Source organism: Lissotriton vulgaris, chromosome 2_1, assembly GCF_964263255.1.
Source record: "Lissotriton vulgaris chromosome 2_1, aLisVul1.2, whole genome shotgun sequence".
NCBI lineage: Eukaryota > Metazoa > Chordata > Amphibia > Caudata > Salamandridae > Lissotriton > Lissotriton vulgaris.
In genome coordinates this window covers 742,647,682-742,791,860 of record NC_141687.1, presented here as the reverse complement: position 1 = coordinate 742,791,860, position 144,179 = coordinate 742,647,682, and positions in this window count along the sequence as shown.

Genomic DNA, 144,179 nt, shown 5'->3' with positions numbered 1-144,179 from the left:
CCCGATGACCATCCGACAACCAACAAAGTGCCAGCTCATCAAGAAATCCGCCGTATCGAGTCTCACCCGTCTGCTGTGTTGTGTAAAGGTGTGTATAATGGTCAATAAAAGTACGCGGGATCTCCGAAGTGTCTCGACAGCGAGTGCCATCCGGTGACACCAATTCCAGCACGTCAGACCCATGCCTTGGATGTCTAGTAAGGGCAGCGAGGACCTTACCGGGCCGCTCCCCTTCACAGTATCGCCTCGCCGTCCAGTATTTCCCCCTATGCTTAGCCTCTCTAGCAGCCTCCTCCTCATATTCGGAGAGCTTAGTACGGAACTGCGCCAGAAGATCGGGATCAGAGTCAACCTGCATCCTGCGTTCTAAGTCTCGCAAGTCAGCTTCCAAGCCCTCGAGGGTCCGAACAATCAGCCGAAGTACTCCACAACTTTTAGAAATAGTGACACCCCGGATAGTAACCTTGAACGCCTCCCAGATGACCTCGACGCTGTCCACAGAGCCTTTGTTCCTAGGGAAGAACGCATCTACCTCTACACCAAGCTCCTCCTTGAACACCGGGTCAAGCAAAGCAGTCGGAAACAGTCGCCAAGGTGGGCGCGGCCTATGCAACCCGGGGACGGATAGAACAACCTTCACCGGACAGTGATCAGAGTACGTCCGAGCCAGATGTGTAGCCTCCCGTAGGCCAGCTACCAGCCCCCTAGAGAGAAACACATAATCCAGTCTTGCCCATGAACGAGCATGTGTGGTGTAATGAGTGCCCTCCTTGGTGGCAGGGTGGGTGTACCTCCAGCTATCGACCAACCCGGCCTCTTCCACAATCCCCCGCAACACTTCTCTGGCCTGTACATTATACTGATCTGTCCGACTGGGCATGAAATGCAAGATTGAAATCACCCCCCCACACAATGTAAGTGGCATCCACAGCAAGAACATGACCCCACAAAGTGACAAAAAAAATTGGCGTATCGACATTAGGAGCATAGCAATTAACAAACAATACAGTGTTCTGCCCAAGCCGCCCCCACAGTAGCACATAGCGCCCCTCAGGGTCCCCAACAAATCCCAGTTCCTGAAATGCGAGCGATCTTTTAACAAGGATAACAACCCCCCGAGCATAAGAAGAATAGGAAGCAAACCGCCTGGCCGCAGCCCACCTCCCGCCAAAGTTGGGGGAAGGAGCGGGGCGCAGATGCGTCTCCTGGAGGAGAGCAACATGAATAGCATGCCTGTCCAGGTACTGGATCACACTACGACATTTCCTGGCATCATTAAGTCCCCGTACATTCCAGGACAGAATCGATATCTGATCTATAACAGCAGTCGACATCACCCAGTTGCAGGGCCCCACGGGACCCAATAAGCAAATACAGGGCATCCAACTACCAGCAACAGCCAGAGACAGGTCCACACCCTAGGGCGCAGACACCCCCCCACAGACACTCCGCACATTCCCCAGCCATCTCCGAACCAATCAACCAGAACCACAACGACCCCCCCCAACCAAACCATCCATGCAACAAGCACTCAGAACATACTGCACGCCGCACGCCACCAATCCATCTTACGCGACCCACAACTCGCACACGTGTTTCTCTTGCATAGCGCACCCCATCACGTGGCAGCCTAAGATGGCGGCCAGTGCACTCGGGCCCAAGATGGACGGCAGCACGGACCACATGATCAGTGCCGCCAGATAGAGAAATGAACCAGCCTAGACAGCGGGCACAGCACCATACCCGTACACCCAGACAGCAGCAGCACCTATCATACCGACCCAGAGATCCTGAGCAACCAAACTTGGACAGCTTCACTCCCGCCCCATCCACCCACCTGAGACCACCCCAACAATCAGGCCATACGCGTCCCCACCCCCCCCCATTCCCCAACACACATCCAGTCAAACAACAAAGGACTAGAATCCAAACCAAAGGTACACATGGGGCACGCCCTCCGGGGAACCTTCCAGAGGTGCACGATACCACTCCCTCACGCCACGCCAGTGTCCGCGCCAACAAGTGTCAGACGGCCCCAGGCGCCGCGCGGGGGGGTGGGTGCCCGAAGCGCGACATCAGATAGCACCATCCCGCGGCGCCACACCGACCCCAGGAAACAACACGCACTCACGCAGCTCACGAAAGACATGACCCCCGCACCAACAAAAGTAAAAGCGGGCAATAGGAAGGCCGCAAATGCGGAGAAGGAAGGCAGTAGAACTCAATATGCAAGATACACGTCCAGAACACTCCAAAAACAGTAAAAAGAGAGACAAAGTCCAAAGTCACCACAATCAGGCGACCTCCTCCTCAGCCGGCGAATGTTCGTCCTCAGGGTCTCGATCGCCTCCCCGATCCGCAGCTGCTCGCTCGCGCTGGAGGCGCTTCGCAAAATCCTCAGCATGCTGTGGGTTGGTGAAGAAATGTTGTTTAGCCTGGTGCGTCACTCTAAGTTTAGCAGGGTACAGCAAGGCGTAGTCCACTTGTAGTTCCCGAAGCTTCTTTTTCACCCCCAGGAACTTACGACGCTGATCCTGCACCATCTGCGTGAAGTCGGGGTACACCCCTTCAAAAGAGAGGGCTCTGTTAGTGCGGGCGGCCTGGAGGGCGGCGTCCCGGTCACGATAGTTCAAGAGGCGCGCAATGATGGGGCGCGGTGCAGCCCCAGAGGCCGGCCGAGGTCCCAGTGTCCGATGCGCTCTCTCAACGATGAACTGGGATGAGAACACTTCCACCCCAACGGCGCCCACAAGTAGCCTCTCCACATAAGTCTCCATTTTGCCCACATTCGTGGATTCCGGCACACCTACAATGCGCACGTTGTTGCGCCTGCTCCGCGCCTCCAACTCCTCATTCTTAGCGGCAATGACACGCAAGATATTGTCCATTCTCGCCAGTTGGGTGGTATGGGTGGCCGCCGTGTCATCATGGTCCGAAATGCGCTGTTCCGCCGCCGTCAAGCGCTCCTCGTGCACGTCCAACTTCTGGACGACCGCATCCATGCGCGAAGATATCTTGTCCACTATCGTGGCAAACCCCTGCCTCATCTCCTGCATCATTTGGGCAAAGTCCGGTGGCGGCGGCTGCGGGACACTATCAGCAACATTCGGGGGGGGGACCGCGAAGTTCCGGCGTCCTGGAGCAAACGCGTCGCCCGCCTAGCCCCTCCAGAGTCAAAGGACAATTTGGATTGTTTAGTGTCTGGCTTCCCCATAATGGTGCGCTAGTGATGTGACGGGGGACAAAAAGCAAATAGGATCGAAAGCGGACCAAGGGTACGGCCAAAAACAAAAGGCTCGAATCGTGGGGGCACGAGCAGGCCAGCGCGCCCCGCCACTCCCAACGACGAGAGAATGGCCGTCCCCGCACCCAGTCCAAAGGAGCGAGCCCCCAGAAACCAAGAAGAAGATCCGTTGTGCCTCCGTGAGCAATGGTATCCGGGCAGGCAGATGCAGGAGCCAAGAGATAAGTCCGACAGCAAGGAAGAGCCAAACGGCTTGCCCGGCCAGCGAGCGGGCCCCAATGAAGAGGGGCGGAGCAAGGCCTACACCCCACGTGCAGAGCCCCGGACGGACTGGCATGAGCAACGACGCCGGGCCAGGGGGCATCAGACTTCCAGAGCGCAAGTCGGGGAAACTTGGGGTCCCCGTAACTTCGGCCAGCAACCTCCAAATGGCCCAGGAGTTGGACCGTGGGTAGTCAGTCGGTATCCCAGTAGATCCGTGGGGTCAGATCAGGGCGCAGCGATGGTCAACAGGATACCTAGGCGGATAATAGCTCCGGGCAGCGGGAGCCTCACGACAGTGCGGCCATTCCGCAGTGCGCCCTCTAGCGCCCCCCTTGCGAGTCTCTACTTGCCAATCAAGATTCTCATGAATAACAAATCACAATTTTGTCAGTTTGTACACAAGGATCCTGATCCCATAATGGCTGCACTAGCAATTCAGTCTTTCTCTGTGTACATTAGGTAGACTTATAGGATTGCAGGGATATCTGGGAGAGGTGCTTTTAATGCTTGTCTCTGCATTGTTGTATGATTTTTGAAGACGTCTTAAACCTTTGCTAACCATCCCTTAGTTCTTAGATTTTCTAGCACTTTAGAGATTGGGAGACAGAGTAGTGCCTGTTGGGATAGTGAATGACATTATCTGAGCTTTCCCAAGGGTACATTGCCAATTTAGAGATGACAGCCAGACCTGTGGTCATCTCAATATTGAAAAGAATCACCATCACAGTGGTTCCTTTCAATGACCTTAAAGTTTGGCTTATGGCTGATGCCTGTTTAGAAAAACAAAATAATTCTCCCTGGGCATGGGGGTTATTATTGTTTATTTCCTGCAACTCAATGCCAAGTTTTTCCTTTCAGTGTCAGACAGAAAAAAAGGCTCTGCACTTTCTAGGCTAAATACGGGCGACAGTGTAATGTCCTTCTTCTGAAGGCCCTTACTCTGTTAGGCATTCGAAAGAGGTTTTCCATTAAGCAGGGGGGGGGCTCAATCAACAGAATACTTATGGTCCACCTGTCCTAAAATTAATTAATTATTCACTTATAGATCACACTGTCACTCAAAATTAAGCATCCTGGAGTTATGTTGGAGCACAACAGGTCCTTACGTAAATGTTTTGGATGGGTTAGGTAAGAAAGTTACAGAGAGAGTCAGACACGAGAAAGAGACAGTTTTAAAAGATTTTTGAAGATTTCTATAGTTTCAATGTAGGTGAGTTGGTTCCAGGCTTTGGTGCCCAGCACCATGAAGGACTTTCCCCCTTAAGTTTTTAATCTGAAGGGGTGGGGGACTCAGTAGGTTTTCCTCAGAGGATCTCAACATTCTCTGGGTTTTTTAGTGGCAGAAATGGGTCTTGAGATATTTAGGGTCAGACGGCTTAAAAGGCTCTGTAGACTAACAGCAGTTTCTTCAATAGAATCCTTTTGTGGATGGGTAACCCGTGTAGTATTTTTATGGTGGGCGATGCAGAAATACACTTTCTTTGTGGAATATTTCTTTATTGATTTTCTGATTAACATTCGGAATTCTGTGCACAGTTCAATTTACAATGCTGTGACAACAGTAATAAGAGTGTGAATACATTAATTATACAAAATATAGCGTTGCACCACACAACAGATAATTTGAGCCACTGGTGCAGAATTGAAAACACAGCGGTGCACATCAAGAAATATTCCTAACAACAACCAAGGAAGGGTGGGGACTATAGAACACATCCTATAATCATCATGTTCCAAGCAGGCTATTACGGACCAAGGTTTTGCATGCACAGGGTGCCAGTGTGGTGACAAAGTGCTGGAGCACAAACAAAGCATGATTGTGCCTAAGGTGGGGGGGAGATGTTGGTTGGCAGAGGAAATATGAGGTGTGTTACAGGGTAACCGGACAGTTCAAAGTAATCTGTGATATCTGCCCACTCCCACTCCTGTGGGGACCCACTGCTAATCCGATGATCAGGAAGAAGTGTCTGTGAGCCTAGCCTCAATTGCCGTGAGGTATGATTTCCAATCAGGAGAATTGGGTATGATTGATTGTCCAAGCTCAAGTTTGGCTATGATGGCTCTACATAAGTCAGCAAGCCACAACTGAGTGGGTGGGGCTAAATGGGATTTCCAGCACATTGCAATCCTTCACTTAGCTATCGCCATTGCGAAATCTAAGAATGTATTGAGTTTTACGTGTTGCTGTATGTGATGTAATCCCTAACAAGAAGTGTGAGCCGTTATATTCCATATAGGTACCTTTTATAGGCACAGGTAACATTGCAATCTTTCATCTTTCACCTATATACTTCACTACATTACATATATAACGGTTGATAGGCACTGACCTTATATCTAGATACAACACTGCATTCAGAACACAGGTTTTTCTTTAGTTTGAATCTCATACATTATGCATGAGGTTTCTTGGAAGCACAGCAGGACTACCATCTCCTGTATAATACCTCTGTATAAAGTTCAGTCCCGACGTCATCCTCTAGGCTGACCCAGTAACACAACAAGGTAGGATCGCAGGGGAGACCTGTGGGTATATATATGCATTGCATCTTGCTTTAGAAAGACAGAGGAGACCGTGGCTGCCCGGCTCACACACTGACCAGAGATGCTGAGGTTTCTGTATGCAGACCCCCCAGCTCCTAGTGGTCTAACATCCCTCGAGGGGTGTCCAACTCAAAACCAGGACGGGGTCCCATATTCTCTCATTCTCAGTTAATGGAGTTGACTAGATCCTAGAGGGTTTCTTGGCATAACACCTACACCGATGCTAAGTACATTTAGGTACATCTAGTTAGGGAGGCATCATAGGAGCACACACGTTTTCTCTTATATTCTATGTACTTGTATATATTCATGATTACTGAAAAATGGTAGAACTGTACCGTCCCTTTACTTTCGTAGTACTGCTAATCATATATCTCTGCTACTGTCTAACGGTTGTTACAGCTCATTATTCTACACTAGAATAACAACTGTTCAATACATTCTTATTGACAAACCCCCAGTATGTTTATTCTGTGTACCTCTGAGACGAACAAAGTGAGCATGAGTGACTGAAGGATCAGGATTGTCATGCTCTGAGGTTGCCAAAAACGATTCTCTCCCCGATAAGAGGAGTTCTAGTGACACTGTGAGCTAGCTGATACAGGCAGGCTAACATATCCGGTGGGGGTGCACAGAACCAGTCTACCACCAATCCCACAGTTTCTATTATCCAAACGTGCAGATCCTATGTAGGGTACACAGGAACTACATGACATGGTGCCGCCAATGTTGGTTGGGTTCTTATGTAACAGTGGAATCTGAGTAGTTCAGTCGTGCTATTCTCAGAGGCCCCTACTCACAAAAAAACAGAGACGTCTGGAGTGGGTGGGCAGAAACTCCTCCACAGCTGAGTAGGCAAAAAAATCCTATTTATTGGCTGTTGGGTAATCAAGTTTGAAGGACACATTGTTCCTAAATTGTGCATAAACACCTTATCTTAGTTTCCTTGAAAAGTTATTTTGTGTTCTATACACAATGACTTATGAGGAATTAGATCATTTACAACAAGCGCTGCCCCCCTCATTAGACGAGGAGGATGCAAACGCAATACAGGTTGTGCCAAACTTTAGACACACAATCACCCTGAAATTGCTAGCACATGGACTAACAGCTAAGGGTGGCTTAGTAGCTTTCATGATTGAGGCGCACAAATAATACAGAACAGTGATTTTTTATTAGTGGGTTACATTCCTAGTAGCAAATGCAAGAACAAAGACATTTCACTACTATACAGAAGGAGATGCACCAGCGGAACACTGCCATTTGAGGACATTGAGGTTCCACTCACGTACCAGGAACACTTATACTGGGTTAAAGGCGTCCTACCCCACTTAAGATGAAGAGTGAGACTTGGCCCGATCAGAAGAGAAGGTGCAACATGGCCATTATTAGCGGCTTACACACAACATCCTTGACATTGATACAATGCCAGGAAGTGATAAAAATATACAGAAACTTGGCGCAATTCGTCATGAGGACACTTACAGTCCAACCAGCAACAGTTGCAACAAATGGAACTCAAGCTCAGAGTTCAGCAACTAAAATCACACCTCAAACATTATTTGCAGTGATGGGCAAGATGCCCACAAAACGTAAACAAATGTCATTCTGGGTAGCTCACAAAATAACACTACCTCGTATGAAAAACACAGAATGCTAACAATCTGCTTGCCCGTGGGGATAACACCACAAATAGAGGCTTCTACCACTTGGGGTACGGTCTTTAATGCAATTTATACCAGGACTCATGGTATTCCTTTATTAGCAGTGATACCAGATGTATTGAGACAAATTCAAAAGGAGCACGGAGCAGAATATATGAAATAGCGGTCCAAATGGAGGGAGAATCTGACGTTTGGCTATGACATTTTATTAGCTGAACGAGATTAGCCACTAGCATTCATCATGGATTGCCCTAAAGGAGAAACAGTAATTCTACTGCATTCTCCGATCATGTTCCCTTCCCAGGCACTTGCGACACACATATGCGCAGGAGTGGATGGTAGCTCAAGCACCAGCATTATACAAAAAACATGTTGGGTAGGATGAGGATTCAACCCACCACATAATCCCTTCAAAAAATACTCCTACTGCACTATCCAATAAAGCAAGAAGCTAAAAAACAGGTCACAGAGATCTTAAATCAACTTGAATACCAAGGGTGATAGAAAATTGCACCTCATCAATGAATAATCCTTAGTTTCTAGTCATGAAACCAGTCAATTCATATCGTCTAGTTTTAGATTATTGACATTTAAACACTTGCACTAAGACATTTGCAGTTCAAAATGCACACAGTGCCACATTAATGAATAATATTGTGTGTAAAAAATATAAAACAACACTTGATATCTCAAATGGATTTTTCTGCCAAAATATAGCGCCTGAAAGCAGGTATCTAACAGCATTCTCAGCGCTATGGTCAAAAGGACAGTTTGTTTGACTCCCCCAAGGGTAAAAGAACAGCCCAGGGTTGTTTTTGGCCAGAGTAACTGAGTTACTTCAAAAATTGGATGAGGAGGCATTGTCCTGTGTGGATGATATTTATCTGTTTGACAATGACATAGAGGAACACTTGAACAGGGTGAATACCATAATTTTGGGATTTGCATCTGAGGGCTACAAATTTAACTTTCAAAAATCAAAAATAGCCCACCTCAGAGTCCTGTTTTTGGGATATGAGCTTTCAAGTGAAGGGAAAAGCCTGGAAGTCGATTTTTTTGAAAAATGCGCAATGTTCCAACCTTCAAAATCATTAAAAGATTTACAATCAAACCTGCGATTCCAGAATTTTGGTAGAACATATATTTTAAATTGCGCAAAAAGGGTAAAATCTTTCTACGGCTTAATAAAACCTGATTTTTCAGTAAGACAAAAGACACACGAACACACATATACACTTTGTACCTTACAATCTGACATGATAGCTTCCAAACACTTACAGACACACGTAAATGTACGCAACCTGGTGATCCGTTTAATTATGGGTCAATCTGGGTACACTTATCTGACAAACAATGAAGGTGAAATGGTACCAATTGCATACAAATCATATTTGTACCCAAATGCTGAGATGTGCTTCGCATTTAAAGAAAAGATTCTGACAGCAGTACCTACTGCTGTAGTAAGAGAAAGAGAACTGGCACAAGGGAAACAAAATATAGTAGTGACTCCAGTTCCAGCCTTAGAGGCTGCACCAAAGGTAAGTATTCCTAACGCTGAAGATGTGTATCCAAGATGGATACAACAGGCTAATTCTCTCACTGCAACAGATGTAGAATATATGTACGATTCACATTTAAAGACACAAGCATTCCTGCAATGCCGACAAAAATATCCTCTACCAAATGAAATAATGCCTCTAGATCAGTATGAATATATAATTAACACTGACGGATCTGCTCAACCGGCCATAGGAAGTAAGCAACAATAAACTACTGCATGTGCAATCGTTAAAGGTCGCATGCAGAATGGAACGTTCCACTCGAGTTGCACAAAAAGACAATCTCTAGGAGACTGCATGACACAGTTGGCAGAATTAAAAGCCCTGATACTGGAACTGTCAAATACGGATCAAGAATTCACCACACTAATTGTGTGCGATTCGTTTTACTGTGTACAATCATATAACAAATATCTGCAATACTGGGTTCAAAATGGGTTCCTAAGTGCAAAAGGTGGCACAATTAAGCATAACATGCTATGGGAACAGGTAGTGGAGTTGATAACCGAACTACTGAGGGCTCACGTGATAGATACACTGAGTCATTAGTGTGATGGCATTCATGTTGAAGGGAATTCATTGGCTGATGAAGCCGCAAAGTGAACTGTACGTACAGCTCCGTAGCTGCAATCACTCATTCTGAAATGAAAACCGATGGTGAGATTATGGAAGCTGTTATTGCTTCACGCAAAAACAGCGATGCAGTTCCAAAAAGATTTCCAGTCAAGTACTCCTACAAATTAGATGCAAATAACATTCAATTTGTTCAGATTTCTAGAGTGGCGGATAGAGTTTTTCCAAACATGGATCGTAACTTTAATTCTAGAAGCACAGGAAGGGATAGGTTCTGCACATGCAAGAGTTATGGCGACTGTTTCTTTATTGAAACAACGCTATTGGTGGCCTGGATTTGCAAAGCAGACTAAAGACAATGTCTTGAAATGCATCACCTGCCAGCAGATGAAAGGTTCCAAAGTAACACATCCAGCGCAGACACCATTGTCAGTAGCCGACAAACCACTAGCGTGTGTTAACTTGGACCACTGCAGCCCCTTAAAATGAGATGGGGCTAACAAGTATATCATGGTTGCAGTGGATACCTGCTCAAGAATCCTATGGGTGTTGCCACAGCGCTCGGCTGACGCTCAAATACTTATGAAAGATTTGTGAGTCTTTATAGGGACATACGCAATTGGCACATTACATTCTGACCAGGGCCCTGTGTTTAGCTCTCTGGCTTACAAGGAGGCCATGTGAGGATTGGGTGTAGCATTGCGGTACTCTTCTCTGTACCATCCTGAGGGAAATTTGGTTGTGTAGAGGAAAAAACTGAGACTTAAAGCAGTCTTTAACAGCTAGAGTATTAGGCATGGGTGAGAGCTGGGTGAAACATCTGTATGGAGTGTAGCGAGCTCTGAACGATATGCCAAGAAGTTCTCTATGGGGGGTCACTCCATATGAGGTCCTATTTGGGATGAGAATGTGGGTACCTTATCTTAATTGTGAAAGCGCAGTGGCAGATGAAAAAACTTTTGACGTCCATGATTGTTTGGCTGTTTTACAGGATCTAAATAAATCCAGGACACAACAAAGTAATATCCACCTGAAGCAAACCGCCACTGGAGAAGTCAAATCAATCATGGCAAGACATGTCTGGATCCCAAAAGTCAGGGATTTGCACCAAGAGAAAATAGCAGACAAGAAAGAATTTGGGCCATCCTACAGAAAACCTGCACATGCCCTAGCTGTGAAAAGAACAAGAACTGTACTTCTATCACCTCTTGCCTGAAAAAAGGAGAAAAGATTAATCTCAATCAACCTAATCAAACCACAAAATGTGGCTGATACTGAGTAGTAGGCCACGTGGACTCCAAAGTAGCGGACGCCCTACTCTTGCTACAATACAAGAAGTTCAAATGGAAGGACTCATCACGTTTGTAGAGCCCCTGTATGGAATGAAGGACTAGGGAATAATGCTATGGAACTGATTCCCCTTGAACCTGAAATTCGAATTCAGAATCAAAATGAAAAACACAAATTGCGATTAGACACATACATATGTCTACATCAACATGCCTCAGCAAGAGCAAGCTATGATTTCTACAAATCCTGATGCAATACCAACAATTGATCGAACTGCTTCTGGCTACTTTATGAAACTTTTTTTTATTTTTTAAATAAGATTTTAGTAAAGGAAAAACAGAGTCAATAAAGCAGTCACAATTAAAACGACATAAATTAATCAAGGTACAAATCAAGCAAGAAAGTAAATTAGCATACATTTTGTCGTATGGGTCCAGCTCGGGCCATGGCTAATTCAATTGTCGGAGATTCACAGAGTTCACCTCAGTATTTGTTCCAAAGTCCCCATTTCTCATCCCATTTCTTGGGGCAGCCTCTGATTTTGTACACAGTTAATTCGGCAATCATGCAGCGGTCCATCTCAGCCATCCAGCCCACCACCAGCGGCCTCCCAGGGGAGCCCCACTTCATAGCAATGGAGCGCTTAGCAAGCAGGAAACCCAAAGCCGCCCATTGTAGTTCCAGTTCGTTCAGGTCCTTGGCCTCCCATATGTTAAGGACCCACTCTTTTGGCAACAAAGGGAGCGGCTTACCCAGGGAGTTGCCCATTTTATGAATTGTTCCCCCCAAGAAGCGTTGCACTACCGGGCAGTCCCATAGGATGTGATAGAAGGTGCCAGGTAAGCCGCAGCCCCTTAGACACAAAGCGTCAGGGCGTCTGCCAATTCTGGTCAGTGTAGGAGCGGACAAGTAGGCTCTATGTAACACCTTCAGTTGGATTAGTCGGAACCAATAGCATATGGCTCTTTCTCTAGGGGACATTAGGGCCCCCCGCCATTCCTCATCATCTAAGAGACCCAGGTCTCCCTCCCACTTGGTCCGTAGGGGCTGGAAGGAGTCAGGGAGATTATTACAGAGCTTGCGGTAAGTGTAGGAGATGGCCTTAGCAGGGAGAGGTTCCGATAGTAGTCTATCCTCCAGGGGGGAAGTCTTGGGTATGGATGTGAGGTCATGAATGGTGGTGAGGATGGCGTGTTTCATTTGTAGATAGAGGAAAGCTTCTGTCAATGCAAGGGAATGTTTGGCCTGAAGATCCACGAATGTCAGTAGCTTGCCCCTATGTACCAGGTCACCCACTGTCGAAATCCCTACCGTGTCCCATTTGTCGAATCCCTGAAGGAAGCAAAGGGAACCCAGTTGTTGCGACGACCATAAGGGTGTTGCCTTGGTAAGTTTATCAGACCACCCCAAACACTTGTTGGCTCTATGCCATATTGTTACCGTGTGTGCCATTGGTCCGACATATCTGTTCCTGACCGGTTTGCTGTAGAGGGCCCCCAGGTAGCCCTCCCACCCGGTCTGACACCTATCAAGGAGGAAGGCTGGGTTCGTGGGTGAACCATGTATCCAATGATTGACGGCCACCAACTGCGATGCCCAATAGTAAAGGCGCAGGTTAGGCAAGGTGATGCCTCCGTCGTACCAGCCTTGGAAGAGTTTACGGAGGGCGATACGGGCAGCCCCACCGTCCCACAATAGAAGGCGGATGTCACTCTCCACTGCTCTAAAATAGGAGTCAGGGATCGGAAAGGGAGAGTTTTGCAGGGCGTAGAAGAAATGTGGAAGCGCCAGCATTTTAAATAAGGCTGCCCTGCCAGGGAGGGAGAGTGGGAGAGATCGCCAGTGGGCCACGTCACTGTGTAACCTTCGTAGGGGACCCAATAGGTTTCAGTCATGGAACACTTTGGGATCTGATGTAACATAGATTCCTAGGTATTTGAATCCGTCCGGGTCCACCGTGATGGAAAACCCTCGGGGTTGCATGGGAGGGGGGCCGTGTAGCATGTACAATGTTGATTTAGACCAGTTAATCGAATAGCCTGAATACTTCCCGAAATTAGTAAGGACATGGAATAAACTGTTTATAGAGGACCTGAGGGAAGCTACATAGACCATGATGTCATCGGCGTAAAGGGAAATTTTGTCCGTTATCTCGTCGTTCCATTGAAGGCTTCTAATGGAGACGTCCGTGTGGATCCAGTGGGCCAAGGTTTCCAGGGTGAGGGCAAACAACAGTGGTGACAAGGGGCAACCCTGACGGGTTCCCCTGTGGAGTCTAAACTGTCGAGACGTATGGTTGTTGACCCGTACTTGGCCCAATAAGTCTGTATACAGGAGCCGTACCCAGCCGATAAATTTGGGGCCGAAGCCGAACCTACGAAAGACCTCAAAGAGATAAGGCCACTCAATCGAGTCAAACGCCATTGTGGCGTCAAGGGACAGGATGGCGGCGTCTTGCTGTATAATAGGTTGCCGACTCAGGACGTTATTAACCCTTCGCAAATTCAGGGCCGTGTTACGTCCCAGACGGAAACCCGATTGGTCATCATGAATTAGGGAGGGAAGCACGATGAGGAGGAGGTTAGCCAGAAGCTTAGCCAGGATCTTTGCCTCCATGCTAATCAGAGAAATCGGTTGATAGGAGCCGCAGTCGGTGGGCGGGCTATTCGGCTTGAGGATGACCGCAATGTAGGCTAGGAGTTGATCGAGCGGTAGGGTACCACTATTGCGGCTGTCTTCAAACATGTTTTTCAGATTGGGACAATTCCCGGCGCCATGCCTTTCAGAAATTCAATGGGGACCCCATTGGGGCCCATAGTCTTGCCAGAGTTAACTGCAAAAACACCGTAGTTAGCTCATCCGCCGTAATGTCTGCGTCCAAGGTCTCTTTGTCAGTCTCTGAGATGGTAGGTAGGCGCATCTCTTCCAGAAGTTGTTGGGACTCCTCCAAGGTGTAACATGCACCAGCCGTATAAATAATTTCTAAATGGTCAGCGAAAGCCTCCGCTATTTCTTGTGGATCTACGGTCGTGGACCCATCCGGTCTAACTATGGAGGATACCCATCTAGTCCCCTGCTCATGCCGTTCCAGCTATGCAAGCATCTTTCCCACACTGTCACCGAATTCGTACACAAGGTGGCGTGTGTGGAGTAACCTAGCCTGTGCCTTTTCCTGTGCTAGTTCCTTATAGGCTATTTGCTGGGCTCGGAGATGGCGAGCCTTCTCTTCCGAGGGGGCAGCATTATGGGACATTTCGAGGCGAAGAAGGTCAGATTCGGCCTGATGGATCTGTTTGTTGTGCTTCCGTAGATATCCCATCTTGAGTGCCAGTGCCTCGCCCTTAACAACATCTAGGTATGCTTCCCATATCGTGACCGCTGAGCTCACCGAACCAACGTTTTCCACGAAATAGAAGTTGGTACGCTCTATCAGACTGTCTTTGATGTCCGGAATCTACATAAGCCAGGGGTTAATAATAATGGGACCACGGGTGAATTGGCGGTGATACGTGAGTTCAACGCTAAGAGGTGAGTGATCTGAGATGCCCCAGGGTAGACCTTTCGGCCGAGTGAAGAGGCCAATGTCTGTTGTGAGGCAGAATAAATAATCAATTCGGGACATGCTGTTGTGTGCATTAGAATAGTGCGTGAAGTAAGGTGTGTCAGGATAGTGGGTGCGCCAAACATCCTCAAGTCCCATAGCCTGTACAAAGTCAGAGAGGTCAGAGCTCTGTCTGTGTGAGCTGCGGCTGGGTCGTCGGTCCAGTACGTCACACATTGTCATGTTGAAGTCTCCCCCGATGAGAAGTGTGCCTGCGGGGAGGTCTAGCAGGTGGGTGCCCAGCTCTCTGAGGGAATCCTAACCTATGGTAGGTGGGAGGTATGCCGATATAATGTTTAGTGGACGGCCCTCCCAAGCAGCCTCAACCAGTGCAAAACGGCGTAGAGGGTCAGCCCATGTCTTTGTGTAAGTGAGTGCTAGATTCTTTTTAACAAGAATCCATGTGCCGCGGGTTCCAGAGGTGAACCCCGCATCCTCCTCTCTGAAGAGCTTGACAAGTGTTGCCCACCAAGTGTGTCTCCTCCAACAATACTATGGGCCTGATTAGGATCGCGGTGAATCCACATACTCCGGGCCGGCGGAAGCCACCGCCGGCCCTGAGGATGCGGATTCACCGCAGCGGACACAGAAAAGACCCCCCACGAGATTAGGATGGCTGGGGGTTTATTTTTCCGTCCGCCGCATTTCCGCCGCGTCGCCTTCCGACCGCGGCGGAAAAGCTCTACACCACACGGTGCCTGTCGCTTCGTGCATGCAAAGGAAAACGTGCACATTTAACCTTGCGGCGGGTGTTGCTTGAAGCAGCATCCGCCGCAATGTTAAATATAGGGGATGTGACCGCCAGGGTGGCGGTCACATCCTAATTCCGAGGGAGGGAACGCCGCAGCCCATGCGGACGGTCCCTCCACCTTGGGGGTAGCGGCCGGATGCTGGTCCGTCCGCCATCCTAATCGGGCCCTATGTCGGGGGAGTGGCGCCTCAGATATTGAAGGACTATACCGCGTTTTATTTTGTGCCCCAGCCCGTTAACGTTCCACGACATTATAGTAATGGTCCTAGAGGTGGGCTGTGACATGGTGAGGTATAATGTGGGGTCTGTGGAAATATAGCAGGAGGAAAGGCAACGTATACTGCCGAGCTACTGTGACTAAGGTGGGACCCAGGATCAGGAGGTCTCCAAACCTCTCGGGGGCTAGGTGATGTCTGAGGGAGCTGACACGCCATGTTTGGACCCTGAAGGAGAAGTGAATTGTGACAAGGAAAGACTCTGCTGCAAACGTCAAAGAAAATAAAAGAAAAAGAACAGAACACCCTAGAGCCCCCCCTCCCCTCCAACCCAACCTCCCACCCTGCCCCCCTGCCCGTGGACTTGAAACTATCCACTCCCCAACTAGGCAGAGTGCCTGTCGCCCTCCCAAACATAGACGGGGTGTGTGGAGAGCCATGAGTGCCCGCGCCCAAAGTCCACAAGATAATAGAGCCTAGTGCAGCTTAAATCGAATTGTATCAGTACAGCATTTACATAGTACATTAAACAAAGAAAGAACCTGGAATCCATGATGTCTGGATCGCAGAAAGGAATGTGTGGATATCATGGGTGAGCACAAACCAGTAGACACCCGACCGGTCAAGAATGTAAGATTTCAACAGTATCGGGCGTGCCTTGGGACAACATCTTGAGCGACCAACTGAAAATGAGCGGGTAGCTGAGAAAGTCACAGATCTTCACAGTTGCCATTGGAGAACAAATCCTGGCTTTCTGGGAGAAAGCTTGGGTCAGCATGGTCGGCCGAACCTCGGCGATGATTCGGAGCCGTACCTGACTGACCACATCTCTCGATCCAGTCCCAGACTTCTTCAGGGGACAAAAACACCAAGTCTTTCCCTCCGACTCCACACGTAGTTTTGCGGGAAACAGCATAGCGTACTTTATGTCCTTGGCACTGAGCGCCTTTTTGACTTCAAAGAAACTCCGTCGACGAGCCTGGACTTTCACAGTGTAGTCGGGGAAGAGCGTTATCTGGGCGTTCTCCAGGCGTAAGGGTGGCCCCGCTCGCGCCATCTGAAGAATGACATCCCGGTTGCGGAAGTTGAACACCCGAGAAATTATGAGTCGGTTTCGGTCTACCCCCTGGGACCCTGTGCACCAGCTCAATGGAGAAGTAGTTAGACAGTTGTTTTGGCTGGAGGTGCTTCAGGATTAAATTCTCAACAAAGAGATCTGTAGTCGGCCCCTCCATTCGTTCCGGAACACCTAGAATGCGGAGGTTGTTGCGCCATGCACGTCCTTCATAGTCAACAAGGAGCGCTCCCATTTGCAGCTGTTGTTTTTGTAGTTGCGTCGCCTGTTGTTGGAGGGTGAAAGTGTCATCTATAAGTGCCGTGGTTTTAACCTCTATGTCTCGTACTTTGGAGTCCATTTTGCGGAGGTCAGCTCGCAGCAGGGTGACCTCTATGTTCACCGAGTCTATTCGGGTCTCTAGCGATGATTGGACCCCAGCTATCGCCTCCATCACATCTTCCAATGTGGGGGTACGTGCTGTCAGAGGAGGGGTTGCAGTTTTAGGCATCTTCACAGGGTTCACCTCTTTGTTCTCTCCCTTAGACCCCCACGAGAGCTTATTAATCTGTCTCTGAGCAGACTGTCTGTTACCGTTATTGGAGGCCATCTTGGGCGCCAACACACACAGTGTAGTCCAATGGCGCGGTTCTGGACACAGTTAAACGGGAGTAGGAACCCACCTTCCCAATCCAGGCAGTCCGACACCTCCCCTGCTAGGTCGTCACCTCCAAAAGTGATTAAGGCTCCGGCAGGAGCAGCGGAAAAAGCGCAGAACGACATTAGCGTATAAGGGAACTCAAAAGTGTCCCTCTGCCAGAAGCCGGTCATAGGTCGCATACAGCAGCGCTCCACATGGGAGAGAGTCCGGCCAGGCAGTTCATGAGGAGATGGGGGGGGGGGCGCCCCGGGGACCGGCCACTCTGCAGATATAGTTAATTAGGGGGTAGAGCCCCGTCTGTCAAAGCGTCGTGTAGCAGAATGTTGAAGTGTCCCTCCAGTGTGACCCAGGGCCAAGGGTGAAGCAAACAAACAGCCGGTACTGGCATATGGCGTCCTGTATGCACCCTCAGGGCAAAGGGGACCAGGCCCTTCTCAGAGTGATCCACTCCAGCCACCACGTTGCGCAAAAGTCAGGGCGCTCGAGGGCAGATCTTGTGAGCCTGTAGAGCCAGGTCAGGGAGCCTCCCCGGCGTCCCAGGTCTCAATCCGCGCCGGAGTACCACAGACGGGGCAGCCCCACGGAGCACAACCGCTCGATGTGCGGGCCCGGCCATGCCTCGCAGGGGTTGAAAATGAGCCGGCCCAGCAGTGCGGCAGTCAATAGCCAGCGGGAGCAGGTGGGGCAGCTGTGGGCAATATGGAGCGGTCCCCGGCAGTAGGCCTGAAGCCGGGGACTCGCGTAGAAAGCACCCCGGGTACCAGGGGGGTCCCACCACCAGCAGCACAGGTCGGCACTCACTGGTGCCAGCAGGACAGGACCTCTTTGAGGCAGCAGGCAGGTGTCTCCGCTGATTCCGACGCAGCCGGACCTCCGTTACAGCGGCATTCAGGCTGCTGCATCGATTCGGGAGTCAAACCCCTCGGCAATCGGCGGCTCCGGACGCCATTTTAGGCAGCAGAGAACAGCAGAGTCTCGGAGGCCAGTCACGTCTACCAGTACTCGGAGGCGGCCAGGGAGCAGGTAGTAGCGCCCAGGCGATCGTGCATGCAATATCCCTTGGTGTAGGGTGAATTATTGGCACTGGCTCAGGATGTGTGCCGGAGATATGGGCGACGGCCGAGGAGCCGCTTCAGAACGCGCCCATTTCTCTCTGCTGCAGACCACGCCCCCCTACTTCATGAAACTTTGGTATATTTTCTGTGGATCCAAGTGACCCTGAAACGATGCAGCCCATAAATCACGCAAGCAGCAAGTTAAAGACTTTCTGAACTTTCCTAAAAAGACAACTGGTATTCCCTTGGGTAGAACTATGGGTAATAACAGGGATACTTTTCTTTCTTTTCTGGGTAGGCTTAGTAATAGCTTTTAGCCTGCTTGTTAATGGAAAATACATTCGACAAAGCACTGCAGCCAAAAAGGTGAATTTAATTTTAAAACCGCATCAATCATCTCATCGAGAACAAAGAGACTTGTCATCAGTGAACTTTACAGCAGTTCTTATACTGGATGGTATAGTTTGGGACAAGGTTGATTTTGATATATTTGGCCCAACAGAAATTAAAACAAAATGGTAATTTATATAAAATATAATTGAGTGATATCATTACCTCAAGTACATTTTCCTATGATTTGGAATTTGAAACTGTAAATAACATGTTGTCCGATTTAGAAGAATCTGCTGCATTTTCTAATAGTGAAACATTGGAAAGCACATCAGATTTCAGAACGATGTATTGTTTTCAACATAATGGTCAACACTTTTTGCATAAATATGCTAATCTTAGAAATGCGTTTACATACCATCAGTGGGAACATTGTCCAACACTGCCAAAAGTTAGTTCAAAAACCTTTACACTAAGGTTTCCATATTTGTCAGGGTTTAATATGTCTGACCCAGCCCCATATGTAGGTTGCACCAACATCAGCACGGAAAAAATATGTTAACCCCTTCCATGCTCATGATGAGCTCAGCTCGTCATGCAGCACAGTGCTCGTGTGCTCATGACGAGCTCAGCTCGTCATGACCACACCTGTTTCTATTGTGGTCCAGCACAGTAGAAAAATAACTCAAGCATCCAAGAGGTTAACAAACACCAAGCAGATTTACTCTGCATCCTTTATTGCCCAGTTCTCTGAATAAGGTTACGACTTATGGAAAGACTTCATAGACTTCAAATTAATCTGATGTACTAGAGAATGGCAAGTTCAGGGAACGGAAGCTTTTTTTAGTGCATGCCTTATCCCTCAACAGATCATGTTTTCGAATGAGACAGTGCAACAGACGTCTTGCCTTGGACTAGCCAAGAACAAAAACTTAAACACACCTTGGCTGCAAATGCCATCACTGACCGAGGGCAATGAAACATCAAAAAAGAGATTACATTAGATGACATCATACAATACAGTAGATCAGACCCTGATTGGAAGAAATGGTTGATTTGTCCCACAGACAACAATGGTTGTCAGGGAAGATTCAAGGGTTTGGATCTTAGGGATTTTTTACTAGGTCCCAGGAAGCCAATTCAAAAATGTTTCATATATGCTGTTATTTATGCTTTCTAGAATGAAATATGGAAAATATCCCAACAAGAGGCCACAGAGAGATTACGGGAAATAGATTGTATAAATCTAAAAAAATCTTTAGCAGCGGTAGACAATGGGTTAACAAAATTGACCTCCAGGTTCTATTCCTTAGGCAACATTGTATCTTCTGCGATAGACATACTAGAACAAGGTTTGGCCATATTACAACACAGGGCAATCTCAATTACGTTCTATTATGTTGTTAAGCTAAATGCTGCAATCTTTGCGTGCAGGCTAAATGCCTTGGCGTTTTATCAACAGCACGACTTTGTTTTCTGAATATATTCTAACAGATAAACAGATAGAAATGGCACAAAGGGGAGCAAAATATACAATTCTGCATATCGAAAAACTGGACAGATTACCATTTACAGTGGCAGAATCACCGTCCTGGCTAATCCATGGGCACATAACTCTACCGGTCACTACTTTTTAGTTTCAGTATTGCCTTGAACAAAAGCAGGCAGGCAGATATGAAAAAATGGGTAAGGAATTCATTAAGGAATCATGAGAATTATGATACAGATTTCATTGCCAGTGTGGGGATCGAGAAGTGTTTCTAAGCGGTATAAACTGTGAGAACGCTTTAAGTGGATCACTCATATGTCAGGATATAATGCTGCAGGGGCTTGTAATGGTTCTGAAGCAAACTTGTCCTGTCATCAGAGGGGTGCCCCAGCTGCAGTGATTACTCCAGAATTCCGGCTACCTTTAAATGGGAGTTACTTGATGCTGAACAGCCAAGGATGCTGCAGAATGCTCCCGGGCATTGCATATGTAGTAACTGTGAGCTCAATGTTACTTGTTGTATGCAAGTATTTTTTCCACTCACACATACAGTCAGGGGGGCGCTGCTATGACCTTCAATTAATGTTTCTTTTATACGGTTTGATACTCTAAGCAGAATGAAAGCCATGCTTTTACAGAAGTCTGTGCCCTTAACCTCCGCTTGAGAGACTTTATCTCCAGATCGCAAGGTCGTTGGCAGAGATGCAGGCGCTTATCCATACAAACTACCCTTTACATTGTGCAGAAATGGCAAATCGCATCTTTAACAAGCCTGATACCACTGGCATTGTCCACCTATTTAAGACCATAGGTTCTGAACTTCTAGGTACCTTTCAGACAGTACTTGGAGTTATACCAAACTTCCTACACACCATATTCTGAAGCATCTTTGGAGGACTTTTGATAATACTGTTTTAATAGCAGGTATCCTGATTATCTTCTATCTGCTACGCAATGGATGTCCCAATCACCATGGGGATGGAAAAAGCACTCCTGGAGCTTAAATACGGTGACCGCATGATACAACATCTAGGCATGCCTCGCCCACGAGAAATAAGTGCATCTTGGTTCTTGTAATTTCGACCAGTCTGGATGGACTGCATCTTACCTGTCCTCCAATGCCTGTTTTGCGGAGAAGAATGCGTGTTAATCCTTTGTTTAACACTCCCATCATGTGCGCAACCGGACGTGAATGCTCTACTGGACCCGATAACGGCCCATGTTCTGCAGTGTCCTCAGCATATTCCAATGTTGATGGCAGCATTCCTTGAGCCACCACAAGTAGCAACTGCACCTGTTGGTATGGATGCCAGCTTCTCCACTGACACCCGGGCTTGGAACGGTACACAGACTGCCCCAGCACTGGCTGCAGACAGTGTGGAAACTCATCTGTGTTCAATTGACGTACTCTGCGAGGTGCTACAGGGGACTTCTACTGCAGAAGCAAGCAATGGAAATGTAGCGTCTACCAGCCAGGACACATAAACAATTAACTAATTTTGGCTCGTGGTGTGCTGGAAGAAATTTGCCCTTTTTGAAACAAGCTCAAAATTTGGAACTCAAGAACAAAATTGACATTCCTTTCATTATTTGGCATACATGGATTTCTAATGCTTATAGTGGTTCAGACTATAACCATGGACACGTTGGCGCTATGGCTTGCAAAAACATTTTTTTTTTACATTTGTACGTTTTTTTTAGAATTTTTTTATGTTTGTAAACATTTTAGCAAAACGAATGTTTTATGAACTTTGAGCATGCCTATATCTAGTTAGGTTAGTAGTACGGTAATACGTTACAGACGTCGTCCAGACTGGAAAAAGAGTGGGTGTTATATTCCATAAAGGTACCTTATATAGGCGAAGGTAACATTGCAACCTTTCACCTATATTCGTTCCTGCATTACAAAAATAACGGTTCTTAGGCACGGACCTTTTACCTAGATATGACACTGCATTCAGAACGCAGGTTTTTCCCTAGTTCGAATCTCATACAATATGCATTAGGTTTCGTGGAAGCACAGCAGGACTTCCATCTCCTGTATAATATTTCAGTATAAAGTTCTTGCGAGAAATGCGCATGCACAAGCGTGCGCACTTGTGCAGTTTTCCCAAGGTTTATCCAGACAGCGAGGTAGAGGAGGAGGGCAGCCCGGGGATGCCGCAGTGTAGGTAAATGGTTTTACTTTACTTTAAGTAATGTAGAATTACTTGTTAATATGGGGGGTGGAGGCGGGTGGTGAAGCAGAGCGAAGCTCCACAGAGTTTGTTTGCAACTCCGTGGAACTCTGCGTAGCCCCGCTACGCCCACTACGTCCAGGGTTACCCTGTATATTGAAGAAGATGCACATGTTAACCAATGTACCAAGTTATATTTTTCATATTTAGGTATACTCCTATAACTATGGGCCTGAATTAGATTTTGGCCAATGGGTTACTCCGTCACAACTGGGACGGATATGCCCTCCACTAAAATATATATCCCATTATGTCCTATGAGATTTATATTTCGGCGAACGGGATATCCGTCATCGTTGTCACAGAGTAACCCCTCTGCAAAAATCAAAATCAGGCCCCATGTTTGCACTATTCACACATCTTTTTGAATAATTTAAAAAATAAAGGAATGGTAACATTAATGTGCTGGCTAACGGGCAAAAGGCTAAACAATTTTGCTTTTTAGAGAAGATAAATATTGTTGAAATAGACAGCTACGTAAAAAATTCTCAAAGGTATGGGGATGTATTGTGTATTAAATTAAGCACATCCCCAGAATGAATGAAATATAATAGCTAGTGCCTTTTTATTTTAACATGTACATTTTCACTTTTGACAATGTAAGCTTTTGTTGCATCCATGACTGACATACTGTGTTTCCCCTTACTTATCACCATCACACAGGTATCCAAGTACAGATTCAAAAATATTTTACATGTGAGTGCTTGGATTTTTACACAGAATTCCAGAACCACTTCTAGCAATCTTTGGCTGTCACAGTTTCTGGAATTTATGTTGAAATGCAAAAAAAGTTGTACAACTGCTCCAAACCTAGTGGTAGGAAAATGGGCAGATAGCAATGGACCTGCTTATGTTTTTATGTGCCTATGAAGATAAAAGGCATGGAAGCATTTGTTATGTCTACTTCATGTCGATGAAATAAATACAAGAGATTATTATGAAGGCTCCCTTATTATGTGATCTCCATTTCACAGACACAAATAGGAAAAATTCGAAGGCTCCCTATCTATCCGGCCATCACTTTACTTTCTGGCATAGTAAGGGAACCTTCAATATAGTCATGTTTTCATGTATCTTGCAGCTCACCTGCCCAGTGGTATGTCACACCGGCTCCTCTGCCATCCCCCCTTCTTCATCCTCCTTTCTCTGGGCTAGAAATTCAGCTGCAGGTCGAAAGTTCTGACACTGAACAGCAGCCTCCGAGCAAACGTAGTACCTGATAAGAGGTGACAATTTACTAAAGATCAATAAACTCATCACTTATTATTGTTGTACGATACTGCTATTCTGCAAAATACACCTAAAAATGCCAGAAACCTATATTTTTATATATTTGGGGCCATATGTATCATCAAACTATTTAGCATTTCCTAAATAGCGAATTTTAAGGAATCGCTATTTAGGAAATGCAAAATGGTATGTATGAACAAAATCGTTTTTCATAGCGATTCCTTCCCATTCCTAATTTGCGATTAGCAAATTGCTGATCGCAAATTACCCATTCATTTCTATGGGCCAGGAGGCCCATAGGAATGAAGGGGCAATTTGCGATTAGCAATTTGCTAATCGCAAATTAGGAATTCTTTCAAGGGTGCAGGGGTGTCTCAAGAACACCCTGCTGCACCCCTGAATATGACATTTGGGGGGATATAGCGCACATACATGCCCTAAGTGCATGTATGAGCGTCATGTGGCACCTTTGGTTTTTTGGAAAAAAGCTTTTTTAACATTTTTCTCAACTTACCACCAACTAAAAGTTGGTGGTAATTTGCAAATCCTTATGGGCATTTTTTGAATATTTTTTCTTTGATACATTGCATTTAAGGAATCGCAAAAATTGCGATTCCTTAAGTGCAATCACAAAATAAGGAATAGCAAATTTTGCAATTCCTTATTTTGCATCAAACATGTTACATACATACCATTTAGCTAATTAGCATTTGCAAAGGCCGAAATTTCGGCCTTTGCGAATGCTAATTAGCTTGATACATATGGCCCTTGATCTCTTTAAGTGCACGGAAACCCTGGGGCCAACCAAGGGACCGTGTTTGAGGCCAGAGTTGAAAGAGCAGATTCAGTGTAGAGAAAGGAGATTGTCAATACTCATGACTATAGGTTTGTGGTATAGCATCAGATCTTACTGTTCCCAAAAATTGCACTTTCTGTGAAGCTTCTTCTCCTGTTCGACAATAACTGTAGTCTTGTCTAATTCAATGATTTATTTAGCTAGCCTATCTGTAAATCAATCACATTTTTCACTTTCTACAAAGAAAGGTAAAGAGCCTGAAACAAGCTGGCAGGTATCATAGTGGAATGAATATGGTCTACAGCATGGTATAGGCATTCAGTTGGCGCATGCCTAATGTGCTATTAGTTTGACCTAACATGCTGAATTGTAGTCCTATTTAACCTGCAATGCTAGTTGGAGTTTTTATAGAGCGGTTTTTGAATGGTGTTCTTTATTAAAATCGTCTTTCAACGATACAGATTATGCATCATTTTGTTGGTGCTTTTACCTGGCTTCAATGTTAGCGGACCTGTCAGCCTTCGGTGGGCTTCCCCCAAACGTTTTGCCATCTTCCTCCATTTTTAGCTCTTCTCATTTTTGATGGCCTTAGAGCTCTGCACACTTTACCACTACTTACCAGTGTTAAAGTGCATGTGCTCCCTACTTAAAACATGGTATCATTGGCTTATCCCCAATTGGCATATTTAATTTACTTATAAGTACCTAGTAAAGTGATACTGCATGTATTCAGGGCCGTTAAACTAGATGCAACACTTTTTGCCAAACACTTAAGTAGCCTTTAAACATGTCTTAAGCCTGTAGCTGCCTCCTGTGTGTGCAGTTTCAAACTGCCATCTCGACCTGGCAAATTGAACCTTTTGCCAGGCCCAAACTTTAATTTTTAGTACATTTAAGTCACCGCTAGTGTAAGCCCTAAAAAGGCCACAAGAAATGGGACATGGTATTTAAAAAGTAGGACATGTAGGTCCTGGGAAATTCACTACTGCAAGACCTATATCTCCGATAGGATAGTATTGGTTTACCTTCTCACATTTAATAGGCAATACTTTCTAAATGGGAACAGATAACCAGTTCATGTATTTGGACCTGTAATGAAAAACCTTCTCATGTTGGAGTTTAATTTTAAATTACAATTTTGAAAATGTCACTTTGAGAAAGTTGACATTTGCCTAACTTAGCCATTTGGTGCATACAGCCTGCGTCCAGGTCAGATGACGGTGTGGCTGACAACTGAGCTTTGTTTATTCCCCCAGAGAGCCACACGATAGCGAGCTTAGGTGTACCTTGATGGGCCTTGATAGAATGGCTGAGCTGGGCCCAAACCTACTTAAACCTGAATCGGCTGTGTCCTGCTCCCACACATAGGGCTTCATACCCCCTATATTTAGTCTGGAGCAAGGGCATGTAACGCAGGATGCCTGGAGGCTTCAAATGGAATTTCTATAAGCTTCTCCCACCTTACAGAGGACTTAAAGGACTAAGGGTCTCATTTGCAGAGTTAAATGCTCTGTCATCCTGATGGACTAACCGTACTATGGATTTAGATATGTGTGCCACCCCAGAGGACATCTCTTATAATGGCATTACCAGCTGCTGAGGTGGGTCCAGTAAATGTTTTGAGGCGTGCTGTGCTGCTGTGTCAACATGATGGTGCCAAATGGTGCTCTTTCATTATCTTCTGTTATTTTCAAAAACGAAATCCCCCCAAAAACAATGACTCTCTTGCCATGGGAACTTTCTCCCATGCTGTCTGGGGCCATGAAAAATGTTTCAATTTCACTTATCACAACGTTTTGGATGGCAGTGTGTGAAAGTAACTGCCCATTTGCCCAACCTTTCAAATAGGGTGGGTGGACAAAGTGCAATATGCCCGATTGCCCTTACCTCGCTCAGTCCGTCAGAGGAATATGTCAGCAGAGGGGATAGATTAGTGACATACTTAAGTCCTGCCTCACTCTGTATGAAATGAGTGGAATTTCAATTTGGGGAGAAGTTTCTCACTGTTATGACAGCATACCCTTTGCCAAACTCTAAATCAGGTCCAAAAACAGAGGTTTGAATCTTTGACCAGGACAAACCTAGTTGGTGTCTCCAGTCTGCAATCCATCAGAGTCAACTTAGATTGAATGTACGCCCAAGTCCACTACGGCCACTGACTGTCATTGGTGTGTGGTGCTTTTTGATGCTGTTTATACTTATACTTTTTTTAATGTGTATCTCTGATTCCTCTTCTTGAATTTTTGTAATTTTTAAAGTAATTTTGTATTTTAAATTGTACTCAATTTTTCTAAAATGGTTTGGGATTTTTATATTTTTTGCTTTTTAACCCCTTGCCTGCTGATGACTAGCCCAGCTCGTCATGAGGCACAGTGGAGCTGTGCTCATGACAAGCTGGGCTCGTCATGTGAGGTGAATTCCACACCTGTGCGGACCTTCTATGGGAGTGGGCGGAGTCATAACGAGCCCAGCTTGGCATGAGCACAGCTGCATTGTGCCTCATGACAAGCTGGGCTCGTCATGAGCACCGCGGCGCCGCGCGCGGCCACCTTCCCCCCCGCACAGGGGGGGAATTATGCCTGCGGTTAAGGGGTTAAATGAATTACAGTTTTGGCACTGCCGAAATACTTTACTCATAGCCTTAAGAGAAGCCTGTCTGCTCTGAGCCATAGCTACTAGTGGGTAGAGCTCAGTTTAATTTAGTGACTTTAAGGGTTCACCTTGACAAGGATGGTGATTATTCCTTCAGGTGGATAGTGACCCACCCCATATAATAATCCATCTTCTTAGAACATTGCAATAGCTTCTGAGTTAGAGTACTCTTGACAATGCTTGTATAATGCCTTGTGAGCCCAGCACAAGGCTTTAAACATAATTCTCTACATGATCATTGTAGCTTCACTAAAGCAGGGGAGATATAGTCAGATCTGTTCAACTTAAAAATTAACCTAGCTGGTAAATGTGTACAAGTTGTAATTTATTAAAAATTGTGTTTGGCACACCCAAATAGATAGCAATTTAATAATCTAGTTTTGACGAAATATACACTTTCGCAATTTGGAGTCTCAGTGACTGAGAGAAAATATGTAAAATTATTTTTAGACCAAATAGCTGGCGCAAGCAGCTTTCTTCTACCAAGTTCTTATCATATTGAAAAGTGTTTGCTTTATTTCCTAACGAACAAGGCCAAAGTTTAAGATTCCATACCAATAGACCTCTGTTTGGGGCAAGAATCTTAGAAGCATATTTAGAAGCCCTTGACGCCACCGGTGACGTTGGGCCATCCCCCATATTTACAAGGTGGCGCTAAGTCACTTAACGTGGCTTAACAGCACATTGTAAGTATGCCTTTTTCAGCCACAGTCTTTTGTGGCAAAAGAGTGGCCAATGCGTGTTGCTGGGGGCGTTACACCGCAACACCCACAGCTTTTTGACGCTGCTCTTGAATTGGAAGGCTGGGGCAGCACGAAAAACTAAGGCCGGTAATACCTGGTCTTAGAAGGGCAATATATAAATAGAAATTATTCATTTCTCCTTGTTTTTTGCTCTTTCTATGTGTGCTGCACTGTGCAGTACACATAGAAAGAGCAAATCATCATTATTGATTGTTTATGTGCAGGAAGGTGTCCCTTACTCCACAAAAACAATCACCACTTCAGCGCAGTGCAGGCAAAAAACAGCTGCCTAGTGCAAGCGCAGGCACCCTTGCACCATGCTGCAAGGGTGGCTGCGCTGGCACTAGGCAGCTTTTTTAGCGCTAAGGGAAACGCCGGGGTGCGCTGAATTTTTGTAAATACGGCGCATCCCTGTGTTTTGACACTGTCAGAGGGTGGCGTTGCCAAATTTGGCTCACTACCATGCTTCAGTATTTTCTTGTTAGGCTCACCTCCGTTTTTTACCCATTAAGTTTACATTATTTCCATGACATCCACCACTCAACATAAGAATGGCAGTTGTGAAGACTATCAGGCATCTAATTAACATCTCCATTTACCTCTAAAATATTCTGAGTGTCATCTCCAGCTATAGGTACAGACAACCCAACTGAGCGTTGTCATTGGGTCGATATTCACACTGAAAAGTAGAGGTGATAATTTGGAGCCCTGTGGTGTCCCACATGATACTTTATTACTCTCTGACAAGCAAGCTTTAAATATAACCTATGTTGACTTCTTTTCCAAAGGGTCCTGGAGCCAAGCTGATCCTGGGAACCTCTTTTCACTCCTCTCCAGGCAACCAATGGGCCACAGGGTCAGAAGTTCCTAGGTGTGATGTCATCAGTCACTTCCACAGTCACATTAGCGATCAGGCACCAGGAATTGGTTGTCTGCTATAGTTACTGATGTGCAATTCGAGAATCATTAACTTGACTCCTAGGGAACCACTATCTGACACCTGGGTGGTTTTGTGCATGCCATTTTGAGAGCCACACATATTCTGATTCATTCATTTTCGCAGCTTCATATTTACAATTTTAGATGTTAATATATCAGACCGTTAATGAGTTCACAATAGCAATTGAGTTCACCGCATTTATGAAAGGGTGGGAAACTGAAGGGCGTCCTTTCAATTTTCAATTCTGAAAGAAGCCCTTTTATTTATCAATCTTATACTGTAATGTTAACAATTCCTAAAACAAAACACTAATGGGAATAGAGGAAGAAAGTTAATTCAGAGGATTGGATACGCTCTTTGGCGCGACATTTGGCGCAATACCGGTTTTAAATATGGATTGGGCCAGGTGAACTACAAATAAGTGCTCATATGATGATAAAAAGGCCTGCAAAAGGGTTAAAGCATTCTAATATAATTTCACCTGCTCTAATTCAAGTGACAATATAATTAGATTGTAACAAGCAACCCCCTGCAATATAACACAGTGAACATTTTAAAATGTGATTCTGCCTGGCAAACAACCAAGTCTCTGCGGGTGCACGAACCTGACATTAATAAACTGCAAGAGATTACATGATTTAGGGAAGCACTTGGTGTTGCAAAATCAAATAATAGATCTTCATCTTTAGGCTATAATTAGGAGAATTGAATTCAACAATGAAGTCATAATAATGTAATTTAGCTGTAAGTAACAGAGCCGTGGAGCCACATTAGGAAGTGTGATCACATCTTTCGGCAAAGATTTGCCTGGCGAATATATTGCTGCTCCGTTTAGAGTAGTTCACAGCAACCTGTTGGCACAAAGGCAGAGTCTGACAGGATCCTGTTCTCTGGGGGCAGCTTGGCACAATGCCAGCTGGGCCGTGTTTTCAGTCCCGCTTAACTGCAGTATTAGAGAGAACCTTATTTTCATAACATACCCAGACGTTTTCCAGATCCTTGGCTACGTGTATGCCTTTGTCCTTTTAATGAATGGTTTGCCTGTTTTATTTCGGCTCACCCAATACAAAATATTAGCCAATTTCACGTAATACATATTAGTATTTTATTTGGGTGTTTGCCCCCCTATCGCATAATAGTTCACAAATTGATACTGACGCCAAAGGTAGGAATACAATAGTGATATAAAAGCACATTTGTATTCGGCAGAGAAAGAAATACAAGCTCATTCCCCGCTATCTCCAAGCAGAAGTATGTCTACAAGGTACACATTAAATGTTACCAGCCTCTGATTCAGAAGATAGAAGAGAAGACCGCCTTTAGGTTGATGGTGGGAGCTCAGTACAGTTTACCCACTACTTGGAGCTGGCTAGGGTAGATATAGTGATTAGCTAAGAATTTCTTTTAGACATGCTGATACCAAATTGAAGTCAGAACGGTTTAGGTACAATAGAAAACAAGAATGTTTTATGACATTCTTCTGTATGTATTTTCTCGTAGCTCAGTCATTGCTTCTGTGGCTGACGGTTGTTGGCTGAAGGTTGGTGGTTTGATTAGGAAGACTTATTCTGTAATGGGAATAATGAAATCTAGGTGGGATGGGTAGACGTTGTAGTTTTGCACGTGCCTCTTCACCTTGCCCACTTACCTCGTAAGCAGATGCGCTTTTTCAGTTCTTCAAAGATGCAGTAGTTTATTGTTTCGTCCTAGGGAGGTCCAGTTCTCAGATGTCCAATGTAAGTGAAGGCTGAACTCAAGGAACATGCAACAGGTAATACAGACTGCAGAGAGAACCATCTCCAGCTTTGTCACGTGCGTCTAGAAATACTACAAATATGAAATCTCAAAAGAAGGCTGTATTCCAGTCTGTTTCTTGCTCGGTTCTCTGGTTCAACACTTTGGGGAGATAGGCAACCGGTGGACGTTACTAAGGAGCATTGGAGGGTCAGACACAAGACCCTCAACAATACTTCCCACAGAAACAGTAAGATTGAAGGTTCTGACGTGGTGTATCATTTTTTTAGTCTGTGGATGTGCAACAAATTCTGCAACTCAGGCGCAGCTGGAGTTTATAAATTACAAATTATGTGGCAAGGCAGCTACAACTGACTCTGAGGCTCTTGTCAGAGTATGAGGCTCTTGTCTTGGCGTCATTTAATTTTAACTTCCATTTACCGAGAACTATCGAGCCTCATGCAACATGGTGAAGACAAGGCAGAAAAGAACCCTTCAACTCTCACAGTAGTTTTACAACAATTTGGCGCTCTAGATACAGAAGAAGTAGGGGACCTCACACTCTCATCCAGGGCAGAGACTAAGCCGATCTCTATTCTTTAGAAAGCTCCTTACAAAAAACAACAAAAAGAGGAGGAGGCTTAGCTGTCATATTTAAGGGAAAAACTAATCTCACCATAGCTGTGGATGTTTCCTTACAAGGTTGTGAGGCCCTCCATTGTCAGATGCAGCCCTAACCCAACATTTACCTGTAACTTTCTTGTTCTTTTCAGACCACCACCCAGCAATGTAATATTCCCAAACACCTTTCTAGACTTGTTTCAAACATTCTGATACCATATTCAAACCTTAGTATACGGTTTCACAATCTTAATATGCCCCACCCAAGAACAATCCTCACTGGGCTAGACACAATCAACCTATATCAGCTCCTCCCCAACTCCACCTCCACTGCCGAACACATCTTAGATGTCATTTTTGCCAACCCACTCATTGTCAGGTTCTAAAGTATTAGTCTAGTCACATGGGTCAGACCCCTACCTGGTAGCCTTCCAACACAAGACACCACAATTCACACTAGCTAAACTCACCTTACCTGACAGCAACCTCCTGAGGTGGAAGCCGGATATTCGATTGCTCGCATTTTTTAAACTTGTGCTCAAATTGTACTTTTAATCTTACCGATCCCCTCCTGGGCACCTATTATTTCTTGTTTAGCACTCACGAGGCATCCCCCGCGCAGCGGATTTATCGCTGCCGCGAGTTCAAAACAATTCTTGCCGCCATTTCCTGGGACTCCCCAGGCCACGCCCACTATTGTTGGCCACACCCCCCCACAACCCCTCTCGCCATAAAACAGGTGCACCTACCGGACGTGCAGCGGACGAGCGCAGCGGGCACGTCGTCTGCGTGCCGAAGGCGCGCCTAAGGCAAGCCCGTTTCCGCCCGTCCGCTCCGAGACCAGGCCCAGGGCCAACGCCCCTGGCCCATTCGTTCAGCAGACACCCTTAGCCTCTACCTTGATGAAATATACCTCATCTCAACTTCTAGATCTTAAACCCCCGGATACCCTACCACACTCCATAACTCAATTTCTATACACGGACCCTCGTATAGGTCCTCACAAATGCCCTGCATGTATCAACCACACTCCCCCTGCTAATACCCCTAAACAGGCTTTAGCAGCAATCATTAACGTACACTCCCTCCCAAAACACAAACTCGAAATCCTAGAGTTTATTGTGTCACACAATCTCGATTTACTATTTATCACAGAGACTTGGGGCGACAACTCCTCCAGTCCTGACTTCAAAGCTGCCCTTCCTGAAAACTACTGTGTTTACAGACTAGACAGAACCAAAAAAAAGGGTGATGGTAAAGCTATCATCCATAGAAACCACTATAAAGATCAAACCACTGATCTTATCTACAGAGATTGTGAAGCCTTTTCCTTCTCTATTAGCCTCTCCGGAAACCAGTCATTTACAGGCACTTTGCTCTACCGCCCTCCTGGTCCTAGATCCAACTTCCTTAACAGCTTTAACAACCTAATTGAAGTTACAGCTGGAGCTCCTCAATACACCATATTAGGAGACTTCAATTTTCACTTAGAATCGATAAGCGACAATGATACCATCGCCCTAATCAGTGATCTGTCAGCAGCAAGACTTCAGCAAATTGTCACTCAGCCCACCCACAAGGCAGGTCACACCCTTGATGGAATATTTACCAACAATCCTGACATCCAGATCTCCCCCCCTATTCTCCTCATTTGGACAGATCACCCAGCAGTCTGTTTCTCTATTAAAATCAAGTCCCCTCCATCTCAAATCGGACCATCTCCCCCTATTTCATCAAGAGACTGGAAAAACATCGATATCGACCACCTTGCCTCGATACTGACCGAGGGCATAAACACTATGGAACCGGATCCAACACTAGCCTCCAGCAACTATCTCAACATCTTGGACACACCATGCTCCAAACTGGCACCCCCCAAAACTTCTCAACGCAATAGAAAATCTCCTTCCGCCCCATGGTTCTCAGAATCCCTACGTCTACAAAGACAACATTGTAGAAATTTGGAAAGACATTGGCGCAGGTATTACAACCCCATTGACAAAATCTCATATAAAAGCGCCTTATCCAAATACAAAGACCTCATCACCTCAGAAAAAACTATTTACTATACTTCCCAAATTAATCAGGCCCAAAACTCCGCTAAAAAACTGTTTCAAGTAGTTAATCATCTCGCAAATCCCCCTGCTCCCCCTTCCGACACGTCCCAATCCCTCTGCAATTCCCTTGCAGATTTCTTTAAGGACAAAGTCACTTCTATTTTCTCAGCCTTTCTTCACGAACCTCCTTCAACCATCATAGCTAAACAATCTCCAGCTATCAATGTCCCTTCCTTCTGTAACTTCAAATCAGTCCCCGAGAAACAAATCTCTCGACTTATCTCTAGCACCAAATCAGGATCTCCCATGGATCCTTGTCCACCTTCCATCCTCAACCTCATCCCTGACGCCATCGCCCCCGCCTTGACGAACATTTGTAACTCTATGTTCACTACCGGTTTTTATCCCTCAGTCTGGAAGAAGGCCATCATCAAGCCACTACTGAAAAACCCACCCTTGATCCCTTTTCCCCATCCAGCTACAGACCCATTGCTTGCCTCCCTTTCCCTGCAAAGATATTCGAAAAAGTAATGAATATACAACTTGCCAAATTTATCGATGAAAACGACCTATTGGACGATACCCAATTTGGCTTTAGGCAGGAACACGGAACCGAGACAGCCTTAATAAAAGCAGCAGACGAAATAAGAATGACACTAGATAAAGGAGGAGCAGCAGTATTAATACTGCTGGATTTATCTGCGGCTTTTGACATGGTCGATCATGCCACTCTGATCGACCGTGTCTCAGCAATTGGCATTCACAACAATGCCAAAGAACTTCTTGCCTCCTTTCTGGCCAACCGCTCGCAGGCAGTAAAGCTGGGCCCGTATTTCTCCCACACGTTCTCCCTTCCATGCGGAGTACCACAGGGCTCCTCGCTAAGTCCGACCTTGTTTAATATCCATGTTCCGGACTTAGCGAGGGTGATTAAGTCCTTCGGCATTAGTCTCACAACCTATGCCGATGACACCCAGCTGGTCCTATCAGTACACAATGATGGTTTGACAGTTGCAGCAAACTTTCAAGATGGAATGCTCGCCATCAGCTCCTGGATGTCCTCAAACTGTCTAAAATTAAACTCTGAAAAGACAGAGGTGATGACATTCGGGAAATTGGAACCTGCCTGGTCCCCCTATGGTGGCCCAATGAGATGGGACCTCCACCAGTACCTGTAACTAAGGTTCGCAATCTCGGAGTCATATTCGATGACAGACTAGTCTTCCACCATCACGTCAACTCCGTAGTCTCCACCTCCTTCTTCACTCTGAAAAAGATCAAGAAACTTCTTCCTTATCTTCCCACCTCAGCTGGAAAAACTCTGATCAGCACCCTTCTTTTTGCCAGAACGGACTATTGTAATACCCTCCTTCTCAATGCACAGGAAAAGGTCCTTAATAAGCCTCAGTTAGTGCAGAATGCCTCAGCCAGAATCTTACTGGGCATTCTCAAGTTCACCTCAATTACTCCTTTCATCCGACAACTTCACTGGCTCCCTGTCAGAAGCCGTACAAAATTTAAGGCACTGTGCATTGCCTATAAAGCCATTCACAACTCAGGCCCGCAGTTTCTCAAAGATGCCCTCCGTCCGCTCGATAACCCCAGAACCCTTTGTTCATCCTCAGCTCATCTGCTCAAAGTCCAGCGCACAAGGAAAGTTAACTGGGGTGACAGATGCTTTGTGATCTCTACAGCCAGACTATGGAATTCACTCCCGATCACCATCCAAACTGCCCCAACTTCCCTTAGCTTCAGGAAGAAATTAAAAACGTGGTTGTTCCCACATTAAGATCTGCCATAGCCATCGACTGTTCAGTCAGCGCCGAGACACCCCTGGGTATTTGCACGCTATAAAAATCGCCAAAACATAAACATAAACATAAGCATAAACATTTGTTTTATTTTATTTTTTGAGATTTTATATAGTGATGGCTGGACCAGAGGTATCAGAGCGCTTTACATAAAAGTTACGGTAAGAAATAACATTTTAACAGTAAGGAATTTCAACAAGTTAACAAAAGAGAAACGGCTTGTAAATATACATGACAAATAAAAATAGATAGTTAGAGCAAGAGCTATATACATATATGACTAGTAGGGTCAAAACTAGGGTGCAGGTTGAGACACCCAATATTTATGGAGGAGATGCAATTTGAGGTCTTTTTTAAAGCTGAAATAGGAAGGGTTGCATCGCAGGTTTTTAGGGAGGTCATTCCAGATGTTTGGGGCATTTCCGGGGAAGGAGCGGGATTGTGTGGATTTCTTTTTTAGCAGGGGTGGGACAAGGAGGAGAGAGTTAGTGCCTCTCAGAGGTCATGTGCTGCCCACAATGCAGAGTTTATTGGCGAGATATGGCGGTGTATTTTAATGGGGGGCTTTGTGTATAATGCAATTATTTCTGTAGGTGGATCTGCCTTCAATGGGGAGCCATTTAAGAGTTGGGAGGGCTGGGGTGATGCGGTCAAAACGTTTGTAGTTGGTGATGAACCTTGCTGTAAGGTTGAGAAAAGATTTGTGTAGAACTAGGTGGACTTTGGGGATTCCGGTGAGGTTGGCGTTGCTGTAATCGATTTCAGAAAGGACCAGAGATTGAACTACTAATTTAAAGTCTACGGTTGGAATAATGGGCTTGATTTTCTTGAAATGATAGAGAGTGAAGAGGGCTCCTTTAGCCGAATTTTTGATATTGAGCATTGAGATTCAGGTTATTGTTGATGGAGATACCAAGAGATTTGACTGAGTTGGACAAGGAGAGTATGCAGTTGAGGGCATTAAGGTGTGAGATTCAGGTTTCAATGAGGAGAGGTTTAGTTTTAGGGGAGAAGAGAATGATTTCAGTTTTTTTAGGGTTGAGTTTTAGATGATTTAATTGGAACCAGGATTGGATCTTAGTAAGGGTGTTGTGAAGGTGTAGGATGTCAGCGTGGGTTTTAATCTTTTAGTAAAGTTGGATATCATCAGCAGAGAGGTGGTAGGTGATTCCAGCTTATTTTAGAATAAGGGTGAGGAGATCCATAAACAGGTTAAAGAGAGATAGAGAGAGGATAGATCCCTGGGCGACTCCTGGTAGACTGGAAAGTGGTTAGATAGACAATCCTGAATTTTAATTTGCTGTGTTCGATGTTGTAGGTAGGAGACAAACCATTTGTGTGAAGTACCATTGAGGCCGCAGCGATCCCCGAACAAATTAAGTAGGGCAGAGTAGTTAACAGTATCAAATGCTGTGGAGAGATCAAGGAGGGTAAGTAGACATGTCTCACCATTATCGAGGGAGTGGTGGATGTCATCAACAGTGTTTAGCAAAGGCACTTTCAATGCTGCAGCCTTTCCTAAAGCCTTATTGTAGGGGGTCCAGTAAATTGACATTTTCGATGTGTTTGTCTAATTGGAGCAAGACACATTTTTCAAAGGCTTTAGAAAGAAGGGGGAGGTTAGAGATGGGGCGGAGATTGTTTAGGTCATTGGGGTCAGTATTAGGGCTTTTAATAATGGAGAGATTTGACCAAGTTGAAGGACGATAGGGACACATCCTCTGGCAAGGGAAGTGTTGATGATTGTGGTCCATGATGGGGCAATAATGTGTTTTAGGTCTTGGATAAGGTTTGTGGGGAGGGGGTCTTTGGTATGGGAGGACGGTTTAAGTTTAGCAATGATGTTGAGAACTTCGTGCTCTGTTACAGGGAGGAAATTATGCCAGGAGTCATTGTTTTTAAGTTGTGAGTTTGGGTGGTTGGGTACAAGAGGAGTAGTTATGGGAAGGAATGGGGAGTCATTTAGGTGGGTGTAGTAGTAGGAGGAGTGTGTGAGGGGAGGTTAAGGAAAGGTGAAGAAGCAGGCCGGTGTGCGGGGGATCAGGGGCTTGGGACTATGGTGTGTGCTTTGGAGGTGATGCAAGGTGTAAGTTGGGGCCGGGTTGGGATCAGAGTTGAAAGGAAGGATTGATCTATTTTGGCGATTTTATCCGAGAAGAAGTGGGCAATTTCTTCACATCTAGCGGTCGAGGCCATCAGGTTAGGCAGTGCGGAGGAGGTTTAGTTTTGAATAACGTTGAACAGTTCTTTCGGTCAATTTTTGTCCCGATCAAATTGTGTACGGAAGAAGGATGCCTTTTTGTTAAAAATGGGTTTCTTTTATGTGGATCCAGCTATTCTGAGGAGTGTCAGATTTGAGGGAGAGGGATGTTGTCTCCATGTTCTTTCCATCAGTCTTAGTGAGCGTCTTTCGTTGTTGAGCTCTAAGTTATAACAAGATTTGGAAGGGATTTTTCTTTGGTTTTTAAGTTTAGGCGGGACAATTTGGTCTAGGACATCAGTGACAGCTTTATTAAAGTATTTGGTATTCTCATTTGCATTTTGTGAGAGAGGAGTGAGGAGCAGTTGACCTTTGAGTTTGGACTCAAGAACACCAGGGAGGATAAGTTTAAGATTTCTGGTCCATTTCCTAGGTGTAATGGTTTTAGTGGCGGGGTAGGAGATGTGGTAACAAATGTGAACAGCTTGAGGTGGTGGTCCAACCAGTCAATGGGGATGGTATTGGTCAGGAAGGCCAAGTCCTTGTTGGTAATAATAGCACCCAGGATGGCTCCTTTGGTATTGTTGGGGACTGGCATGGTTGTTTGCGGTCATAGATCTCAAGAAGGTTGGTGAGGGGGGTGGTTGTGGGATCCTTGGAGTCGGTCAAGTGGAGGTTGAGGTCTCCAAGGAAGATATTTTTGGAGTTGGATATAGAGGATTGTGTAAGAAGTTCGGATAGTTCATCAATGAAGGGATGAAGATAACCAGGAGGGTGGTAGATATTATGCAGAGGAATTGGGTGGGAACCTTGAAATTTCAGTTCAGCTTCAAGGTATTCGACGGTGGAGTAGCCAGAATTATTAACAAGGGAGAGCTGAAGTTCATTTTTTAAGATTATGTCTAAGCCACCCCCTATTCTATCAGGTCTGTCTTTGCTGAGGACAGAGTATCTGGGGGGAGAGTAGGTCAAGCATGCTTGTTGAGTGGTCAGTGGGCCTCGTTTCTGTGAGGAACGCGATGTCAATGGATTCGCTTAGGATGGATTTAGGAATTTCAATGGCGTGTCGAACGGCAGATCGACAGTTCACCAGCATGCAGGCAAGAGGTTTGGGGTTGATTTTGGGGGAAGGCATGAGTGGATAGTGGTGAGATGAGGAGGGGGTCGGGGAGACAGGAGAGGAGGGGATTCCGCTGGTCCCTAGAATAACAGGGATATTGGAGTAGTGGGAGGAGGATTGTTAATTGAATTACTGGGATGGTAAGAGTTGCAAAGGTCGGCATGATCAGACTGGGAGGAATGGATGTCGTTAGAACGCGCGCGTTACCACGACCTACTATTTCAACGCGGTCGTAACAACGAAAGTTGTTACCACGCATTGCGCTGGGGGGGCGCAAAATTAAATAATTTAATTTACTATTCCAACACCAGTTCCCGTTGATAGTAGGGAAGGTGTTGGGATAGTAAATTAAATCATTTCCTATCCTTGAGCGCCCCCCAGCGCATTGCGTGGTAACAACTTTCATTGTTACGACCGCGTTGTAATGGTAGGTCGTGGTAACGCGCGCGTTGTAAGCGTTGCATACCGACTGGGAGAGATGGTTAGCAACTTTATATTGACGTTGTAACAAACTGAATTTGGAGCACCAACAGAGCCAACTTACCTCCAATGCATATTTGAACACAATAAGTTCAGTTCAAAAACTCTATGGGTGGCTCCATGAAGCATTTGATATTAATACCACTTAAAGTATGTAAACACAACAAAAATAAACAAGCCCTTTGGATGAATATGAAATTAAAAAAGGTAAAACCACCAATTGCTCAACTTCAATGCTCCTGGCACAAACAGACAACCATCCAGACAAAATACGCCTACACAGACATAACAGCTGTACAAGTCAACAATCAAAGAGGCTAAATACACTACTATTCGACCCGAATTCACAATGCATAATGTGCCATGAAAGAATTTTCTAAAATACAGAATTTCCTAAACCAAAATACGCAGAATGAACCCATCCCATTTCAAGAATTTTCAGACAAACTGGCAAATCATTACAGAGCCAAAGCAGACATGTTGAATACTTCTTTAACACATAGAAAAATCAACAGCACCAATTCATTTCCAACAAACCCTTCCTGGGGTAGGTTAACAAAGCCTCTCCACGCCTTCCAACAATTATCATCAACTGAATTTCTGCACTTGTGAAGGTAAGCTAGCCAGCTAATTGCTCCCCTGACCATTGTCCTCCACAAATCTACAAAACATTATTTTAACAACTTCAACCTCTACTCCAGTCAGGTCAGAAGACATACATGTGCCTGTTATTAAAGAAAACCAACATGGACCCTCAAGACCCCAACAGCTACAGCCCTCTAGCAAATTGTCCATTCTTGCAAAAACTTATATAAAGAGCAGCCTTCACGAGATGTCAAAAATTCATTGAAAAAAAATACCTACTTTCCAACTTCCAAACAGGATTCCTCCCAGGAAGAGGCACTGAATCTGCCCTAATTTACATCTGTAATGACCTTTAAATCAGAGTAGGCCAGAATGGGGTTGCTGCTCTACTTCCCTTGGACCTTTTAGCTGTCTTCAACAGAGTCGATCATAACACACTAATAGAATGACTTGTCAAAGTCGGCATTGAGGGTACCACTCCCTCTTGGATCCCGACCTACCTACAAAATAGAACAATGTCATCTATATTCTTTCTTTCTCATCCAAACCCTACAGCATAAAAGAAGGAGTCACTCAAGGCTCTGTCATCTCAACCATGCTCTTTATCATCTACATGAAGCCATTAACAAGATTTTTTTAATGATTTTCAGTTCATCTTCAATAACTATGCAGTTGACACACAGATACGTCTTAATTTAGCAAGCCACAGGGCATTAGAAACTCTAAAAAAATGTAGCTGCCTCCGGGCCATTGATCAGTGGATGACATGGATCCACTTCAATTTGAATGTGTGCTAAACTGATATACACACTTTTGGCCACTAGAAAACGTATGCACCTAGCCTGACGATCTGGGACCACCTTCAAAAATATTAAAGGCGGCAAGGAACCTCAGAATTTCGATGTACCGTATTCCAAACTCTCATTGAATGTCCAAGTGGATAAAGTAGCCAGATACAGATTTTGTACAATAAAAACCATGCAACGCTTATCAAATGTTGATTATACTAATAGCTCATATCATAGCTCACTTCTAACAAGTATGAGAAGATTACAGGGAATTAAGAAATCTGCTGTCAGACTACCTCTACAGGTAAAGTCACAAGCCCATACCTCTCCTGCTCTACATTGGGTACCCATTGCCAGAAAACTCACCTTCAACCTTCTTTGTATTAACCACAAACCAATATGTGGACAAGGGCCTCTAGTCATCACTAAATATTTACAAGAAAGGAACCTCCGCTCTAGATTGGCACCCATCTCAAAATTTCAGCATAGAAGAGAAGAAACACATTGGTAGGGAAACTTGCTCTGTCAAAGCAGCCAAACTATGTAATTCACTACTCCCAGGTTTAAGATGTCATAAACCACCTACCTGGATGCCAGATGATTCCAATGGGGTGGTGACACTAGTTCTCAAATCCTCCCAAGCCTTGCCCTCAGTTTACAGGAGAAGACTCTGCTCTGGTGGCAAATTCCAGGTGAAGAGGATTGGGATGGAGAGAGCATGTAGAGTCAGAGATGCTGCGGCTCATCTACTCAACAGCAACATTGCAGCAGGCATTCACACCAGTCTGCTGAATGGTACCTGCAGATACGGTACCTATACGCAACCAAATAATAAGGCTTTAGTCTAGTATTAACTCAATCTCTTAAGGTATCAACTCATGAAAGATTCTCAAACCTCAACCAACCTTTCGTTTTGTTGTTGTTTTGTTTTCATTTAGATTGTCCATAGAGACTCCTTTATCAAAATTGTCGAAACTATAGTGAGTATGATTTCAGCATCAAACCCGCAAGCAAACTTGGATGGGGTTAGCGTCACCCAAGTCTTCTGTGGCAGAGTCCTGCCAATAGTATGTACAAGTTGAACAAAAACACTGGTTACATTTGTTTGCTGCACAATGTTGCGACTAAGTTCAGCGTGTAATAAAATCGAGTCTGTTAATGTGTCTCTCCTTTTCGTTCTTTTTTCCATCCAGGTGCGAGACTAATGCAGGATGTTCTTTGCGGTGAGGTCAAAGTAGAAGGATCAAGGGAGCTGGCAAGATAGAGTCCTGGAAGGTGGGAAACAGATAAGTGGTGGGCGAAGAATCTAAGCGAAGGGGAGGAGTGCGGACGGTCTTTAACCCCTTCCATGCTCATGACGAGCTCAGCTCGTCATGCAGCACGGTTGAGCTGTGCTGATGACGAGCTGAGCTCGTCATGATCAATGGACTTGATGAGCTTCCAGCACAGGAGGGGAAAAGCCTTAGCAGCGATGTGGTTAAATAAGACTGCTTTAGAATGTTCATAAAGGTCACATTCTAATTGCTTATAGAAAGGAGCAGATGTAGTTGATTAATTTGATGAGTCTGCTTTCTAGAAGGTGGCTTAGAATGTTCACAAAGGTCGCGTTCGAATTGCTTATAGCAAGGAATAGGTGCAGATGATTAATTTGATGAGGTTGCCTGCTTCAAGGTGTTTTAGAATGTCCAAAAAGGTTGCATTCTAATTGTTTATAGCAAGGAAAAGGTACTGGGATTAATTTGATGATGGCTGTCTTTGGGAAGGTTCACATTGAGGTCAACTATGCTGGTTGCTTGATGCTTATTCTTGTGTATTTTCTGGATGTTTCCATGGCACTTAAAACTTGACTTTGCATATGCATTGTAAAATATTTGTAAAAGCTTTTTCAAACAAATTGGAGAACACCAGCTGCAACTATCTATTATCAACAGCATGTAATATGGTAAAAAGTTAGGGTACAAAACGTATGTTAAATCATAAATGTTGGAAGGAATGATATGAGTCATACCGGTATATTGTGATAGTTAAGAAAGATGAGCTGCAAGAGTATAAACATATATTTTTAGATGCTAAAAATATAAATACATGAATGAATAGAAGAATATATGTATATTTATGCACAACACACAAGTCTATGTTTGACTATGCAAATGCCATTAGAAGTATGTACACGTGGCAAATCTACTTAGGGATACATTTATTTTACAGAAGTTTTACTAAATTATGGTTATGGATCACAGGCCATATTGGGAAGAGGTTCAAATGTACTTAACAAACTTTTAGTCTGTATTTACAGAACAGTCTTCTTTATTCCTAAATACACTACCCTGAAATCCTCCTGGAATTCAGCCTGTCCGATCAAATCTTGGCTAAAAATAACAAATGCATGCCAAAAAATCATTAGCCCTTAACTTGTTAGATCAATCCAGAATTTACAGGTGGGCACCCGGTGAGCAGCGCCTTCCCCTACATAGCCTTCAAAAAGTTAATTAGCAAAGTAGTGCTCATGAAGTCGCAAGATGCAGACAAACAAACGGCAGCCTGTCATGTGCATGCCTGGACGATTTTAAACAACGACGACAACCTTGGTCAGCAACCAAATGTAAGTGTTTGCATATTAATTAAGTTAAACAAAAGCTCATCCAATACAGACTGGGTTGTGTACCAACATTGGGTTGCATTCCTGCAAGGATAAGGAAAAACGCCAATGCACCCTATGGGCTATGCCAATCTCATATTGAAACAATTGTTTTCAATCTTCATATACCCAGTGATGTTGCTAGCACGGGGTGCATTATTAAACCTCACTTCTGGCTACTGGGTGTACTTTCTTGCAGGCAAGCTGTAATGGCGTTCCTCAAAGCAGAGCATTCAATACTGGCAGCAAGATTTGTGAAATAAATGCAGTCAATGGAGAAACTCCTGAGCACTGTAGCTCTTTGTGAATGAGAGCTAACTGCAGAGCGGTGTCCCAAATTGACTTAACGAACCAATATGCCGGCCCTATGCCCTTTTTGTTTTCTCAACATCACTTGTGACGTATTGGATCACTCGACCTGATGGTGAGAAGACTGAGCTGACTGTGTTTGAGGTATTTTTTATTAATACATTTTCAGTAAGGATCGTCATATCTTCTAATGAAGAATAGATTATTTATTCCTAGCCGGTGTTGAAGTTCTGAGATAACTGATTTACTCCCTTTATACCTTACTTGCCAAATCCTGATGTGTATATTCTGAATGCTTGATCTTTTGCATGTATGGGTATGAATTAATTTGATCTACCTTGGCTTGCCCCAGTGACCAATTAACTGGCCTCTCACTTGAATGGGTTGGCATTATCGACTCCATTTGCCATTCTCTGACAGCCTCGGTACACTATCATTTTAAATATACTTGCACATGTTTTAACAGTGTTGATGCTTCAGCACTTAAGCACAATTTTGTACTGAAGTTAACCCTGTTATGTTTACGAAATTGTGAACACATTGGTTCTAGACTTGTAAACTTGTATTGTGTAATGTCTTTTACCATGCTTGTGTTTTTGCAAAGTTTTAATTAACTATGAAATACACATATTGATTGGTTGACAAAAATATTACTTAGTGTAATGCATATATGTGCAAAATTATACATATAATTATGTGTATGTATTTAGATATATGTTTTGTGGGATGCCCGTTATAAAAAAACAAATCTACATATTTAGAGAGAAAAACCTTAAATGTGGTAATTATATGTTTCTACTTAACATGTATATATATTTAAGGGTTTGTATTTTCCATGATAATACATATATCTCAGTATGAAAATATGATTATACGGAAGGGCCATAGGTAAGGTAGGTAAGTGTTTAACAATTTATTTACATATTAAAACATATATGCTTACTTCTCCACAATGCACTGTGACGATCTGAGCATGTGTTATCACTACATGTATATGCACATGGGTGGTTTGCCTTGTACTTAAAACTGCACAATTATAATGTGTTGATGCCTGTATGTCTATATACATATTGTATAATTTTGATATGTAGGTAGGTCTCTATATATTTATTTACATGGGGAAAATAAAAAAATATATAATATTTTCTCTACCCATACCTTCACTCTAAGACTCATCCCAAACCTCTCTAACTGCCTTGGACTCCGAAACACCGTTTCTAAACTTTTCCCCCCTTTATCCAGCTCATCCAACTTATAGGCACACATGTCCACTGGCAATAACAATTCGCTTCTTTCCTTTACTATACTGCTTCAATCAATCAATCCCTTTCAACTCACTTACAATAAATGCATGAGATGTCATTGAGAACTAACTTAACACACACACTCCATCTAATCCACAAGAATTTTTTTTTTTACTAGTATACAACTTTCTTACCTCTGAACTTGGGTTCAGGAGTTGGGTTCTACTCTTCACAAAGACTTTCAATGCCTTATTAGGGATAGTGAGCGATATTTAAATAAAATTTACAATTACAACAGCAGAGTACCATTGAACATACACCCACGGCAATGAAACAGATATCATTGTGAATCAGCACTACTTGCTGCTGTGTCTTCAGCTTGTCCTAGAGCACTAAAGTTATTACCATGATACAGGTTACAAATGGAGGACAGGATGCTTATGTGGGTAACATAAAGGTGACAGGACAGGAAAAGGAGTGTCAAACTACATCTGATCAGCAACAGAGTGTGTCCTTAGACATTTTGATCCGCGGGACAATCAATCAATTCTAATGAATAACAGACAGGCAAATGGCAGTCTTAATGCTGTTGGTGGCCAATGAAGACGCGTAAGACAGTGGCTCATGCTCTCAGTACTTTGAGACTTGACTATACCAATGAATTTGGGTCTCTGTGACAAATTCCCCTGGAAACTCCAAATGGTTCAAAATGTGACTGCCTTGCTTATCTTGGACATCCCTCAAAGGGCACACATCCCATCCTCTTCGAAAGCTACACTGGCTACCCGTCAAGAAGAGGATTCTGCTCAAAGTCATCATTATGATGCACCAGGTAAGGCATATGCAAGGTCCTCTGTACCTAATTATGAGAACTAGGCACTATCAGCTTTCTTGATCCCCTTATTTGGGAACAACTCTGTTAATTAGCATCCCACACTTTTTCCAGGCAAGACTGGTAGGCCAGTCTTTAATTGCCTTGGTAGGTGAGGAATGGACCCAGTTACCAATTTCTCTCCAGTCTATTTCCAGTTGTGGTAGAAGTATTCCGTTCCTCCCATAGAATTGGCAGAATTTGTCGCCTTCACATTACTCTAGTAATGTGGAGCCCAGGTCAAATTCCACCAATTGGCGCATGACAGAATTATTCTAACGCGAGGCTACAAAATGGTAAGTTTGCATTTGAAAGTGCAATTTAGCATTCTCTAGCATGATTTCTGGTCACTAGAATGATACCAGGTGAAATTTTTCTAATGGAGGTGGTCGCAGTCAGGAAGCTGCTGCACAAGTAGAACATCTACTCAAGCGGCAACAAAATTAACTCGAGTAGCTTCGACATCTTGTGCACCATGTGGAGCTATCAGGCTAATTTTTCACCATGAAAGCGCTACCGGTGTTAAATCACAGCACCTGCAGCGTGGCGTTCATATTTCTACCCATTTGCAGAACTCTGCAGAATCTCGCTGAGTTTTAATGTGTATTCAGCTGAGCCAAAAATCAATGAGTTCAATCCACCCCTATTCCTTTCCTGTCAAAACATGCTTTGGAAAAAACCTAAAGCTCATCTTTGTTCAGCATATTAGTACTCCTTTCACTTTTCCTTTTGATGTAACAGCAGCGTCGGAACACTCCTCGAAGTAGCGGTGCACTTTATAAATTCCTTCAATCATTCAATCAATATGGGGAGTGAATGTCCGGCAAGAGAGGATGGGACAACTGATACTATGGACTTGTCCAAGATGCAGAACTGGCCATTGAACGTTGAGTGGTCCTTATGGGGAGTGATTACCTTTACAACCCCATGGCAGTCAACAACCGCGAGTTATACGTAGTCATGGGAGGGTAAAGGGTCCATATTGTACACTTAGAGGAGATTCTCAGGTAGTTTTAATGAAGTAGTAAGAGAATAAATGAATGTCAGGAGTCGAGGTAGAAACCAGCCCTGTAAAACAATGACTGTTGAAAAAAGTCAATGAAATACACCCTATCTTAACATTTACTCTGCTGTTATAAGTACACTGAGAGGATGGTCTTTATGCAGAAGTTTAAAATTAAAAGCACAATTCAAATCAGCATACTATTGGAACTTGGATTATGAAAAAAGAAAAGATTATTCACAGCAAGCAGAAACAGATTTAATATGGGGCCTTTCAAATCAAGACCTACAGTGGCTAACGTGTGGCTAACGTAACAGAAACACTCTTCAACTATGGCTAATTATTATTGTAAACTCATGAATCTTGAATGTAAGAAAGCAATAATTATATGTGATGAACCTTATTGTGTTATAAAACGACAGTGAAAAAATAGTGCTAAGCCATAACCACCACTCATGTCCCTCTATATAAGGAGTGGTAATTTTGTGTAGTTCCTATAAACCCATCAAGGATCTGCACATTTAGACAACATACACTGCAGGCTTGGCGTCCAAACTGATTCTGGACACCCCCACCGAGAATGTCAGCCTGTATACCAGCTAGCTCACAGTGCCACTAGAAACCCCTCTAACCAAGGAGAGAATAGTTCTTGGCAACTAACCAACATGACAACACAGTCCCATCAGGGATCGTAGAAACAATGCTACTTTTCGCTCAGCCACTCGTGGTCACTTTGTCTCGGAGAGAGATACACAGAATAAATGGTGGCGATGTTTCTCAATAAGTATTAATTGAACCAGCATCATTCTAGTGTAAAATAGATGTGCCGAAACAACCATCAGACAGTAACAGATATAAATCATTATAAGCACTAATAGAGTAAAAGGATTGTAGATTTCTACCATAGTGCTAAAACCATAAATACGGGCAAGCATAAAAATCCATGACAGTAATAAAAGTGCACTCCTACGATGAGTCATTAACTTGATGTACCTGAATGTACCTAGCATGGATGAGAGTGTAAAGCCAAGATTCCCTCTAGGATAAAGTCAACCCATTACCGGAAGTGAGAGACTGTGGGACCCTGTTCTGGTCTCAAGGTGGGCACCCCGCAAGTGATGTCATAACATTGCGAGCTGGAGTGTGTGCGTGCAGGAGCATCAGCATCTCGCGTCAGTGTGTCAGCATGGAAGTCATTTACCCCTCTCTCTACCTTAACAAGAGATGGCGTATGGTGTAAACGGTAGTTCACGCGACGGTTACGTCAAGACTGGATTATGAAAACAGCCTTTATCTGGGCCTACCTAAATATCTGATTCAACGATCACAGACCGTGCAGAACGTGGCTGCAGCGAGGCTGATAAAACATATCCCTTTTAAACAGCATGTCTCTCCGCATCTGCGCAATCTGCATTGGCTTCCAGTGGGAAGCAGAATCAAATTTAAGGCTCTTACCCTGGCTTTAAGGGCCCTTCGTGGTACCTGCCCTAACTATCTCAAACTGAGACTCCTCCGTTATCAACAGACGAGACTCCTGCGTTCAAATTCCTTACTCCACCTACACGCCCGCGAGTTAGTAAGGCGCGTCTTGATGGTAGAACCTTCTCGGCCAGCACGGCGTAGCTGTGGAATGCTCTACAGCCTTCCATTCAGTCTGCAACATCAGAGGCTGGGTTTAGGAAGCTATTAAAAATGTGGCTCTTCACTCAAAAGATTTGATTAATCTGTGTCACTCTCTTAGTTAACTGCTCACATAGCGCCGGGACACCTCCAGGTGAGGTAGCTGTTCGCGCTTTATAAGTTTCTGTATTATTAATATTATTATATATACCCAAAGTGATACACCCTGAGGATATACCTCGCTGTGTCCTGTCAAACTAGGATGATGGAAAGGAATGACCCTTGTACATAGTTTTAATGCAGGAGATGGTCGGCCTGCTGTCCAGATGTGATTCCAAGAATCCTCATGCATAAGGAATGAGGCTTAGGCCTTTGGGAGAAATCCCCAGGTCCTCTAGTCATTACTTCAACTAGGTAAAAGGTCAGGCCTGAGAACCGTTATGTAGTGCAATATGAGTGCAATGTAGGTTAAAGGTGCATGAAGTACCTGAGCCGATATTGGGGTACCTATATGGAATATAACACGCATTCCTCATCCGACTGGATGACACACTAACAAGTCTAATGTACTGCTAAATATAGTATGCACATAAGTCTATAAAAATAGTCCTTAATAATATAAAACGTCCAACAAATTAAAAAAAACATCTATAGCTGGTGATGGAAATCTAGAGTATATTTGTGTATATATTTTGAACATAGAGTGACTGAAAGCCATGCAGCTCAGACTAAAGTGTTGTGTTTAAAAATTCCAAATGTGGTTGTTTTGGAAAAAGGCCGAATTTTCCCAGCTCAAGATGAGCCAAATGTTTTATGTGTCCTGGCTGAGAGATGCAACATCACTGTTGCCTGCAACCGTAAGCAGCGATCCCTGCAACACCAGATCAGGTCAATCCAGCACAGATGTTCCTCTGTATTCACCACAGCCGTTGCTGGTCAAGTGCTAGTGTCATCTGAGGCCTGAGTGTTTGATGAGGAGCCAGTACCCTTCCCAACAGGAGCTGAATCATCCTGTGCTGGCTCTAAGAATGCAGACATCAACATTGGAGTACGCTGAGGACACAGCAAAACATGGGCCGTTATCGGGTCCAGTAGAGCATCAACGTCCGGTGGCACGATTTTTGGAAGTGTCAGACAGAGGTTCTTGTCTGCAGAACACGCATTGGAGGACAGGCAGAATGGAGTCGATCCAGACTGGTCTAAATGACAAGACCCAAGACTCACTTAGTTCTTCAAGACGAGGTGTGCCCAGATGGAGTACCATGCGATCACGGTATTGATGCTCCAAGAGCATGCGTTCCATCTCCTTGGTGACTGGGATATCCATTGCTTAGCAGAAAAAGGACAATCAGAATACCTGCTATTAGAAACAGGATCACCGGAAACTCTCCAAAAATTCTTCTGAAGAGGGAGTGTATAAATTTGGGAACAACTCCGGGGATTGTCTGAAAGGTGCTTAACAGTCCAGAACCTACGGTCTTAAATAGGTGGACAATACCCGTCATATCAGACGTGTTAACCCATTCGGTGCCCATGACAAGACCAGCTTGTCATGAGTCATGGTGGAGCTGTGCTCATGTCGAGCTGGTCTCATCATAACGGCGGTGCTCCACCCACACGCGATTAATTCCCCGCCTGTGCGGGTGAATAAATGAGTGGGCGGGGTTCTGAAAAGACCAGCTCTTCATGAGTACAGCTCCACCGTGACTCATGACGAGCTGGTCTCGTCAAGAGCACTACGGCACCGCGCTCAACCCACTGTGCTGGTATTAACCCCGCAGGGGAGGGGTTAAAGATACACATTACCACTTCTGTGAAATGGAAAGGGCAGTTTGTTCGTATTAGTGCCATAAGTTTCTCGGGCGGAGGTTAAGGGCACGGTTTGTTGTAAAAACATGGCTCTCATTTGGCTCAGAGTATCAAACTGTATAAAGGAAACTTTCAACAAAGGCCATAACGGCGCCTCCCTGATTGTGTGGGTTGGTGGAAATAATACTTGCATACAGCAAGTTACCCTGGAGTTTATAGTGACAAGATAGGCGATGCCCGGGAGCATCCCAACACAACCTTAATCATTCAGCAATAAGTAACTCCCTTTTGAAAGTAACTTGAAGACAGGATTAATCATGGCAGCCGGGCTCCCTTTCAAGTGACAGGATAAGTCTGTAACTGAACCATTACAGGCCCCATGAAGCATGATATCCTGGCATCTGAGAGAGCCGCTTAAAACACTCTTACAGTTAGCACCGCTTAGAAACCCTTCTGTGTCCCTATTCCTGCATCAAAATCTGTACGGCAATTCCCAAGATCCTTGATGAATTTCTTACCCATCGCTTCATTGCTGCCTGCCTGTGGTTGTTCTAGGCAATATTGAAACTGGCAAGAAGTGACCGCTGGTGTTATAAGGCCATGAATTAACCATTCTATGGACGGTGACTCTGCGACAGTAAAAGGTAACTTGTCCAATTTTTCAATACACAGCGTTTTATATTTTCCTCCCCTTTGTGCCATTGTAATCTGCTTTTCAGTCAGATTGTATGCCCGACAATAGAGACGCACTGTTGATAAATCGTCAAGGCCCATAACCAGCGTGCAATGATCATAGCGAACAGCTTAACAACATATTAGACGTAACTGTGATTGTCCGTGCTGCAGAATGGACTAGTCTTGTTCTAGTATATCAATAGCAGAAGATATGATGCTGCCCTGTGAATAAATCCTGGATGTTAATGTAGTCATACCATTGTCAACTACAGCTAAAACTTTTTCTAGGTTAATTCTATCTATCTCACAGAGTCTCTCCCCAGCTTCTTGTTGAGATATTTTCCATATTTCACTATATGATGAAAGATCTTATGTCTAAGCGGCCTATTTCTACGGCTGAGAGTTCTGTCACACATTGTGAGTCCCTCGCTTCCTACTTCTTGGGTAAAGTCCAGTCTATTTATCGGACTTTCCCGAGTACGGGTATAGCGCTGGGTAGCCCTAAGGGGACACCCTACCAGCCCGCTCTGCTCACTCTTCCCCCTCTCACCCTGGAAGGGTTTGACAAACTTGCTACGCAAGTTAAATCTGGGTCCCCATCCGATCCAGTGAGGCCTGCCCTCTTTCGAGATCAGACCTTTGTGGGGCGTGTGGCTATACGCTCTCTTGTCAATCTCTCCCTAGAGACTGGGGTCGTTCCCATCAGCTGGAAACAGGCGGTGGTGTCTCCGATTATTAAAAAGCCATCTCTTGACCCGTCTAAGCCGGAAAGCTACTGTCCCATCTCGCTGCTGCCCTGGCCAGCTAAGTTGACAGAGGCCCATGTCAATCTGGCCCTGTCTGAACACTTAGCCCGGTCCAATGCCCTCGATCCCACACAGAATGGATTCCGTGCTGGCCACAGCACGGAGACTGCCCTTCTGGTGATGGTGGAACATCTCCGCGCAAGGTTGGATGCTGGACAGACGTCGGCGCTGATCTTATTAGATCTCAGCGCCGCATTCGATACTGTATCGCACAGCATCCTCCTTGGGCGGCTCGAGGAGACTGGTATCGGCGGCCAGGCGCTGCAATGGTTCCGCTCCTTCCTAGACAACCACTCCTTCTGTGTTGCCATCCCTCCCTTCAAGTCCGGGTTCCAGCCTCTGGCCATGGGGGTTCCGCAGGGATCCTCGCTGAGTCCCACGCTGTTCAATCTCTACGTGAGACCCCTGGCTGATGTCGCAAGGCAGTGGGGCCTAACCATGGTCTCATATGCCGACGACACACAGCTGGCGGTTACTCTCAGCGGGGATGCGGAACAGGATGCCCCCAGGTTTCAGTCCGGACTGAAGGCGGTGGCCAGCTGGCTGACAGGTAACTGTCTCCAGCTTAATGCCACAAAAACAGAGGTGATGGTTGTCGGGAAGGGAGTGGAGCTCTGGGGCGATCAGTGGTGGCCTTCGGAGCTTGGCCCCACTCCGACCCCAGTGTCGGAGGTGAAGAACCTTGGGGTCTGGCTAGACGCTGGTCTCACATTTATAGGGCACACCAAAAAAATCGCAGCCTGTTGCTTCGGTCTCCTAAGAGGGTTAAGGCCGGTGCTTAAGTTCTTCGATGCCCCGACCAGACAGCTTGTGGTCCAGGCAACCATCATCTCTCGTCTGGACTACGCCAGCTCTTTGCTGGCGGGGGCTAACCAGGCTGAGTTAACACGCCTGCAGCGGGTGCAGAACGCCGCGGCGAGAGCCATTGTTGGACTTCCTAAGTTCTCCCCGGTGTCTCATGTCATCCGCTCCCTGCACTGGCTCCCGGTTAGGAAGCGTATTCTCTTCTAGGTCCTGTGTCTGACCTTCAAAATCCTTAGAGGCATAGGCCCTGAGATCTTGGCCAACTCTATTTAATTCTATGTCCCTACCCGCAACCTTCGATCGCAAGGTCAGGCCCTTGCTGTTGTCCCCAGATTTAGGCTCAGCAGGATGGGGGGCCGTTCCTTCAGGGTGAGAGCTGCGTCAATCTGGAACACCCTCCCTGTTGAAATTCGGCTGATAGAGGACTTGCTGTCGTTTCGTAGAGCCATAAAAACTTTCCTATTTTAGCCCCCCTGTTTCAGCACTTTTTTGTAGCATTTTGTCTTGTTGTGTTATGACTGCTCCGTGTCTCTGCGCCGGGATGCTCCTTCGCTGGAGTCGCTGTGCGCATAATAAATTGTTATAACATAACATAACATAACATATGCTTTAAAAAGTCCCTTAAATCTACCTCATCTGTGAGTAAGCATAAGTGATGTTTCACCTGAGACAGTGTTGAAGTCTTCAGTCAATCAAGGCACAACTTCCCTACACTGTATGATGTTATTACCCCGTGCATGTTCTCATTGTACATATCGTGGGTCTGGCCTATGGATACTAAACCCTTCGGTTGTACCCCTCAATCTTGACTGACAACTGTTCGTGTCTGTGGGCTAATTTAACCTTCCCTTCCAATTGGGGTCTGATGTGTTGTACTGCGTGATGTCATCTATTATATCCCCTCCATGTGATGTCAAATTGATGTGTGAAGGTGTGGGAAACTGTGGTATGTTCAAATCCTTGTTATTGGCTAGTCCAAGACAGGAAGTCTGTTGGACAGTTTCATTCAGAAATATCACTTGTTGCAGGATGAGACACACTCTAAATAGTGCTTCTGTTCCCTGAACTTGCCAATTCTTAGAACACCAGACAGATTTTGTGTCTATTGTGTCTTTCCCTAAGTTGAAATCCTGTTCGGACAGTTGACCAATAAAGGATGCAGAGTAAATCTGTTTGTTGTTAATCAGCATATTTTTCTGTGCAGGTGTAGGTGCAACCTTAAAGTGTTAAACCCTGAAAAATATGAACATTTTGATGCAAAAGTTTTTTAACTACCGTTTGGTGGTATTGGACAATGTTCCCATTGATGGTATGCGTAAAAATTTCTAAGGATACTTGGTTTGTGTAAAAAGTGATGACCATAATGATGATAACAGTACATATTATCAAAATCAGAGGTGTCTTCTAACATTTCATTGATTTAAAATTCAACAGATTTTTCAAAATTAGACAACATATTATTGACAGTTTCAATATCCCAATCATCGGAGAATGTACTGGAGGTAATGATATAGTTTAACAAATGTGGTATTGTCAAAGGTTCTGTCTGGCCAAATACATCATGATCAACTCTGTCCCAAACAATACCATCAGGAATTGGAACAGCTGTAATGTTCATGAAAAACAAGTCTCTTTGTTCACGATGAGATGATGTATGTGGTTTCAGGACCAAGTTCACATTAGATACTGCAGAGCATTCTGGGAGATAATTTCCATTCACTAGCAAGCAGAAAACAGTCACAAGGCCAATCCAGAACAGAAAAAACAATATTGCAGATATCGTTCAGAGCTAGAGCCAAGGTGAGACTAAATGAGTCTTTTTTTATAAAAGTGTAGAATTCATGAATTTATTGTTTACAGGAAACTGGAGCTGACGTTATCTCAGGTTTGCCTGGATCCAGAGAGAAGGTATCAAAATCGATGAGGTAGCCTGATGCAGTTCGATCTATCTTTGGTAGCTTAGCAGTTGCTGTTGAACTGGCAGATGTCTCTTTTTGACACATATTGATGTAGATATCAGTATTTGGTCAAATTGATATTTGTGTTTCACTTGAGTTTTGATATTCAATTTGAACAGGAATGAGTTCCATTTCATTGTTGGAAATTCAATTTCTTTGTATTGGAGACTCTTCGAACATTATGATTCTTTTAGTCTGAACTTCCTGTGTGGTAGCAAGAGGAGAGCATTTGCTACCCAGGGACCACAAGGCCTACTATTCAGTATCTCCTACATAGTGTTATTGCCAGAAAGAGGTGGAAGAAGTACTGCTCTTGTTCCTTCAACAACCAGGACAGGTACAGGCTTTCTGTACGATGGCCCAAATACTTTCTTGTCCTCAATCTTTTCTCTGACCAGATACCCGACTTTTGGGACCCAGACTGGTCTTGCCGTGACTGATTTGACTTTCCCAGTGGTGGTGCATTTGACCTGCATGTTGCTTAATAGTGCTCTGGATTCATTCTGATCTGGTAAAACAGCCAAACGTTTACTGAAGTCAAATTATTTTTCATCTGCCACTGTGCCTTCACAAATGAGATCAGGTACCCACATTCTCATCCCAAATAGGACTTCATATGGAGTGACACCCCCTAGAGGACTTCTTGGCATATTGTTGAGGGCTCGCTGTACCCCATAAAAGTGAATGACCCAACTACCACCTGAACCTAATACCTTAGCTGTTGAAGCCTTCTTTAAGTCACAGTTTTCCCTCTCCACGACCAAATTTCACTCAGGATGGTACGAAGGAGAGTACCGTAGTGCTACACCCAAGCTTTCCATGGCTGCCTTGTAAACCCTAGAGCTAAACGTGGGGCCTTGGTCAGAATGTAATGTGCCAACTGCGTATGTCCCTACAAAGACACACCAGTCTTTTATAACAGTTCAAGCGCCGGCGGAGCGATGAGGCCATACCCATAGGAATCTCAATCATGAATCCACTGCCACCAAGATATACTTGTAAGCCCCATCCGAGTGTAGGGGGCCGCAGTGGTCCAGATAGACAAACGCGAGTGGTCTGTCTGATATTAGCAAAGGTGTCCGCACTGGACAATCTACGGTGGAACCCTTCATCAGCTGACAGATGTCACATTTTAATACAAAGTTATTCATCTGTTTTGTTCAACCAGGCAACCAATAGCAATATTTCAGTAATTAAACTGTTGCGGTAATTCCTACGTGTGCAGAACCTAGCCCCTTGTGTGCAGTTAGAATTAAACCTAATCGGCGATCCATATTTGGTATTACTCTATCCCCCACTCTTGGAATCTGAGCATACAGAATGTTGTTTACATCTAACTTGTAGGAGTATTTGAGTGGAATTTCCTTTCGGTATAGACGAGTTATTGCGTGTAGCAATGACAGCAAACATAATGTCTCTGTCTATTCAAGATTTTGAATGAGTGATTGCTGCTATGGAAGCTGTGCGTACAGCCCCTTTTGCAGCTTTATCAGCCAATGAATTCCCTGCAATGAAAATGCCATCAGGTTGATGACTCAGTGTGTGTATCACTTGAGCTCTCAGTAGTTCGTTTTTCAACTCAGCTACCTGTTCCCATCACATTTTGTGCTTAATTGTGCCAGCTTTTGAGTCCTTGAACCCATTCTGACCCAGTAATAAAGTTATTTGTTGTATGAATGGACACAGTAAAATGAATTGCACCCTATGAGTGTGGGGAATTCCCGATCCGTATTTATTAGTGCCAGTAAAAAGGCTTTTCATTCTGCCAGCTGAGCAATGCAGTCTCCTGGAGACTATGTTTTTGTATCATTGGGATGGAACTTGTCATCCCTCACATTTCCTACTACAATCGCACAAGCGGCGCTGTATTGCTGTTTACTTCCTGTGGCCGGCTGAGACAATCGGACAGTGTTAATAACAACTTCATACTGAACTAGAGGCACTATTTATTTGGAACAGGATATTCTTGTTCATATTGCTGGAATGCTTATGTTTTCAACCTTGGGTCATATCTGTATTCTACATCTGTTGCAGTGAGAGAATTAGCATATTGTATCCATTTTGCATGTAAAGCCTTAGCATTAGGAATGCCAGTCTTGGTAACAACCTCTAAAGCTGGTATTGGAGTTGCGACAATTATGTGTTTCCCCTGAGCCAGTACTCTTTCTCTCTCTACAGCGGTCTGTTCTGCTGTCTGAATTTTTTCTGTGGATGTAAAATGCATTTCAGCATTTCTGTACAAATGTGATTTATATGCTATGGGTGCCGTTGCTCCTTCATTGAAGGTTAGGTATATATATACCTGGATTGATCCTCTACAACTTGGATCACCAGATTGCGTACGTTTACGCTTGTCTGCAAGTGTTTTGAAGCTATCATGTCTGCTTGTAGGGAACGTAGGATGTCTGTGTGTTTCTGTGTCCAATGCCTAACTGAGAAATCAGATCTAATTAAATCGTAGAAAGGTTTTACTCTTTCTGCGTAATCCAAAATGTATGCTCTGCCAAAATTTAAAATTGCAATATGGATTGTAAGTTTTTCAAAGATTTAGAAGGTTGGAGCAGCGCACACTTTTCTAAAAAGTTAGCTGACAGACTTTTACCTTCACTTGATAGATGATATCCCAAAAATAGGACATTGAGGTGGGTTATTTTGGATTTTTTAAAGTTGAGTTTGTAGCCCTCAGAGGCAAATCCCAAATTTATGGTGCTCACCCTGGTCAAGTGTTCCTTTAAATCATCGTCCATCAGATACATATCATCCACACAGGACAATGCCTCTTCATTCAAATTTTAAAGTAATTCTGTTACCCTAGCGCTGATCAACCCGAACCTATTCTTATACCCTTGTGGGATTCAACAAAATTAACGCTGGGAACCTGACGCGGAGACTGTGGTTAGATACCTGCTTTCAAGTACTATTCTTTGGCAGAAGAATCCATTTCAGATATCTATAGTTGTTTGTTTTTTTCCGCACAATGTTATTCAATAATTTGGCACAATGTGCATTCTGTACTGCAAATGTTTTTGTGCATGAATTAAGATGTATATAATCTAAAACTAGACGGTATGAATTATCTGTTCTCATTACAGGAAACAAAGGCTTATTCATTGCAGAGGTGCAAGTTTCTATTACACCCTGGTAGTCAAGTTGATTTAAGATCTCCATGGTCTGTTTTTTTCACCTCCTGTTTTATTGGGTACTGTCTCTGTGGAACTGGATTAGTTTTCACTGGGATTATGTGGTGAGGTAACTCTGTATCCCACCCAACACGTTTGTGATAAAGTGCTGGAGCAAGGGCGACAGACAAGTCCTGTGCGTATGTTTGTTTTAAAGGATGGTAAAATTACTGTTTTTCCCTTTGGGCAATCCATGACAATTGCAGGCGGCCAATCTTGTTCAGCTAAAAGTATGTCATAGCCTTAAGTCAAGTTCTCCCAAAAGAGACCTTTAACTTTTCTGGGTTTGTCCCCCTCCAGTTAGAGTGTTATTTCATGAAACCTCTGTGGCACACTCACCCTCGTATCAGGTGTTTCCACCGTGATGTGCTCATTTAACACTACTGTCACCAGAAATTCCATCAGGTACTGGCGAGCTACTGTTACTTCTGCTGCACTGTCTAGCATTGTCCAAGACCATTCCCCATTCAGTAGTCGAGTCCTCAGAATTCTGGGCATTTTTAACTTTGAGACTTGGTAGTTTCTTCTTTTTATACTGTGGTTTAGATTGTGGCTTGTCTTGTTTTTTAGAAGTGTTGCTTGAATTGCATGGCGTGTCTCTTGACTTCATACACTCTTCTTGTTTGTGTTCTGACTGTCCTTCTCTATCTGAGTTACTTGGTGAACCCTGAAAGGAACGAGAGGAAGCTGTATCAGTATCCTGATTCCTGTCAGGTTTTTTAATGTTATCCCTATTCCTAAGGTTGCATTTTATTCCGGAGGGCTCCTGTTGAGGAAAACCACTACTGGACTGAGATCTGTTCCAATGTATTTTATTGTTATAATCCCATTTCTTCTGAGAAGAATCAGGTGCTTGCTTTGTGTAATCCTTCTCAGGACCACTCTTGAGTTGAGGTTTTATTGCTCTAGCTCCCAAACTATCCCTACCTAATTCAGCATTGGTGCTTGTGTTCATTTAAGGTAATTCACAATCCTTTGTAAAGGAGTGAAATCTCCTTAGGTGCTGGCGTATTGCCACTGATTCTGCTTTCCCTTTTATGTTTGATAATATTATAGATGATACCTAGGCAAAATTGCCTAAAAATGTCATCCCTAAATTCAAAGCATGTTCTGCTCCGTACTCAGTCTATATTTGGCTTAATACATCTGGTACTACTACTAGTGAAGGGATACCATGAGTTTTGGAATATATTGCAGCAAAAACTGCACTCCAAGTGGTACAATCCTCTACCTTGTGAGCTATCCCCATTGGCAAGAAGAATGTAAGCATTTTGTGTTTTTGCTTGAGGGCTTGTATGTGGAAATACTACCTTTAGCTGTGTTATTTCCTGAGCTATCCAGAATGGCATTTGTTCATGTTTAGTGGGAATTTTACCCATATTTACATTTAGTGATTGTGGTGTAATTTTAGTTGTAGACCCTGAATGGATTCTTCTTGTGTAGCTCTTGTTGGCTGAATTGTGATTGTTCTCAAGTTGTATTATTTCTTTGTGAAGTGTATGTAAGTCTGCTACTGGCATTGTGTCAATGTCTGGATGTGGTGTGTAAGCAGCAAGGAAAGGCTTCGAGCGGACCTAGTCTTGCTTTATTTCTTGTATAGGGAAGGGCTCCTTTAAACAGTTTATGTGCTGCTGGTAGGTGAGCGGAATTTCAATGTCCTCATATGGACTGTATTCATCTGAAGGTTCTTCTTCAGTGTGAGAATGAAATGTATGTGCATCTGCTTGTTGGAATGTAACCCATGAATAGAATACCTCTGTTCTATATGATTTGTGAGCCTCAATCACAAAAGTTATTGTCCCACCCCTAGCTAGGAAATCATTTTCAGCTAGTTTTAAGTTAAGGGCAGTGCTAACATTTTCTGAAATGTTATTTTCGCCTTCAAGTTCTACCTCAATTATCGCACGTTGTGCTAACACAGTGGCATCTCCTTCAGTCATTGTTGAAATCATTTCTCAAGGAAGAGTTTCAAGGAAACTGAGATAAGGTTGTATGCACAAATATAGGAACTGTTTGTCCTTCAAGCTTGATAAACCTACAGCAGATAAATAGGAATTTTTGCCAACTCAGCTGTGGCAGGATAGTTCCCTTCTCAATTCTGACGTCTCTGAAGTCGTGGGAGTCAGGCTCTGTGAGAAAAGCATGACTGAACTACTCAAATCTGACTGTCAAATAGGTACCAAAACCAACATTGGCGGCGCCATGTCGTGAAGTTCCTATAAACCTATAGAGGATCTGCGCATTTAGACAATATACACTGCAGGCTTGGTGTCCAAACTGATTCCGGACACCCCCACTGAGTATGTCAGCCTGTATTCCAGCTTGCCCACAGTGCCACTAGAAACTCCTCCTACCAAGGAGAGAATAGTTCTTGGCAACTATCGAACATGACACCTCTGTCCCAATCAGGGATCGTGGAAACAATGCTACTTTTCGCTCAGTCACTCGTGCTCACTTTATCTCGGAGAGAGATACACAGAATAAATGGTGGTGACTTTTCTCAATAAGTATTTATTGAACCATCATCGTTCCAGGGTAAAATAGATGTGCTGAAACAAACATTGGACAGTAACAGATATAAATGATTATAAGCACTAACAGAGTAAAAGGATGGTAGATTTCGATAGTGCTAAAACTATAAATACAGGCAAGTTTAAAAATACATGACAGTAATAAAAGCGTATTCTTACGATGCTTCCCTAACTAGATGTACCTGAATGTACCGAGCATAGATGAGGGTGTAAAGCCAAGGATCCCTCTAGGATAAAGTCAACCCCATTACCTGAAGTGAGAGACTGTGGGTCACTGTGCTAGTCTCGAGGTGAACACCCCTCAAGGGATATCAAACCACTGCAAGCTGGAGTGTCTGCGTGCAGCAGCCTCAGCGTCTTGCATCAGTGTATCGGCATGGAAGTCCTTTTCTCCTCTCTCTACCTTAGCAAGAGATGGTGTATATATATCCAAAGTGATACACCCTAGGGATATACCACTTTGTGTCATGTCAAACTAGGATGACAGAAAGAATGACCCTTGTACATAGTTTTTATGCAGGAGATGTTCGGCCTGTTGTGCAGCTTTGATTCCAAGAATCCTCATGCATAATGAATGAGGCTTACACCTTTCAGAGAAATCCCCAGGTCCTCCAGGTGTTACCTCAACTAGGTATAAGGTCAGTCCTAAGAACTGTTATGAAGTTTAATATGAGGGCAATGTAGGCTAAAGGTGCATGTGGTACCTGACCCAATATTGGGGTACCTATATGGAATATAACAGAAATACTGAAATCAATATTATGGGCAGTACAGGTTGAAAATTGAGGGCACACTTGAATCCTGGAGGCATTGAATTACCCTGAAATCTGAGTATTAACGAGTGCTGATTTATTGAACCTGTTAACAAACAAGTGTAAACTAGGTTTATGATTCATATTATTCAGAAAAAAAGATAACTGAATGCCCAATTCTCAAAATCATTATAACTTAATGTGCAAATAGATAACTTTATGAGTGTAAATTCAGGTTTTGAATTTACAAAATATGGATCTTCATTTGTAAAAAAATGACTCACAAGTACTATTACATGTGAGTGAGGGCCTGATTTATAATTTGGTGGGCGGAAGTTAAGTCCATTAGGGAAACAGAGTATAGTAGTCCATTGCCCTGATGGAGTCCCCTCCCACAAAATTTAGAAATGACAGCCATGCTGGCAGTCATTTCTAAAGCATTGCCAAGAAATGTTGTTTGTGTCAATGCTTTTTTAAGTTTGATGCACGACTCTGTTAACATGAGGTAGCCATCCATCAAACATATATATTTTTTTTTCAAAAAGAAAATTCCCAAGAGGGATTTTTTCTTTCTAAATAAATACAATCGAATCCCTCTACATGAGAGTCTCATGGCAAGGGGGGAATTTTTTGTCTTTTACTGCACTTTCGTGGTGGTGACAGACAGAACAAAATTACTTTTTGTCCATCCATCTAAATTGGATGAGCAGACAAGTAGCTATTTCTTCAACGGCCCTTACTTCATTGGGCCATCAGATAAGTTTGTCCACAGCGGGGATGGACTATCCTCCGCTGTTGTCAAACTGTGGTCCGCCAGCATCTAAATTCAGCGGGTTGACTATCACATATGCGGGAAGGATACTCCGTCGCCATTGCAATGAAGTATGCTTACCGTCAATATATAAATCAGGCTTTAACTCTGGTCTTAGGGGTGGGGAGTTGACGTTCCAGGGTGGAATCTTTGTCATGTCCTGTTCTCACCACCGACACCGTCGAAAATTTTCTAGTGTCAGAGGCAGGAGCAAATCTGAATCTATATTGGAATGGGGATGGAACAACCTCAAAATTGTTCGTGATGTAGGCAAACCTGCTTCTCCATAGCAAAAATCAGTTTCCCCATGGAGAAAAAAATATGAATGCACGCAAAGCACACGAAAAAATGTATACTATTTATATTTCCACCTGTGGATAAGGTTTCATTTGTGAGCAACTAAGAATTAAAAAAAAAAATCCATCAGTCAAAGGAATACATTTTTGATTTAATCTTTCAAGAAACAGTGTTGCATTTTTAACAATAGAAAAAGAGTCAAATAGAAAAACAAGGCCGACGATAGACATAAATAATTTATAGTTTTTTATAAATCAGCAATATATGTGTTGCAGAATTGCAAACAAGAGAAATATCATCACTGCTTGATTCTAGTCGTTCACATTTAACATTATTTGACTTGAATGTAGTGCACCAGCTTTGTGGGATATCTTTTTTTTAATATAACAGAGCAATCTAGTTTTACTCTAAACATTTGCATTGAGCAGAACATCCTTTGTATAAGTTGTATATATAACTGGCCCTCGACCCGAATTGAAAGCTAGCAATCTAAAACGTGAGTTAACTTACAAAAAAAAGTATTATCTCAGAAAATTGGCAAGTTGTTTTGTAATTTTTTTGTCAGTAAATATGATGATAGATACAGTCATAAAGATCTAACATGCCACTGAATATGTATCCAAGTAGCGTTTTGAAAATAAAACTAAAGAAAATGATTAAATTCCCTTCTGGTTTGCGCATCTGCTTTCAATGTAAGGGAGGGCTGGTTCTTGCAGTGGCGGGTGTGGGTTTCACCGCTGCGCCCAGCGCTCCGCTGCGGCTGACAAACTTTATTTTTACAAACAGGGACCCTGGGAATCGGGCAGCTCTCGCAACCCTCAGACTCATAACCACAGACGCTGCTGCCGGGCTTCTCTAGATGAGCAGCTCCATACACTTAGTCCGTAGGTGGTTTCAAGTATTTGACTTGACAGACTTTTGAGTTTTTGTTATTGCAACGCTCTTTTCAAAACAGAAAATCAAGGAGATGTGCAGTGGGAGGGTAGGCAAACATTTTCACAGAGCAGGCAATTGGTGAGGAGGTAAGTGGCAAAATATTTTTTCAAGAAATTCACAGGTGGGTGCTACTTTTCGGAAATGAAGAGATAAGACAAAATGAAAAATCATATTGTTTGTTAGATCTTGGAAACACATGTAGCAATGTAAGTATCAGTCTGGTTCAGTGACACCTTAAGGATTAGTGGGTCCCCGGGCAATATATTTTTTGGGGCCCCCAGTTTGGACAATTATAACGTTATTGCCGCTTTTCAGCACATTCAAGCCCTGTGATCCTGAACAATATTGACTTATGTCCTCGGAAACTGGGGCGCGCAAAAAAACCTGCGGTATTCTAGATGAAAAGATCCTTGCCCTCCACTGACTATGCACTTGCAACTGCCTTCATCGCCAAAATAATACTATCTGGTGTGCAGGCTTGAGATGGTCTGTAACAGGCATCAACGCCCAGGGAGGAAATGAAATGAAATGAAATGAAAAATTGCATTTGTATAGCGCATAACCGCCCTGGGGCCTCGCAGCGCTTGAAGATAAAATGGTTTTAGCGCAGGCTCGGGGCAGATCAGAGAGATTTAGCAAACAAATGCGTTTTTAGGGCCTTTCTGAACGAGAGGAGGTTGCTGTTACCCCGGATGGCAAAGGGGAGGGCATTCCAGAGTCTGGTCGCCGAATGGGAAAAAGAGCGGCCACACCAACGGGCTTTGTTAATTTTAGAGGAGGTGGCCAGCTGCAGGGTACCAGACCGAAGGGGGCGTGTTGGAACAAAAGGCGTAACCAGAGGGTGCAGAATCGCTGGGCCTACACGGTGGAAGGATTTGTGCATGATGCACAGAGCTTTAAACTGCACTCTGGCAGCCATTGGGAGCCAATGAAGGTCCTTCAGAGCCTTCCTTGCCGACTGCCGACGGGACAGATTGAACAATAGGCGGGCCGCACTGTTTTGTGTGACCTGGAGCCTCTGAAGGACCGAAGCCGGTGCTCCCAGGTAGAGAGCGTTCCCGTAATCCAGGCGAGAGAGAATGAGGGCCTGGACCATGATCCTCCTCGCCTGGAAAGGGAGCAAAGGGAGCACCCGCCGGAGCATCCTCATTAGTCCGAAGCAAGTGGCAGCAGTCTTAGTAGCCTGGACAGAGAAATCAAGGGCAGTGTCAAGCCAGATCCCGAGGCTCTTTATCTGAGACTTGGGCGCAGGAGGAGCGCCAAGACATGGTTGCCAGACGGGTGCAAGAGCAGACGGGGAGGGATTTCCAAGGAGAATGATGTCTGTCTTCTCCCCGTTAAGCCTGAGACAGGAAGCTTGCATCCAACTGGCAACAGCCTCTAGACAGGGGCCTAAGGTGTTGGATGATCCATCTGCGTGGTCTAACGAGACCACCAGCTGCGTATCATCCGCGTAGGTGACTATACGCACACCAAAGGGATGGACTATCCTGTCCAGAGGTTCCATGTAGGCGTTAAAGAGGGTCGGGCTCAGGGAGGAGCCCTGAGGGACCCCACACCTGAGAGGATGTTTAGGAGAGACTGTCTCACCCTCAAAGACCTGGAAAAAGCGCTCACTCAAAAAGTAGGTGAGCCAGTCCAGAGCTGCGCCCGACACGCCCATGCCCGCCAGTCGGTATACTAGCGTGGCATGGTTCACCGTGTCGAACGCGGCACTAAGGTCTAACAGGATAATGGCCACCTTTCCTCCCCGATCCAAAGTCGTTCTTGCTTCCTCTGTGACTGCCAACATGGCAGTTTCTGTGCCATGTTGAGGGCAAAAACCTGTCTGGGAGGCACACAACAGACAGTTGGATTCCAGATAGTCTGTTAAGATATTGTTGGTGTGCCTCTCCAGCAGTTTACTCAACCAGGGAAGCAACGAAATGGGGCGGTAGTTGGACAGGTTGTTCTGGTCCAGGGAGGGTTTCTTGAGAAGCGCCCTCACCATGGCACACTTCCAAGCGAGTGGGACCGACCTGGACACAATGGAGGTGTTTAAAGCTTCCAGGATCACAGGACGAATAACGTCCAGTGCCTTGACAAGGATCCGGGGGGTGCCGGGTCATTGGGGGAGCCAGAAGAAACTTTGGAGATTAATCTATCCAGGCTGGCGGCATCAAGAAGCGGAATTGTGTCCAGTTTGCAGGGAACCGAGGAGTCAGCTGGCCTAGGAGGGACGGAGGGGGTATTGACTGTAGGATTACTAAAAGATGAATATATGGTCGAGATTTTCTTGGAAAAAAAGGCAGCTAGCTCATTACAGCGGTCTTGTGCCCCTTCAACAGAAGGACGCTCAGCCGGAGCTGAAATGAGGGACTTAGCTATCCTAAAGATTTCTCTAGGCGCATTTGCTGCAGCACTAATTTTACCTTCATAGAAGGAGGTTTGTGCCATTTTAATCTCTGATTTATAGAGCCTCATTGCGGACCTGTATTTGTCTTTCCTAGACTGAGAATGGTCCTTCCTCCACGCTCTCTCTAGTTTGCGGCAGTTAAGCTTTAATAACCTCAGAGCAGGAGTGTACCAGGGTTCAACTTTAGGTCTTCTGATGAGATTACAAGGGCGTTTGGGAAGATCTTGGTCTAAAGTGCTGGAGATCCAGTGATCAAAGTTGCTAGAAGCTGAGGCAGGGTTCAAGGCCTTTCTCGGGGGGTCCTGAGTAAGGGCCATTGTCCAATCGGTGAGGGGAAGTGAGGACCATTTCCTGCCCATGTACTTTATAGAGGCTTCAGGAGGGGGACACCAGTTAGAAAGCCAGGTGAACGGTATCAAAAAATGATCGGTCCAAGGCAGAGGAACAGGGGACTCTACATTAAGGTTGATATTACTGTATATGTGATCGAGAAGATGTCCCTTCTTATGGGTCGCCTGATAGCCTCTCTGGCAGAGGTCTAACGCTTGCATGTTGGCCCGCAAGTTATTAGCTGCCGTATCCTGGGGGTCATCTGAATGGATATTAAAATCCCCAAGCAGAGTGAGGTTAGATGAGGTCACGGCTACGTTAGCGGTGAGATCAGTAATTTGAGTGATAAAATTGTTGAGGGAGCCTGGTGGTCGATAGAGAAGAATACCAGAAAAAGTGGTGGTAGGGAAGAGATCAAGTGCAAAGTGTAAGCTCTCACAGGTCAGCAAGGAATTAGAAGTGACCCGACACTTAAAGGTGTCCCTATATATAATAGCTAAGCCCCCGCCTCTCCCCGATTGGCGGTCGAGGTGCTTAAGGGTGTAGCCTGGAGGAGTGGCCCATATTAAGGACGGGTGGTTGTCAATCTGAAGCCAAGTTTCCGTTAAAAATACTGACAAAGGGGCAAAATTCAGGGTGGGAGTACATCCAATTTGGGGCCATATTATCAAGAACGCCACAAACATTATAACACCTTCAGTGGCAGGAAACTGACGCAAAGCGACGATAAGAGGCTTGATAATATGACCTAGAGAATTCCAATAGAAGCCCAGGTTTGATGTCCTTGACACCAGAACCTGGGCTTCTATTGGAATTCTCTAGGGCATATTATCAAGCCCAATATTGCAGCTTTAGCGGCAGTTTCCTGCCGCTAAAGTGGCGATATTGTTTGTGCAATTCTTGATAATATGGCCCTTAGCCTCTACTGCAGCTCGGTACCGCTCCCAATCCGGGGGTGTTGTTGTACTAGAGTTCCCTGTGCCTAATTTGAGTAGTATGTCTTTTTCAGCCAATATCGCAGAGCAGGGAACGTGAGCCACAGTGCCTAAGGTGGGCTTGGGTTGACTTCCATTGCAATTATATTTTTCGTTTGGCAACAATCAGGGCCAGATCCTGAATTTGTTGGAGGATTTCTGTTCAACGGCGGTTATGATGAGGCCTAGCAGGCAATAAGGCACATCCTTAGGAAAGATGCAATGTATAATCTAGTATTGTGTCCCAATAAAGGACCACACTATATGTATGAAGTCTGCCCCGTAGAGGAGCATCAAGGCATATATCGCTAGTGCCTTGATACATACGCGATATGTGCAGGGGTGTAAGGTAGGTACGATTGAGGAGGTTGAACAGGGTGTATTTAAGCCAAGCATTGACGGATATTATTTAATGCATGTACATTGTTTGTCAGTGAGGGTGATCGATAATGTGGTTCCCAGTAGTTGCACAATGTTGTAAATGGGATACTTCTGTTGGTGTGTAATGAGCCATATTAGCATGTGTAAGAAGAGTTTGTAGTAACTATGAGATCTGTCAGGGCACAAGTCCTATAAAAAGAAGTATGGGGACTGACCAAGTGAATTCATGACGCATGCCATGACGTCACGACGTAGCGCTTTAAAAGGAATAAATTAATGTTATTGAAATGATTTGTGTAAAGACTGGGACACACCACCAATCTAACAGTCTTACTGTGGCTGCATTTATATACAGGGACAGAACAAAAGCAAAAGAATGCATCGGAAATACCTGTGAAGAGATAGCAAGCTGTGTGCCTTTGTTTCCCCTCTGGTGCATTTACATTTAAGTGTGAGGTTCCAGGGCGCTTCCAGTCTAGAGTTTCCAACAAATGGAGGCCTGATAGCCCCTTAACTTTAGCCAGGCTGAAGGTGAAAAAAAGCACCTTCACTGTCTGCACATTGCTGCTTCAAAAAGAAAGTAGACAATGTGAAGGCCCTGCTGAACCTGTCCCGGTGTCTGACACTGGGACAAGTTCAGTATAGTTCTGTGGGACCCAACTTCCTGGCAGGGGGGACGGCGTCCACCTTGTGAAAATAGTGGGTGGACTCTGTGTACCTGCGTGTACCCCCGTCTGGTGCCCTGAGGTTTGTGGTGCGTCATGCGTCTTGTCTTGTGTCATTCCCAGTGCAAGTGATATGTCAGTCCATCCGGGAATTTGAAAGCGCACTATTTACCTGTGAGGGTCTCAAGGTGATGTAAGGGAAGCACAAATGTAAAAGGAGCCCTGCAGGATACCGTGGTCATCTACCAGGTTCTAAAAGATGCATATGATTTTATCGTTGAAGAGGTTGCCTTATGTAGTGAGGCCAGACTCGGTCCACTGGACCACCTCCTGTCTCGTGTGGTAGCGGGACACCCCGCGGAACAATTGTGTGGCTCCGGGCTCTATAGGATTGTGAACATGCTTTAGCAATCTTCATGACAATATTTTCGGGCTCTCTGGGGTCCCTTATTCCGAGCCCATTAGCCAGCATAGGCCAGCCGAGGGTGAAGCCCAATTGGTCAGCGTCCCACATCCTATTGGCCAGCCAGCCAGCCCCTAGGCCACCGTCGGATAGTGGGGCATGCAATTTTGACAGCACAACTTTTGTCTTCACTGGCCCCAGACTAGGGCAATGAGGAGTGAGTGTAGTCCTATGAACAACCACTTTGATAGAATGACTGGGATAGTGCAATAAAAATACATCATTAGTGGCAGAAGTAGCATTTAGAGAAGGCGATGCATCCCATTGATGAGAGTGGATAGGAAGTCCAAAAGGACGTGCCCCTGCTAATGCTCTCTGTATATTGCCATCTACTAGATCATTTTCTGCACTGTATATTCTGACCTCAAGATTTTTAAAGGTATCATGGTTCCAGAAAAGAAGGGTGGTCGGGATCCACTGGCACTGTTCACCTGAGAGCGCCATCATGGGGAACAGGTGTGACTTATCCCAGTCGAGATTCAAGCTAAAGACTTCTCCAAAGATCCACAACAGGTCCATTAGTAGGAGGATTTTGCCTGCTGGTCTCCTCTTGGAGGTACACTCGTACATTGGCAGCATATAATCAAATAAGATGCCACCTATTGGCAATCCGAATGCCCCAGTCTGGCGTCCATGCATGCAGTGCATTGATAGTGCTAAAATAATTGGGGACAAGGGGTCGCGATGTCAGGTGGGGCATTCAAATTCTAAATGGTTCAGATATGACATCGCCCTTCTTTACCACCGCATGGAGTGCATTACATAATAGGGCAACCCGTTTCCGAAGGTTAGGTCCTATTCCAAATCTCTTGAGGACCTCCAGGAGGTAATCTCATCCCAGGGTGTCAGACGTTTTCTCTACGACTTAAGAGGCAACCTGTGGATGGTTGCCCCAAGTTTTCGCCCTGGCCATGAGCATAAAGAGGTGGTGTAGGTTTAAAAAGGTATTCCTGCCGGGTATAATACCATTCTTGTCGGGGTTTAAAATGTGTTGCGCTATGTGTATCAATCGATTCACCATAACTCTCCTAAGGATTTTATAATCAGTGTTCAAGAGGGATGGGGGTGATAGGACCCAACAGCTGTGGGTCTAAGTGTAGTTTGTTTAGAACCACCAACACCACTTTTTTTTTAGGAATGGGAGCGTATACTGGTGGAGAATGGCGAGTGGTAAATCCCATGCAAGCATGGGATGAGCTAAGTTGTGAAAGTAGAAAATAAATCCATGGGCCAGCAATCGGCTCCCGAAATTTTACCCCGTAACATTTTCTTGAGTACCTGGGATATCTAATTTTTAGTTATTGGGCTCTTGCGGTCAGTGCGATGGGAGGCCTGCAATCCAAGGAGGCATACCATGTCCAGGAATAACCGAGCCCTAGAAGTGTCCATGGCCACTGGGGCAGTGTACAGTGCTGTGCAATAAGTGTGAAAAGTGAGGTTGATTGCCTTCTGGGAACTGACTATTGTGCCAAATACATCCCGGATAGCAGTGATAGGGACCCTAGGGAATTTAGTGCAAAGTAGCCATGTAAAAAGCTTACACGCCTTATCACCTTCCAAATGCTTCTGGGCCAGGATCTCCCTGAGGTCTAGTGCACCAAGTTTACCAGAAGCAACCCTCATAGCTAGTCTGGCTTTTTCCAACAAGCAGCGGCAGTGCAGTTTGTGGAAAGTGCCAGTTTAGAGGATCTGATGTTGGACTTCAGGTTTCAGAGTTCACTGCTTCCCATAAAGCATTTGTATAGCATGAACCCTGAGCCCCTCCTTAAATGTGTCACATTCCATGTGGTTATCAGAGGCAACGCCTTCAGTTTCCACAAAGAATGAGGTGATGGGATTTGAGAATGTGGTGCAGAACACTGTATCAAGGAGGGCACCCTGTGGTAGGCACCAAGTCGGGATGCTAAGGTGTTTGCAACCCCATGCTAAAAGGAGTCGGAAAGGGCTATGATCGCAAGATGTACAGCACAGGTATTCAGTCCCTGGTGAGTGCAATGGAGCTCCAATAGAATAGGTCAATTCTGTTGTGATGGTCGTGTAAAGTGGAGTAAAAGGAGTATTTCCTATATGTGGTGAAATTTTGAGTGGCCCAGCATCGAAGATGTTTTGATAGGCTTATGTATCGTACACTGGGATGTAGGAACGGTCCGTCCCTTCATCTAGAACACAGTTGTAGTCTCGCACAGCAGCAAGACGGCGTCATGTTTCACAATAGAGCCGGGGTTAAGGTGTGTATAAAGATTGATTGATTGGAATTTGGAGCATATAATGAGTTTAGAGTGATGGGAGCCCATCTAATATCCCCTCTAGGACCATGTACCTCCCATCTAGGTCAATCCGGGTATTTGAAACAGAAAGTGGGACTCCCAGGAGCCACCCAGATCAATGTTCCTCTGGCATATCTGGAGTACGTTGTGCTCAGTACTGTGCCACGCCTCCTCTTGCGTATCTTGTCTAATGATGGGGCGGTGAGGTGGATCTCCTGAAGTAGGGCTATATGTAGGCAATATCTTATGACTTGCCATTCCCCAAACGTATATGTATCAAACAAAAAGAGAGTGTCATGCGCAAAAAGATCTGTGTATGAACACTGAGGCAAAGACTGTAAAAAATTCCTTTCTAAGAACACACTGGAAATCTTTTAGTGATTTTTTGGAAGCCCTCCCTCACCAAACTGGTTGGTGACATGCTTCATCATCAGGCCCACCAGGAGAAGCCGAATGCCTCCCTGGTGTGCTACAACGCCAGGTTACTGCGGAGCTGGTTTTTGTGACAATGATGTGAAAAAGGAAATGTGATTTAAAAATGTCTGAAACTGTACCAAACAAAAAATGTATTTACTGGTCAGTTAGACATGGTTAAAAGATATGTGTGGGAGAACTACCATAAATTATGATGGAAGTTTCCACTTATAGTGGGGTCGACATGTTTCTGCCATTTTAAGTGTATGATTTACTGGGCATTCTTCAGGACCGTGTTGAATGTACCTCGGCGGTATGGGCGCGCTAAGGGCCACCCTCACCAGAGGACGTGAAAGTTAAAACTAAAGGTAGTGGTGTAAAAATAAGTGCAAGAAAACAAACCACAAGTTGTGGAAATTACCTCAGTTATGAGGAACCTGTGTAGTCTGGAATGACAAAGGGACGTACAAACATGTAAGACAAACATAAACATTATGCTCTTGGTATAAGAATGTTTCTTGCTAGGTCAGTCTCTGCATCAAAGTGATGTATACTGGTCTGGAAGTGGCCCATGTGCCATAAGTTATATGTTAGTGCAAGAAACGCTGTATGGTTGCCCAGGGGGACATTACAGGCGTGTGTGCATGCACTATGGCAAAAGGGAATAGGGTCACACGACAGAGTGGCTAGTAATACAACACTTGTGAATAGCGATCAATGGGCCATAAATGTACAGCCAAAAGTTCTAGCCTCTAAAGTGACACGTTGAACATATAAATAAGGCATGTTAATCTGACTTGTAGTTTAAAAGTTCCACACCCCATAGGTCTCGGGAGGGGGGGAGGCGACAATGGCACAACCTGTAGGGGGACATTAGATAAAGGAAAGCCAGGTGAAAATTACGCGCCAAAATGGTAGCGAAAGCATAGGTTACTTAGCTCCGTGTAAGAGGTGTGAAGGATTTTTACGCCCGCAACGCCTAGCACCCGCTAGGCACCTAGCTTCTCCTGCAACCGGACCTCGTGGATGTGAGCCGGGGAACGGAGAAAGCTAATGTGGAGTGCCGGTGGGGGCCGGGTGACGTGTGACATGCGGCAGCCAATCAGTGAGCTGCTCTGAGAACGAGGCTTGGAAAGCAAGCCCGTGTAATGGCCAATCATTGTGCCTGTTTCAGAAGGAGGCTTGGAACTCAAGCCCCGGTGTCAACTATGGGAGTTTACCAGTGAAATGTCATGAGTAGACACTCGTGAACCCGAGTTGCCATCTCGGGCAGCTCCTAAATGGTAGATAGGATTTGCGACCTAAAGATAGAGGAGATTAAAAGGATTTTGCCAATTTTAAAACCATTAGTGCTGGTTTTTAAGCATGTGATGATGCTTTGGGTGAATGAGACGGAACAGTTCCAGAACGGAATTAGGATGTAGGTCCAGAGGACGCTTAGATGGCTAAAGGGCCCCAGTTGCATGGGTCAGTGTACAAGGTTACTCGGGAGAGTGCAAAACATTATGTAGCCAGTCTCCTGTGAATAAATCCAAGTTGCACTAAGAGCCTGGGGAGTGTTCGGTGGATATTCAGCCCAGGGTGAAAGAAATACTGTAGATCCCGTACTGGGAATAGAAATTGGTGTTTTCAGGGAGCATGTGTCAGACACTACTGCTATGATTGTATGGTTCAGCCGTATATATTAAATGAGACAATGGTCAGCGTTTTAGTACTGTAGACCAGGAAATCTGGTCATTCAGCCCATGTAGATATGTGCCAAGTCTGTACACCCAGCGTTGTTCTTTCTCGTACAGTACACTGGCGATGTTTCTCTCTGAGTCGATTTGCTCAATGATGGTCCATTGAAGGTCATTGGGTGTATGGTTCTGTTGAAGGAAATGCTCACTCAGCTTGGTGGTTACTTTGCGGCATCTGATATTACTCCAGTGTTCGCCGATACGTTGTTTAAGTTTTTCGGGTGGTCATTCCAACGTATCTTTTCCCGCAGGTGCAGGTGATGAGATATACGACATTCATTGAATTGCAGTTCGTATGTTTTTTTGTATCCATGTTTTTCCAGGTTCAAGGGAGAGTTGTTTTGTGTGTGTCGTGAGGTGGCACACACTACAATTAGAACAAGGATAGTGTCCAACTATCGGGGGCAAACCCCATGCACTATGTGGTGGAGAAGTGTGGCTCAATGGTTAGAGCGGCAGACCCTGATGCAGAGGTTTGGCCCGGGACCCGGGTTCAATTCCCTGCCTCGGAGGGTCTTGGGCTAAAAAAAAATTCCACGGACCTGATAATTCTCGCCTCGGTTCCTATTCCAATCATAGAGTCCCACTCTGCAACTCTGGTCAATAGCTTGCTTAATCTCCACAACGGCCCCCACAACGCTAAGGATGCCTGGCCTCCACCTTGGGGGTGCCCAGGAGTGGACGCCTCACAAGGAAAGCCAGGATGGGTTCCACAGCGGTATTCGTACAAGCGCCTTGAGACCCTTGCGGGTGAGTAGTGTGCTATACAAGTATCAATTTACATTTTTACATTTACATCTGTCATTGTGGGGGTTGGGTTTGTCAATTTTTGGTTGTGTATTGACCGGAGAGTCCTTGAGGCTTGTGGCCTTTTTGAAGGAAAAAAGGGGTTTCTGCCAGTCTCTTTTGTTACTCGTGATTATTCTCCAGTGTCTGTTCACTGATTTCTTCATATCATTTGAAAGACTGCTGTAAGTTGTAACACACGTTAGTGGTATCTCTGTAGGTTCCCTGATGGTGTCCTCCAGAAGTGCCTCATGTGGTTGGTTTCTAGCTCGTTTGTTACCCTTTTCAAGGATTTTCGCAGGATATTCTCTTGATTTTAGTCTCTATGTGAGGTCAACAGCCTGGGTCTTATGATCGTTGATGCTGCTGCAGTTTCTGCATATCCTGAGGTACTGGCCATAGGGTAGGTTCTCCCTGAGTGGTCTTGGATGGAAGCTCAAAAACTCCAATAGGTTGTTCTTTGCTGTTGGCTTATAATGAGTTTTGTGGTCAGAGATGTGCCACTCACTGTGATAACCACATCCAGGAATATTACTTCTTTCTTACTGAAGCTGTGTGTAAATTTTAGATATGAGTCTAAGGTATTGACCCAGTTCAGAAATAGCTCCAAGGATTTTTAGTCACCTTTCCAGATTAGGAAGATATCGTCAATGTACCTCCTCCATAGTCCTATGGAGGAGGCGAAAGGGTTGCTGGATGGTATAATATGTCTGGACTCAAAATCGTGGACATACAGACCCGCTACACTGGGAGCAAATGTGCTGCCCATCGAAGTTCCAGTACTCTGGAGGTATAATTTGCCTTTATGTTCAAAATAGTTTTCTTTTAAGGCTATCGTAGCGCATTGTAGTATGAAGGACTTAGGAGTTTGGTATTCCCAGTCTATTGAGTTCAAAGCTGTCGCTAGAACTCTCAGGGTGTCATTTTGGGGGATACTTGTGTATAAACTCTCAATATCAAGCGTCACTAGGATAATTGAGTCTACCTCAAAAGTGACTTGTTCGAGTAATTGTAGCAAGTTCTTTGTGTCTTTGAGGTACATAGTAGTTTTCTGTATCAGAGGTTTTAGGTAATGGTCACAGAAGGTTGACAAGGGTTCAAAGAGGGATCCAATCCCTGACACAATAGGTCTACCTGGTGGTGGGATTTTGTTTTTGTGAGTCTTTGGCAAGGTATAGAAGTATGGAATTGTTATACCACCGGCCTGACACATATGCAAACATAGACAAAACATTCAAAACAAGAACACAAAAGTAAACCACCAAACATCTCACCCCACGACAGTGCACTATTGGGTGCCCAGCCAGCTGCTCTTTAATACAATCATACAAAGTCACTTAACAGTCTTATATTGAAGCAGAGTGGGGGGGGGGGGGGTTCGGTACGTTGACTTCCAAGGTGGCATACTCATGTGTACAGTCCCCCACTAAGGTAAGTAGGCTCCTTCTGTTCCTCCACTGACAATATTTACAGTATCGCATAAGGGGGACCTAAAGTAAATCATCCACAAATCTTGGAGTGACAGTTGAGCCATCACGCAATTTTAAAACCACTGAGGTCCCTGGCTAATATATATCAGGAATATAAATTTGCCAGGGCCCAAGCTACCCAGGAAGAAGGGTCCTTATCCTCCGTGTTTTTGCAAAGCAAGGATTTGTATAGGTTTGAGAAGGTACTGGATCCTATTTTCCCTGTACTTGCCAGAAAGCTGTTTCTCCAATGGAGATACGGCACACTGCCCTTCCGGTTCTTTACAAGCACCTGGTCATCGGCTCCCACCACAAAGCAGTGTCCGGTTTGTGATGCAATGGAGGAAACCGACTTGCATGTGGTCCTTTTCTGCCCAGCCTACAAGGTAGCAAGAAAATATTGGCTCCTCCCGTTGATAAGGAATATGGGTTGCAGGGAATATGCACCAATGTACAGGATTTTAAAATCTGATGTCTCTGGCCCAACTGTTTTTGCTTTAACAAAGTTTCTCATCAATGTTTGGCATACGCGTAACCGCATTTTAAAGGTGTTGGGTCCCTCTTAAATATTTTTACATGCATAGTTTGTACAGCATATTTCAGCACATGCATTTCCAACGGTTTTATCCTTTTGTGAATTGATTATCTGTGATTGTATATGTGTATTGTGTATCTTTTATGGCCAAATGGCCGAAATAAAGATTGGAAAAATGAAAAATGAAAACCACTGAGAGCAAGCCTGCTTCATATGTGACATTCTCTAGCTCCTAGGTTCTGGGTCCCAAGGGGGACAGTGTTGTGTGGTGTTTTAGGCTCAGAGTGAATTTTCCCGATTCATGCCCTTATATAGGTACAATTCATATTGCCGTAATATAGGCATAGAAGTCATTCCCATATTTAGACATAGCCCATACAAACCAAATACAGGCATGGCTAATTCCACCGGTACCAAACGTCACAACGATTCCTTGGAAATCGGCTTAAGCAGTCAGGGACATTCCCTTGCTTGAATATTGATTTTTCCAAGAACTCATGTACTTTTCAAAGAACTACTATTCCCTAGGGGTTCTTTCTTGATGTTATTATGCCCGACTTTACATCAAATTGGACACCGTCAAGGTATAAATATGCCTTCACTTGCTCTAGCAAGACACGGTGGTTCGGAGCAGTTCGACTATTTACTTGCCCAACGCAGATTGCTACAGCAAGTGTCGAAGGAAGCCGACCCTCCAGCTGACGCACTGACCGAGAGGCTGCATTTCTCTCGGCGAATCCAGCTCCAGTGTTTCCAAGCTCCCCTTGATGGGAGTTGGGAAATCGAGTCCCGATACTGAGATACCAGATCTCCTTCATTCTAAACTAAGGTATGGGGCTGATTAGAACCAAGAGAAATCTTGGATAGATTCTTGGCAAAAACTAAACCTATGCTACACAATACTTACTTCTTCCCGCGTACTAGACTTAGGTTAGGTACATTGGGGTAGGCGTATTTTAGAAGCACCAGTTGAGTATTTTTATCCAATATTATTTATGTATGTTTTTATAATATGGTTTAGAAACCATGCAATGCTCTTACGGTATTATTTTATAATATTGTTCTCACTGTACGCATTATGCTTTGCAGTCTGCATTACGATTGTAGCAGTTCACTTCTCTTGCACGAGAAAGAAGACTGTTCAATAAAACCTTTTATTGAAAACGCCAGTCTCTCTATTTCTCTGCACCTCTGTAGAAACAAAGTATGCACGATTGACTGAGTGAAATACTTATCTATTGTTTACACAACTCCAGAGATACATTTCTTATTCTTGGGAAACAAAGTGGTCATGTTTATGCGGTTGTCAGAAACTAATCCCTTCTTGTAAATTTGAGAAAGTTTCTAGTGACCTCTGAGCTAGCTGGCACTCACTATTAAGTTTAAGATATTCTATAGAGACCTAGTCGACCTCAGTCCTACTTCTAATGTATAGGATATATTATTCCAATGCACAGAGCCTATTGGGAATATAGGAACTACACTACATCAGGATGCTGTGTCTCTCCCCCATTGGGACCACCAGGGTTCTATCCTTTATCACCTGTTCCTTTAAGGCGCTCGCCTTCCTGCCCCTGTTGAGAGGCCTGTGATGACATTGGGTTGTCCTGGCAGACAACCTCCCCTTTCCTGCAAGGATGGAGGATTCCCCTTTACTCCAGGCATGCCTAGGCCTCCTCAGCAGTCGCACAGAATGGGGTGCTCTCTTTGTGCATTATTTTGAGAGTGACAGGATATTGCAAGGCATACATGATAATATGTTCACGAGGATGCCACTTCACTTCTAGAAAGGAGTTCCTCAATCTTTCCACTTTTACAGTGTAATCCAGTAATATATTTACCTGGGAGTTGCCAATGTGACAGGAACGCCGAGCACAGGTCACATGCAGTCTGTTGTTGAGAAGGCTGGCTGCTTCAGTCATAGAGTGGCCCTGGGAGGGGGTAGGGTTAATCTACCTAGTACCCTATGGGAACATTCTACTAAGAAAATAAATTGATATCGTACCACATAGCACCATTTCTGCAAGCCACTCCTCAAGGTACAGTTCCATCCTGGTTCCCTCAATGTGTTCCGGCAACCCCACTATCCTTACATGATTTTGGTGAGAGCAGCCTTATTGAACCTTGATGCACTTCTTGAGGTAGTTGACCTCCTTTTGCTGGGCTTTAAGGCATATGTCTGCCTCCGTCACTCCTGACCCTTGCTCATTGCACCATCAGGATTCAAGCAAACCGGGCCGAAGACGGCTGTAATGCCAGAAACCGGTCCCCGGGAGCTTGTTTCCTTCCCAGTGTAAGAATTGGCTTTTGTAGTTTGGTTTGCCCTGTTCCCATCATGCACTGGGACAGGAACAGACTAATTTGCATACAGCCAGGTTCTGAAACTGGGATGGTGCAGTGAGCTAAAAAACGGTGTTGGATCTAGCCCTGATCTCTTGACTGGGTGAGAGCTTTCTGCTTAATTCAGAGACTCTGTCCCTCACCACCCCTTGTTGTAAATATTTTTGTCCACCCTAAGCGTGGAAGGGTATTCTCAGATGTGAGACCCTTGCTCATTGCACCATCAGGATTCAAGCAAACCGGGCCGAAGACGGCTGTAATGCCATAAACCGGTCCCCGGGAGCTTGTTTCCTTCCCAGTGTAAGAATTGGCTTTTGTAGTTTGGTTTGCCCTGTTCCCATCATGCACTGGGACAGGAACAGACTAATTTGCATACAGCCAGGTTCTGAAACTGGGATGGTGCAGTGAGCTAAAAAACGGTGTTGGATCTAGCCCTGATCTCTTGACTGGGTGAGAGCTTTCTGCTTAATTCAGAGACTCTGTCCCTCACCACCCCTTGTTGTAAATATTTTTGTCCACCCTAAGCGTGGAAGGGTATTCTCAGATGTGAGACCCTTGCTCATTGCACCATCAGGATTCAAGCCAACCGGGCCGAAGACGGCTGTAATGCCAGAAACCGGTCCCCGGGAGCTTGTTTCCTTCCCAGTGTAAGAATTGGCTTTTGTAGTTTGGTTTGCCCTGTTCCCATCATGCACTGGGACAGGAACAGACTAATTTGCATACAGCCAGGTTCTGAAACTGGGATGGTGCAGTGAGCTAAAAAACGGTGTTGGATCTAGCCCTGATCTCTTGACTGGGTGAGAGCTTTCTGCTTAATTCAGAGACTCTGTCCCTCACCACCCCTTGTTGTAAATATTTTTGTCCACCCTAAGCGTGGAAGGGTATTCTCAGATGTGAGACCCTTGCTCATTGCACCATCAGGATTCAAGCAAACCGGGCCGAAGACGGCTGTAATGCCAGAAACCGGTCCCCGGGAGCTTGTTTCCTTCCCAGTGTAAGAATTGGCTTTTGTAGTTTGGTTTGCCCTGTTCCCATCATGCACTGGGACAGGAACAGACTAATTTGCATACAGCCAGGTTCTGAAACTGGGATGGTGCAGTGAGCTAAAAAACGGTGTTGGATCTAGCCCTGATCTCTTGACTGGGTGAGAGCTTTCTGCTTAATTCAGAGACTCTGTCCCTCACCACCCCTTGTTGTAAATATTTTTGTCCACCCTAAGCGTGGAAGGGTATTCTCAGATGTGAGACCCTTGCTCATTGCACCATCAGGATTCAAGCAAACCGGGCCGAAGACGGCTGTAATGCCAGAAACCGGTCCCCGGGAGCTTGTTTCCTTCCCAGTGTAAGAATTGGCTTTTGTAGTTTGGTTTGCCCTGTTCCCATCATGCACTGGGACAGGAACAGACTAATTTGCATACAGCCAGGTTCTGAAACTGGGATGGTGCAGTGAGCTAAAAAACGGTGTTGGATCTAGCCCTGATCTCTTGACTGGGTGAGAGCTTTCTGCTTAATTCAGAGACTCTGTCCCTCACCACCCCTTGTTGTAAATATTTTTGTCCACCCTAAGCGTGGAAGGGTATTCTCAGATGTGAGACCCTTGCTCATTGCACCATCAGGATTCAAGCAAACCGGGCCGAAGACGGCTGTAATGCCAGAAACCGGTCCCCGGGAGCTTGTTTCCTTCCCAGTGTAAGAATTGGCTTTTGTAGTTTGGTTTGCCCTGTTCCCATCATGCACTGGGACAGGAACAGACTAATTTGCATACAGCCAGGTTCTGAAACTGGGATGGTGCAGTGAGCTAAAAAACAGTGTTGGATCTAGCCCTGATCTCTTGACTGGGCGAGAGCTTTCTGCTTAATTCAGAGACTCTGTCCCTCACCACCCCTTGTTGTAAATATTTTTGTCCACCCTAAGCGTGGAAGGGTATTCTCAGATGTGAGACCCTTGCTCATTGCACCATCAGGATTCAAGCAAACCGGGCCGAAGACGGCTGTAATGCCAGAAACCGGTCCCCGGGAGCTTGTTTCCTTCCCAGTGTAAGAATTGGCTTTTGTAGTTTGGTTTGCCCTGTTCCCATCATGCACTGGGACAGGAACAGACTAATTTGCATACAGCCAGGTTCTGAAACTGGGATGGTGCAGTGAGCTAAAAAACGGTGTTGGATCTAGCCCTGATCTCTTGACTGGGTGAGAGCTTTCTGCTTAATTCAGAGACTCTGTCCCTCACCACCCCTTGTTGTAAATATTTTTGTCCACCCTAAGCGTGGAAGGGTATTCTCAGATGTGAGACCCTTGCTCATTGCACCATCAGGATTCAAGCAAACCGGGCCGAAGACGGCTGTAATGCCAGAAACCGGTCCCCGGGAGCTTGTTTCCTTCCCAGTGTAAGAATTGGCTTTTGTAGTTTGGTTTGCCCTGTTCCCATCATGCACTGGGACAGGAACAGACTAATTTGCATACAGCCAGGTTCTGAAACTGGGATGGTGCAGTGAGCTAAAAAACGGTGTTGGATCTAGCCCTGATCTCTTGACTGGGTGAGAGCTTTCTGCTTAATTCAGAGACTCTGTCCCTCACCACCCCTTGTTGTAAATATTTTTGTCCACCCTAAGCGTGGAAGGGTATTCTCAGATGTGAGACCCTTGCTCATTGCACCATCAGGATTCAAGCAAACCGGGCCGAAGACGGCTGTAATGCCAGAAACCGGTCCCCGGGAGCTTGTTTCCTTCCCAGTGTAAGAATTGGCTTTTGTAGTTTGGTTTGCCCTGTTCCCATCATGCACTGGGACAGGAACAGACTAATTTGCATACAGCCAGGTTCTGAAACTGGGATGGTGCAGTGAGCTAAAAAACGGTGTTGGATCTAGCCCTGATCTCTTGACTGGGTGAGAGCTTTCTGCTTAATTTAGAGACTCTGTCGCTCACCACCCCTTGTTGTAAATATTTTTGTCCACCCTAAGCGTGGAAGGGTATTCTCAGATGTGAGACCCTTGCTCATTGCACCATCAGGATTCAAGCAAACCGGGCCGAAGACGGCTGTAATGCCAGAAACCGGTCCCCGGGAGCTTGTTTCCTTCCCAGTGTAAGAATTGGCTTTTGTAGTTTGGTTTGCCCTGTTCCCATCATGCACTGGGACAGGAACAGACTAATTTGCATACAGCCAGGTTCTGAAACTGGGATGGTGCAGTGAGCTAAAAAACGGTGTTGGATCTAGCCCTGATCTCTTGACTGGGTGAGAGCTTTCTGCTTAATTCAGAGACTCTGTCCCTCACCACCCCTTGTTGTAAATATTTTTGTCCACCCTAAGCGTGGAAGGGTATTCTCAGATGTGAGACCCTTGCTCATTGCACCATCAGGATTCAAGCAAACCGGGCCGAAGACGGCTGTAATGCCAGAAACCGGTCCCCGGGAGCTTGTTTCCTTCCCAGTGTAAGAATTGGCTTTTGTAGTTTGGTTTGCCCTGTTCCCATTATGCACTGGGACAGGAACAGACTAATTTGCATACAGCCAGGTTCTGAAACTGGGATGGTGTAGTGAGCTAAAAAACGGTGTTGGATCTAGCCCTGATCTCTTGACTGGGTGAGAGCTTTCTGCTTAATTCAGAGACTCTGTCCCTCACCACCCCTTGTTGTAAATATTTTTGTCCACCCTAAGCGTGGAAGGGTATTCTCAGATGTGAGACCCTTGCTCATTGCACCATCAGGATTCAAGCAAACCGGGCCGAAGACGGCTGTAATGCCAGAAACCGGTCCCCGGGAGCTTGTTTCCTTCCCAGTGTAAGAATTGGCTTTTGTAGTTTGGTTTGCCCTGTTCCCATCATGCACTGGGACAGGAACAGACTAATTTGCATACAGCCAGGTTCTGAAACTGGGATGGTGCAGTGAGCTAAAAAACGGTGTTGGATCTAGCCCTGATCTCTTGACTGGGTGAGAGCTTTCTGCTTAATTCAGAGACTTTGTCCCTCACCACCCCTTGTTGTAAATATTTCCGTCACTCCTGGTCGGAGCGCAAGGCTTCCACCCTGTTTCTTGTGGCCCATTTCAATCTTAGGTTCCAGAGCATTCTTTTTCAAATACTTTATTTAGCTAAATAAAGCCATCAAAGCAACATAAAAACATGCAATGTAAAATCTTAAAACTTTTAAAATAATACATACAACTCATCAGTAAACATCTAGACAAGGCTCTATAAAATATTCATCACAATATATAAAATAAAAAAGATCAGCCTATAAAATATAACCAGCTTTAACAAGTGTCACAACACTTGGCCTTAATTACATCTAAATCTCATATCATCCACAGACTTTTTCCTGATTCTCAGTGCACATGCTAAAAAACTAGCCCCCCCCCCCCACAATCATACCATTGGGCTTGCAAACATTTGCAGATATAATAAGGCAGGTCTAACTTGGGCAAATATTTTGTCTTTTAACACGGGGTCTATGTTCTGTTGTCCTAAAGTGCCGTAGTATCCACAGTCAAAAAACAAAATGTAATCTGTCCTTTGGATAAAAATTGTCACATGCACATGGGCCCATCTTCTCTATTCTGAAATGACCATGTTAAACAGCCAAAAGCCGATGTATAAGGTTAAGCCTCAACTTTGACAATAAAAACCAGGCTCTAATGATGTAGATGAGTAACAACATCTGAGCCTGCACTGAGGTTTTCACCATTTCAGTCGCTTCTCCCTCTGCTGACTTATATGTGAGGACCTTTTTTTATCCCCTTTAAGTCTTCTTTAACAATGGACTTTGGGTTTTCGAAGGGATCTGGGCGTCCCAGGGTACATACTGGGGCATATTCTCAAGGAGCTATTGCAGAGTTAGCGGCACTTTATCGCAGCCAAAGTCGCAATAAATTTATCACCCCATTCACAAGCTGGTGCTAACAGCCCATAGCACCAGTTTACCTGTGACAGCAGCCACAAAAAACATCACCACAGATGACCCCTGCAACTATCGCTAATGAGATGCAGAGTAGGCATTCCCGAGCAAAAAGCAGTGACAACACCACTCTGCAACATTCTCAGTGACCAGCCACATTGGCGTTAAGATCAGAAAACAGGCGATAAGGCGAGTTAGCATCAGGAAACTAACACCTGCTCTGCCATGGTGTAAAGTGGGACCGCAGCCTGCAACACAAAAGGGAGGCCAGCCAAGAGCCATACCTGAAGAACAAAAGCTGCCATGGAGCCACTGAACATGCGGCCCGGACACCCAAGAGGGCCACACCACCCATCACCCCCAGGAACACGCCCCACCCCACCGGACCCTCCGCCCCCGACCAAACACCGAGGCAGCGCAGACAAAGTCAGCGGTCCCCCAAAAACGCACCGACCTCATAGACCCAAAACCAGAGAATGCCATAGCCCACCACAGGCACAAAAGATCAACCATCCGCCTGGCAACACTGCACACAATAAGCGCTACCGAAAGCGCACTGGCCCACCAATGTCCAGGGAATATTGGACCACCGGGGAATCCTTGCCAACGTCACCGCCAACCCCCCAGGCAGTGTGCATGAGCCCTACACCTTCTGACAGTCCATCATCAACCTGCGCTACCAGGATGGCACCCACGGGAATGCACAGCTCATTGGCCAATATCAAATGAACATAACACAGATCAAAATCAGTTGTTTGTTTAATCAAATCAGTTGTTTGTTAAGCGCGACTACTCACCCATAAAGGTCACAAGGAGCTAGGGGTGTGGAGGGGTTTGCAGGTTCCAGTCCATCAAGAAGGGGGTCTGTCGAAGAGCAAGGTTTTGAGGTTTCTTGCAAAGATGTGGAGCGTTGTTATCTGTCTGAGGTGGACCGGAAGGTCGTTCCAGGCACTAGCCGCGCGGAAGTAGAAGGAGCGGCCTCCCGATATATCTTTCTAATGTGGGGGACCACGGCGTAGGAGAGCTGGGCTGATCATAGGGTCCTTTGGGGTGTGTGGAATTTGAGTCGGCTGTTCAGGTATGCTGGTCCGGTGTCATGGAGGGCCTTGTGAGCGTGGCTTAGCATCTTGAAGGTGACTCTAGCATTGATGGGGAGCCATTGGAGTGTGTGCAGGTGCTGGGACATGTGGCAGGGGCTTGGCAGGTTGAGAACCAGCCTTGTGGTGGCGTTTTGGATGTTCTGTAGCTTGCGGGTGAGGTTTTTAGGTCTCGCTGAACCAACACGCATACGTTATTCTGCAAGAGTGTAGTAAGGGCTCTCAAAAATGCTCCCAAAGTCTGCAGGCGGATCGGTCACAGTGCATGTCACAGTGCATGTGCGCCGGGCGCTCGTACCATTTGTCCACCTGCAACCTTTGGGAGCCCCTTTGCAGCCACTTTCATGTTCTCAGTGAGCTGTGCGGCCACTGAGAACTTCAAAGCGGCCGCGAAAGTGATCAAATCTCGTCCTCAAGCACAACATGCTTTGGCACCTTCTTTACCCATTCCCTCCCTCCCGTTGTCGTGCCTTCTCTTCCCCCGCCCTCCCTCCTGTTGTCCGTGCCTCTTCGCCCTCGCATGTCCACCCCCCATTGTAAATACTTGTTAAAGAGTGTTTCTGCTTTAAGGCACCTCTTCTCTCGCTTTCATTTTGTTGTTATTTGTTTAGAAGATATTGTGATCTGCAAAATCATTGCGTCCCTTCTCACTCCAGATTGTGCTTTATGTGGTGTGTGTGCTCAATCAGTTTCCTGCTTCTGAGCGGTAACTTGGACTTAATGTCTGCGCCCAAAGTTCACCACTTGCTGCACTATTGGTGCAATAAAAGTCAAGTGGCAATCAGACCCCTAGTCTGCTCCTCACCTGGCAAGTCTCCAATCAGGAAGTGTCCTCTGGCTCCGCTCGTTGCTGCTCCCACTGCGAGTTTGGAAAAAAACATCTGGACCTCACTTTTGCTTGTCTGCGTGGCCTCTTAGGGAATAACTGCCTCAAATACAATTAATGTAAATAAAAGGCATTGCTTCCTTCCATCGGTGCTTTCCTGTCTGAATTCTCCTTCCTCCCAGTGCCTGTTTCCGTTTCTTTCTTCTACCCTCCACCACGTTTCCCACTCTTTCTGTTCCTTTCTTGCTCTCCATTTTCTGCCCTTCATTCTTGTGCTTTGGGTTTGATAATCACAAATACGTTTAGGTGCATCACGTTTTATATTTTACCTTTCTATTTGTGTGGCACATATTCATGCAATAAACAGCCATGCACGACGTTGATAAAGTCAGATGTACTGATGTTTCCGAGGCTTCACTGGTTAGTAGTGGAGGTTACGGTTGTATTCATCCTTCAAACTACATCAAAGGAAAGGTGCAGATTTGAAGAGCAGTAACCCTCACTGCTGGCTGGGCTTTCAAAGTGAATTATTTTAATGTCATCAGTTTTTACATTTCTTCAGAGATAAAAAATTGCTTTGGTGGCACGCTGCCCATCAATAACATTTGACTTATGGCTTGGACAGTGGTGGTACTATTTCTGCATAGTCACGCGCACGGTCCTGTAGGTGCTGCTTCTTTTCCACCCTGTGCACATGTGTGCACTGTCTGTGTGCGCGTACTGGTTAGAGCATCCTGCGCATCCCCATCTGCGCGGTCTTGGTACCTGGGCTCTAGTGTGGTGCATCAGTGCGCGCATCTTTCTGCTAACCTGCTCTTCTTTGAAATTTGTCATAGTGCTTACTTTGGCAAACCCTACATCTCTCAAGCATTCAATTGGCATGGACTCTGGGGTTTGTAAAGTGGTGCACTGTCCTGTACAACCCCACACACACACCCAACTCCCCACACACACAACCCCCCACACAAACAACCCCACACACACAACTCCCCCCACACACACAACCCCACACACACAACCCCCCCACACACAACTCCCCCAACACAACCCCCCACACACATACAACCCCACCTACATACAACACAACCCCACACACACACACCCCCACACACACACACCCACACACACAACCCCACACACACAAGCCCCCCACGCACTCAAACCTCCACACACACAACCCCACACACACACAACCCCACACACACAACTCCACACAGACACACACCCCACACAAAAACCCACACAAATAACCCCACACATACAACCCCCCACACACAACCCCACAAACACAACTCCTCACACACATACAACCCCCCCACACACACATACCCACCACACACATCCCACACCCCACACACACAACCCCCCACACACATACACCCACCCCCACACACAACCCCACAGAGATACACAACCCCACACACACAACGCTCACACACACAACCCCACACACACAACCCCCCACATACACAAGCCCCCCCACACACAACCCCACACACAGAAACAACCCCCACACACACACACATACACAACCCCCCCACACACACAACCCCCAAGCACACAATCCCCTCCCACACACAACCCCCCCCCACACACACAGCCCTAAACACAACCTCACACACACACAACCTCACACAACCACACACACAGCCACACACACACAAGCGCACACACAACCACACTCAACCACACACAACCACACACACAACCCTACAAACACACAACCCCCCACACACACAAACCCCCCACACACACCCCACATACACAACACCCCCACACACACACACCCACACACACAACCCCACACACACACACAACCTCCACACACACAACCACCCGCCACAAACACAACCCCCCACACACAACCCCCTCCACACACACAACCCCACATACACAACCCCATACACAACCCCCCCACACACACAACACCACACACACAACCCCACACACACACAACCCCACACGCACAACTTCACACACACACACACACACATAACCCCACACACACCCAACCCCACACACATAAAACCACACACACAAACAAACTCACACACCTACAACCCCACACACACACAACCCCCCCACACACACAACCACAAGCACACACACAACCACACACAAACACACCCACAACACCACACACACCCAACCCCCCACAAACACCCCCCACACACACACAACCACACACAACCCCACACACAATCCCACACACAACCCCACACACACAACTCCACACACACACACAACCCCCCACACACACAACCCCCCACATACACCCACACCCCCCACACCGCCCCACACACACACCCACACACACCCGACACACAACCCCCCACACATACACCCACCCCCACACACACCAGACACACAACACCCCACACACACCCACCCCCACACCCCAACACACACACAACCCCCCACACACAACCCCACACCCCCCCACAACCCCACCCCCCCCATACACACAACCCCCCAAAACACAACATCTATCTATCTATCTATCTTTTTTTTTTCAGCAATACCCCATAGGCTTTGAAGAGGTCACACAACGAGCTGCCAGCCATCCGGTTTTCGTGCCTTTCAAAACATGCAGTTCTGACCTCGATTCTTAGGTGTCTCTGTCCGACGCGTTTCAAGGCATAAACGCCCCTTCATCATGCACTGCGCACAGGGGGAAGAAAGACAACATTCACTGCACCTTCATTTCCTGTCTTTTATTACAGAAACGGGCGCTTCAGTGGGCGTGGCTTAATCAAGGTGTGCAGCAATGCGCTGGTATTTGTAGTCCATAGTGCAGTGATGGTAGTTTGAAACCCTAAGTGGGCTCCCACCCCCTGTCTCTTAAGCAATGGTCATTCCTTTGAGTAAGGTGAAAGTCAGTTCTGCACGCTGTTTGTTTCCATCGGCAGTTCGTGCTTGGCAGGTAGAAAAACAGTTTTCCTGCTGCGGCCCCTTCTCCTCCGAATTGAAATCCAATTTGAAAGGGAAGGTGGTGCTCCTCTTCCACGGCAAAGGGCGGCTGTGTAAATAGTTTTTTCAGCAATACCCCATAGGCTTTGAAGAGGTCACACAACGAGCTGCCAGCCATCCGGTTTTCGTGCCTTTCAAAACATGCAGTCCTGACCTCGATTCTTAGGTGTCTCTGTCCGACGCGTTTCAAGGCATAAACGCCCCTTCATCATGGACTGCGCACAGGGGGAAGAAAGACAACATTCACTGCACCTTCATTTCCTGTCTTTTATTACAGAAACGGCCGCTTCAGTGGGCGTGGCTTAATCAAGGTGTGCAGCAATGCGCTGGTATTTGTATTCCATAGTGCAGTGATGGTAGTTTGAAACCCTAAGTGGGCTCCCACCCCCTGTCTCTTAAGTAATGTTCATTCCTTTGAGTAAGGTGAAAGTCAGTTCTGCACGCTGTTTGTTTCCATCGGCAGTTCGTGCTTGGCAGGTAGAAAAACAGTTTTCCTGCTGCGGCCCCTTCTCCTCCGAATTGAAATCCAATTTGAAAGGGAAGGTGGTGCTCCTCTTCCACGGCAAAGGGCGGCCGTGTAAATAGTTTTTTCAGCAATACCCCATAGGCTTTGAAGAGGTCACAAAACGAGCTGCCAGCCATCCGGTTTTCGTGCCTTTCAAAACATGCAGTTCTGACCTCGATTCTTAGGTGTCTTTGTCCGACGCGTTTCAAGGCATAAACGCCCCTTCATCATGGACTGCGCACAGGGTGAAGAAAGACAACATTCACTGCACTTTCATTTCCTGTCTTTTATTACAGAAACGGCCGCTTCAGTGGGCGTGGCTTAATCAGGGTGTGCAGCAATGCGCTGGTATTTGTAGTCCATAGTGCAGTGATGGTAGTTTGAAACCCTAAGTGGGCTCCCACCCCCTGTCTCTTAAGCAATGTTCATTCCTTTGAGTAAGGTGAAAGTCAGTTCTGCACGCTGTTTCTATCGGCAGTTCGTGCTTGGCAGGTAGAAAAACAGTTTTCCTGCTGCGGGCCCTTCTCCTCCGAATTGAAATCCAATTTGAAAGGGAAGGTGGTGCTCCTCTTCCACGGCAAAGGGCGGCCGTGTAAATAGTTTTTTCAGCAATACCCCATAGGCTTGGAAGAGGTCACACAACGAGCTGCCAGCCATCCGGTTTTCGTGCCTTTCAAAACATGCAGTTCTGACCTCGATTCTTAGGTGTCTCGGTCCGACGCGTTTCAAGGCATAAACGCCCCTTCATCATGCACTGCGCACAGGGGGAAGAAAGACAACATTCACTGCACCTTCATTTCCTGTCTTTTATTACAGAAACAGCCGCTTCAGTGGGCGTGGCTTAATCAAGGTGTGCAGCAATGCGCTGGTATTTGTAGTCCATAGTGCAGTGATGGTAGTTTGAAACCCTAAGTGGGCTCCCACCCCCTGTCTCTTAAGCAATGTTCATTCCTTTGAGTAAGGTGAAAGTCAGTTCTGCACGCTGTTTGTTTCCATCGGCAGTTCGTGCTTGGCAGGTAGAAAAACAGTTTTCCTGCTGCGGCCCCTTCTCCCTTGAATTGAAATCCAATTTGAAAGGGAAGGTGGTGCTCCTCTTCCACGGCAAAGGGCGGCCGTGTAAATAGTTTTTTCAGCAATACCCCATAGGCTTTGAAGAGGTCACACAACGAGCTGCCAGCCATCCGGTTTTCGTGCCTTTCAAAACATGCAGTTCTGACCTCGATTCTTAGGTGTCTCTGTCCGACGCGTTTCAAGGCATAAACGCCCCTTCATCATGGACTGCGCACAGGGGGAAGAAAGACAACATTCACTGTACCTTCATTTCCTGACTTTTATTACAGAAACGGCCGCTTCAGTGGACGTGGCTTAATCAAGGTGTGCAGCGCCTATCTATCTATCTATCTATCTATCTATCTATCTATCTATCTATCTATCTATCTATCTATCTATCTATCTATCTATCTATCTATCTATCTATCTATCTATCTATCTATCTATCTATCACACTCACTCTATCTGTATATCTATAGCCCTCACTCTATCTATCTATCGCCCTCACTCTATCTATCTGTCTATCTATTTATCGCCCTCACTCTATCTATCCATCGCACTAACTCTATCACCATCACTCTATCTATCTATCTATCTATCTATCTATCTATCTATCTATCTATCTATCTATCTATCTATCTATCTATCTATCTATCTATCTATCTATCTATCTATCTATCTATCTATCTATCTATCTATCACTCTATCTATCTATCTATTGATCGCCCTCACTCCATCTATCTGTCTATCTATCTATTGCCCTCACTCTATCTATCTATCTATCTATCTATCTATCTATCTATCTATCTATCTATCTATCTATCTATCTATCTATCTATCTATCTATCTATCTATCTCCCTCACTCTATCTCCCTCCCTCTATCTATCTATCGCCCTTACTCTATCTATCTATCTATCACACTCACTCTATCTATCTATCGCATCACCACAGCATCACCAGAGCACCACCACATCATCACTCAGAGGCACCACAACATCACTATGCGCTACTCCAGCATCACTGAACGCCACAGCATCACTTGTCCCCACCACAACATCACTCAGCGCCATCACAACATCAATCTGTGCAACCATTCAACAACAACTGGTTCCAATATATTCTCTCAATGTTTCAAGCTTTATTAAAAATGTCACAAAAAGATGTTAATATTTCACTTCTGTTCTTGGATTTCGGTCACAATAAAATACACTGAACATAATCTTCACAAAAGTTATTTACAAAAGTTTAAGCTACTGCCATTATAAATTACAATAACTTTTATTTAAGTATTAATTATGTAAAAAATTAAAAGCCATTGTTATTTGTAATATAAATACATCTAAGTCACGTAAATACAACACATATTGCATTACAAATGCTATAGGTGTCACATTTGCGAAAGTTAAAACTATTTGCATTGTAAATGACAAAGCTATTAATTTCGCTATTTTCAAAACCAACACATAAAGCAAATATTTCTCATTTACAATACCAATAGCTCAAAATTTCCTAATGCGAGACCTATTGCATTGCAAAGGCTTGTTGTTTATTCCGGCATAGAGTGCGTTGCCGTAGTCGAGCCTGCTTGTGACCAGGTAGTGAGTTATGGTCTTTCTGTGTTCGAGGGGGATCCATTTGAAGGTCTTACATAGGAGGCGGAGGGTGTGGAAGCAGGAGGACGAGACCAGGATGATTCCCAAGTTGCGTGTGTGGTCCGTGGGGGTGGGCGGGCTTCAGAGGGTGGGGGGCCACCAGGTGTCGTTCAATGCATCTGGGTTTGGGCCCATGATGAGTACTTCCCTTTTGTTTGTGTTTAGTTGTAAGCAGCTCTTTTTCATCCATTTGGCAACGGCTTCCATGCATTCTCGAAAGTTGTGTCTGGCGGTGTTGGGTTTGTTGGATAGGGAGAGGATGAGTTGGGTATCGTCTGCGTATGACACAATGTTGAGTCCGTAGGTTCTGAAGAGGGGGCGTGCGGAGCCATGTAGACATTGAAGACTGTAGGGCTGAGGAAGGTGTAGGGTCTGAGAGGAAAGGGGGGAGTCTGACCCGCTGTGTTCTGCTGGAGAGAAAGGAGCGGATCCAGTCGAGGGCCTTGTCTTGGATCCCTGCGTCGTGGAGTCTGCGAATTAGGGATGCGGTGAGAGACTGTGTCGAATGCTGCTGAGAGGTCGAGGAGGCTGAGGGCTGCTGTTTCTCCTTTGTCCAGTAAGATATGGATGTCGTCTATTGCAGCAAGGAGGGCGGTTTCCGTACTGTGTTTTTTTCTGAAGTCGTATTGGGAGGAGTCGAGGATGTTGTGCTCTTCGATGAATGTGGCGAGTTGGCTGTTGATGGCTTTCTCGATGACTTTCTCTGGGAACTGGAGCAGGGAGATGGGTCTGTAGTTTTTGAGGTCGGTGGGGTCCGCCGAGGGTTTCTTCCGGAGGGGGTTGATCTCAGCGTGTTTCCAGTCATCAGAGAATGAGGCGGTTGCCAGGGGGCGGGTAATGGTGTGGCACAGCATGGGTGCAATGGTGTTGGCAGCTCTGTTGAAAATGTGGTGGGGGCAGGGGTCCGTGGGGGCACCGGAATCGATTGACTTCATCGTCTTCAGTATGTCTTCAGTGGTGAGGGCTGTCCAGTTGTCGATCACTGGCTTCAGGGTGTCAGGGGTGGTTGGTGAGGGTTCAGTGTGTAAGGTTGTCTTTGTCAAAGTTGTCGTAGATGCTCTTGAATTTGTGGTGGAAAAAGGTGCTGAGTTTGTCGCAGAGGTCTTGTGAGGGAGGGATGTCGGTGGACTCCCTGGTGGGTTGGGTGAACTCCTTGATGATGTTGAAGAGTTCTTTGCTGTTGTGTGCATGAGTGGAGATTCTGTCTTCAATCGCTTTTTTTCTCATTTTTCTGATGAGTTGGTGGTGGATGTTGGAGGCGGCTCTGAAGTTGTTGTAGACTTCTGTGTATTTGGTGTTCCTCCAGGCCTTTTCAAGGCAGCAGCAAGTGTGCCTGGACTCTCGAAGTTCGGTGGTGAACCATCTAGCTTTCTTGGCATGAGTCTTGTTGTTTTTCTTGAGGGGGGCTATGGTGTTGGCGCTGTCGGAGATCCATCGGTACAGGGTTCGGGCTGCTTTGTTGGCGCCGTTGTTTTCCGCTATGGTAGGGGTGAAGTTGCTGAGGGATGAGGTTAGCTGGTCGTCGGTGATTCTGGTCTAGTTTCTTTGTGGGAGCAGGTGCTGGTGTCTGTGGATGGTGGGTGTTCTGAAGGTGAAATGGACACATCAATGGTCAGTCCATGGGAGTTCGGTGGTATGGCTGAAGGTGATGGAGTTTCCTGTTGTGAAGAGGGGGTCGAGGGTGTGTCCTGTTGAGTGCATGGGCTCAGTCATGATCTGGCGGAGTCCAATGTTGTGAAGGTTGTCCAGGAGGGATGTTGTGTTGGGGTCCAGTTGGTTGTCAAGGTGGAAGTTGAGGTCTCCCAGTTGGGTGTAGTTGGTGGATGTCCCTGATGGAGTTGGCGAAAAGGCCACGGTACCAGGGGGTACATAGATGAGAATTTCACAGAGGGTAAAGGTAGGGTTGGCCAGTATCGTGAATTGAAGGTGTACCATCAGGTCTGTGGGCTCCTCGGGGAGTGTGCTCAGGCCGAGGGTGGATTCCACAACTCCACAATCATGCAACTCACAACACAGGAAATGCACACGTCACACGCTCACATACAACATGCATACCCACCAGACACGACAGCACAATTTTCTGTGGGAACTTGGGCCAGCCAAGTACAGTACCCATCAATGGCATTGCACTTCAGCTACACAATAGCAGATTGTGGGGAGAGGTGGGGACCAGGCATGTGCGATGGAGACAAGTGGCCCATGAATGTGAAGGTACACAATGCCAAGTGTGGCGTGGATGGGATGGCCAGACTGCAGTATGCAGACCACACACCTAATGTAGTGTAGTGGACTGTGGACGCAACCATGTCATCCCAGTCAGTGGGTAGGAACGTGGAAATGTAACTTGTTACATCCCCCCAGTAAGCGTGAGCAGAGTGGGCTGGCCCAGCATACATCAGGCCAGCGTAGGGGTGTGAATAAAAGGCATGTAAATCTGGGCATGGTCCTCTTTCGAATGCCCAATGTTTCTGCCAGGTCGACGCCTTTTACTCCACCAGGCGCCGGACGCTGTTGCCTGCGACCTTGTGCGCCTGCTGCACCCCGGGATGCTGGTCCCCAAACCAGTTTTGCCCGCCTCTGCACACTCAATGCCCAACTGCCGACACTGGTATGTGTCGAAGAGCGCATACTATGTGCCAGTGCAAGCTCCAGGCCCGAGGCCCGCGACCTTGGGAACCTGCTACGACCATCACGGCCTCTGCAACACAGGCCCGCAGAACTCCATTCCAGTTGACGTACTCCATCGGCATACATAGCGGACAAGTAGGAAACACAATTGGAATTAAATCTTGATTACACCATGGCAGGGAACATTATTTAAGGCTGAGGTTAAGTCACTATACTCCCTTCAATGTGGTGCCACCAAGTCTGTGCATCGCATTACAACCACACGTGTCAGTGGGCCCAGGCGGACTACTGCTCCCAGGCCACACTAGGCTCAAGTAGGTCACACATTTGGAACTGAGTATTGATCATGCAGTGGCTGGGTACACAGGTAATGCAGACTTTACATCACTGAACTCCCTTCAATGTGGTGATACCAACCACACGTTTCTGTCGCCCTTTGCTGGAAACGCCTACTGCCTACACTGCAGTCAAGTTGGTCGCACAATTGGAACTGAGCATCGATTTTTCAATGACAGAGTACATATTGCATGCAAGGAGAGGTGTAAGAGGATGACGCGTTGAAGTCAGGAGCAAAAAAGAATCATCGTTACGGAGGTGATAGAACATTGCCGACAACTGCCCTGGTGTCACTAACTCTATGCATCGCGAGCCTGTGACACGTGACTGTGGGCCACTGCTGACCGCTGCCTCTGGCCTACACTCGGGTCCAGTGGGTCAAGGAGTCTTGATTCAGCAATAGCAGAGTTCATATCAGTGTGCCGGCATCATCACAGACTGCATTCCCTCTCAGCCCCGGTGTACATTGGTGGCGTCTGAGGCTATGGACTTTGGGGTCGTTTTATCCTCATGTAGGCTAAATAATGCGCCTTCTTTGTCACTTAAATATACTGAAAAATGTGAAGACACATGTTTCAGTGAGAAACTGATCCGGTCATTTAGTGCCACCTACCTCAGGGCACAAAAACATATATGGAAACGGGGCTGAGAGCCATCCAAGCCAACGGGAAGAAATTCAGATATCCTGATGCCTGATTCCAATTGGAATAGTGTACTAAAAAGTAAAGTGTGGCTCTTTTAATGAGAACACAACGGGCCTCTGCATCTAAGGCCCTTGCGGAGCTCCACTAGCTCCCAATATTACAGATGATACAATTTAAATCGCTCTGTATTGTGTTTAAGGCTCTGCACAGTATGGGTCCAACCCGTAGCAGAACATATTTGGCGGGATGAGCTTTTAGCCTCACAGCAGCATGGCTTTGGAATAGCGTTCCCATGGACCTGAGGACCTGAGACAGATGGAAGACCTGCTGTAGTTCAGTAAGAAAATAAAGACCTGGCTCTACACTAGTGTATAATATTTGTCTTTATTCTGCTCCTAATGCACCATGGTTTTTTATCCTGTATATTTGTTTGCAGAACACACGTCTCTCAGCGCCAGGATACCCTTTGGGTCACAGTGCGCTTTACAAGTAGTGATAACATAACATAACTGTAGACTAATAAAAGAGCATTTATGCCATAGAGATTATAATTTCCAGATCAGCATTTCCAAGCGGTAGGTAACCGCTAGGGATTTTCCAAATAGAAGAATGAAAGACTCTGCTCAATAGGGGTGCGTCCCTCCAATTTCAAAAGGAGCGATCCATTTTCAATTTATCTCATTAATTCAATATATAGTAGGTCCTGGTTTGTGAAATAGCGACCAAGTTAGAATCGGCCAGAGTCTCATAGGCAAAGGACAAATGAATACATTGACCTATTTAACCCCTTCCATGCTGATGACGAACCCCAGCCGTCATGCACTACGGTGCTCGTGTGCTGACGGCTGGGGTTCATCACGGCCCGCCCCTGTTCGTGTTGTTTAGAGCACACCAGGGGAATCGCGGCTGCATGGAAGGGGTTAAGCTAACCTATGAGAAGATGAAGGAGAATGTTAAAGGTCTTCTGAAAACATGGTTCCTGCTATTGCTCAAATTAATAGGGAGAGTGTCATTAGTGGAAAATTTCTATCCTGCTCTTGTTTTAATTCTTATTTGCAAATCTCCGTTAATAGGAAATTTTTCAAAGAGCTGTTCCCCCTTATAATCACATTTTTTGTGGAAGGGGAAAAATGTAAGCGTGAGATACTCAATTCTTCAGCTGGACAAAGAATAAGGCAGTCTGGCGCTCCCCAATGTTTTTTTGAATCACCAGGCCACATGGATGGATGTCTTGGTGTGAATGGGCACTGTAGAAAGAGACTTGATCGCTTTTTTATAAAGAGAATGGTGTAGGAGATTGGAGGTAAACTACCGGTATTCTAAAAAAAAGGCATGTGTGCCAAATAAAATCAGATAAAGATGCAAGGAGAAATTATTTGGACAGTGAAACATTTTTTATAACTGAAACATGTCCCAGCATACCATAGTATGGTCATGCTGCAGGACTGCCAACGGTTAGGATTCATGATATCTAATGGATATGGAACTTGCGAGGGTATTGGTCATTGGATGACTTTTATCTAGGAAATTGGAGGGTAAATTGGGAGGGAATACATCTGTGGATTAGGATGCAACAGGAGAAGTTGCGGAACAATTCTGTTCAAATTAAAGGGCTGATAAAGTGCTGCCTGCAGGAAATGAGACATTCCTCAGAAGTATTGGTAAAACTAAGGTATAAAACCCAATTGATGGGTATAGGTCCCTTCGGAAGTGTACAGACACTTCATTGATTTAAGATCATCTGAGAAAGATAGAACAAGAGACAGGATGTCAGTTGGCAATTGGAGAATGTGCTCAATTTTTCATGTTAGGGTATAAATCCCTGAGGGCAGCTAATTTCAAGAAATGAGTTTTCTATCAGAATGGATAGCTTATTAGACACAGAAAGCAAGCCAAAAAATGTTTCCATCTGTTCTTAATAAATATTTTAGATGCGCCCAAGAGGGAAAATGGGTGACACAACAATGGGAGGTGGTCTCCCAAGAGCTTAACAGGGTATTAAAACTGTGCTACAGCCAGAAGCAAAGCTAGGTACAGTTTGGGGTGTCTAGTCAGACCTCGCAACTAGATAAATATGCTCAGAATTTCATTGTAACCTCTCTAGCCGTGGCCAGATCATTGATACTGCAATGCTGGCGAACATCCACAGTACCGACTTTGAAGATGAGGATAGGGAAGCTACAAAAAACAAGGCGGTTAAAAAAAGCGTATGCCAGGACAAAGGGCAGCCTAAGAAAATATATTGCTGTGTGGGCACCGTTGAAGAATATAACCTGGCAGGAAGTAACATGATTGTAGGCCGATCCCAGGGGTGTCTCCTTTTGATCAAGTGCTTTTGAAAAGTATTGCTCGTGTAGCATAGAAGGCAGCCATCGAACCTTAACTCACACACAAAATGTCCACCGCCAGTGGTGCTGGTACTATATAGGGCTTGCTGGTGGCTGCCAAACTGAGGGAGCGGTGGTGCACATAAAAAAACAGTAACTCCACCTCTTCCTCAGAACAAAATTTTGATTGGGTTCACATATGTATAGAGACCGCAAGAACTTTCTTCTACCGAGGATGACTCAGTTGAGGAGTAACAAAAAATACAATAACAAAACAGACAGGTACAAAACAGAAAAAAGAAAGTCAGTCACCAACTGGGGAACAAGAGGTAAAGTAAAAAATATAATTAAAGTAAAACTTGTCGGGAGAATAAGGGTAAAACTGGAGTAGGTTGGATAGGAAATTTGACAGGCAGGATCAGGCTGAAGTAAAGAGTTCCCGACAATAGCCGAAACTACGTACTAGTATTCGTCGCATCACAACCTAGGCAATCTACTGCATATTTTTGAGGCAACATGCATCCTTGTCCTTATGTCATGTGCTCATGTAATTACGTGAGATGCCCTGTGACAAAATTACACGAACTTGACCGAGGAATAATAAAAGGATTTAAAGGGGGAAATTAAGACACTATTTAGCCAAGTGACTCTTATTGCATTTTGGCATTTAAATGGATAAAACTGTTTTTGTATTAAAAATCTAACAGTAGAGGAAGTCGGAGTTGTTTTTTTGTGACATGTTGCACCAATTAGCATCCTTTTTTCTGTCACCTTCTCTCTGCACCCGTTTGCACATTATCAGCCAGAGACTATCATCTTTCATGTCATTGGTGTTCTTAGTCCTTTTGAGACCTGCGTTCACAGTGATATGAATATTTGACATATGTGATATCTCTCAGTTGCAAGGAACACAGTAAATGAATATGAATATGCAGTTCCTTGGGTAAAACATATTTTAAGTGGTTTTACCCTATGGCTTCATATCACTCTTGGCTCCCATTATTAGCTATGTATTAACATTTATAATGCAACGTTTTGTCTTACACTACATGTTTTGTTTGCTTTGTTCAAGCATTGCTAATTTAAATATCGGTTAATACATAGCATAAGCTACCATATGACTCTTCACACCATGGCTGAAATCTTTATTGTTTTACCTAATTTTAAGCTAATTTCTGCATATTATAAGATAAACCATATACACTGTTTATCTGATATGTGCCTGAAAGGCAAAAAGACCCTGATTATGACCAGTTTGTGCCGGTGTACGAATTATGGGTTATATGATATTGTCCACACCCTTGCAGTTATCTAAAGGTACATAACGGTAGGTCAAAACCGTTCATATATACAGGGGCAAAATGCCTAGCAAATACAGTGGGGCAGATTTATGTTAACTGGCGCATCCCCAGGGATGCGCCAGTTAAAGTGCGCCACAGTGCGCCACAGCTCCGCCACCCATGGTGCGCCGCATTTATAATGCGGTGCACCATGGTGCAAAAACGGCACAGATGCGTGACGCATCTGTGCCGGAAATGTGGCGCATTGCTGGAGTTACGTCGCAAGCGCGACGCAGCTCCAGCAAGGCTCGGGGGTGCCCCATCTACACAATGCTGCATCAAGACGTACGCCTGCTTCAAGCAGGTGCAAGGTTTTGACGCAGCATTGGCCTGAAAGTGACTGAGTGAAATCTCATAGATTTCACTCAGCCACTTTCAGGAGGCGTTCCTGCGCAGGAACGCCCCCCCCCCTCCCCCCCCCTCTCCCCCCCCCTGTGCAGGAACGCCTCCTTATGGTGCAGGGCTTTACAGCGTGACGCATCTCCTAGATGCGTCACATTGTAAATAGGGCGCATTGTTTGTGCCGCAGTTGCGTCAAATAAGGTGACGCAATTGCGGCGCAAGGGCATCATAAATCTGCCCCAGTGACGTGAATTTTGGTGTAAAAAATATCAGAAACAGTAGCAGCTGGTGTCAGGGCAGAGTGGGGGGGCAGGCAGGGGGGGGAGAAATGACAAGAAAATATAAAAAGAAACAGACAAGCCAAAAGAAGTTACATGCCACCCGCTGCATCACCACTCTTCTGCTCCTCCCTGGCTACACTATAGCACAGGCTCCCAGACTCCCATGTGGTCAATCCAGACGCTGCTTTCATGCTGATGGCAGCATGAGAGCAGCATCAGGATTGGCCTGAGCGCCCTGGATTTGCGCTCCCAGTGAGAATGGGAGCCGTTGCCTGCTGTCTCCAACCTACCAACGCCACTTGGTTTGTCATCTCAGTGTGCATGTCGTTTGGCCATCCTAAGACGGCCAGCCAAACCCACATGCACACTGACAGCAATGCCCACCCCTCCCCCTCCGTGACGGCTGTCAAGGTGGCCCTGCCCCCAAGACTCAGCCCCTAGATCTCGTAAAATAAAACGCTAATAACCCTGTTTAATTATCATTTTGTTTTTCAAGTTTTGAGGCTGCTGGCAAAGGGGGCGACACTCCTCCACCATAGTGGAGAAGTTGCTGATGATAGAAATAGTATGTAATTCGCCATTTTGAAGGGCAAAACTTATAATACCTAATAGGTTCTAGTTATGAACTTTTTAATTCTGAACCCTAGGGTGTCAGTTTTTTATGGGTAGGATAAGCAGCACACCACTTTCCAATGCTGTGATCAGGGCTAACCAGGTCCTATGCGTGTTACATTATGTGACTTACATTTGCATTTTGTTACTGTTTTGGACACAACAATTTCTGATAGCAGTGGGTCAGGCTTGGCTGACGGGCAAATATATAGTTCACTCTAAAGTGTTGCAATTTCATTCAGTTGACATGATCAGGTAATTTTCTTGATACTATGAAGTATTTTTCATGAGTCTAGTTGTAGTTAATTGGACTGACATACACCTATCATACTCTGCTTGAACATGATTAATGTATAGATTAGCTAACAGCTGTGCAACTCAGATAATGCCAAAGACAGCTTCACTACGCTGTTTAGACCAGTGTTATGAGAGCACAATTTCCAGAATGTGAAAAGGGGCTGTCAGAACTTGACGGGGTTGAACCTTCTTTGACCTTCAACCCCTGGCAAGGGTGAAGGAGGTCTGGGCAAAACACTGTGAGGGCAGTTCGCTTTACAAATGAATACTTTCTATCAAGGGTCAGACCGGGACAGAAAATTGGCCCAGGCACCAAAAGAGAAGAAAAGTGATTCAGATTGAGATAGCTAAAAAAGAGTGCCACATTTGAAAATAGGGCAGTATTGAACTTAGAAAGACACCTTGTATATGTGTTTCACAAGTATGGGATACTGCATGCATTTGTGCTTACTACAGACAATGTTTGTGGTTAGCATCAGGGAAATCAATAGTGAAAACCGGTCCACCAGACAATAAATAATACAGACCCTCAAACCTCAAGAAAATGGCCCACACACTGACTGGCCACACCAGCTCCTCAGACATCGCCTGTAGGCCAGTTCTACCCTTTTTAGGTCTCGCTTTGAGCAGCGCATGCGCTGCATGTGCTGTCTCAACGAGACCTAAAGTAATCTATGTGTTAAGTGCTAATATGTGCTGCTGCTCGCAATTTGTTTAACATTGCATTGCTTTTTCTTATGTTGCTTATGGTTGGTTCGCGATGCAAAACGTCATTTCCGTTGTGCTGCCATTTTGCAGGAAGCAGCAACGACCAACTACTGTATAGTTACGCTGCTGGGCAGTTATTAGTCTACATAGGGACTACTTTTTCTCAGCGCGGCTCCCATTTTATAGTCGCCGTTTGCTTATACCTGCTTATGGAGGTTTTGCCCTCCCCTAGCCCCAGTCAAGCTCCTCTGTTCGCCTCGACTGTCACACTCATGGCTCCCATTTCACGGCCGTCGTTTATTTATACTTGTTAGACCAGGTCGTCTCCCAGCCTTCACGATAAATGAGAGCTACCCGCGGCCTGGCTCTGTTTGCATGCTGCCCTGTCTCGTCTCTCCTTTCACAGCCTGGTGAACGGCCTGGGGTGGCGTTCGCACACACAATTTCTAGCTCATGTTTTCCCTGGAGCTCTGCGGAATGGGTGCTTTTTCCGCGATGTTCACTAAAAAGTGTGAGAGACTTCAGGAGTTTTGCTCATTTCCTAACACTTACAGATGTTCTTAACATATTCACAGCCTCGTACATATTTGACGACGGGGCATGAAGGGGCGGGGATGAGGAATCCAGATGCGCGTGGACATGGCCTAGTTGTCAGGATTTGTGCACACGGCAGTATCGGCCATGTAACTTAACCAGTACTTGAATGTTCTTGACATATTCTCAGCCTCGTACATATTTGGAAAGGGGCGACCGTTCGGTCCCCCGAACGTATGGTGGAGTACCCCGATCCCCCCGGGAAGCCATTTTTTGGGCGGGAGGCGAGTCTCGGCTGGTATGCCCGAAGCGGCCTAGCCGGGGCGCGCCTTTTCCCGCCCAAGAGGGGGCTGTCCTAGACACCTACGCCGATGGCCACGCCCCGTAGGCGGATTGGAGGAGGGTCCACACCCGCCCGAAGAAGGATAAAAGGAGCAACAAGCCAAGGAAGCATCCTCTTGTTCCTGTGCTCTGAAGCTGCACCTCCCCGTTGCACATGAGCTCGAGACGGAACGAAGAGCCAATTTTGAGAAATTGTAATCCTTGTGTTTTGTCTTCTAGCACTTCGAAACTTTGGTTCCAGGATCTTTCGGTCGACTATCGTAAGAAAATGCCGGACAAAAGGGTCGGAAAGAAGGTTAGCACCGACCAAATGCTTCGTATGCTGGTGAAGGACATGGCGAATATGAAGAAGCAGATGGCGGCCATGAATGGTACGGGCCGGCCTAAGAAAGTCATCGGACCAGCATTGCCGGGGATAGTCCCTGCCGGGAGAGGTAAAAGGGCCAGGAACAGGGCGGCAGGGGGTGAGGCTCCGGTTCCAGAGTCACCTCCGGCGAGCCCGGTCAGGCCAGTGGAGGCCCCAGTTCCGATTCCGGATGCAGGACAGCCGATCCCTGTCGTAGTTACACCGGTGAACGAGGGGGATATGCCACCCGAGTTGGCCGCCCAGTTGGCGGCGTGGTTGGGCAAGAATAATGAGGGTGCCATAGCTCCAGGGGATACGGCCGAAGAGGCCAAACTAATAATGAAGCAGTTGTGGCAGTCGCGAGATGCTGCGAAGGCACCTTGTCCTTTTGTTCCCCCTCAGGTTCCTGCGGAACAACCGTCTTAAGGCGTTGGAACAGCGGCAGCAGCGAGTTCAGCTACTGATTCGGGTAAGAAGCCGTTGCCAATGGCTGGGGAGGGGTCGGTACCCTCAAGAAGGGAAAAAGTGGTACAACATATACCGTTGGCCACGAAGGAAATGATATGGGCGGATAAATACGTGAACATATTTTCACTATTGACTGATCATTATGAAATAGAACACATAAAAAATCAGAAGGAATTGTTGCATCCAAGTGTATGGCGAGCAAAAATGGCGGGTTTCAGAGTTGATGAGACAATCGCTAATTGGGCCAGGGCTTTTGGGATGTTCACTGCAATCATGGGGGAACGTAGGCCTGAGGTATTGACTGAGTTGGCTTGTTACCAGACACGAATAATGGAGTTTTATGAATCATACGATGGTGATCAATGGTTGGGTTATGATAACAAATTTCGTAAGGCCAAGGAGCACGACTCATCCCTGACGTGGGATTGTTTCGACTCCATTTGCTGGCAGAAACAGGTCAGGTCAAACTCGACAAAGCTGTCTTCGTTTGGCGGGAATGGGGCAGAGCCTTCCCGCCATTCCCCGGCGGTGCCCTTTCGAGCAGGCACCGGTAATGACCAGCACGCAAGGAGTAATGGGAACTCTGGCAAGAAAGGGGTCTGTTGGAGCTTCAACAGGGGCAAGTGCACTAGACCACAGGGGACGTGCAAGTTCAGGCATGAGTGTGCAGGGTGCGGACAGTCTTCACACCCCGAGAGTTCGTGCAGAGCCAAGAATGGCGATACAGGGGGCAGAGGCGGCGCCAAACAGGTCTAATGACGGCCGAGGGGCGCTGCTACCTACTCCCATCGACATCATGGCAATGATCCCCTGGCTGAACGAATACCCTGATCATGTCTCCGCTGGGGTGTTGAGGGACGGTTTCTCATGTGGTTTCCGCATCCCGGCGGGGGATTTTCGGGGGGAAGCACTGTGTAAAAACCAACTGTCTGTTCAACAGAATGCGGTTGTAGTACAGGCAAAGATTGCAAAAGAGGGGGCCCGAGGTCGGGTTGCGGGTCCATATGCGAACCCGCCTGTTCATAATTTTGTTTGTTCACCATTGGGTGTGGTCCCCAAGAAGGACCCAGGTGAGTTTCGGTTAATACATAATCTGTCCGCTCCTAAGGGTCTTTCCGTGAATGATGCAATTGACCCGGGAGTTTGTTCGGTGCGGTATGCTTCCTTTGATGAGGCTGTCGCCATGTTGAATCGCCTGGGGCCCGGAGCGCTGATGGCAAAATCGGATATCGAGTCAGCGTTCCGGTTGCTCCCGGTACACCCACAGGATCAGCGTCTGCTAGGCTTTGTGTTCCAGGGACGCTATTACATGGATAAATGTATGCCAATGGGTTGCTCCATCTCTTGTGCATATTTTGAAAAATTCAGTAGTTTTTTACAATGGGCGTTCACCAGAGCCACAGGCTTTACGCAGGTTATGCATTATCTAGATGATTTTCTGTTTCTGGGGGCAGCCGGGGACATGGAATGTGCACAGGCTTTGAGTACATTTTGTGATCTCATGAGAATATTTGGCGTGCCACTAGCACCGGGCAAAACAGTGGGGCCGTCTACTTCACTCGAGTTTCTAGGAATTGAGCTCGATTCTGAAGAGGGGTGCTTCCGTTTGCCTAAGGAGAAGGTATTTAAATTTATGGCCTCACTCGAGGCATGTATTGACGAGACGAAAGTAACATTGCATCAGTTGCAGCAGGCTGTGGGTCAGCTTAATTTTGCCCTTAGAGTGATACCAATGGCTCGCCCCTTTTCTCGCTCTATTGCTCAAGCCATGGTTGGCCTTAAGGAAGGGCATCACCGCACAAGACTCTCGGCAGAGGTTCGCCAGGACATGCGCATATGGTTGGCATTCCTGGCGGATTTCAACGGTCGTGTCCTGTGGAACAAACCAGCGGTTTCCTCCGAGGAGCTGGGTTTGTGGACCGACTCGGCAGGGAGTGTGGGTTTTGGCGCCATCTTCGGTAACCATTGGTCGGCACAAACATGGCCGGCATGGTGGCACGAGAGTGGGCTCACAGGTAACATTGGGTTTCTTGAACTGTTCCCTATTCTAGTGACCTTGAAGACATGGCCGGAGGGGTTTCGTGATCGCACTGTGGTGTTCTGGTCAGATAATATGACCGTGGTAGAATGTGTCAATAATCAGGCAGCACGCTGCAAATTGATCTTGAGACTGATGAAAGAAATTGTCCTGCTATGTATGAAATTAAACGTCCACTTTAGAGCAAAACATGTGCCTGGGGTACTGAACCAGGCGGCTGATGCACTCTCTCGTTCTCACATGCAGGCCTTCCGGGGCCATCTGCCCTCTGCGGACTTGGTGGCGGCACCATTTCCCGAACTTCTCTGGTCTCTCGGTGCCCCGGATTACAAAACCTCGTGGGAGAGAGTCTAGCCCCCAGGACGAGGAAGGCATATGAAGGGGCGTTCCGTTCCTATTGGGCATTTTTGGGTCCAGCTAGGGGGGAGCATTGGGGGCGGGAAGAATATGTACTGAAATTTCTAGTTTCATTGCATCAGACAGGCCGATCAGTGGCAACAACCAATAGACACCGAGCCGCCAATGCATTCATGGCGCAGGCTCATGGCATTCAGGACCCCACAGCGTCCTTTCTGGTGAAAAAGGCGCTGCGCGGGTGGCAACACCTTGAGGGTTGTAGAGAGGACGAGAGGCGCCCGATTGGGCTAGCAAGGTTGTCCCAGTTAATGTCCGTACCCCCTGCGACTTGTTCATCTCAGTCAGAGACGGTGCTATTCCGGGCCGCCTTTGCATTAGCGTTCCATGGGGCTATGCGGATAAGCGAACTGGTAGCAAGGAACAAGCAGGATACGGGGGGAGGTCTGTGTCGAGAACACATTCAGATTAAAGGTGACACGATGGCAGTCACTATAGCCAAGTCCAAAACCGATCAGGGAGCGATCGGAGACAGTGTGGTTGTTCAGCGCATGCTAGGGTCCCACATGTGCCCAGTGAAATGCGTAGAGGAGTATTTAGCGCAGAGGGGGGCATCATGGGGGGGGAGCTTGCTGAGACATACCGACGCCACCCCACTGACCAGGTTTCAGTTTCAGCGGGTGTTGACAATGGCAATCGCGGCAGCGGGCTTGAACCCGGGAGATTTTGGGACCCACTCATTCCCGATAGGTGCTGCTACAGAAGCTACAGCCAGGGGGTTGAGTGTGGATAAAGTGAAACAGTTGGGGCGTTGGTCCTCGAATTGTTATAAGAGGTATGTGCGGTTGCACATGTTGTGAAGCTAATGTCATGCACTCACGCTTCTTGTTTTCTGTTTGGTTTTCAGTTTCGCGAGCAGGCTTTGCGGGGCGGACTGTGCAGTTGACCCGACACCTGGGGACCAGCGGTCAAAGATCACCGGCTGAGGGAAGAGTGGTGTGGGTCGTCGGACACTCATACGTGAGGCGTGCCGCAGACATATTCAAAGCAGGTGACATGATTCACATGGCTGGGGAATACGGGTACAGGGTGACCTTCTACGGAAGGGGCGGGCTCTGTATTGACCAGTTTCAGAATTTTATGGAGGGTCTGTTAGGGCGGTCAAGGTCACCGCCATCTGTAATCATAGTGCATCTTGGGGGCAATGATTTGGTGACCACGGGTCGACGAGTACTTCTCGAATTAATCTTATCCACAGTAAGTTGGCTGGCGAGAAGGGTTCCGGGGTGCACGATTGCATGGTCCCACATGATTCCACGGAAGGTGTGGCGGGGGGCTATTTCTGTGTCAGCTTTAAATCAGTCGGTGAAGAAAGTGAATAACAAACTTGGTAGGTTGTTCCGTACATGTACATTGCATTCTATTCCTCATGGATGTATCAGAGGGGACCATATGTACCTGGAGGATGGGGTCCATTTGTCCCGGGAGGGGAATGCTTTACTCATAGGAGACTTCGTAGCTTGGTTAAAGAGTTTGTGCAGCCATGACCTTTAAGTAGGAGTTTTTGTGGGGGGTCCGGATAGCCGGTCAACTATCCGGCCTGTGGCGGTAAGGTCATGATCGGTGAGCAGTAATTGGAAGATCCCTAGAGGTGGGGCGTCACCCATTATGGATCGAAGCGCCCGGGGGGAGGCGGCCATTGGCCCCTCAAACGGGGAGGCGGTCCCCTTCTAAGGATGGGGACGCCGAAAGGGAAGGCGGTCAAGGCCCTTCCCTGGGGAGGAGGGGCTACGGGCCCCTCCTGGGAATTTCCCGGGGCCAGGACATCTGCGATGGCAGATGTGGTAAGCAGTGTGGGGTGGGAGGGGGGTCTACGCTACCTTCTAGACACCTCACACGAGTCCTCGGACGACCACTAAGATGGCGTCGAGTAAACAGGGGCCCCCGTTAAGACAAGGGAAATTGGAAGTTGGCACAGAGGTACAGTCCTCTGTGCGCCCGCCCCTCACAAGTGAGGAGGGAGTTCTGGTATTAGGGATCTGACACCGGTTACGACCTTGCCGTTGGCCCGTAATGTTAGGATGTACAATTTCAATTTTGAGAAATGCATTTACAGGATGTTTTAGTATCGGCTAGGAGAACCTTTATATTAGAGATGTGTTAAGGTTAGCCAAGAACATCGTAATGTGTAAATGAAATTGTACATGATATGAAACTGTTATTTTAATGTTTTAATTTTGTTTCATGTTTTAATAAATACGGCCGGGAGGGTAACTCCCTCCCGCCTTCCAAAAGTTCAGAACCGTTTCCGTCTTCCCATTCGTGGGGATTGTGTTGAGAGGGGGTGTCGGGTATCCCAACCATATGGAAAGGGGCGACCGCTCGGTCCCCCCGAACGTATGGTGGAGTACCCTGATCCCCCCGGGAAGGCATTTTTTGGGCGGGAGGCGAGTCTCGGCTGGTATGCCCGAAGCGGCGTAGCCAGGGCGCGCCTTTTCCCGCCCAAGAGGGGGCTGTCCTAGACACCGCCGTCCACGCCCGCCCGAAGAAGGATAAAAGGAGCAACAAGCCAAGGAAGCATCCTCTTGTTCCTGTGCTCTGAAGCTGCACCTCCCCGTTGCACGTGAGCTCGAGACGGAACGAAGAGCCAATTTTGACCCACCCACCAGCCCCTGATGACAGCGATTTGTTTTGAATAAAGTCGAGTGACATGATACTGTTTCTTTGACAGGTTGTTGTGAATAAAGTTGATGAATTTGATATGTAATACAGTGGTTGATCTTGCAGCATGTATTTCGACAAAGTAATTGCAGCAGAGTTAAATGTAGTGCTTAATAGAAGTTATACTTTGAATTGCTCAGTATAATTGTCTGTTGTATTCTCTCTTAGTTTAAAAATTTCGTATTTATTTTTGGTCGGGCGGTAAGGTCATGATCGGTGAGCAGTAATTGGAAGATCCCTAGAGGTGGGGCGTCACCCATTATGGATGGGAGCGCCTGGGGGGAGGCGGCCATTGGCCCCTCAAACGAGGAGGCGGTCCCCTTCTAAGGATGGGGACGCCGAAAGGGAAGGCGGTCAAGGCCCCTCCCTGGGGAGGAGGGGCTACGGGCCCCTCCTGGGAGAATTTCCCGGGGCCAGGACATCTGCGACGGCAGATGTGGTAAGCAGTGTGGGGTGGGAGGGGGGTCTACGCTACCTTCTAGACACCTCACACGAGTCCTCGGACAACCACTAAGATGGCGTCGAGTAAACAGGGGCCCCCGTTAAGACAAGGGAAATTGGAAGTTGGCACAGAGGTACAGTCCTCTGTGCGCCCGCCCCTCACAAGTGAGGAGGGAGTTCTGGTATTAGGGATCTGACACCGGTTACGACCTTGCCGTTGGCCCGTAATGTTAGGATGTACAATTTCAATTTTGAGAAATGCATTTACAGGATGTTTTAGTATCGGCTAGGAGAACCTTTGTATTAGAGATGTGTTAAGGTTAGCCAAGAACATCGTAATGTGTAAATGAAATTGTACATGATATGAAACTGTTATTTTAATGTTTTAATTTTGTTTCATATTTTAATAAATACAGCCGGGAGGGTAACTCCCTCCTGCCTTCCAAAATTTCAGAACCGTTTCCGTCTTCCCATTCGTGGGGATTGTGTTGAGATGGGGTGTCGGGTATCCCAACCATATGACAACGGTGCGTGAAGGGGCGAGGATGAGGAATCCTTCTCAGGCAGATAAGATGCATCTGTATGAAATAGCCAGTCGCTCGCGGCTCCCATTTCACGGCCGCCGTTTATTATACTGGTTTCATTTGCAAGCTGGGTCGTTGTTTTTGTGCTACCTACATTCAAAGATGCCTGGCACACGTTCATTTTTGTTTAGTTTTGGAAATGAAGGAACAGACAGCCCACTAAACACACAAAAAGCTGCATTAAAATGTTTAGAGCAAATGCTGCTTCTCAGGCAGACAAGATGCATCCATATGAAAAAGCCAGTCATAGAGCGTCTCTTTCGTGTTTCTGTGTGTTTTTCTAATGAGATTTGGAACATTGGTGGATTTTTCTTAGGCAGTTTTTGTTAATAAATGTGTTTCACATAATTCAAGGTGTTTCTGCATCTGGGTTGTGAAGTATAAACGTGTCTTCCTCAGTTAATTCTATCAAAACAATTCTGTGCACAGCGATCTTGCTCTACTTATGGTGCTGATAAAAAGTGGTACTTTGACAGTCTCGACCTTCAGCTCTAACCTGTATTCCACTTTGTTTGGTAGATTTGTTTTGGTACTTTCACGCCGTATTGTACAGATGCATCAGATTTCAAAGACCGAAGGCGATGACGCTGTCATGACAACGCCAGTGATAACTTGCTATTTTGTCTATTCTGCTATCAGTCACTGGAGAAAAACTGTGGCGAATGCAGCAACCAAGCCGAACACAGGGGCATATTACCAAGCAATAGCGATAATTATCTCTATTGCTTGGTTAGAGACAAAAATTTACAGCTGAGCTGCGGCGATTTTTACCGCAAATAAACCGTATTACCAAGGTTTATCGCAAATGCGATAAAAATCGCTGCAATGCATGAATATCGCTGAAAAGTCAGCGATATTCATGCATTACCGAGCTAATGCTCTTAGCCATGTTATCCACCTCCCATTGGATAACATGGCTAAGAACTGCTCAGGGCAGGTGTTAGCTTTTGGAGATATTCGCACTTAGCGCGAATATCTCCAAAAGTTGGTAATAGGATATAGCGATGTTAGCGACTGTTTTCAGTCGCTAACATCTTGGCACGCCCACTTTGCATATCATTAGTAATAAATATCACTGACATGCAAAGTGGGGCCCAAAATGGTCGCTATCTCCTACTAGCTGTCGCTAACTGGTGTTAGAGACAGCTAGGTAATAGGGAGATCATTTTATCCCTGCTTTCTTGGCTTTTAAAGCCAAAAAAGCGGAGATAAACCCCCTTGATAATATGCCCCACAGTCCCTAATTCACCCCTGCCGTTGCTGCTTCATCTCTTGTTTTGGTCCCCCGCCTCTTCCCAGATGTTTCTGATAGCTTTCCCCCCCCCCCCTGCCACACCACGCCACCCTCTGTCCTTCTTTAATTACCCCCAACATTCCTCCATGGTGTTTCTTGTTTTTTTTAATTTTTATTAATTATTATTATGAAAGCTTATTTAAAGGCATTGAAGTGGCCTGCTCAGAGCACAGCAGAAAAGTCTCTGTTGCTCCACACAATAAAATAAAAGGCATATCTGGTGCATAAAACATTCTTGTTCCTTTAAATACCAGGAACTATGTGGTAAAGTGCTTTTATTTCAACTCCGTTCAATGTAAAATTACAGCTAATGCAATGCGGAAGATAAGGGCGAGGATTGGACGGAGCAATGCTCTAGTAGATGACATTCAAGGAGCCTGAAGTACTGGGAAACTACTACTGAGTCTGGCGGGCACGGACTTCGTTCGCCACGGCTGTCTTTAGAAACGAAATTTGAAGGCGACTGGTTTAGCGCTCAGTACACAATACTATCTAATGATGTTCACGGAAACACGCCCCGCCTTCTTTTTGTGTCTTCCCGTGGGACACGCATGACATATATGTCAGATGTTTTCCCCTCCCCACAACCAGTGTCCTCTTCGCTCAACCCAGATATTTGTTCCCTAAACTTTATATCCCAATGCTTTTAAATAATGTGGCTGGCGAAGGAATAATTATGAAACAACGGTGGGTTCTTTGCAGTTTGTGTAACAACGATAACATGTTTCTGGTAGCTCAAAGGGAGCTGCATGCTTTACGTGCTGTCTTTGCAATTTTTCACAATTAACAAACATAGTCTGGTGCCGAATAAACAAACATGCAAACGTATTCAGTTTTACCTTTCTGCCAGGTCCAGATTGTTTTCTCCCACCCGTGCACCCTATTTGTGTATACACAGTGCATATGTGGATTGGGGCAATGGCCCTGCACCCTTGCAGATGATGGACACTTCGGCCCATGTTTCCATGCTGAAAAATCACAAAGGTGCTATCACGGGAAGCGCATTAATTATATGCCACATGGAAGTAGGGAAACAGTGGGTGCACCCTTAGGGCACTCTTTGAAATGCGAAGCAGAGGATCCCAATGACCTTCCGCTACTACCATACAAAGGGTTGACTTTCTGTGTGTATCCCACAGCAGTGCTCACAGGACCGTGCACCAATTTTCACAGTGCAGTTCTAGGTAATGTTGTAGACAGCTGGCTGCTTTTAGGGCTGATTAGTTTGAAATATGGTCCAAAGAAGAGAATGTGTTTAGACTACTCTGAATATTTGAATTAGGATGTGTGAAGCATATCATCTATGGAGTATGGCTTTGCACAGGTGTGTACTAGAAGTGTACACTGGCAGAAGTTCCGTTGGTTGGCGCTACAAGGGTTTGTAGACGTAATTCACACTTTGCTTGAGCTTTTAAGGATAGGAGATGAATTGGTTAATATGTAGCCTGGCAAACTGCCCTGCAACTGGACAAGTTAGTAGAGAACACTGCCTCAGCTCTCCTGGCAAAGAAATCCCACCACATTGAGAGATACCCACCAGCCTGGCAGGAATCACATTGCATTCTGTTTGCCATGTTGGTTTTGCCCCATTGCCACACTTTTTTGTCAAACCCAAATTGGATGTTGGCTCTAGGGAAAACAAAAAATGCCACGGACATATAAGGAGTTCGCTTACGACAAGGAAGGCTGGCAGTAACTGTGCCTCTTTTACTGCCTATATATAAAGAAAGTGGTCCTAGACACAATTTTATAAAAGACAATACAAATGATATGAGTATTACTTATTCATAGTCAACAAAAAGTCAGACTTAATCTGCACAAACGAACAACCGGAGATGTATTCTTAGCTAATTCAGCTGGAAAAGCAATGAACCCAACACAACAGTATCAAGACAAATTATACTGCAGTTTATTTACATATTCATAAAAAATTGTTTCAACAAGAGGAAAAAAGGAAAGTTTGGTGCTCAAGTGATGAGAAGAAAAAGGTTGTAAGCAAAGGTTTATAATAATTCAGTGCAACAAAGGAAATATTTTTACATTGCACATATAAAGCCTACCCATACACAGTATATATACACTATTATACAGGGGGACAGGGAAGGGCTGGTGTAGGCTTTGAGAAATAAAATGGGGGATCGTCGACGTTTCGACCCTGGCGCAATAAGGGAAGATCACGACCTCTGCTGTGGGTCTTCTTCAGGACAGTGGGGGAACGGGGGACGGGAAAGCACCACGAAAGACTTGGAAGGTGTAGCAAGGCCAGATCAGTTGGGCAGTACACCTCTGACTCCGAGTTCAGTTGAGGAACGGTTGGTATACAACGAGTAGTCGATATCAATAGTGCCTAGTCCGGTAAAGCAGTGAGCAATGTACCGGTTGCTGTAGGCGAGGAGGACGTAGTTATGCTTCAGGTGGACCTTATATTCCTTCGTAAGTCCCTGTAAATCGTAATAGACGGCCGTAAATTTTAAGTTAGACAACTAAGGGCTCAGTCCGGCGGCTTCCGTCTCGCACATCCAGGATAAACCACGTTACTGCCAGCCTTGCTTCCCGTAAGCAAGGACTATAAGTACAAAGTGCATGTTTACACACCGCTTGCAGGTTTTCAAAACACATAAAACAAGCATTTGCAATGCAATAGGTCTCGCATTAGGAAAGTTTGAGCTATTGGTATTGTAAATGACACATTTTTTATTTATGTGTTTGTTTTGAAAATAGCCAAATTAATACCTTTGTCATTTACAATGCCAATAGTTATAACTTTCGCAAATGTGACACCTATGGCATTTGTAATGCAATATGTGTTGTATTTTCGTGACTTAGATGTATTGATATTACAAATAACAATGGCTTTTAATTTTTTAAAATAATTAATACTTCAATAAAAGTTATTGTAATTTATAATGGCAATAGCTTAAACTATTGTAAATAACTTTTGTGAAGATTATGTTCAGGGTATTTTATTGTGACAAAATCCAAGAACAAAAGTGAAATATTAACATCTTTTTGTGAAATTTGTAATAAAAACAATGAGAGAACATATTTGAACCAGTTGTTGTTGAATGGTTGCACAAACTGATGCTGTGGTGGCGCTGAGTGATGTTGTGGTGGCGACGAGTGATGCTGTGGTGTTCAGTGATGGTGTGGTAGCGCATAGTGATGTTGTGGTTCCCCGGAGTGATGCTGTGATGGTGTTGAGTGATACTGTGGTGATGTGATAGATAGAGTGAGTGCGATAGATAGAATGAGGGCGATAGATAGATAGATAGAGGGAGGGCGATAGATAGAGTGAGGGCGATAGATAGATAGATAGATAGATAGATAGATAGATAGATAGATAGATAGATAGATAGATAGATAGATAGATAGATAGATAGATAGATAGATAGATAGATAGATAGATAGATAGATAGAGAGGGCGATAGATAGATAGATAGTGAGGGCGATAGATAGAGTTATGGCGATAGATAGAGTGAGGGCGATAGATAGATAGATTGATAGGGTGAGGGGCGATAGATAGATAGAGTGTAATTATGTGGCGTGTAATTATGTAGCACTGAGTAGCATTTGGAGTGTATGTTGCGATGAGCACAATGTATTTATGTAGCATATAATTATGTGGCACTGAGTGGTATAATGAGGAGTGTATGTTGTATTCAGTAGAGTGTAATTGTGTGGTGTGTAATTATGTGACTTTGAGTGGTATTGTTTGGAGTGTATGTTGCATTGTAATTATGTAGCATATAATTATGTGGCACTGAGTTGTATTGTGTGTAGTGCATTCAGTAGAGTGTAATTATGTGGTGTGTAATTATGTGGCACTGAGTGGTATTTGGAGTGTATGTTGCGTTGACGCAGTGTAATTATGTAGCATATAATTATGTGGCACTGAGTGGTATATTGTGTGGAGTGTGTTGCATTCAGTAGAGTGTAATTATGTGTTGTGTAATTATGTGGCACTGAGTGGTATTTTTGGAGTGTATGTTGCATTAAGGCAATCCTATACCTAAAAAATCACGGGAGTGGGCTCAGGGCTGGGGAGCTCAGTTCCACAATCTCTTACTACAAACACAGGTAAGCAATGTCAGTCAGTAAGGCCCCCAAAGGCTTATGCCAATAGGATTTCCATATACCCATGTACCTTAAAAGTAATTTAAAAAAATCACACAAGGATAGGGTGCAACAGCTTAAATGTACAAGATGAAACCCGGAAGAAAAATGTGTAAAGGAAGTGTAAAGGAAGAGCCATGGAAACTGCAATAGAGATTCAACGGTTGTGTTTGAGGGATGCTCTCTCTGAAGGATGGCTCAGTGAGGCAAACATCGATGTAGCGCTATGAAGATAGTTTGAATCCCCCTAGAGTGACAGTATCATACGTTATTTACAGCACTTAAAAAACTGTAGTTGTTACCCAGAATGCCTAATTGATCCTTGCTGATATTTATACGTCCTGGTACTTACCAACTCGGGTACTACAGAGCCTCCTACATAAAGAGCGTTTTCCTGACAGAATTTCAAGCACAACTGTATGTTGTGTCCTATCATTTTAAGAACATTCAAGCATTTAATTGCCCGTTTTAATTCATACACTAAGACTTGATTCAGTTAAGACCAGCAAATGAGAGGAAGCCAGCACTCAACACACAGGAGAGACCCCATTTGGAGTCTTGAAAAAAGCAAGGTGGCAAAACAAAAACACACGAGGCTGCTTCAATTTTAAAGTATGGGAACAGAGAACTGTAATAACTGTGAACACAGCAAGAACTGTCCTCAATCGCAACCCTTATCCGGCCTATTTAGCTGCCGTTTGGAACGTATCAGAACACAGCCGGAAAGGGGTTTACCGAAAATTCCATTCTGTAATTACAGCATAGGAAAGTGTAGTAAAATGTAAAGGAGCAGGCTAATGAAAGCAGCGGTCATATCTAAGAGTGTCCCCGCTCCCACACCTCGGACTCTGAAGGCCTGTGGGAGCAGCACGGGAAAAGCCTTCAACTTTCAAAGAAACCCACATTTCTTCGGGGAAAGTGAGCCCTCACAGCCGGGCGGTTTCTCTGTGGAGGGTTTGTATCTGGCTCTCTGGCCGCAAAGCATCGGTGTCTGCACAGGGCTGGAGAGTGACTCTCGCTCCTTTGTGACAGGGGCTTGGTTGTGAATATGGAGGAAGGGAGTACATAAAGCACTCAAAGACACAAGCCTTTTAGCCAAAACAGGTCTCCCTTTAAATCAGGGAGGGGTGGCAGTGCCATTGCGCTGACAAACAACTTCATTTTCCAGGTACAAAAAAAAGCCAGCAGCGTTATCTGAGTTCTGGTTTTAGTTCTGCTAGTGCCTATACAGAGTTAACGTTTCTATTTTTTTTGCGCGAATCTACAGAAGATGTAACCCCTGGAAGAACTCCTCAGCACCCCCCTAACCTTCCCACCCCGACCCCCCTCGCTGTCATTGGCCTCTAGTGAACCTTTGACCAGTGGTGCCTTCTAGGGCAGTAACTCCATATGCTTCTGTTTCCAAACTCTGCCATTTGTTCTTGCCTCCCTTGGAAGGGATGTTGAGGGCGTGGGGGTGGGGCTGGAAGGTGGGCTAGAAGTTTCACACATGGGGTCTCGGATAGCCGCGGGGCGGGAGTGGGAGGGGTTGAGAATTGCAAATATTTAGATTGAACATGAATATGACTTTGACGTCTGGTAACTTTTGTTGTATTATTTAGTTTGGCACTTTACGGTGTTTGCTGATAAAAACGGTAACTTTCCATCTATTAAGTGCCTTGGGTCAAACATCACCAACGAGGCACTCGCACGGCTACTAACCGGTCATATTTTCTATTCATTCAGCTACACATTAAGATAGTTTCAAAAGTTACAAAAGAACAAGCAATATAAGTATGCAACAAATTAAAAGCTAGAGCCTGCCTATTGCGACGCTGTAAAGCACATTTAACTTCCAGGAGTAATGTCTAACATTATGCACAGCCCAGTTGGAATGTAAACAAGCACCCCGTGGTGAACCGCCATAAGAGATAGCTTCCCTGAATCAACAGCAGGTCTCTGGGCAACGGGATAGGTGTATTTTCATTTTGTTCTAAGTGTGTTCTTTTTATTAACTTTTCAATTTGAAGATCTTTTTCAGCTTTATTAGGACTAGTCTGCCACTTTGCGTTTGTTTATAATTTCAGGACTTCAGTTCGTACATGTCGTATTTCATTATATTACTCGATGAATTAGATCTATTGAAGACTCTTTGAAAAATGTTTGTATTTTATTTGTATTCTTTCAAGTTGATTCTCCTATACCTCGTTTATTGGTTGTGAAAGTACCAAAGACTGGTCCACTCACTCTTCGTCCTGTGATATAAAGCACTAATGTAATGTAGGAAGGGGATAACGGAGGAACACAGACTACATAGAAAAGGGGAGACACCTTGGTGAATGGAGACAGAGAGGCCCGCGAAGGAGGGGGATGGGAAAGGAAAGGCAGCTGTAGACGTTGAGTGAGGAGACCAAAAACGAAAGAATAAATAAAGGTGCTTCACCATGCTGTTTGAAAAAATTGCATAACCGTTGGCATCTGCATGAACAGATTATAAAAAGTGGTATGTAAATATACATTTCTATTTAAACTACTGATTTCCAGGCATAGGCTGCGAACATCGCCTTGGCTGAAAGGACAATGTTGCTTTTAGGCTACCTTCCCAGTCGAATGCGTTTGAAATAAAGTGAAATGCTGCCCCCTTGTGAAGATCGTTATCACAGAGAGGTAATGTAAATCAGGCTTTGATCAACTCGGGGCAGCGGAACCCTTTGATTTGGCCTGGCGGCCGTGAAAGGAGAAATGCTGCTGCCAGGGGGAAGGCTCGTGCATGAGAGCAGGTCACGTGATTGTGATTCACGTGAACTGTCCAAAATCCTCTGGGCCTGAAGTAGTTGGTTTAGCTGCATTAGGGCTCTTTTTCCTATTCCTGCGGAATAGGAAGGGGCGAGCCCTAAAAAAGGCACTGTCATTTCCAATGCCAATAGCTCAAACTCTCAGAAATGCGAGACCTATTGCATTTCAAATGCTTGTTTTACATCTGCTGGACCATCTTGTAAGCAGAAAAACGAAATGCATGCACTTGCTGGATTCTTGTGAAATGCCTCAGGTCGGGGAGGAAGACATATGTGCTGTCTGAATTGCTAGGTCGACAGAGGGCAATCTAGATTTTAAGTCTGGAACAAGACAGTGTACAACATGCAATGTAAGCAGTTCCAGGAGAATAGAATATTATCATAGAGCAATAACTATGTCCTGCTGGTGGCACAATCACAAAAGGGATCGACCTTGACATCTGATTTAGGAATCTAAGATGCTGATTGAAAGGTAACATGCCAGAATCTTTTCAAAATCCTTAAACAATTCAAGGGCATATTATCAAGACGGGAGTTGAAATTATCGCAGTTTTAGCGGCGGGAAACTGCTGCTAAAGCGGCGACAATGGGCTTGATAATATGTCCTTGTGAATTCCCATTGAAGCCCATGTTCTGGTGTGAATATGCGCTTCAATGGGAATTCACAAGGGGTCAAGCCCATTATCGCCGCTTTAGCATCAGTATCCTGCCGCTAAAGCGGCAATAATTTTAACGCTGGTTCTTGACAATATGCCCCCTAGTACTCTTATCACAATTCGATAAAACGTAATGCAAATTCCTTTCTCTAATTCAGGAGCTTTTATGCGCTTTAATATAAAATTGTCTGCAGATGCAGATCGGATGCGGATCGGTTAACATTGAATGAAAGGACCTTTGTAAAAGTGCTTATAGGGAGCTAGACGAGTAATGTCAGCCACTAGTGTCCTAACAAAGTCAGCGATCAAGTCACTGGGACTTGCTGGCCAGGAAGACAACGTAGAGAGCTTAAGTCTGGGCAGAAGGAGGATGAAAGAAGGGGAACAAAGAAAGACACAAGGAAGCTACTTTCTCTTGCATGAGCATTGTGAACCAATTTACATCTAATAAAGGAAGAAAACACGCTGTGTCACAGTGTCATTGTAAACACTACATAGAGGACTGGAGGATGGTGAGATCCGCAACTGTACCCTAGATATAAGTGCGAATCTGAGCTAAAAAGTCTCATCATTCCTGTTACGTCTGCCTTCTTCCAAAACTTCAAAAATAAACAATGAAATGACAGGTAACAATGATGCTTAGAATTCAGTCAAGGTTGAGACTAGACCTCTCTGGATTCAATCACAAACATGGTCGCTGTGAGTATCCTCGTTGAGAAGTATGGGGTCACCCTTCTGCGTGCAGATAGCTGTCTCTCACTGCCCTTCCAAATAAAACATAAAACGCCGGCAGGGGCCCTCTGGGTGCTCTGAGTGGTGCGTCTGTATGCCCCAAGGGTCTTGTGTTTTCCACATCAGCTTGTTCACAATCAATGCGAATTGCCTTGTTTAGTGTGCGCATTAGTTCTTTTGACTTTACCTGTTTGCTCGGGGCCAGTGGGTTGATATTTTCCTGTGGGTTATGGCAAGGGATTGTAAGTATTTCCTGAAGCCCTAGCTCTGGAATGAAGGGTGCTGCTGCTCCTTGGAGTTGTTGGGACTCCAAATATTGCAAATATGTTGGCAAGACATTTACTTGTATAGTCAAAACTTATGCTTGATAGCCACTTTCGAAAATACATCCTATGCCACTAGCATGTGGCAGCCGGTGGGCAGCATTCTGAAATCAATGTTAATGTTACACCAGGGACCAGCACTGGTGTTTTCTGTGGTGATTGGATGAGGTTGATCTGGAGACTTGCATACTTAGCACCAGTGGTACCAGGTGGCCATGTCATCAACTTCTGCATCCAGGGTGGGAAACCAAACTTTAAGCTGTAGGGGTGCTTTCGGCTTGGTAGAAACCTGGTGCCCTGCATCCATGAGGGTTAGTATGGTTGAGCGCAGCTGCTGGAGGATGATGATTCCGTGATCTCGCAGGAGGAGCCTGGTTTGTAGTGTACTGTTGATATTTTAACAGCTGCAAAGTCCCTTTCTCAATTCGGGGAGGGGGCTGTGGTGCTGTGCACACAGAAAGTGGCTTGTGGCTTGTGGTTGGTTATTACTCTGAAATCAATCCATAGAGGTAGAGGTGAAAATGATGGTAGCACAATTTAATGGCAATTTCTTCCTTTTCTATGTGGTCATAGAGTTTCTCGTGTCTGTTAGAAACTGGTTTTCTGGTTGGCAGAGTATACACCATGTCCAACAAGGAACCACAATCCTAGTTTGGGTAAGTGTAGTTCACACTAAAAGTTTACATGTGCTCATCCACTGGTGGCTTGGTACAGAGCAGTAAGGCTAAACTAAAGAAGTAATGCATTAAGTATTGGTGCATGCACACAAAATAGCACAGTGAAAACACCACAAAGTACTCCACATCAGTTTAGAAAAATAGTAAATATTTATCTCAGTAAAGCAAGACCAAAATGACAAAAATCCAACATGCGCAAGTCAAGACATGAATTTTGCAAGATTAAATCAAAGTGCAGTGCTTAGACGTCAATAGCTCCAACTGAGGCTATTTGGTCGTACTTGAACGGGTCAAATCCAAAGTTGATCCGATCATGATGGAGCGTGCGCCAGATATAAGAGACATGCAGAACCACTGACAATACCTCAGGTGCGTTGATGCTCAAGGATTAAATCCGGAGGTGATGTGTTGCTTTTGTAGGCAATGCATCGGTTCCAAAGTCAGGTAAAGTAATTGATGCATCACTGTCAAGAGTGCTGTGCACTGGTTCCGAGGTGAAAATGTTGAAGCTTGGCTGAAGGCAGTGCATCAGTTACAAGCTACGCTGGGCTGGGAATGTATCACAGTTGGGACGGGGTGCTGCAGATATCAGTTCGAGAATCATACAGGAGGAGTGATTCGGAGGTGCTGCATCGGTAAAGTCGGGACTGTATTGGTAGTCGAGGTTGTTGCTTTACGCACTCAGTGAGCAGTGTCCACAGATTCAGTGCTGGCAGCAGTAATGTATCAATTTTGCAGGGAAAGCGCTGGTTGCAAATTACGCTTTGGACCTCATGCATCAGTTTTTTGAGTTGCAGCACCAAGTACTGTCTTCCAAGGACCAGGACTAGATTTAGCACCAATTGACAGAGCAGGACTCACAGCAGAGGAGCTGAGATGTTTGTAACAAGATACAGGTGAAGTCTTTGATATCCCTGAGACTTCAGTAACAGGAGGCAAGTCCAAACAAGCCCTTGGAGAACCTTTAGATGCAGGATGGAGAGATTAAATTCAGTCCTCTCACTCCCAGGCAAGAATCAGTATGCAGCCGCCAATACAGTAAAATAATCAGAATCAGCAGGCCTTGGCACAGCTCTTCTTCTTGTAGAACGTTCTCCGTCCGGGAGTTTTCTAAGTCTACGGTGTCAGAGGTCCAGTACTTATACCTATTTTTGTCTTTAAAGTAGGGAGACTTCAAAGAAAGGTATTTGTAGTGCACAAGACCCCGCCCTCCCTGGCCCTGGCTCGAGACACACTTACAGGGTCTTTGTGTGGCAACAGGCTTAGTCCTGTTCATGTGCAAGTGTCATCGTCTCCCTCTCACTATAGCTCAGGAAGAATTATCAGTCTGGTGATGGGTCATCATGATATGCAGAGCACACCTCAGCTCCCTTTGTGTTTGACTGTCTAGATAGAATTCACAAAGTCCAGCTGTTATCCAACCCAGACAAGTATTCTAAGGACAGGGCAGAGGCACAGAAATGGTTAAAGTAAGAAAATGCCAGCTTTCTAACGTGGTTTATATAAATGGGGATGATTCCTTTAGGGGAACAGGGGCTTGAATCAAAAATATATTTATCACCAAACACAATTGCCCCTGACACCATCGATCACAAAATTCTTTTTATAACAGTAGTCCCTTTTATTGACTCTGTATGTATTCAATGATTTAACTTTTCTTTTCTATTCATTTATCACATTTCCAATTATCCTCTTCACTTAACACATAGTTCATTTACAATATTTACAATGTTTATACTGTACATTCCTATCTGTAGACTTTCAATCTCTTATTGTAGTAATATATATTTACAAAACACAACTGATTACTATACACAGTGTCCTACTGGTTTTGAAGTGTCAAGGTATAACTTTTTCTTGATCTTAACCACATTAACTGGTGTTGGTCCTAGCTCATATGATCAAAGCAATATGTCTTTCACTTTGGCTTTTCGTGTTTGTGGCACAAAATATAACTCTTTTGCATACCATGCAGTAGTCACAATATCTGACTTTTATCAACACATTTATTTAACTTTATAACCAATAGTTATCGCCGACGAGTTTCGACCTTGTCGTGGTGGGACCTGCACGTTTGTTTTATCAAGGTCTTCCTCAGGGCTGCAATTATACTGTTTGTAGGACAATCTTCCAATCTATGGGATTAACAATAAATTTGCTTGTTTAAGTAATGGGCATTATAGATTCAAGGAGTACCTAACAACATCTCTCTATGTTTGCCTTTAGGTTGTACATACCCGTTGTACAGGTATGCCCCACTCACCAGCAGTCTTGTGCCTCCTCTGGTCGTTGTCTGGGGCCTCCCTGCAGCCGGCTCAGGATGCGGGGGCTCTCCTCTCCGCCCGGTCCCTCTTCTGAGACCAGGACTTCAACAGAACCGGTAAGGATCCTGGCAGTCTCTTGTGGAGGCGGGGTGGGCTACCGTCCTCCTCCGCACTGGAGACGCTTCCCCTCACTTCTCGCTGGCTTCACTCGGGACAGCGGAAGTCCCGCCCCACATCAGGCAATGCGCTGCCTGACTTCAGGTTTTCCCAGCTGCAGTGCAGATTTTTGGGAATTCCTTCAGGCTGCGCAATACGGGGTAGGCTCCCGTTAAGAAACACAAAGTCCCTGTCGGGGTGGGCACCCGCTAGGGGTATTTACAAATAGCACACCGTCCCTGGCGGGGTGGGCACCCGCTATGGGTATAAAACCAGAAATTCAATAGGGCGACCCAATATTCCCAAGGAACTGGGTATATTCAATAACAGAAAAACAGTGTCTAAGGAACACTGTTTTTCTGTTATGGCCTAAAACAGCGCTTTCAGGCCATAAAGCGCAAGGCCCTAAAGAAAGTCTTTCAGTGTGCAGGAGGGCAAAGGCTTGGCCCAGGGGCCAGCTCACAGGGCCCTCCAACAGGGAGGCAGTCCTCAGTGGTGGTTCCTCTTGCACCCAGCAGTAGCAGGCCCCCCTCAAGTCAGGAACAGAGAGAACTACTTCATGGGGTCAGAGCCCCTTTTTATATACACATTTCCTTTGTCTCAGAGATGCAGGGCAGGGGGGAAACCAGATGCAACTGGTTCTGGAGCACTTTGTTGTGCTCATCCCCTCTTCCTATTCACAGGACAGGCAGGGACATCAGATGCACCACACCACGCACCACGGGGGCGGAGCCAGCATTGTGGAGGGAAGGCACAGCTCTATTCGGGTCCCAGGTGCATGCAGATCTCCCTATTCATCACCGGCAGACCCTTCCTGACTCATGGAGTCAAGCACACCAGCAAGCCCCTTTCACTCACAAGCCAGACAATCAATCCACATTCACTGCACACAGACATGCCAACTTCTAGAAGTGGCACTTCTACACTAGTCACATTAAATCTGCGCACACCATCGTGCAGCATTTAATCTCACGGGTTCGCACATACCAAACTCGCCCCTGCACTCCTCTCACACCAGGAATTACCATGGACGCACATATCCCCCATGCATTCCTATGGGAGGGCTGGCCAATCTCACCACACGCACTCAGACTGCGCACACACTTTACACTGGGACACAGTGTTAAAGTGTGCAGAAGCCAAAAACAACTAACACCAGGTCACATTTATTAGCAAAAAGTTTTAGTGTGAACCTGCCAAAAGGGCCAAGTCCAACAGACTGGATTCGGAGTATCACTACTCGTCAGCCAGACTAGCTTGAATCCAGTGACACAGCAAGCAGGGGACTCACATCTGGGCCTACCCCTGCCACTTAGTAAGATTCTGTTATATGTCAATAATCCAATTTCAACCTATTGTAGCCTGGCTATGGAGTTTCCTTAGGACAGACAATGCCATAAGATAGTAATAATGAAGATGTTGTAAATGTAAAAATTAAATTCTAATGAGTGAATACCATACTAGCACATTTTAGAGTGCAAAATTTTAAAGAGGACTTTAAAACGTTTTCAGCAATACAAGAAAGAGAGCTGTGTGAGACAGCTGAATCCTTCTGCTTAGCTGGTACCAGACATTTCAATTTATATGTAGATGAGCACATGTTTGCTTGTTTGTGGATTACATGAAAATGAATTGTTGGACACATTTAGAAAAAACAAGGGAAGATTCATTATTTATTTTCATAATGTATATAAAAGAAAACTTGTACATACTAGCCAAAATGTGAGTAATTCATTTGCATTCTATGGTGCCATTCCTTAGCAGTTAGTTATAATTTTAAAGCCATTATTTAAAAAATAAGCCATAAAAATGAATAGGATTTATCTTCTGCAGTGAGGTGATATGTAATGTTAAAAACCAGACCTACAACATTTTAGACCTAGTAATATGGATTAATCTATCATTTCTGCTACCATACATTTCTTGTTTTATATAGTTTACAATGTTATTAGTATGCCTCGGTGGAGAACTCCGCTCCGTTCACGAAGTTTGAAGAGTTTTCTGCACTCCGCACTCCCCAGAGTTCACAGAGGGCAGAAAGCACAGCTCCTCGTAGAGCAGCAGAGTTTTTTCCACGCTTGTAAACAGTAAGTTGGCGAGCGCGACCTGCCGCTTGGGTACAACTCCTTCTAGAGTTGCAGGAATATCAACGCGAATGGCAGCCTGCACTGCACTCTGCCACTTGTGGAACTCCGCTGAGTTTTTTTGCCACTTCGCAGAGTTCCACCTAGCAAAACCTTGCGAAATACGCCCGGGCCTGGTCATTAGTAAGATGTATTTGTTACATATGGAGGGTGTGGTTTATGTTCCAAATAGAATGTTACACATGTTTGGATGGGTTTCTATTATGAGCTGTGTTTTTTGTTTTATTTTAACCAATTTTTACTTGCATTTATTAACATCACAATTATACATGTCCCATAAGTGTCCAGCTACATTCACATTGATGGTGTTCCCATCACATAACCATTATTGGCATTGCAGCACAAAGACATCAGTAGGAGTCTTGGGTCCTTTCTACAAACATGAAAAAACAATAGAACAGAAAAAGGTAATGCGGTGCCATCAGCTCATTCAGTATTATCATTATCACTAGCATGAGTCCTTTTCATCCAGGATTTGAACTGTCCACACTTCCTAAATAACAAAATGTGAGGGGCTCCCACAGTAGTGGATCGGAGTCTACATGGAGTTTATGTGGGGGGCATTCTGGGTGCGATGGGAACAGGCAGGACTTGTTTCAGGTTACCCCTAGGCCAGTAGCAGGATGGAACTCTTGCAGTATAGTAAGCATTTATTCTTGTTATACTCTCTCTGATATCTTGTATGTAGGTTAGCACGTTGTCCGCATATAGCAAGACAACATGGATTTCCTCATTTAGTGGGATGCCCCTCCCCGCCTGCCACATGGGACTCTTATAATAGAGCGATCTGTACGCCCCTCCTTCTAAAATATCGTTGGACTGCATGCCTCTTTCATGTTGTGCCCATGCCACTGACATTCCAAGTGATTAGGCTAACTTTAGCTTTTGATTGTTACAACATAAGGGTGACTCCTGCGAAAATCTCAAGAAACATTGCTATGACTACACAGCTAGTCCTAGGAGCTATGTTTTGTGGAAAGGAAGATGGCAGCACACCACATGGCTATGCATACTGTAACAATAGAACCCCCAGCTCCCTTCCCAGGGCAACCCCAGAACATGTGAACACCCAAGCAATTAAGAAACTTTCACATGGATGGGATGCTCCTAAATGTGCACTGGCATGTACTAGTATTGCCCAGGACCTAGACGAAGTTTTGCGAGTTTTACTTATAGTAAGTCCATCAGGAAGACACATTGCTTCTCAATCAGTGATATACTATATTAGGAAGCTGCTGCAAGCAAGCCCCTTGGAGTGTACTGAGCCATTTTCACTTAGTGGCTTTAACAGGATCTCTTCCCTGTTTGCGGAGTCATGGCTGGTAGAAACATCGAGCCTGCACAGTCGGTGGATGGATGGATTTAATGTTGGACATGCCATCATCTGAAGTATGGGCATATCGTTATCAGCAGTCCTCCCACAATGCATATGCTGTTGTCAAGACCTGGGCCTGTTCCTCCTTGGCTTGTTCTGTGATAGGAGCCCCTTGGATCTTAGTGCTGCTGACTTTGCAAGCCTTTCGGTTCCTGTGATGTAGAGTCCAGGTCAGATGCTGATGGTGCACCAGTGAGGGAGGGGTGGAGGTCTCATAGGGTGCTGCTCTACCCAGTCCTAAACATCCCCCGGCTCTGTGAAGAAGTAACACATGTCTCTGACCATGACATTGAGGTTTATGGGAAGTGGAGGAAATAGCGAAGGCCAACGTGTCTCTGTTTGGGCTACATCCCCAGAAACGAAGCCGTGCAGTGTTGCACCAACATGGTATAGTCCGGAAAGATGAACATCCATGCATTTTCATAATGAAGTGGTGGAATAACCATGGCCGCTTGCAACAGGGCGTCTTTTGCTCTGTAGTTCATTATGTGGGCCACCAGGGGAACCCTCGCCGGTGGTGGTCATGCTGGGACCCAGTGGGAACTCTCTGGTGTGAGGACAATTGGCTCTGAACCACTTTCTGTGACAGCCAGGTCTCGAAGAACTTACAGGGTCAGTGCCTTTTACCCCTTCTGGAATGCTCACTATATGAAGGTTATTTTGGCATGAATACCCTTCTGATTCTTTTGCTCGAGCCTCTAGCACCAGGACCTTTGCAGTGAGGGAGCGAACCTGACCCACCAGATGTTTTATAGTTGGGAAAATCTCCATTATCTCATGTTCAGCGTGTGTGAATTGATCTGCCATCTTTCACTTGTCCTAGCACTGTTCAATCGCTACGGCATCAACTTTGGTGCGCAGATCTTGCCTGATATCTTCAATAGCTGCAAATATTTTGTCAAGCTTGAGATCTGTATGCGCCACTGACGACGATGTATCCAGTGGCATCATTGTGATGCATCTGTTGCTTTGGTTGCCCTCCTCCTCTGCACCTTAAGTCCAAGTGCCATCCACAATCCAGTGACGCACCTGTACACAAGGTCTGCTGTGTTTGGAGTTGCAGCAGATGAAGCGATCAACTGAACCGGTCCCACCAGGCCCCATACACATTTGATCCAGTCAATGGGGTGGCATGAGCATTCAAACAAGGCAGAGAAACTAAGGTCCCAGTAAAAACTCCACCCTGGGAAATGCTTAGTGCTAGTGTGTTGCCACACTAGGCCTCCAAGGGCTCCAGGCCATTCCATATAGCACGATCCACATTAAGCGCACACTCTGGTCACATGGTGAGCCTTGTAGTCCCGTTGCAGGACCTGCCTCACCCCTATCTCCTTACAATGGGGGGCACAACTAGTCCCAGTGGCAAACCGATGGAGGAGGCGCTCCAACTACTCCAAAGGGAGGGCCTCAATGAGGGGGTGATTGGGGGTGTCTCCTCTTACTCCCCTCTACCCCGTCCTTGCATCTGGACTTGACTCAGCCCCAAATGAAGGCTAAGCATAGGCCATTCTGTCTCCTCTGTTCTCCTGTTAGCATTTGTGAACACACACCGGGCCCTACAGGCACTTGGTGCTCCTCACATATCTGCTCCTCTTCAATGTAGCAGAAAGCAAGCTTCTAGCCCCCACAATCCACCATGTTCAACTTAGGCTCAGGGTCGAGGAAGAAGAGGATGAGGGTCCCTCCCCTCTTGTAGTCACCCAGGTCAAAGTCACTCGGAGATGCACAGGTCCCAGGGAGTACCTTCTACATTCTGGAACAGGGACCTAATTTAGTCACAGTGTGGCAAGTATTGTGTGAACAAGAAAGGGGGTGAATACAATTGGGGGAGAAGCGGGGGAAACAGTCCCTGATGGTCACCAAACCCCCTTACCCTGACAGTACTCATAGCTGTCAGGTCTCAGTGCCCTTCTGCACAAGGAGCAGGGTACCTCCATTTCATGCCACCTGCTCCATCCTGCTCCTTCCCAGCGCACCACACACAAGCCAGACATGAGTTGTGGATCAGAGCTGGGGCTTTCCCATGGTGCTACCACTCTGGCCTAGCAGTGCTGGAGGTCCCTACTACACTTCACACCTCTTCCAGTGCACTGGAGTCCTCTCTACTGGTCACCAACATGGCATAGTAGGCCGTTCAGGCTGGAGAAGGCACAACACACAAGGCAGCTCCGCTGAGCATGGGTCATTCTGCAAAAAGAGCCATATGGTGCCACACCAGGCTCTGCACTGCAGGTCAGCCCAACCAAGGGCTTCCCAGACTTGGATGGCAGTGGGCAGTTATGGTTCTTGAGGACTCGAGATGGAATGATCCTAAAACCCATCCACCATCTTCCCTCATCTGGCCATGCCCACCTCCATTATAAGGTGTGTTAAGGAAAATGGTGTAACATAGTGATGAAATGGTAGATAGAGATAATGCAGGGTATTTTTTTTCTTGTGACAGAGTTCTTGTGAGAAAGATGTGTTATTAGGTTGCCATTAGTGGAGACATTTGTGTTAGAAAATAGGGGTGCCGAAGTGCATAGAGGATACATTTATTAGTTCTAGATATTTGTAATTACCAGCTCTATTCTGCCTGGAATTCACACAATGCCTTCAGTGTAGAGTATGGACAACACCTTTCCTCCCATGAGATGAGGTTGAGAGGCCAGAGAACACCACCAATTGCCAGGGCATCTCTGTGTGCCCTGGAAGTGAAAGGTTTACTCTACCCACAGATCATTCACTGCGTTTGTCCTACTGTGGGCATCTGATTTTGGAGGCAGCATTGATCCTTATCCACTATTCTGTCTCACCCTTTCCTTCTTTATTTCATGGTTGTTGTCCTAACTAGGCCTCTAACCAACTGGGGCTCAAACCTAAATATCTCATCCACCAAAACAATTAACTTCTTTTCACAGAAACTGGATTGTCTTCATTAAGACATTTTGAAAGAAGAAGTTGATGTAGGTCTCGCACTGATGCTCCGTATTGTGGATAATACATTTTTGTGTGGTTTGAGGAGGGTTTTTGTAGTGTGAGGTGCAGTTATTTGGATACGTTTATTGTGAGCAGGTGTGCTTTGACAGACACCTCTATCAATATGATGGAAGCATCCATCATGAGAAACCCTGTCTTCTTTTTCTGCCCTCTGTCAAGAGGGACCCCGTCCCACTCTGATGGCGGACACCTGTAAATATGGCATACAGATGTTTGCTATATCAAGGTGGATGGAGTTGTATCTGTCAATGGTGGACTGTAAAACCAAATATGGAGGACTGAGGAGATCATCTTTCCTCATGACAAACGGCTATCCTTCAGTCCAAACACTAAATACTGTAAATGGAATTCCCTCAGCCTGATGGACAAATCAGGTCCTTCATGACAGAGGATAGACTGTCTTTCTGGCAAACTCTAAATCAAGCCCTTAGTGTATGATTGGAGGAATAAGCACATTTTCTGTGCCATATATTCTACTCACATCTCTCTAATACATTTTGGAAATGTTTCAGAGGGAATGTAGAAGGTTGTGAATTGTAAGAAAATAAAAATTGTACATTGAAAGGCAAAACTACATAATATTCTTTTTTACGAAAAAGATAATGGAAGATCAATATAGTGATATATAATTGTGATTTATAAGTGACAGTAGAAAAGTCGATAGTTTGCTTCAACCAAAGAAAGCAATGAGGTATCTAGGTATACAAATCACCCAAGACATAAACGAGATATCTAGTACAAATTTACGAAAAATAGATAAAGAAATTGCTGAGTCTCAGAAAAGTTGGTCATACTTACCCTTAACATTGATAGGCAGGGTGAATTTAGTGAAAATGATGCTCTTACCTAAATTGATTTTTATCTTCCAAAATATACCGTTAGTCTTCAAAGAAGAAAGTCTGAAGAAATTCAATCAAAAATTAATTCATTCATAAGGGCTTCATAAGGGACGAGAATCTCCTGGAAGAAGCTCGGAAGGAGGAAAAATAATGGCGGCTTGAATGCACCGGATATAATCACTTATGCACGGATTTTTTTAATGAATGCTGGTAAGATGCTGTTGGATGAGCCCAGTTTCTCAGATATCGGTATGATGTACAGAGAAATGTTGCAGGATTTAAAAGGAGAAGAGCATGCATATTTGTATACATTTGGTGACCCTCGCTACTTTAAAAAGGTCAATTAAAAACATTAAGAGATTTGGCAACTACATGGAGCAAAATTAGAAAGCTTTTTTAAATCATCTATTATAGCGCTAAGGCGCCCATATGGGATACACCTGGCTCACCGGAGTGGACAAAAGACTCATTAGCTACCCGCTAAAACGGGCTGGTGTAATTAGCTGGGAACAACTTATGCGAGAGGGATCTTTGCTATCCTGGGAAGATCTAAGATTGAAAACGGATAATCGAATAGCGAAATTTAAATATTTGCAGATTAAAAGCTGGTCGCAAGTGGTTGGCGATTTGGTTGGTAGTACTAATGAGTTCGAGTACGTGTTAAGATCTGCACAACAAAACAAGAAAGAAGTCGCAACACTATACTGGCTCTTGATAGAGCTGGCAGACGGGGATTATATTCTACCAGTACAACTGTGGGGCGAGTGCTTGCCAAGCGCAAGCTTAGAAGATGTATGGCAAGTATCTTTTGAGCTTTTATATTCTACAGTTCAAGATGCCAATTTAAGGAGGAATGATTTGTTCTCTCTTCATAGAGTATACTGGTCTCCTCTCAAAATATCAAAGTTTGCTAAAGGCACAATCCCTGTCTGACCAAAATGTCGGAGGGAAAAGCTGATGATGTACATATGTTTGTAAGCTGCCCTATTCTACAGAAATGTTGGGACTTGGTAAGGAAAGGTATGGAAGAAATATTTGGGTTCGAAATTCAGGTGAGCAGTCTTTTAATATTCTTCAGCATCTTCCCGAATTACAACCTGTTGTCATTTGATATCAATAAGCTTAGTTTTGTATCTCATTTTACTAGCGCGCAGAGAAATTTGTAAATGTTGGATCAAATGTAACCCTCCGGTGTATTTAGACTGGTTTAATTCTTTGAAATATGTAATCAAATTAGATATAGCTACACGAAAAGAAAAAAACAAGAAAAGGGCTTTTTGGATTCCATGTCTCGAATGGATAGAAAGATGATTATGTTATGTTGTTTTTAGGGGTATGTTTGTCCAATGATTATGCCTCTACTTCACCTCTCGGTCTGTTCTGAGGTCCATAGATAGAAGTAAAGAACAGACAAAGCACGAGAGGTTCTGTGTAAAGTGCAAACCATTAAATGAGTGAGCTTGCGCTGGTTTCAGTAGACAAATTTAACCTCACTCTAGTAAGATTTAATGGCGTATGAGGAGAATAAAAAAAACAAAAAAAGATCACTATAGTGATATATAATTGTGATTTATAAGTGACAGTAGCAAAGTCGATCGCAGTGGCAAAATAATGTATGGATGATATTTAGGCACATCTATGTACAGGTATGATTTTTGACTTATTGAAACAAAGTATTAGAGCGTCATTAACATCAGTAACATAGAGTTGTAATGGAAGGAGAGATTGCTAGAACAAGGCAGGTATGACGGAAAGGAGGGCATGGCTTGTCAGACAATATGTTTAATCCGAATGGCAGTTAAGTGTCTGAGTTCAGATATGGGTTGAAATGCAGAATCGGGGTCCTAAAATGTACCATGTCACATTTACAGGCGGAGGGTGTTGCTGACTGTTAATGTTTGCTTCAATTCAGCGTAAAGCTTAGGCTCAAAAAAGTTCGCCTCAGAAATCATTGGGGTAAATGCATAGAGATGAATATTCCCTTTAGAAAGAATGTCTGACGCCTCAAACACTCACACTCTTTGACGCTGGTATGAGGTAAAACAGAAATACATTTGCTTTACTAGGCATCCTGTTTTTAGTACTTTCAAATAACAATGTTATTTCATTTCCAAACTATTATATTTGTATATGTGTTTTTCATTTTTTGAAAGCACGCCTCTCTTGGTAGTTCCTTAAAAGGAAAGTCATGTTTGTTGAGCTCTGAATAATATTCAGCTATGTCTTCCCTCTGGACTTGATTCTCTTTCAGTGGCAACATGCAGCATCTTCATTTTTTCGACAACAATTGACGTTGGTAACGAAAAAACAAATCTTTATTCGTTTTCATGTAGAATAGCATACTCATTATATAGACCCCAATAAAAATTGCCAGAGTCTCAAGCTTAATACAAAAACCAAATCTGCAACTTCACTAGGTTTAATTTCATAAGAACAGACGATTTTCTTGCCAATGGCATGCAGTGCACTTTGGTTTCTGCTGTTTGTTTTTATTGCACTTTATATTTGTCAATTTTTAAAATAGATTTCCCTTCACTTCACAGGACAGAATAGTTAGATTGGAGGTGTGAATATCTTCATTTCAAATGCAGAACTGTAACTGTATTTGGAACACTGCACAATAAAAAAATGATATTCTCTAAACACCTGGAGGCTTCTCTGTAAATCATTTTTGCTGAAACATCAATCTATTTCCAGGCTGCAATTAAGCATTAGTGCCTGCAGGAGGGGGCTCTTCATGGCGATAATTACCAACAACTGGAGTTATAGCTTTTAACAGAGGGTGAGGGCAATTAGCAAGCAGAAGTTCAACCTCCTGGAAGCAGCACCATCATAAGTGTGCCGGGAAACTATAAAACAAATACTACACATTTTTAGAGTGTTTCTTTTTTGTAATAAATTCCATTTTTCTCATTGCACATTTGAATGTTTTTATGATTGGAGATTTTCCTTTGTTTGGTCGGCTGTTTGTTCTCAGATGCTGAAGTCTTGTGCGCCAAAGTCCTTTAGTGGTGTTTATTTGCATCATCAAGCTGATGTTTAACACCCTATTGCATCTTTCTCTTGTGTGTTATTTTGTTTCATTTATTTTTGTCTAAAACTTGCTAATTTTTTGCTCCCAAGATCAGCATTTCCGTTTTTTCTAGATACAAAATACAAGCATTGGGCTGGCGATGGAATCTTATAATAAGCGGACAGATCAAGACACTCTGAAATCGCTAAAAATATGAAATGTTATCATAATCTGAATTTGCTTGGATGCTCCCAAGGCAATGACATTATGAGCCAGGTGAGAAGGCGGGGACTATTTTAATAGCATCAATGAACAAAGAGAGTGTTTGTTATCCCTGGCATCCATAAAGAATCTGTCTTTCTTCTCGTTCTTCTCGCTCATCCGGTTGAAGAAATGGAGGCCTTTTGTAAGGGTTTTAACTTGAATAAAAAAACTGGGGGGTGGGGTGTCTCAAAGGGGCGTGCACCATGTAAGTAGGGGCGTGGCTTAAAACACCTAAGCTATAAACCTGTGTTTAGCATAGTATGCCACCCGACTAGTATTTTGTTGTTTCTGTCATTGCATCCAGATGTATAATACTGAAAGTAACATTAAACCTACAACAAACTAGGACTGTTGGCTCTCTCAATGGTTGTTCGTTGCTTAATATAAAGAAGAAACAACTATGGCTTAGTTGTACAGAATATTGAAAATGATTTGGTTCTTTAATGATGGGGCTGTGTAAGTACTATCACAAGCAGTAGCGGTCGGTGGTGGGAGTGCTGCCGGGCGGTAACGTGGGGCGGGGCAGGGGCAGGGTGCGGGGTAGTAAACTACGGAATACGCCAAATACAGGTAAGTAAACATATGCATAAATAAAACGAATTTCGTTGCGCGCACTTCATTGAAATCGAGTTTACAAGTCACTAGTCCCAATACACAATTCGTTTTTTGGGGCAGATACCAGTGCAACAATCTTTGTTGAGTCCTGGAAGGGATCTAAATATTGCAGATGTTTTCTGAAAGGGCTTTTCCCTTCAGTTATAGCCACATTCATTGCACTTCTACTAAAAACATTTTCACTTTTAGGACCTTACATAAGAACTGAGGGGTAGATTTACAAGCCCATTGCAACAATTTTGCACCACCAATGCATCACTTTTGTGACGCAGCAGTGGCATAAACAATGCCCCTCATTGTGGCCCATGTGACACATATAGGGAAATGCACCAAGTTGTAAAGCCCTGCGTCACATTATACCTGCGTCAGGTATAAGTTATGCAGGGTGGGCGTTCCCATGCAAAAAGGCATGTAGTACTGATGCAGTGAAATTTACATTTCACTGCATCACTCTATGCCTTCAATGAGTCGAAATCCATTCACCTGCTAAGACCAGAGGTAAGGAATGCCACAGGGATTTTTGAATGGGACTCACCTCTCTGTTGTGGCGCAGTGCTGTAGTTGCATCACTTTCATGAGCAGCTCCAGCAATGCATCACTTTTGTGCCAACAGATGCATCAGAATTTCTGACGCATCTGTTAATCCTTGTGCCATGGAGCACTGTATTGTAAATACAGTGCATCCAGGGTGGCTCAAGGATATTTGGCACTGGCACAAGGAAACTGACACATCTATGCAAATATGTCAGTTCCTTGTACAGTAGACCCTAAATCTCTATGAAAGAGTTGTTTAAAAAAACTAGAATATTTTGATTTGACTGTCAGTATTTGGAAGCATTTTTCTGGCTGCTGAATGAAAAACTGCTCCTTTAAGCATAGCCATGTGGACTTTACTTTCTGCTTCCTTTCAATACACTCCCCCCTCCCTGCCACACCAGTAAAGTCTCCAGAAATAATAACTCCCTAATCTAAAGCCAAGTTAATTTTTTTGCTACCTTTATTCCTGTTTCAGGGTTTCATGACTTATTTCCTTACAAACTGGGATGCTAAGAAAAATGAGGCATGGGTAATCAAATTGCTTCTGGTTTCTTAAATGCTTTTAAGGAATTCCTTTTTTAGGCTCTTCTCTGATATCCTTTCTCTTTCCCAAGAAGAAAACTCTTGTAGATTAGTAAACTGCAGAGATGGTCTGCGCATGAGCAATTGCTTCTACTAATATCAATGATCTCAAACCTGCAATTAACTTACATGCCGTCAATAAGTTAACAGTTGACAGGCACTTCAAAACAGGAGGCATTCTCCTCCTATGGGACACCCTACTGCCAGAATGGTTAAACAACAAGAATGTTTTTCTTTGAATGTAAACATTGGTGGGACATCATCGATTTCTGTGAATCAAATGGTAAGACAGAATTTTGTAATTTATTGCCTATCTTTTGGCTTGTCATTCAACCACAAATTCTTCATAGACGTTCTTCAAACATTGGTGACCTACCTCCAGACCAGTGCGGAATTTACCTAGATAATATCTGTTTAAGGAGCTAGTCCCCCTTTATGTTCACTGTTCATTTCAACTGCACCACTGACCTTCCTCACAACTTTGGCTTCTGAGAAAATGCAGGGATGCTATACTATGACCCTGCTCATACAGTTCACTTCCTAGAGTTCAGTTCTGATACCCCCAATAGCACCTTAACGTGTCAGGGGCGTAACGCAGGCCCCAGCAGCCCCCGCGGTGCCTGGCCCCCCCAAGGTCCAGGGGGCCCCCTCAGCACTGCACTCCAGCTGCAGAGCTCCTGATTGAGAAGGGGGCATCTCCATGTGCCTTGCAGGGAGTCCCTATTGAGTTTTGTTCAGAGATAAATTGATGCCTCCTTGCCACTTCTATTCAAACATCCCTTAATTTCTGAAATACGAATCACCTTAGCAAAGGTCTGTCATACTTATACCGGATCTATCTTGACTAGGACTTTCATGCCAATCATCTTTGGTGGAGTGGACAGTGTATGGAGCTTTATTGATCAATAGGGGTGACACGGTGGATAAGCTCCATCAAATTTAAGCAATTTAGTAACTAGACAATGTAAGCAGTTTTCTCTATGAATCCTTTATCTAAACCCATGTTGCTGTGACACGCATCCCACATAGAAAACATGTGTAAAGTGTTCATACAGCACCAGAGTAGGATTAAACATAATAGGTAGAAGACAAACAATTCTGAAACCAATTCAGCAAACACAACTACAATAACATTGAGAAATATCAGGTAAACGGAGGAGGAGATATGAACCTTTGAATAAAAAGGTATGGATAACAATTGTGTCAAAACCCAAGTTATGTTAATAGAACAAGGTAGGTCCTAGGCACTCTTGACAGCTGACTGGCAATGAAGCTAGGTTCTATAGAAGACTAGTTCTTTTATTTATTTATTTAGTGTACATAAATAGTTTATTAACACCCAGGGGCATTTCAGCACTTTACATTTGAGAAGGATTCATTCCTTGAACATTGCAGCACAATAACAAAAATTAAAATAGAGGAAAGGATTTCAGCTCAGGTAGGGATTGAGTTTATCATTTTAATTCAGGAGGGACAGTTCAGGGAGTATACAGGACTTTATGAAGAAAGAGACAGAATAGATGTGTTTTTACGTTATTTGTTGAAATAAAGCATGGTATGCTGGGTTCTGATGTTTGTTAGAGAAAGGAATACATTTCTGCTCTGGGCTAAGGAGTTCTTAAATTTCACATCAGTTCTGAGACCATTTTGACTTTGAAGTTTTCTTGGACCTTCTGAGATCGGGAGCAGAGCCAAGAGATAAGAAGGATTGTTGGTATGTAAGGTCTTGCATATCAAGCAAAAGAGGTTGAAGGTTATCATAGCTCTTCGAGGTAGCTAACGTAATTCACATAGGATGGATGAAATTAGGTTTAATGAAGAAATCACTAGCCAGGTCATGGAATGGAGTATTGCTGCTAGTCGCCATAGGCTTGATTAGGAAAATACTGCCACAATAGAGTTCAGTAGACTATGGACTCAATCAATAAATCAATCAATCAGGGCTTGGCAAAGCACAACTACTCATCCATGATGGTCTCAAGGCGCTGAGAGGGAGGTGGACGGCTCCATTGTGTGCTGAGGTCATCCAAAGAGCCAGGTCTTGAGGTCCTTCCTGAACTGGGGCAATGTGGGAGATTGCCGGAGGTAGATGGATAGGGTAATCCAGGCTTTGGCTGTGAGGTAGGTGAAGGACTTTCCGCCTGTTCTAGTCTTTTTGATTCATGGGACGGTGGCCAGAGAGAGCTGGGCTAATTGCAGGTGTCTTTTTGGTGCGTAGAAGGAGGTTTGACTGTTAAGGTATGCGGGTGTTGTGAAGGGCCTTGTATGTGTGGGTAAGGCGTTTGAAGGTTATTCTTCTTTTGACTGAAAGCATGTGGAGATCGCGCAGGTGTTGGGTGATGTGGCTGCGATGGGGGATGCCAAGGATCAGCCTAGCTGCGGTGTTCTAGACAGTCTGGAGTTTGTGAAAACGTTTCTTATTTATTCTGGCACAGAGAGCGTTGCCGTAGTCCACTCTGCTTCTGATGAGTGCATGTGTGACAGTTTTTCTGGATTTGGTTGGGATCTATCAGAAAGTCTTTCGGAGCATGTGGTGGGTGTTGGAGCAGGTTGAGGATACAGCATTGATATGGCAGGTTCATTAGATGAGTTTAGAATGATGTTGAGGTTTAGAGCATGGTCTGCCGGGGTGGGTGGATTTCTGAGGGCGCAGGGCCACCTGGAGTTGTTCCATGTGGAGGGGGTGGTGCCAAGGATGAGGACTTCTGTCTTTTCTGAGTTGAGTTTCAAGCAGCTGTTTTTCATCCAGGTGGTGACGGCTTTCATCCCTTCTTGGAAGTTGTGTTTGGTGAAGTTGGGTTTGTTGATGACGGAGATGATCAGCTTGGCTCAGTGTTGTCAGTGTAAGAGACGATGTTGAGCCTGTGGTTCCTGACGATGATTGCATAGTGGTTCATGTCGACATTGAAGAGGATGGGCCTGAGGGAGGAGCCCTCGGGCACTCCGCAGTTGGTCTCTGTCGGTTCCAAGAGGTAGGGAAGGAGTCTAATCTGCCTAATTCTGGACTGAAGCTATGAAGCTATTAGGCATTATTGCTTTTTCGATTGTCATGCACTTGGTCTCTGAAGTTATGTTTTAAATCACAATGCATTATTTCTTCTCACTACCTTTATTTCCATCAAAGATTGCCGTCAAGATAGCAATGTTGGGACAAAATGTACAAGACATGCATTGGTGGATCAACTCCTCTGCTTTTTAAAAGTCACAAAGTGGGGCGTTGCCAAGATGGCTTATTGGTATGGGGTGGTAGGGGGTGTTTATTCTGTCCTACCACCTGTTTCTGCCAAACAAGTGCTTTCTTGGGGCTAGTTATACCTTACTCTTGACAGCGGAAACGTGGACATTTGATTCCTACCTAAAGCTAGGGCAGATGGTAATGGATTGAAATTATTTCATGGAGCTATACGAGTGACAATAAAACAAGATTGGGGTTCAGGCTAGGCCCACAGTAAACATTGGGACTACGAAGAAGTAAACTCACAGCTTTCAGAACAAACACAATTGCAGTGGAGCTGGTGGGAGACCGAACAAATAAGTAGCCAGGTTGGTTGCAGAAGGGGAAGCGTTGTAGGTGGCTCCTGAGGGCAGAGGTGGAGTGGAGGCTATGAGCTGTGCATGGAGTCTCATGACAAGTGTGGTTACAGGGCCATTACATTGAGAGACCTAGACATAGTTGAGCAGATGAGGAAAGGTGAGAGGTCCTCCTCTCTCCCCTGTAGCACTAAGTCGACCAGCAGACAGGTGTGTTCCCCTCCTCCTAAACACACTAAAGAGACAGCAAACCAGTTGGGAGAGCATCCAGCCATCCCTATGCCATGGAGGAAATGAGCAGACTTCAAGAGGAGAAATGGGCAGCAATTTGGGGCCCTCATTGAGGGGGAATGACCAGAGGAACCTAGGACTAGACTACAGCAGCTGGACCAGACCAGCGAATGCTTGGCCCTAATGAAAGTAGCAAGATGGGCCCACATTGTGCCAAGTGCTTCCTGAGAACATGCAAAAAGCCTATCCGCAGCTTTATCTTAACTAAAAGATGAGAGGAGATGTCAGGCCTGTAGGTGCCACCCGACACACATTTAACAAGTCTCCTGTAGTGAAAGCCACTATATTGTATGATGGTGGGTTCTGGAATTGATGCAAAAACAATAACTATTTGAGGCACACCAGGTGTCATATCTGGAAGTTCGGGGTCCTTTGTGATTTCCCAAATTAGACAAATAAGTGCCTCTGGCCGAAAGCCCTATCTGCATCTGGGAAAGAGAAACAGGACTGCTAACAGGTCAAAGTTAGAAGGGAAAGTGAGAACTCAGAAGTAGTGAAAAAAAGAAGAGCAAAAATCACAAGAGCAAAAAAAGAAGACCACACTCACAATTGGCAGGGGTAAGGACTTGAGGAAGCAGATACACCACAGGGCACATGGTAAACCAGCCGTTGATTTATAGCAACCTAAGCAGAAGCGAGATGATGACAGGGAAGGGCAAATGGTACGCAAATGTCAGGAACATGATGATCAGGTTGGCCTTAATGAAAACCAACACTGCTTCCAAAGAAGTTTCGGGCTCCCCACCGGAGCGAGATGTGCCCTGCAAAAATCACAGAGGATGCAGAACATATCACAAAACCCTTCTTGAAATCTTTTATTTGGCACTCAGTAAAGATCTTCAGGGGATTCAGCAGAACCTCACAAAGTAATACAGAAGGGTCAAGCAGGACCTCACAGACATCGGCATCAGGGCTTTGAAGACAATGGAGCAGAGGGAGAGGAAGGGGTCTAAATGCTAAAGCAAACAATTATTCAAACAAATGGATCTCCAGGCTCACACTGAGAATTTAGAAAAATGGTGAAGGAGTCCCAAATTAATCGAAGGGCCCAAACATGCGAAATTACATGCATGAGCTCTTTTGTCATAACCTAGATACTGAGGACTCTAAGGAGATCGACAGAGTTCATAAAGTAGGACATACCTTGGGGGCCAGAGCCAGGGCATCAGACATATTAGCAAGCATTCATCACTCTCAGCAAGAGAAAAGGTCCCCATTGAATTTCAAGGACAAAAACTTTCTCTCTTCCAAAACCTCTCAATGATCACATTACAAAGGCATAAAGAATTTAAACCTGTGGTGGGTTTTCTTAATATGCAGTGTGTCAAATATGCCTGGGGCACATCTTTTGCACAATTTTCAATTGGCAAGACCAGCTATACCAACTACTCTCCCTCTCAGAGGCATGTAACAATCTAGGCATCTCAAAGGAGAATTTCCTGCGGCAAACCCAGAGAGGAGAGAGATCTCAATTTTGGTAATACTAAAACTGGTGGAGAGATCCCACTCATGAAAAAGCTTGAAACCTGACTCTTCAGCAATGGCTCAATAGTGAAACGCAATCCTGGACAGCTTGCAGAGCCAGGATAGCATATCAGACAGGTGGTAGGGAGACCGTGAGAGGGACCTCAGATTTTGTATCAATATTGCCATCCATGTTTCTGGAAGAGACAGCATTGCCTACAGGAATTTAGCCTCAGTGGGTAATAATGGAATTCAAATTCACCATTATTTGAATTGTGTTTCATGTTCAAGATCTTCAGTATGAACTGCACATTGGGGTGAAGAGGAATCTATACGTAGGAATGCATAGCTGTTGTAAATAGAAGCCTGGAGCCGGGTATCATTTAGGTTGCTTTATTCAAGGTAGTCAAGTCTTCAAGATGTGAAGATAAGATATAAGGAAGACTCACCAGGAGTGACCAACTTGCCACTCAGCCTGCCTGGTTCCAACTGCCAGTTGTCACCAGGCTAAGCCCCAAACCTCCATGATGTCACCAGAGGTTCTAGTGGTGACATCATGTGGATGACAATGAAATCCCACACCTAGAAAAGAGACAGGCTAAATACAACACAAGCTACCCTGAAAAAATGGAGGGAAACAGAGACATGCAGATGGCTCATATTGAAAGCAGCTTCCGGGGCAAAAAAGAGCCCAAACAGAAAAGAATATTTTAATTTCATGGTGCAGTTTAAAGTAGTTAGCCTCATTATTAGGGATTAACAGCCCATGTTAATGCCTAGTGGTAAAAGAAGACCTGGGTTTTATATGATCGGGGCTGAAGTTCCTTCTCAAGCAACAGCTACAGTCTCTGTAAGGGCAAACCACAAACGTCACCAAATTAACCTCTGCTTAACCCTCTGGTATCTTGCCTCAAAAGCAGTCAGGCTTTACTTTAGAGGCTCTGTGTGAAATATTTATAAATCGCACAAACAGAAAGGCAGGTGAAAATACAACACAAAAAAACAATTTAGAAAAATAGAGAAATATTAATAAATGATTTGACAGCTAAACAAATTACATCCAATAAGTAGAACCAGAGCTGTAAATTTGTTACATTTTAAGTGAAAAATAGTGCCTAACACCTGGTTGCACGAGACCATGACAAAGTCCAAAGTTGAGGCCAACTGTGATGGAGTTTGGTTCGGATACACGAGGTGGATTGACCTGGTCTCAACTTACCTTCAGACTAAGAAGAAATTTCAAAGAAACAATTCTGAGAAGGTAAAGTTCAATGGGGCATGGTATCCAGCAGTGTTTGAGGAAGAGGCATTGTCGTGGCGGGCTGCTGGAGGAAGTCACAGTGAAGAATTCTACATTTGGACTTTGTCACTTTTTTGGAAGTCATAAACCTCGAGTGGTACAGTGGTGCAAGCTGTAGCTGATGAGGGCTCCATAAGGCTTGATACCCCTTCCAAGAGCAGCAGCTAAACAGGATTTGCTGCAGTGGAGAAGAATGTGGTGAGCACCTCCGCAAAGTCAGGAAGACCAGTAATGCACATTGGGAGGATCAACAAGCAGTTAGGTCCCAGTCTCCTGTTGGCACTCAGGCAACTTTGGTCATACGTGTCAGGTTCTGTCTGTTTGGAGACCATTAGCACCACTTCCAAGGGTCCAGGACTGGTTTAGCACCACTTGGAGGGTATGACTTACTTCAGGCAGGGTCCAGGTACAGGGTTCAAGGTTGTTGAAGCTTGTTGTGTCGTTGCTCATAACAGGAGGCTAGCAACTAGCCCTTGGAGTCTCTCTGGTAGACCTGGGTTCCAACAGCAAGGCAGGATTCAAGCAGCTTGGAAATCCTCTGGAGCAGCAAGGAAGTCCACGGAGGTGGAAAGCAGGTCTCCAGCAGCAGGGCCGTCTTCTGGAATACAAGGCCGTCCTTCTGAACGTCCTCTGCAGGTCCAAGAGTATTCTGAAGAGTTGGTCTGAGAGGCCAATATGTATACCTGGTACTGGCCTTCGAAGTGGGAGAAACCTCTAGGCTATCCCTCCATCTGATTTAGGAAATTCCCACACTTCTACTGTCCAGGCTTCAAATGATCTAGAGTGACATTAGTCTGGTGTCATGTTCCTTTGTGAGTTGGAGGCAGCCATATGAAATGTAAGTAGGGTAGAAAACAGATCTGATCCACCTATCCTTGCAGGATGGCCTACCCTGCCAACTGGTCCCACTGTAGTGTAGTTCCTATATTCTCAATAGGCTCTACGCATTGGAATAACATAAACAGCAGTGTAGACGTAGGACTGAGGTCATCTAGGTCTCTACTGACTATGTTACACTTAATTAGTTTTGCCAGCTAGCTCAGAGGTCACTAGAAGCTTTCTCGAATGTTCAGGAAAGGGTTACCATCCTGATTTAGACAAGAAAGGATTAGTTTCTGACAACCACATAAACATGACAACTTTGCTCCCCCAGAATAAAGAGTGTATCTCTAGAGTCATGTGAAAACAATAGACAGCTATTTCACTCAGTCAATCGTGCATGCTTAGTTTCACCAGAGTGCAGAGAAATAGAGAGACAGGCGTTTTCAATAAAAAGTGTTATTTTATTGAGCAGTTTTCTTTCTCATGCAAGAGAAATGAATTGCCACAATTGCAATACTTATCATAAAGTAAAGTGCATACAGTAGAAGTAGTATTATGAAAGAATACTGTAAAAGCATTGATATGGTTTCTTAGCCATATGATACTTTAAAATATATAAAATATGTACATACATAAAAACATTGACTAAACAAACTCAACTGGTGCTTCTAAGATACGCCTACCCCAGTGTACTTGAGCTAAGCCTAATACGGGGGAAGGAGTAAGTAAGTAACAGTATCAAGGTAAAGTTAGGTTTTTGCCAAGGATCAGAATCAAGAATTCTCTCATAGGTTTTAATGAGCTCCGTACCTTGGTTATAGAATGAAGGAGGTCTTGTATCTCGCTTCTCAGGACACAATCTCCCAGTAACCCGCGAGGGTGACTTGGGAACACCAGAGCTGGATTTCTCTGCGTGAGAAAAGGCAGCTTCTCCAGCGCGTCAAAAAGGGATGAGCGTCTTCCTTCGGCTCTGGCAACAGCTGGGCTCTCGGACAAGTAGAACGACGCTCTGCTCCCCACCACTGTGTGTTTGCTTAAGGCAACGTTGGTATATTTATACCTGAAAGGTGTCGGGTTTGAGGTAAGGTTGGACATAAGACATCATTAAGAACTAACAGTTCTTGTTGGACTCTAGGAGGTCTTGTGCAAATCAAAACAAAAGCAGGAGGGGGATTCCCGGGCTGCTGGAGGCTTGGTTTGTTTAAAGAATGCATCGTGCTTTCTAGAAGTCTATGGGAGTAGCCTTGCCGTGCTTTGGACTGCATGGGCTATTACTAAATATGGATCTGATTCTTATGCCTTTATAAGGGTACTATTTATAAACCACATAAGGGCATGAATCGGGAATATCGAATTAGGGTCTTAGATAGAAATTCAACACCCACTCCACGGATTAATGTCCATCATTACTAAAAAATAAGCAAGAGTAAACATACGATGCATGTGTGTTTTCCAACCCACCCCAAAATACATGATTGCATTTGAATTGGTGTATGGTTTATTCACGTAAATGAGTATTGGTACTGTACGTTTTCAAGCAAGGTTATCATTCAGTTAAGTTCATATATATCAGCTGAATGAATTGCAAAAATCATAAATGAAATTACACATGAAATGGCTCTGTATACAGATGAGAAGGTCGAGACCATTTCATCACATACTTATACGATATTGTACATGTTGTAGAGGCTGAGGTAAAATATTGTGTCTAATGTTTCTAAAAAAGAAGCTATTTTCCCTAAGAATAGTTCTACTTTAAGTAAAGTATCATGTGCCGGGAAAAATGAAAAAATATTTTGATTTGAAAGGAAAAATAATTTTGTTTTCAGAGGAAAAATAGTTCCAAATGTTTTCAATTGCTTTGTTTAACAGAACTGAAGGCCAAATTCAGAGTTCAGGGAACGCTGTGTGCTTGTTGTTCTAAAAAGTTATTCCCGTTGTTTAGGGGAGAACATCATATCAGATAGGCTTGCAAAAAATTGGTCTCCAACATCAGGTGAAAGTTCGACCAAGTTCGAAAATACTGAAATTGTGCAGTTCTCTGCGTGATTTCTATAATCGATGTTTGGATCAGCAATGCTCACAGAAGGTTGTACCTGTTTGGTGCTGCTTTCCTCTCGTACTTCACCGCCACCTACTCGTAGTGGTGAAGCCTCAAAGAATGCCGTCATCAGAATAGGTATCGATATCCATTGGTACTGCTGATGGTAGTGTAAGACAGACGTCCAACACTCATTCTTCTCCGCATAGCAGACATCGAAGCACAGGTAAGATGCAATCCTGCCAGATTGGTCTGAATGAAAGAAACCAAGTTGTACTCAGATCTCTTAGTCGGGCCAATCCAAGGACCTTAGTGATACGGTCTCGGTATCGTATTGCTAGGATCGTTTCTTCCATCGTTGCTGGAGTCTTGATTGTGGATTGGCTTGCCATATTGGAGCAGAAGGAGCAAAAATAAAATTCCTGCTACGAGTTCCAAAATTAAAGGTAGGCTGGCAAAGACAGTATGGACAAAATTCGGGAAGATGCCCAGAACTGTTTCAAATGGTGTTAACAGTCCTGAAAAAATTGTCTTAAATACATGTGCGATGCCACTGGTGTCAGACATGTTTAAAATTTGACTTAACATTTCTACAAAATGCACGGGGCAATTTGTCGATAAAAGGGTATGTATCTCTGCAGCTGTCCTTGCAACTTGCAAGTCATACGTTTCTTTGGATGATGTCAAAGGCACAGTTGTCTGTAAAAGAATAGACTTCATTCTGCTTAAAGTATCAATTCGAATAGAACAGATATTCACGTTGTCGTGTTCTATCTAGGACCCCGATCAATATTATGACCTTATGCCCCTATACGGCTATAATCAATCCATACCCCTATAATGGCATAAACGATCAGAGCCATATTTTAGAAACTCGTCTCTGCAGCTCATTACAGTATATGACACAGCAGAAGCCACTATCTAAGATTCCTAGATTACACACCGAGTTCTTTCAACAGATAAAACGCCCAGCAACCTGGGAAAGCCCCGCTTGCTATGTTTTGATTAGTAATAGAACTCTAATGAGCACTGTAAGAATGACCGGTTCTTAGTGACATCTTTATTGACGTCTTATGTCCAGAAACGTACGTCAAACAAGGCACCTTCCAGGTATAAATAATACCAACGTTGCCTTAAGCAAACACAGCGGTGGTGGTAGAGAATACAGGAGCAGAACAGCTGTCCCTTGCAGAGCCCAGCAGATGCGAGAAGCCCACGGACGCTGCCCCTCCTCCTCCTTGACGCGCTGAGAAAGATACTGTCTTTTCTCCTGCTGAGAAAATCCAGCGCTGGCGTTTCAAGCCTACCCTTGTGGGTGACTGGGATATCGAGTCCTGAGAGGAGATACCAGACCTCCAACATTCTATTCCAGAGGTACAGTGTTGACTAAACCCTTAGAGAGAATTCTTGAAGCAAACCCTTGGCAAAACCAACTTAACTTAAACTGCTACTTACTTACTCCATCCCAAGTATTACGCTTAGGCCAGGTACACTGGGGTAGGCGTATTTAGAAGCACCAGTTGAGTACGTTAGTCAAATGTATATATGAATGTATATATTTTATTCATTTTAACCATTGTATGGCTAAGAAACCATATCAATGCTTTTACAGTATTATTTCGCAATCCTCCTTTTACTGTACGCACTTTTTATAATAACAAGTCTTGCAGACGACGACTTGGAGACTCACTTGAAAAGGGTGAACACCATAATACTTGGTTTCGCAGCAGAGGGTTACAAATTCAACTTTAAAAAGTCTCGAATTGCCCATCTGATAG